Source organism: Dysidea avara, chromosome 2 (assembly GCF_963678975.1).
Source record: "Dysidea avara chromosome 2, odDysAvar1.4, whole genome shotgun sequence".
Lineage (NCBI taxonomy): Eukaryota > Metazoa > Porifera > Demospongiae > Dictyoceratida > Dysideidae > Dysidea > Dysidea avara.
Window position 1 is genome coordinate 27,973,631 of NC_089273.1, and position 121,896 is coordinate 28,095,526.

The window sequence follows — 121,896 nt, forward strand, 5'->3', positions numbered from 1 at the left end:
TTTCTCTAGAGCAAAAGGTTGGGTGGGTCGCAAAGAGCAAGAATTTTAACCGATCGATTTTGACCTAATAAGCGCACAACTTAATAGTTTCTTTTCTGACAAAAGTTGAGGCGTTTGTTATGCTGCGCAGGAACATTAAAAATGGCGACGTTGGCAGGTGCTGGCAGAAAGTTGGAGAGAATCGAAGCGTTCTTCTGTGACATAGAGAAAGAGAAGACTCCGCAAGCAAGTATTGAAATAAAAAAAATGCCAGTGAAGCGGCCGTCTCGACTCGAGGGGTTCTGGACTCAACACTACTCGCACATCACCCGCCTACCTTAACAGCTATAATTCCATATGCATATGTGAAAAGGAATGGTATTATTGCCACTGCTTCTAATGTGAGGAAACAAACAAGCTCTTCTTACTACAACTCGGTGCAGGAAAACAAGGTAGGCATCATTAGCAAATTTCCTGTACATTTCCATCTCCCGAATATGTACTGGAAATGTCACCTGTCCTGTATAGATTTCCTGCACATATCCTGCAACAGGAAATGCCACTTTTTTTTTCCTGTGTAAGTTATCATGGTTACAGAAAACCCTGAAGAATGCAAGCACTTGTACATCTGACCACACGTATTTCTACAGCCTTGTTACAATTTCAACAGAATACATACTGCACATATCTGTGTTGTATATGATTTGCAGGAGCTGATAGTTTTGTTCTGCTTCATTATAATTATTTGAACTATCATCAATCGTCTCCCACTTGCCAAGTATATGCAGTGCACAGGAAGACACATGCAGTATGCAAATCAATGAGTTTTGAATTGAGCCCACTCTTTAAAACTTTTAGAGAGATGGATGAAAAGTAATTTTAGCTATTAGCTATTAACTACAGCCGGATATATTTTTGTTATCAAGTTGTGCATATGTGTTTCAAAATACTGAAATTGAAATACTCTACATCGTGTAATTGTAATAGAGCTTTAATATCAAAGTTTTCTAAACTACTACCTAGAACTTCAGAGACTAAAGGAGAGGTTAGTTGTGACTAGTTGTAAATGATAGTTGACTAGTTGTGCATGGTGTTTGGACTAGGCATAAAAGTCAGGCTAAAACAGCAACAGGAAATAAAAGTGTAAGTCAGAATCACATAATATATGCACTATTAATCTTAATTCTCTTTTACAGTCTACTGCAGTGATTTGACTAAAGGTATACCTATACCTTGAGACAGCCGCTATTTTGACTAAAATTGCCTTATGATCCCACTTGTAGTTGTGGTTTTAATTTTAGTTTCTTTTTTTTACTATTGAAATAAAATCTATAACAACGATATACAGAAACACAGCTTGTACTGTATGTAGCTAACTACAGTGTGGACTATATATTTTTAAGTTTGATCCTTCAAAACGTGATTACAAGCAAACATGCTGATTCAGAAGTACCAATGCATGGATGGAAGATATAAATGTCTACAGTACCAAATCATACACATGATAATATAAATTTTTAAGTTGCAGTGCTTATGAAGACAATGAAGAGCTGAACCTAGATCTGTGCAAAGGAGTGTAATAGCCTTTCCAATTGCTGTACCTGGCAACCCATAACTTGGTAAAGTACTAGCTTGAATTTTGGTCATGCCGCATGTACTCTTAACCTACTGTTATTTTGGTATAATTTGAAGGTGATACGTAGGTTAAACACTAATGATTAGTCAAACTTGGAAATTTGGAAAGGCTATAAGACCCCTTTTCGCAGATCCAGTCACATTATTTTATAATTACATGCTGTGCATGAATGCAGTTGTTTCTGAGATTTGTTCACCAAGGATATGAGCGAGGATCTACATGGCTATACCTGAAAATGGTGAGTAGCTAACTTGTTGTAATGCACTATATACTTGTATGGCCAGATTTTGTGATTTTTTCAGTCTACAAAATTACTTTATCCCAAACTGCACCTTAATCTGACATGTTTATGGCTATCTGTGAACAAATGCAAAACCCATAATTATATACACTATGGTGAAGTGTCTCAGAGTACCAGCAGAATAAGCTCTGTTAAACTGGCAAGTTACTATTGTTGATACAATTGACATTTTTCAAGCTTTAAATACACTAACTTGTCACAACTCTGGCTATTTCACTGGCAAACGGCACTAGTTGAAAGCATGTCCCAGCTAGCCACACAGTCTCCTGTGTGGCTCAATAGCTTCAAAATTAAGCACCACAGACCATCAAAATTTGGTAGAGTTATTAAGCATTTCCAAGAGTAAACAATGAACTATTGAGATTACTCTATAATGTAATCTTCTTTAAACTTCAGAGTTAGATAGGCTTGAAATGAAAGTGCATAAAACTTTGCATGTTGAACTACACCATCACAGGCTATCACAAAAGCTTATTGACATAGATCAAGTTGTACATTTTGGGCTACCCTAAAATAGCCCATTAAGTGTATAATATGGACTTTAACAAACTTTTTTGTGCATCTCGGACCTTTCTCGGTTCAGCATCACCTTAAAGGTATTGTTGCTATGAGCCTAGATACATGCATTTTGTACTAAATCCTACAAACTATGCACCCTAGTACAATTAAGTTGTTAGCAATTTGTAATTGCATGTATAATCACCATACGTACAGTTGTCAAGCAATTCTAGTTGTAATCACCATACGCACACCCAGGCTGTGGGAAAATTGCCCACAGACTGTCAATGCAGACTTGTTGCATTAAATATTTAGCCTATAAATAAAAATAATATATTAATGAATGTAAGACCACGAAAAGTTATTTATATGTTTCTAGTTTCCTTACTGGTCATTTTTTGCTAATTTTAAATCTGTTTGAAAGTTTTATGCCTTGTAAACACTCTTTTCTTATAAAGATGCAATAATATTATTAAGTTTGTTCTCCCTATAATTCCATGTACTACTAGGTAGTAGTAAAAAAAATCCTGGTCACCTGGTCAATTTTGAGGAATTGGTAGGATCAGACACATTCTAATTAACTTTAAATTTGCACAGCTTAAAATTGGCCTATATAGAAGATTTGGCCGTTAAGCCATACAGCAACAGCCACAACATACAGTGAAAAACAAAGTACACAGTGTGTCTAAAAGTATTTCTGGCAGACTTGATGGTAATACTTTATCATTTCACTGCTTAAACTTGTCATGAGATAATAAGCTAAGTATTTAATTTAATCCAAAGATATCATGATCATATTACATAGTACTACAGACTATAGTACAGATATTAATACGATAAAACAAAACGTAGATAAACTTGACAGCACGCACTAGTATGCAATCAACCCATACACAGGAAAGCAGTGACAACAAAATGATGAACTCCAGCCTCCAGGTACAATTCCTAGTAGTAAAGTCCCAATGACATGAGGATGACGATGTACCTGAAGTGGAACCATTCTTTATGACATGTTGTTATCTGTCAGCACAGTTCATCAAGTGTAAACAGTGGAATAGCAATAACTAACAAACTTTCAATATACTCATATCAATTTTCTTTCATTGATATAACACACACATACATAGTAAAACTTTTTCATTGCATAAATGTGACCGGATTTGTGAAAAGGTACCTTTTCCACACATTTGACATACCAGCAAACAAAACGATGTAACACCTGACTCCTTATACTGATTTACTTGCTCTTAGTATCACAATGTAGCCAGATACTGTAGCTACATTCATCGAAACTTTCAAGCAATTATACGCCATGATCAAAAAGTTATGAAGCTTTAAAGTTCAACAAATGGGTCAAATTTTGTGTGTGAAAAGGTACCTTTTTGCAAATCCGGTCACAAATTATGTTTTTTCACTTTGTTCTCATGGTGGAATGTCATGTTTATACCATAGCATTTCATAGCTTAATAGAACAGTTATGTTTCCATGACCTTTCATGTACATGTACTATTATTTTCATAAATTTCACAACATTTTCATTTGAATTTTCATCACTGTGTTATGTGTACACTGTAATGGGCTTTTCATAGTACATGAAACTTGCAAATTTTATGGATTGCAACCTATAAACTATATGCATTATTATCATGGGTATTTCAAGTTTTTAAACATTATGCATATAAAAATAGTGCAGACTTAAGAGAGTCCAGTTTTGATCTCATCCTCCAAATTCATCATGTTTATTAAGTAGGGTGGAGGTTTAGCCATGGCAGTTAAACTGACAACATAGCAATCCTAAGTAGCTGATGGTCTGCCTTTAGTAGTCAGATCTCAATTTTTCTGTTTCATACAGTTTGTGTTGAGCTGATTGAAAGCATAGATGATATACCCTCTATACTGTATATTTGTGTGTAGAACACTACATGAAAGTTATAGTGCTTATTACACAATGTACAGATTATTTAAAATTAATAGATCCAGGAGAAGAGATTAATAAAAATAATTGAGTGGTTTTACTAACTGTGGGTGCTGATGTTTGATTGGGAGAAGTTTGTAGCAAACTATATCCTTTTATTTCAGCAAGATGCCAGGTACATAATTCACAGCAAAAATGCCTCCATTTCCTTTGTAACTGCAAAATTACTATATCTAAAGAAAGGTGCCACTTATTAGGCCAGTTATATACATAAAACTGTTTCAATTGGAAAAGGAGAGGTTGCACCACTTCAGTAATTATGCCTTCATTCTGTAACAACTTTATCCTACATAGTACAGTATGTATGTATCTGTGCAGACCGCAATCTCATAACCACATGCACAAGCTCTATCATTTTGTTTAACATCTGTAGTAATATTTTTGAAGCTTGTGTAAGTGAGTTGTAAAATGATACCGATCAAAAGGCTGAAAGATGCATCACTTACTCCTACAGTATAATACTGTATGTATTGTTCATGTGGCTTTGCAGTTTGCAAATGTAGCTACCTCTATCCGTTGACAATAAGGTATACAGCATTAATAATGAGCAAGCAGGTACAAAACTAAAGATAGCACGCCAAGAGTATAGGGGGTAGTAGTAGTTCAGGTGATAGGGTACACATCTGCCTGGTGATCGAGAGGTCCCAAGTTTGATGACTTACCACAACTGTTAGTACCTTGAGCAAGAAACCTTATCACCATTGCTCCAGCCACCTAGCTGTTAAACCAGGAACATGTTGTATATGTGCAATTCAGGGCTCTAAAACACACACAAATTTAGGCCTTGATCTATATTAATATTTTACTACTTTCCTCTGACAGAGGCAGCATGTATAGTTTCAGGATCTGGTTGGACCACAATCTTTGTCTTTATAATGAAGGTTTTCAAAACATTTTTGCTGTATGGTGTCCTGAATTTAGGCATTAAGGGAGGAATCACTGCATCTCTAGTAGTGTTTCCATTGCAGTTATCACCTTATAACTGTGATCAAACATGTGTCCGTTGGTTACTGCATACATACATGCATTTCTATGTATAACTAAAAGGAACAAAATTGATGTACACGTAGCATAATATTCCCCAGTATAACCATGATTTGGGACAGCTATATCATCACACTTGGTGTGAGATCTTCTCTACATCCATTAAAGGTTTAGTGTTTGAAGTGTTTATTCACTGAACTTACACGCTTTCTTGCAGGTCCCTATAGTGGGATATAAATAATTTCAAAAAATCCTTAGAAGTGTTTTAGTGTAGGTTGAATGAAAAGGAAGTTTTGAATCAGATGGCTAGCTCCTTTACCACATGTCTAGACTAGAGATTGCTAGAGGATTAAGTTTCCACTGGTGTGGGAAAGGGATCTTTCTGCATTCACTTAAGATACTGACTCTCTATACACATGTACGTATGCACACATATAAGCTTTAGGCTCCTTAATATTGCTGTAATACATGATTGTATTGCAATTAGAACATAATTATACCATTAACATAAAATTATTGTGCCAAGGGGGAATATTTCACAGCTTATAATACAGCAAAAATAGGGTTCCAATACTGCATACTTACTGTATGCAAACTCCATCTTTAGTCAGTATTGGAACAACTAATTCAAAAAAATCCCTATAGCGAGACAAAACGGGCCACAAACCTATAAATGATTCTGATGCTATTTTGAATCAGTATTGGGGCCTGTGGTCTGATGTTGTCAGAGCATAGATAAAATTATTAGTTCCAAACTTCCAACACCAAAACTTAGATGGAATAAATACAGGAAGTATTTGCATAAGGTGTAATCAGATTACACTAAGCATATGTGAAATATCAAACCTTCATGACTTATGGCATTTTCAGCCGTTATTGGATAGTTAATTAGCTTCATAATACAAGTTATAAAATGTAAAATTGATATTCCGTTTTAGTAGTGAAATAACACCTGTTGAATGTAGTTTGTACCCACATGCTCTATTGTACCGACCCATGAAGTGGTCACATAATATCTACTCTAAAATACATGCTAAGTTTTTGTTGAACTATTAAACATACTACATCATCCACAAAACCATGTATGTAATTTAAAATTTGGTCACTGGATTTGTGAAAAGGAGTCTTCCACACCCATTCAATCTACACAATTCATAGCATCAGGTGAAGATAGGGTATTGACTTGAAATTTGGTCAGCATATGGTGGGAACCAACACAGTTTAATGAATGGAGAAATTTCTGACTTAAATGTTACTTGAACACTAAGTTATGGTCTAGCAAGTTCATAGAATCAGATGTGTGTGAAAGATCCTTTTTTTTGTAAATCTGGTCAAATTGTCATTTGATAATCAAAACAAATTGTTAATTATGGCACACCACCGATGCTGCCATTAACTAAGTATGTGCACAGTAGTTACAGGCTAGCTAATGACACCACTGTGCAAAACTAGTCTATATATAATTATATCAAGCAATCTGCATGGACCGGGGAACTGCTAAATGAGTATGTCTCTGTTGTTGATCCACCATATATGTACATGGTCTAAAATGTAACAGAGTTCATAGTGATTGCAATTTAAAACCATAATCGAGTCCATCACTGACTCTATATTGCATACTATCTGTTACTCATGATTAGGTTTCACACATGTACATCCTCCACAAAATAGCATACAAATGTAATAGCTATAATGGATCTGCTTAACGTAAGGCACTGTAGCTATCAGCTACATATTTCCCAAACTACATAACTATACATGCAGTGTAGTTACAACAGTCAGTGTGGCAGCTGCTCACAAACTCAATTTTAAGATTTCTGCAACTAATTATATGATTTATGGAGCCATTAAAGCAGCCCATGCCATGGCAAAGTTATATGTGACTGGACCTGCGAAAATAGGACATGTAGGCACATGATTTTTTCAAACTTCCATCGCTTGTACGTAACTCTTTGTACCATTATGCTATGGCAATGTAATTTTCAGCTCGTAGTAAGTATTTAATTGGCTTTATGATATAAATTACAGAATTCAACTATTCTGTTTCAGTACTGAAATATGATCTGTAGAATGACAGGGTGTAGTTTGTGCCCACGTGCTCTGTTTTTCCAGACCCAGTCACATAATATCAATTTTAAATAGCCACATTTACACATTGTCGCAATTACATATGCATAGACAAAACATTATACGCTACTACTCCCCACACCGATTGCTTCAGCACTAGATTGAGATAGTATGTACTAAACTGGCCCTGTAAAAGCTGAATATGAACAAGTATAATATGTCAAATACCAATCCAAGGCTATCGATATTATCACTAAAAATGCTATTGTTGAATGTTGCCAATTTGCTGTGACTAAATGTTTTAACACTATTGAGGATGCTCAACCTGGCATTGTTTGTAATGTTTGTTGTTCTTTAAAGTTGTTCTGAACGAATATTTGTCCCATTACTTGCAGCTAAATGTGATAAAGTTATTCTTGGCTTGAAGGTTAGCACTGATTTCACCCTGCTAGCTATTATATATGCTTATTTTATTCAAATATCTAACCTATTCCAATAATGTTCTTTTTGCTTTATACCCATGCATGTTGTGGCTAGTCAGTCTAGTTGTCAAGCTGTTTATAATTTTACTTGCTTGACATTATACTTCTCCTTGTAATAGCTGTTTGTACAAATGCATTGGCCAAATCAATTATATATAAACATTAATAATTTTAATGTTGATCAATCAATATAATAACACAATCAGTTCGCCATGTGACACAACCGGTTCTCTTGTCAACTTCCGTGTAATGATGGTGGTTGTTTTGGTAAGTTGTGCAGGGTTCCACAGTTCTCCTATATTTTTAAAACAAGACTATTGATATGTATAGCCACAGATTGTGGCTCCCCTGATTGCATGAGGCTTAGAGGACAAACACCTGGGGGTTCCCAACTTTGAAGCCACAGGGGTTTCTAAGGCCATCCTACCAATCCTACTGAAACCCTGCACTATCACACCTCAAGCTAACCTCAAGTTGGAAGCTACTCATAGAATGGGTAATATTGGAGTATAAGTCATGTGGGTACATATCCTCCCCCAATGTAACTATATACACCATTTAAAATAATATTATAATGATTCTGTTATTCTTTTATTTGTACTGCTTTTACACAGGATGTATATACACAAATTTGAATGTAGTCTCCTAAATCTAGGGATGAGCTTTGGGCGGGGACAGATTTTTTTACACCATGTGACTTTGATACATACCTTATCTGTGTGCTATTTCTGGCGCATGCGTTTGTGAGTCATCCTGATTAATGCTCACCTTTCTTTCACCTGCATTGCATTGTGGAACCTATTTACCATATTGCATCCACCTGGTCATCAACTATTAGTTATCAGTAAGTGATATTATTACATACACATGCAATTATCTCCCAAAATTAACCTTGTTTAACTAGTTCCATTTCTATTTGTAGATTGCATTTAATTAACTGTAATTACATGCATATTAACAAGAGTGAACTCTTGCCAGTGGCTATTTACTATAAACTAGCTGAACATTCCCACTAGTTCATGTTGTCCCTCATCTTGTGCAGTTGGCAACATATCATTTCTGCAGTATAGTAATTAAAATGAACAAGTTGTATTTGAACATTATGAAAAACCCAAGCAATAATATTTATTGTTATGTAACAAAGTGTTCTACATCAGTAACACAATGAAATAGGCTATACGTATATTAAATAATAAGTTATCATGGTTACAGAAAACCCTGAAGAATGCAAGCAGTTATTATCATCATAATATCTTTGTGTTCAGGGCCATAAACACGGGGATTCAAGGGGTTTGGGCCAACCACCTCCCTCTGGTTTTGTCAATTTCAAAAGCGTTTGGCAGGAGGGCAGATGAGCACATGCATACTCATTTGCAGAAAATAGAAGGGCTATATAGGGCACTGTAAGTTGTATACCCTTAGTTAGCTTACTGGTGTATAGAGCCAAGCCCTGCCCCTATATGTATTAAAATCTGGGCAGAACTAAAAAGCCGCATAAAAGATCAAGATACTGTATAACAGAACAGTCACATGTATTTGCTATATGCATGGTCTCATGCAGCTTTAAGAGAAAATCTATTAGCTGAGATTGGATCATTACATGTGAGTGAATTTTGGAAAGTCACCATATGGGTGTATATGACACCTAAAATATTTAATGATCAAATCATGAGCTTTATAGTGCTAATCTATTTGTCAATGTTTTAATTAGAAGAAAATTCCTGAAATATTTTTAAAACTGTGTCCTGCTTTTAGTAGCAACCCACTAAACATGAAAATTCTAATTATTTCATGCACACCCATATGGGTAATTTTCCAGTCACAAATGATTATCTGTACACTGCATGTACTTGATTACAGAGTCCACTTACCGATGTATATTGTGTGCAGCTGGCATATATCTACAAAACTTCTTTGTCCCTGATTAGGCCTGTGTAGAATATGCCGGCAGAATAAAAAGCATAATAGGCTGGGGTGCTATGCCAGTATAATGTTAGAATATTAGGTGGATGTTTCAAACTATGGAGCTTAATTCCATGAAACTAGATTGATACTCCTAATAGAGTGGTCAGTGGAAACTGCAAACTACAATAGAGCACTCAAACATGCATTGTACATAGCTCCTATAATCTATACTCTCTAATATAACAGTCACTTTGTAGTGAAATACTCTAATTGAGCATTCGCTGATTGGGAGCATATGCAAGCATAATGGGAACACTGAAGAACATGATAGGTGAAATTGTTGGAAAATTCTTGAAAGCATTTCGGGAAAAATTTTGAGTGGCATATTTGACCCAGGTCTATCCCTGGCCCAAAAAACACTAGTTAACATAAGATTGCGACAACAACTTTGCATATCAGTTCAGCAAATTTAGCCAAAAGTCACAAATGACTTACAATAGAAAATAATTCTTGCACAGTTTAATTATATACCAATGAAGTATGACAAAATATTATACCCTGTAATAGTTTTTTTTATTGAGCAGATGAGTGCTAAGTATACAGCTACATATATATATAATGCTAATAATCGTTGAATGTGCTGATTATTTTAGTACAAACGTGTCTTGACACTCCTTATACGTAAGTATAAATTAAACTTTTATATTAATAATTATTCCTAGTTATAATGCAAATTTTAAGTGGTAACTTTGGAGAGTCAGAGCAACACACACACACACACACACACACACACACACACACACACACACACACACACACACACACACACACACACACACCAAACACACGCTCACACTAGCTCACTGGATACCGGATTTACGAAAGGGGTCTGCCACACACATCCAATTTACAAACTTTGACAACTCATAACTTCAGATTGGAAATGGCTATTGATTTGAAATGTGATCAGTATTGCAAACCAACATAACTTAGTGGATAGAGAAAGTTTCAGATTAATATGCTTCTTGAATAGTGAGCTATGGTCTTCTGAGTTCATAGAATTGGATGTGTGAGGAAGACCCCTTTTTTCAAATCCAGTCACATATATGGGGCTTGTTAGGAGGAATAAAATATTAAGGTGTGTTGTCAGCATTTGGGGGACGCCCGCTGCTGTGATCACCTACTGTCTCAAAGTAGACCAACCTCCCATGAGGAATCCTTGGTATTTTATGAAAATAATTAGACCCTTTTTGTGGTGGATTTGGTGGATTTTGGAAGTGTCTAAGTCACTTAGACCCTTTACATGTTTATCACATGCACCTGCACTGGTAGCGTTGGTAATGCATTACCACCTGAAAATCAATTTTAAACCTGTAACAGTTACAGGTGGAATAATGGCTTGTTTCTACTAACAACCGCTACATTTCTGTTACAAACAGCTGTCAACAGTGTTAAGGTACTACAACTACACAAAGGGTTTAAATAACTTACAATTTCAGACCACAGGGGTCTAAGTAATTTAGTAACCCTCAGGCCCTGTAGTAGCGCCTTCGCTTCGCTTCGCTCAGGTGCCACGACACAGGGCCATCAGGTTACTACATTACTTAGACCCCTGTGGTCTGAAGTCTAACTATTACTTAATCAAGTACCTAATGGACAAGAGGATACCATAATTATACTTCTTTATGGTGATCAGTAATGAAATATTTTGTTACCACATTTTGATGTGATGAGCAGATTACACTGTAACTGTCATGCAATCCTAATCTTTTGCATGTGTAAGCTAGTATCTAGATGATTGTTATAACTTACCTTTAGTAGGTAGATCAAGTCATTAGACTGCATAGTGTATGATATCTGATTGGTAAGTGGTATCGGCTAAAAATCTTAGGTACAGAATTATGGGTTATTTTTTATTAAGACTTTACAGCACAAGTGCTGAAGGACTGTAGGACACCTGGTCCTACAGCCTGTTTAAAGTTGTTATGTTTGAAAAGTTGGAGAAACGAGAAAAATTTGTGACTGGACCTGGCAGCCTCAAACCTGCATGAAGGTGTCATAGCAAGCTACATAATACAATATTCACTACCTTGCACATGGCAGTCATTTCACAATCTGTATGGCACAATTTTGATTTTATCCCAGAACACAAACCGATCAAAGGAATCACGATGAGTGTTACCATGTTAACACAAATATCACCTGCCATAACAGTGGGTGATTTCAGCTGCTCTTATAAGGCAATTGCAAAGGATTTGTGTTGGGCCATATCATAATAATATCATAATATCCCTTTAAAGGGAATTCTTGCTAGCGGTTGCATGTTGGCATAGAAACCAATTGCTTTGTGTATATACTCCCTTCATAGTACTTAGCACTAATGAATCACCAAACAATAGCTTGTGAAATAGTGAATGTGTGTGATTAATTGTCAAAGAACCTTAAAGGAAATTGTAATGTTAATTCCAAACCACATTCAACAAGCCACAGAAGCCATCTTAACCACTTACATCACCAAAGTGGTAAGGTGATACAATTGTGTTTTTACAAGAATAATTGTTGTGGAAAATTTATCTAAACTGGAATTTACTAATTAACAATTGTTTCAACATTTATTCATAGCAACAAATAGTGCTTTCTCACAATAAAGATACTTGTCAATAACAACCTGTTACCTAGCCTCAATAATAAGCTAACTTTATTAGTGAGGTCAAGTATACCTTAGTTTATTGGTTAGAGGATATAATCACTGTATTGAGGCATTCTCTTAAAAACATGGCCGCTATGTGAGGCTACACTGTAACACTTTTTACACACACACACACACGCGCACGCAAGAAAACTCATTAGTTGCAACTTAAAAAAATTAGTATGGCTTCCAGAACAAGTTACAGTCAGTGCTATAGTTGAGTATATACCTCTCTAATAGACACTACTAATACCACACAATTTCTTCAACCTGTAGTACTGAAACACTCTTGATCAGTCAAAAATATAATGGAGTCATACATATTGGGACCAAAATGGTAGTAACTTTTCTGTGATACAAAATGTGGAGAATTTATTTATTTATTTGCTGGTTGTACAACTGTACACAGTATATTGTGTGACTGTCTTGCTATGTACTAATATGAATGTGGTACACTGTTCAGTATGTTAGCTCTATGGGCTTGATTAGTAGCATTCTTAGTATTGGAAATTGTAAGGTTTCCTGTATTATTATGATATTAAAATAATTCATGCAATATGGTATGGCTTCTCACTCAGCTGTTAAAGTTACATACAGTTTATCATATTACCACCAGATGCACACAGTTTTGTCACAAATGAGCCTGTTAAAAGCCATTCAAGTCTGGCTCCACATCATGTATTTATGTACATTTCTACTGGTATGAGGTACGTATCAGTGTCTCCTGCAGCTGGCTGGGAGTCATTGTAAGTGGACACATGCCAAACAGCTGCACTGAAAGCTACTCTTGGTTGGCTTACTTGGATATTGCCAAGCCACCCCAGCCTGTATGCCTTAAAATCTGAAAAGCTGCTTAAAAGATTGATTATACTACTGAGTAAAGATTGATTGTACTACTGATTCATGAAAGTACTCTAATAGATCAATCACTCGTATTTTGCTTAAAGCATGGTCTCAGCTTTAAGATAAGACCATAGGAATTGTATGCCAGCAGAGATAGAATTTTTAGTTTATGAGGTGTTTATTGGCTGTAAACTGCATGTACTTGTTTACTGAGTCCACTTCCACTGACCTACATAGTATATTATGTGCAGTGTACCGTGTATCTACAAAACCTTCTTTGTCCTGAGCCAGGAAATGCTAGCTACCAAAGCTAACATCACAGCAACTTTGCATAACAGTTCATCAAATTTAATTTAGTCAAGTCACATGGATTATGAAGGTGTCATAGTAAGTTATTGTATAGATCTGTGTGGCACAATTTTAATTTTATCCCAGAGCACAATCAGATCAAAGGAACCACAATGAGTGTTACCATGTAAACACAAATATCACCCGCCATAAAAGTGATGATTTCAGCAGCCACTGTAACACAAAGGAGTTATCATAACCCATTATGCTTTAACAGAATTCTAGCGGTTGCTGGCATAGAAACCAACTGCTTTGTATAGTATAGCTACTTAGCACAAATGGATCACCAAACAATAGCTTGTGATATGTGTCAAAGGAAATTGTAGGGTTAATTCCAAACCACATTCAACAAAACCACAGAAGCCATCTTAACCACTTACATCACCAAAGTGGCAAGGTGTACAATTGTGGTTTTACAAGAATAATTGTTGTGGAGAATTTATCTAAACTGGAATTTACCAATTAGATATTGTTTTACTTTGTTCATAGCAACAAAAGTTCCTTTTCACAATAAAGATACTTGTTTCTTAATGGAAATGATCTCCCATATTATACCAAGACTGTTAATGTAAACTACAGATCTGCATTTACAATAATGAAATAATTATTTTGATAAGTTAAGTCCAAGTATTGCTTACCTCAAGTCTATGATGCCATCAAGTATATATGTCTTAGCTTTGTGTGGCGTTTAATAGAGGGTAATCACTATAATGAGGCTAAGAAATTTCTTCTAAGTGATACTACACTCTGTAACACACCACCCTATAATTATCTTTTATAAACATGTACATAATTATATGCTTTTATTCACACCAGACCAATCACACTAAATAGTAAATCAAAACAGGTCATTACTTGGGAAGTAGTCATTAAAAAAATAATAATCTCTCAATTTTATTAGTTATAGTCTTTAGCCACTTAAAAATTAATAACAGTAATGGATGAGTATGGCTTCCATAACATGTTACAAATGATTTGAATAAAGCAAATGGTATACACTACCTAAGCATATACCTCTCTAATAGACACTACAAATACCACACATCTTTAACCTGTATACTGCAGCACTCTTGATCGGTCAAAAATATAATGGAATGATACATCATGGATTATCTCGATAATCTATGCATACATGATGGGACCAAAATGGTAGTAACATTTCTGTGATACAAAATGTGGAGAATTTATTTATTTATATTCTGATCATACAACTGTACACAGTACATTGTGTGACTGTCTTGCTATGTACTAATATGGATGTGGTACACTGTTCAGTATGTTATCTCTATGGGCTTGAATAATGGGATTCTTAGTGTTGGAAATCATAAGGTTTCCTGCATTATTATGATATTAAAATAATCCATGCAATATGGTATGGCTTCTCAATCAGCTGTTAAAGTTACATACAGTTTATCATATTACCACCAAATACACTCAGTTTTGTAACTAACGAGCCTGTTTAAAGTTATACAAGTCCTATTGGCTCAGGTACTGAGTACATCATATCAAAGAGTTCATAATGTTTGTATGGGGGAGAGTGTCTAACTGGAGAATATTCAGCAAACACACTGCTGCAAGTAAAACAACTTAGGCTTCTCTTAGAAGAAAGGCTGGACCTTATCAACGCCAATCAACATTTCTTATAATCAGTAGAATCAGGCTAGAGGTGTACATGTGATCAAAAGTGAACTTGCAGCAGTGTGTTTGTACAGGCCATACCTGTAGTTAGACACTATCTCCCCATACAAATAATATGTGACCGAATTTTGGAAAATCACCCTTATGGGTACATTTGACACATTAAATATTTAGCTCTGAAACACAACATTATAAGTTAAATTCCTACCCAATTAAAGGTAGATCACAGCATAGATACCCTGAATTACAAGAAAATTTCTAGAAATATTTGAAAAGTGCTTTCTGCTAGTAACAGCACCATGCTAGTTTCAAAAATTCTAATTGTTTCAGGTGCGACCATAAGGGTGATTTTCCAAAATTCAGTCACATATTATGAACTCTTGATTATATGTACCGAAATATCTACCGGGAAACTAGTAACATAGCTAAACTCTCTACTGAAAGACTTGAAATATAGCTGAACTCTCTACTGGGTGACTTTTTTATGGTACCGACGTCTCCTGTTTCACTCCTGGCTGGAAGTCACTGGTGAGTAGATACATACCAAACAGCTGTCAGTTCAGGTGACCAGTGAGCTTGTGCTAATCTACATGTAATGAAATACCACTACAACATTTATACTCTCTGCTATACACTTGCATATGAAACCACAAAATAATTGGCCTACAAATCTATGCATGGATAACTTTAAACACTTTTAACAGTATAACAATAAGATAATGTGTAGCAGTAATTTATTGCATTATCAAAAGTTCTGTTCACTGCAATTGTTAAATATGTGACCACTACAGTCATATATATGATAACTAACTTCCTGTTTTAATAGTATGTGCAAGCTGCATGCATGCTGCTGCATGCATGCATGCATCAGTTGCAGTGGATATAAAAATGAACAATTGGTGATTTACTTTCAGGATTCGGCAGAGTGACAGTAGTCTCAGTGGCTGAGTAGCAATGAGTGGAGAAGATATTCCTTATGGTCCTGAGCAAAAGCCATGGAAAGAGACAGTAGCTCAAGTGGCCATGTTTGAAGGCAAACCAGTGGTCAGCCCTCCTTCTAGAGATCCCAAAGAAGTATACAACTACCCTGGCCAAGAGAAGGGAGTTACTCCTAGGAAGTACGAGGTACCTTCTGTTGGACTAAATGCTGACCAAGCTCGACAGGCACAAGATGAAACCTTTGATACAGCTACTGTGCAAACACATAACTTCCTTGGTTACCAGGTATGCTTAAAGAACGACTACAGCACTGTCGCAAAATACCTTCATACCATGCCGAACAACATTGGTGACCCCTTTTACCCTGGAGCCTTTGTCTTAAACACAAAATGGATGGAGCGCAATGTTCTAGACTACTATGCATCATTGTGGAATGCCAAGTGGCCTCATGATCCTAATGATCCTGAAACCTACTGGGGTTATGTAACAACAATGGGCTCAAGTGAATGCAATCTGTATGCCATGTGGAATGCACGTGACTACCTAAAGGGAAAGATGATGATGACAGACACTACAAAGAAAAGCCCCACCGTTACTTATGTTCAAGCAAGAGCACCAGCTGACAACCCTAACATGTTCACACCAATATCTTTCTATTCAGAAGATACTCACTACTCGATTATAAAGGCCATGAGTGTGTTGGAGATCAAAAACTTCTTTGAGGTTGGAAATGAGTTGTATCCTAATGATAACCCATTGAACCCTGGGAAAGAGTGGCCAGTTGAAGTGCCTTCACTCGATGGAGATAGTGGACCAGGATGCATTGACATTGATAAACTCTGCAAGCTTGTTGAATTCTTTGCTTCAAAGGGATATCCTTGTGTGGTTGCTTTCAACTATGGGACTACATTCAAGGGGGCTTACGATGATGTGAAAACAGGAGGTGAAAGGCTAATGAAGATATTTGAAACCTATGGCTTGTTGGAGAGGCAGATTGTTATCAAAGATCCAGACAACCCAGATAAGCCCATAGTAGTCACACGAAAGGGTTACTGGATTCATGTTGATGGAGCTTTAGGTGCATCATATATGCCATTTCTACAAATGGCTTTCAACCTTAAGAAGACAAATATAAAGCCTGCTCCGATATTTGATTTTCGGCTACCATTTGTTTGCTCCATTAACACAAGTGGTCACAAATGGCCTGGTGCCCCTTGGCCTCTTGGAATTTACATGACCAAGACAGGTCTTCAGCTTTTGCCACCCTCAGATCCAGCCTATATCGGTTCTCCTGACACCACATTTGCGGGTTCTCGAAATGGTCTTTCTGCACTGGTCTGGTGGACATACATCAGTGAGCACAACTACGATTCACAAGTGAAGGCGGTCGTTGGGTGTCTAGTGATGGCTGAATATGCTCGTAAGAAGCTAGAAGATCTTCAGAAGACACTCAATGAAGATATATGGCTTTCCTATACTCCACTGACCCTGTCGCTCAGATTCAAGAAGCCCAACGATGAAATTGTTTACAAGTACACACTGGCTGTAGAGGTGTTAAACTACAACGGCAAACCTCGTACTTACATACATGCTTACATAATGCGCCATGTCACAAAAGAGCTCATTGATAATTTGGTTGCAGATCTTCATGCACCAGGTGCTTTTGCTGGGGATAACGAGGCTAAGGCCCAAAGGAGATGGCTTCGTGCACTCAACAAAAGTGCGGCTAATGATGCAACAACAAACTTCCGTGAAGGGCTGATACTTGGGAAAGGTAACAAGGGTGTGGAGAAAGGAACAAAGAAGTTGCTTCATTATCCAGTTGAAGGAAGAGGATTTCTGTAGTATGACAGTTTTCAGACACTTGTAGCTATAGTTTGGACATTTGAATTTTAATAGATTAGTTGTAGTTGAGTTATTAAACTTATGATGCATCAACATATTGTTCTACATCATTGCAGAAAAGAGTTTAAAATTATTGACTTACAGTATGTGTCATCTTCAATCATTCTATAGCACTTGAGATAATGTGTGGTTTATGTTTAAGATAATTCAGTGTTATAGAGAGGGCAGGTGTGAAATTTGTCACAAGTACAGCATGGTACAGTATACAAAAGCAGTATAACAAAGACATTCTCTCATATACAGTCCAGCCTCTAGGGTGTAAAATTACAGTAATTATAAGCATGAAGTTGCGATAACGATGAAGCTGAAAATTAATGTGTGCGCATGAATTATAAGTTTTACCCATTAACTTTTATCAGTATACTGCTACTAAACACAGCTAACTTATATTCCTGACTTAAAGTTAAAACATCATTGTTAAAAAGGCCAAACTCTTTGTCCTATATGTGGCGATATTGCTGGATATGCTAAACTTTATATGGGTAAATATCTTTGCAAATCTATACCAAGCTGTCAGCCAGTTATCAGCAGTATGAGAAAGGTATATTGTCCTTACTGATGATGTGTAGATTGTACAAAGAATACAATAGATTGTGATGTGGTACAGTATCATAAAACCGCCGCTACACAACAATCATCATCATTAACATTTATTTGATATGGTGATTTTAATGGTTTGTAGAAAGTGGTAAATCAAATGCATCACAACATTTTCTAATCAACATACAGAACACATGTCCCACACCTGTTGTACGAGTTTATAGTTGTACACCTGTTGCTAGTTTAGCACAACTGGCAACACTAGAACTGGGACATCACAGAGTGGCACTTAATAAATATTAAGGCTTTACAGCACAAGTGTTGAAGGTCTGTAGGACCAGATACAGCCTATTTAAAGTTGTTATATTAAGTATGTTTGAAAAGCTAAAGAAAGGAGAAAAAATCTATGACTGGACTTGAGTAGCCTTGAACCAATGAATGCTTGAATGCTTACAGGAGTCTGCCAGGTGGTCAGAATGTTTTCTCCTTGTCAATTTCATGTATGGTTCATCCAATAGTGACTATTGCTATATTAATTGTATAACTGTATCACTACCTGTTGGCATAGACCTCAACATGCTTTGGCCGGGGACCCCAGCAAAGTGTACCAATGATGGAGCTGCTCTAACAGCATTATTTCCATTGATAATAATGAATGGTTTGGTCCTGAAAATTAGTACATACCAGCTTTGTTATAAGGTATTGTGGTTTCTAACCATTTGAAACAGGCTACAAAAAGATCACACACACCACTAAAGTGATAATAAAAGTGGTGTGATTATGTTTATGTAAGTATAACCATAGTAAAGGTTGCCATGAGGACTAATGATTCCATTGGTGATGACAAATGAGTAGTTGTGGTAGTAAAACAATAGAACTCTCTAAAGCTATTATTTGTGGTGGTACATGGTGCAGCTTTTACTTTGATGTTTTCACACTGGACAAGTCATGTCCAGTCTAGTATTATGTATACTCTAACAGTGTATCTAGTACCATAGTTGACATACACATACTTAATTTTAGGGTAATAGTAGGAAGAATATATTAAAACAGCTCTAAACCCAAACAGCTCTAAACCCAAACAGCTCTCTGTGTATCTTAAATAAAGCATTTATGTATGCGTTGCCAACTTACTTAATGTGTACCATCCACATGTACACACACACACACACACACACACACACACACACACACACACACACACACACACACACACACACACACACACACACACACACACACACACACACACACACACACACACACACACACACACACACACACACACACACACACACACACACACACACACACACACACACACACACACACACACACTGACACACACACACAAAATGCATCACACACTATGTGGATAATTATAATGTCAGTATTCACAACTTATAATTAACCATTCAGTAATTGCTGTGCTGTTGCCAGGCAAAGACATAAATGAAGCCATGTTATAGCGGATGTGTCATAAGGTGATTTAAGTGGTCACTGGGATAAAAACAAATTACTTTGTGCAAAAAAATAAACATCATGCTATATTCCTACTGGGTAATTATGACCATGCTGTGTAGTCATGGCAGTTTGTGTACACAGCATGTGTGTGATCTATTGATTTCAAAGCACATTTGGTGTTAAGACCAAACCACATTCGAACCACTGCTGGAAAATACTTTGGCAGCATGTTGATTATCGGTGATCCCATTTACCCTGGAGCCTTTGTCTTAAACACAAAATGGATGGACCGCAATGTTCTAGATTTCTGTATAATATATGCATCGTTGTGGATACCAAGTGGCTTCAAGATCCCAATGATCCTGAAACCTACAGTATTGTGTGGGTTACGTAACAAAAATGGACCCAAGTGAATCCAGATGCCCACGACTACCTTGAGACACAGCAAAAATCATGCTCCAATACTGCCTGTACTAACTCTGTCTCAGTTCTAGTCAACAATGAAACTACTAGTACAAAATATTTTCTAGACTGTAATGAAAATGGATCTTGGGACTATGGTTAGTTTTATCTCATATTCACAACTAGAAGTTTCAATAGTAATATAAAGACAGAATAAACACAAGCAGCATTGATACATGATTTTTGCTGTGAGCAAAAGATGATGATCAACACTATGACAAAAAATCCCACCACTATGTATGTTCAAGCCAGCTAATAATCTTAACATGTTCATGTCAATGTCTTTCGGAAGATACTCACTACTCGATTATAAAGGCCATGAGTCTATTGGAGATCAAAACCTTCTATGAGGTTGGTACTGAATGATAACCATTTGAATTCAATGGGATTAGTGTGGTGGCAAGGAATACGGTCAGGGTTAGCCTTGTTTGGCTTATGCCATTAGCTGTCACAACAAGTTATCAAGAGCCTATGAGAAAGCTCTATTGTCCTTATTGATGACATGTAGATTGTACAAAGGAATGAATACAATAGCTTGTGATGTGGTGAAGTATCATAGGTGGTGTCTACACAACAATTATTTCATCAGTTAACATTTATGGATATGGTGGTTTGTATGGTTTGTAGAATATGATTAATCAAAAGGAACCACAACATTCTTTAACATACAACATGCATGTCTTGAACCTACTGTATACATGAGTCTACTTATTGACTGACATTACACAGGGCTGGCCCTGAGGGTAGGCTGCCTAGCACCCAGATGCTGCTAGGGGGCCCAAAGGTATTGTCCCAGTTCTCAAAATGTAAATATACAACTACAGTAGATAGTGCATACTTTTAAGAAGAAATCATAAAATACGAATTGTTGCTCGAGATACATATTACCAATATACATATAGGAATAACTTGATATTCTAGTAATAAGTTATAATGGATTACATTTGGTGGTCACACATGATATTCATTGCATTGCATACTAGGATGCAGCCATACACAGTAGGAATTCATCAAATGTCATTACCTTTCTACCTCTCTTTGTACTACAATGGAAGACTAGGTAACAAATCCCATGACTGTATTGATATTAAAAAGAAATCACATAATGGAGGTCAGGTCCCCAGTGGCGTTGGTTTGCTTTCAGTTTCTTAACTGTGATGATGGATAATTAAGTAGTCACTGTGAACAGATGTAAGTTGAATGCACGCACCAATTTCAGAGGCACACTGAAATAATTTTATTAACTGACTTTAGTAGTAGAGTTTGGCTACTTTCCTTCGAGCCAGGGACATTAAGTTGGGAATGGATTCTATTCATATCTATGATGCTGTAAGTAGTGGCAGCTGGACAGAACAATCACAAGATCAAACATCACCGGATGGGCTACTCCGTGTCACAGTGTCGGCAGGCTGTGGTTTGCTGACAGCTTCGAGACTCTGTAAAGATTGAAGATGAACATAATAATACAATAGCATAATAATATTATTATAAGTTATTTATGATTTTACACAACTACATTTAGCATAGTTACTGTAGCTGGAGGTAGAATACACTGCGGAGACAGTGCTCAGTATGCATATACGTAGCTGGCAGCTAACATTACAAATATAGCTACGTATGCAGCCCATGCTTAGTGTAGGATACCATTGCACAACAAGTATACAAATGTATGCTAGCTCTACATGGGTTAAATGTTAGTTTGTGTGTGAGCATGGAAGGTATGCTTGAATTACAGTAGCACATAGCAAGCAGCATTTTTGCAATTGACAAAGCTATGGTGGTTTTTATATAATCATATCAAATAGGCCAAAAATATATCACATCACTGAAGTGATAATTGTAGAAACAGGTGTTGGGTTGCCATGTGAACTAAACCACTAATTGGTCCATTACATAGTGTGTAGTAGTAGACTCTCTATATGATGTGAAGCTAGTATTTGTAGTGATCCATAACGACAGCCTTACTTTGATGTTTGTGCTTGCTATAACCACTCCAAGCAAACATCCTAGTAACATAGTGTCAAAACTACAGGCACTCATGCAATGCCTACGTATACAACATACGCAGTAGTGGCTTTAGTCTATAACAGGAAAAGTAGGGAGGGAAGGTTCTTTTGAGGTTCTAAAATAGCTCTTGGTGTGGGAGGATTTAACAATCCAAAAGGAGTGACTAACTACAGGTCTACAGCCTATATATTATACAGTCTAGCTAGCTATGATATGTACCTACGTGACAGCAGTAAGTGAAAACCACTCCTCAACATTAATGACTTAAAAAAAAAACCTGCAGTGATTGATGTTGCCAGACAATCACTTTAAGTGAAGCCATAATGTAGTCAATATGCCTCAAGGGGATTCGAGTAGTCTCTGGGATGAAAATAATTTTCTTTCCGTAATAAAAGACTGTATGACTAATTGTAAATGTATAAATTTCGAGATATAAAGCAAAGATCACTTAAGGATACCTGTTATATGAAGCATAGAGCAAACCATCACTGCATGAAGAGGTTTTCACAAACAGCCAAGCAACCGCAAAATCCATGAATTTTATATAACCTCGAAAATTTGTTTGTTAATAGCTCCAACAAGGCTATACAGTGGAACCTGTGTATACCGGTCATGGGGGTAACTGTGAGTTTATTGAAATGGTAACAGATTATTGGTGATTTGTTGGTTTTGTATTGTAACTCAGGACATTCACGTCCCATCCAAAATATTTTCAAGTAATGCCTAAAACACTGAAACTAGAGATTATACCAACATATGGAGAGACCTTCTTTGCAGTACATTTTAGTAGTGTTGTAACTGCTTCATGCTTGTTTATTGGTCATGACAATCAGTTGCCAAATTGTTCAGATGAATTGTGTTGATTATTTCTGTATGTAACGTTAAGCATTCCACTGATCAAAGGTGTAAAGTTTTGCATTTTAGTGGCATAGCATGGATCATTGTATTATCACAGAATTTTAGGACTAGAGATTGTAAACACACACACGCGCACGCACGCACACATGTATACTGTGTGTATCAAAAAAATTTAAATTCACCAGTTATGATTTACCATTCAGTGATCACAGAGCTGTAGTCAGACAAAGACATATGATGAAGCCATATTATAGTCAGTATGTCACAAAGGAGATAAGTGGTCACAGGGATAAAAACAAATTGCTTTATGTAAAAAACAGACATCATGATATACTCCTATTGGGTTATGACACTAACAGATCATGCTGTGTAGTGGTGGTAATTTGTGTACACAGCATGTGCGATCTATATACCTATTGATTTCAAGAACATTTTGGTGTTAAGACCAAACCACATTCAAATCACTGCTGGAAAATACTTTAGCACCATGGTGATTTGTTGGTGATCCCATTTATCCAGTCTTTGTCTTAAACACAAAATGGATGGATCACAATGATATAGATTTCTGTATACTATATACATCATTGTGGATACCAAGTGGCTTCAAGGTCCCAATGATCCTCAAACCTACATTATTGTGTGGGTTACATAACAAAAATGGGCCCGAGTGAATTCAACATGGGTTATGGGATGCCCACGACTACCTTGAGACATAGCAAATCATGTTCCAATACTGTCTATACTAACTCTGTCTTTAGTCAGCAATGAAACTAGCTACTGGTATAACATATGTACTACATAGATTGTAACAAAAAATATAATGGACCTATGGCTTGTTTTTGTCTCATATTCACAACTAGAAGTTACAATACTAATATAAAGACACAATAAATACAAGCAGTATTGGTATATGATTTTTGCTGTGTGTGAAAGGTGATGATAACCAACACTACGAAATTAAAAAAACAAAAAAAAAACACCATTACATATATTCAAGCTACATAGGTGAAAATTTCAGGGTCGGATACAGACTTTTAAAAAGGGGGGTTCCACTTTGGAATTGCAACTTCAGCTGCCCCTCACCATACTCACCATAGATGCCCTCACCAACTACATTTCCTTGTTTATACTGTATACATAACTTGCTACACTACTCCTCAAAAGACTACTGTGACTGCTCTATTAGAGTATCTTGAGTAAGAGAGGCTCTTTCAAAAGGGGGGTTCCATGGAACCCTTTGACCCCCCCTGGATCTGCCCCTGAATTTGGTAAACCCTTTGAATTCAAGAGACTTAGTTTGTGATTACTAAGAACACAGCTAGTCGGTTTGGCCATGCCATTAACTGTCAACAACAAGCCTATGAGAAAGGTCTATTGTCCTTATTGATGACATGTAGATTGTACAAAGGAATGAATACAACAGCTTGCGATGTGGTGAAGTATCTCTACACAACAAATATATCATCTGTAACATTTTTGGATTTGATGGTTAAGATGCATGGCTTGGAGAATATGACCAATCAAAGGCACTGCAACATTCTTTAACATACAACATGCTTGTCTTGCACCTGCTGTATACATGGGTCTACACATTGGCTGACATTACACAGGACCGGCCCTGAGGGTAGGCAGAGTAGACAGCTGCCTAGCACCCCAAAGCTAGGGGGCCCTAAAGGTTATAAAGAAAGGTATTATCCCAGTTCTCAAAATTTAAATATACAACTACAATAGATAGTGCATACTTTTAAGAAGAAATCATAACATATAAATTGTTGCTTGAGATACATATTGCCAATATGCATAATATGAATCAATTCATATTCAAGTAATGAGCAATAAGTTATACTGGAATATATTTGGTTGTTGAATATAATATTCATTGCACTGTGCACTTGAATGCAGCCATACACATTAGGAATTCATCTTAATGTCATTAGCTTACCACCTCTCTTCCCACTACACAATGGGAGGCTAGGTAACAAATCCCATGACTATATCGATTTTTTTAAAATCACATAATGGAGGTCAGGTCCCCAGTGGCGTTGGTTTGCTTTCAGTTTCTTAACTGTGATGATGGATAATTAAGTAGTCACTTTGTATGCATGTAAGTTAAAATCATGCACTAATTTCAGAGGTACACTAATCTTTAGTACTATGCTCTACTTGGGTTAAATGTTTGTGTGTGTGTGTGTGTGTGTGTGTGTGTGTGTGTGTGTGTGTGTGTGTGTGTGTGTGTGTGTGTGTGTGTGTGTGTGTGTGTGTGTGTGTGTGTGTGTGTGTGTGTGTGTGTGTGTGTGTGTGTGTGTGTGTGTGTGTGTGTGTGTGTGTGTGTGTGTGTGTGTGTGTGTGTGTGTGTGTGTGTGTGTGTGTGTGTGTGTGTGTGTGTGTGTGTGCATGGAAGATACACTTGTAAAGCATCAAATAGTACACAGCTGCACTTTTTGTAACTTACAAAGGTATTGTGGTTTGTATACAGAAGAGGCTAAAACAATATCACATTGCTGAAGTGATAACAAAAGTGGTGTGATAATGTTTGTAGAAACAGGTGTAACAACTAAACCACTAACTGGTCCATTACATAGTGTATAGTAGTAAACTCTCTATATGATGTGAAGCTAATATTTGTAGTGATCCATAGTGACAGCATTACTATGATGTTTGTAAGTTATGCCCACCACTCCAAGCAAACATCCTAACATAGTGTCTAAAGGTACTCATGTGTTGCTTGATATATACGTACATATATACAGATAGTGACTTGAGTCTATACCAGGGAAAGTAGGGAGGGAGGGCTCTCTTGAAGTTCTAAAATACCTCCAGATGTGGGAGGATTCAACAATCCAAAACTACAGGTCTACAGCCTATATATTATACAGTCTAGCTAGCTATGATATGTATATGACAGTAGTAAGCGAAAACCACTCCTCAACATTGTTTGACAATGACTTTTGAAACAATTTAAAAAAAAACAACAACAAAAAAACATGCAGTGATTGATGTTGCCAGACAGAGACTTTAAGCGAAGCCATAATGTAGTCAATATGCCTCAAGGGGATTCAAATAGTCTCTGGCATGAAAATAATTTTCTTTCTGTAATAAAATACTGTATTTGATTGTAAACAGTGGCGGATTTAGGGGGGTTTCAAGGTTTCCACGGAAACCCCCTTTGAAATATGATTGCGTAACAATTAAATGTTTTGATTATTGCGGTGTGCGCCTCGATCGAGATACTCTAATAGAGCAGTCACAGTAGCCATTAAAGCAGTGCGTAGCAAGTTATTTAATAGGCTGTGACCCTTTTTTTTTTTGGTCTCACCTTACCAAACCAAACAATGTAGTGCAAACTTTTGCATATCTCATGTCAGTGTATATCTCCACCTTCTTAAACTGGAAACCCCCTTTGTAAATTCCTAGATCCGCCACTGGTAAATGTATAAATTTCAAGGAGATCACTTGATGTCTTCTTAAAAGTATGTACTAACTAGTGTACGTAGATATATATTTATATTTTGAGAACTTAGGTCAACCTTTAGAGCCTTTAAGACCCCCATAGCCTCAGGGTAGTTATGCAACCAATGTAGCAGGTGCTGCAGGACATGCATGTTGTATGCTAAAGAATGTTGTGGTGCCTTTGATTGGTCATATTCTGCAAGCCATACAAACCACCACATCCATAGCTACTGACTATATAATTGTTGTGTAGACAACACCTATGATACTTCACCACATCACAAGCTATTGTATTTATTCCTTTGTACAATCTACATGTCATCAATAAGGACAATAGAGCTTTCTCATAGGCTGTTGATACTGTAGCTTGCTGTTGACAGCTAATAGCATAGCCAAACCAAGACTAACTCTGGCTGTATTCCTGGAATTCAAAGGGTTATCATTCAGTACCAACCTCATAGAAGGTTTTGATCTCCAACACACTCATGGCCTTTATAATCAAGTAGTGAGTATCTTCTGAAAGATATTAGCATGAATATGTTAAGATTGTTAGCTGGCTTGAATATACATAATGGTGGGATTATTTCATAGTGTTGGTTATCATCATCTTTCGTTCACAGCAAAAATCATTTACCAATATTGCTTGTATTTATTCTGTCTTGTATTAGTATTGGAACTTCAATATGAGACAAGAAACAGGCCATAGTGTTGTAACTGCTTCATGCTTGTTTATTGGTCATGACAATCAGTTGCCAAATTGTTCAGATGAATTGTGTTGATTTATTTCTGTATGTAACGTTAAAAATTCCACTGATCAAAGGTATAAAGTTTTGCATTGATCATTGTATTATCGCAGAATTTTAAGACTAGAGATTGTAAACACACACACACGCACGCACGCGCACACACACAGCTATGTGGATAAGAATATAACATCAGTGTATACTGTGTGTATCAAAAATTAAAATTCACTAATTATGATTTATCATTCAGTGACCACAGAGCTGTTGTCACACAAAGACATATGATGAAGCCATATTATAGTCAGTATGTCACTAAGGAGATAAGTGGTCACCAGGATAAAAACAAAATTAATTGCATTATGTAAAAAAAAAATTAACATCATGATATCATCATACTCCTACTGGGTTATGACACTAACAGATCATGCTGTGTAGTCATAGTAATTTGTGTACACAGCATGTGTGTGATCTATATACCTATTGATTTCAAAAGCAAATTTTGATGTTAAGACCAAACCACATTCACACCACTGCTGGAAGATACTTTAGCACCATGGTGATTGTTGGTGATCCCCTTTATCCAGCTTTTGCCTTAAACACAAAATGGATGGACCACAATGTTCTAGATTTCTGTACATGCGTCATTGTGGATATACTAAGTGGCTTCAAGATCCCAAAGATCCCAAAACCTACAGTATTGTGTGGGTTACATAACAAAAGTGGACCTGAGTGAATCCAACATGGGTCATGGAATTCCCACAACTAACTACCTTGAGACACAGCAAAATCAATACTGCCAGTACTAACTCTGTCTTTAGTCAGCAGTGAAACTACTGACTAAAGACAGAGTTAGTTACTGGTATAAAATACGTACTGCATAGACTGCAACAAAAATGGACCTCGGGACCTATGGCTTGTTCTAGTCTCATATTCACAACTAGAAGTTACAATAATAATATAAAGACACAATAAATAGAAGCAGTATTGGTATATGATTTTTACTGTGAGTGAAAGGTGATGATCACCAACACTACGAAAAAAACACACCATTACATATATTCAAGCTACCTTTTATGAATTTGGTAAACCCTTTGAATTCAAGAGACTTATTAGTTTGTGATTACTAAGAACACCGCCAGGGTTAGCCTCGGTTTGAACATGCCAATAACTGTCAACAACAAGCTATCAACAGCCTATGAGAAAGGTCTATTGTCCTTATTGATGACATGTAGATTGTACAAAGGAATGAATACAACAGCTTGCGATGTGGTGAAGTATCTCTACACAACAAATATATCAACTGTAACATTTTTGGATTTGATGGTTAAGATGCATGGCTTGGAGAATATGACCAATCAAAGGCACCGCAACATTCTTTAACATACAACATGCATGTCCTGCACCTACTGTATACATGGGTCTACACATTGGCTGACATTACACAGGACTGGCCCTGAGGGTAGGCAGAGTAGACAGCTGCCTAGCACCCCAAGGCTAGGGGGCCCTAAAGGCTATAAAGAAAGGTATTACCCCAGTGCTCAAAATTTAAACATACAATTACAGTAGATAGTGCATACTTTTAAGAAGAAATCATACAATATAAATTGTTGCTTGAGATACATATTGCCAATATGCATAATATGAATCAATTGATATTCAAGTAATGAGCAATAAGTTATACTGGAATATATTTGGTTGTTGAATATGATATTCATTGCACTGTGCACTTGAATGCAGCCATACACATTAGGAATTCATCTTAATGGCATTAGCTTACCACCTCTCTTCCCACTACACAATGGGAGGCTAGGTAACAAATCCCATGACTGTAATGATTTTTTTAAAGTCACACAATGGAGGCCAGGTCCCCAGTGGCGTTGATTTGCCTTCAGTTTCTTAATTGTGATGACGGATAATTAAGTAGTCACTTTGTATACATGTAAGTTGAATGCATTCACTAATTTCAGAGGCACACTGAAATAATTTTATTAATTGTCTTTACTATGCTCTACATGGGCTAAATGTTAGTTTGTGTGTGTGTGTGTGTGCGTGTGATTGTGTGTGTGTGTGTGTGTGTGTGTGTGTGTGTGTGTGTGTGTGTGTGTGTGTGTGTGTGTGTGTGTGTGTGTGTGTGTGTGTGTGTGTGTGTGTGTGTGTGTGTGTGTGTGTGTGTGTGTGTGTGTGTGTGTGTGTGTGTGTGTGTGTGTGTGTGTGTGTGTGTGTGTGTGTGTGTGTGTGTGTGTGTGTGTGTGTGTGTGTGTGTGTGTGTGTGTGTGTGTGTGTGTGTGTGTGTGTGTGTGTGTGTGTGTGTGTGTGTGTGTGTGTGTGTGTGTGTGTGTGTGTGTGTGTGTGTGTGTGTGTGTGTGCATGGAAGATACACCTGTAAAGCATCAAATAGTACACAGCTGCACTTTTTACAACTTACAAAGGTATTGTGGTTTGCATACAGAAGCAGTGGCGTAGCCAAACCCGGGCAAGCCAGGGCATTGCCCGGGCATCAGACTTCTTTGCCCCACCATCAGCTCCTAGAGTAATTATAAAGGCGTGGGCTGGATAGCTTGAGATTTTGTTAAAGGTTAAAGTTACTTAACTAGTCACTGCACAACTTATACAACACTCACCGTGCCATTTTCGCCGATGGTTTCCTTCTTTTTGGCTAAACAGAGATGGGTTATCCGAGGGATTTTCCCTACGAGTAACTTGATTGTGCACAAATAGAGGAGGCAATAAATAGAAGCAAGATCACGTGATTACAAAAAACTGCGCAGCATTGTGGGAAGGAGTGAAGGAGAAAGAATTAGTTTCACTATAGTGGGCTGGACGGTTTACATTTGGATTAAGTGATCACGGTAGCTATTGGTGTGGTCAAAACTCGGGAGGCAAAGCAGTCTAGAGGTATTTGTGAAATTAGCACCCATCTATCCGTGTGGATACTGCTCAGTTCAAACGGTATGGATTACTTGTTCAGTCAGCGATTCTTTTCTTTTTGTTTCCACTTTTCTAGGCTAACAACTGTAGTGGCAGAGCATAGTCATCACGTGATAGAGCGCCTCGTGCTTTAATTCAAGAATCTTTGTAGTCTGGTATTAAGACACGTGTAGCTAGATGTATGTAATATGTTAGAAGGCCAATAGCTAGCTAGCTAGGCATTCGCTTCTATTAGGTTGATATTAGTCATCTTGCATACAGTAGTGTAGGATGATACATAATGCATTTTTAAAATGTTATATTGATGTCCATATGAAGATGGGCATGTGTACGTGTGTTGCGGCATGGGAAATGGCTTGCCCACCCATTGCCCAGGCATGGCAAAAAGTCTGGCTACGCCACTGTACAGAAGAGGCTAAAACAATATCACACTGCTGAAGTGATAACAAAAGTGGTGTGATAATGTTTGTAGAAACAGGTGTACGTTTCCATAACAACTAAACCACTAACTGGTCCATTACATAGTGTATAGTAGTAAACTCTCTATATGATGTGACACTAATATTTGTAGTGATACATAGTGACAGCATTACTATGATGTTTGTAAATTATGCCCACCACTCCAAGCAAACATCCTAACATAGTGTCTAAAGGTACTCATGTGTTGCTTGATATACACGTACATATATACAGATAGTGACTTGAGTCTATACCAGGGAAAGTAGGGAGGGAGGGCTCTCTTGAGGTTCTGAAAATACCTCCAGATGTGGGAGGATCCACCAATCAAAAGGGGTTTCCACTGTGAGGGCTGGATAACTGCTGTCTAGCTAGCTGATAAGTATGTGATAATAGTAAGCGAAAAACCACTCCTCAACATAGCTTGATAATTTTAAGACTTTAGAAACTGATTTCAAAAAAAATGCTGCCAGACAAAGATCTTAAGTGAAGCCAGAATGTAGTCACTATGCCTCAAGGGGATTCAAGTGGTCTCTGGGATGAAAATAATTTTCTTTCTGTAATAAAAGACTGTATTTGAGGCATTTTGAGCAATTGCAAATGTATTAATTTCAAGGTATAAAGCAAAGATCACTTAAGGATACCTGTTACAAACCATCATTGCATAAAGAGATTTTCACAAACAACCAAGCAACTGCAAAATCCATATATCCATTTAAAATTTGTATGTTAACAGTTTGGCTACACAGTGGAACCTGTGTATACGGACTATACCATCACCTTGGGGCCAGATATTTCTGGCCTTTATTATACAGGTGGCTGTTATAGAGAATAATTTTGCACAGGGCAGTCAGAAACATTTTAATGGCTATGACCATTACAATTAAGAGGCTTGCACCACCATAAATGGCAAGGCGTTATAGATGTTACTGATAGAGATTGACTACTTAACAGTTAAAGGCAAGAAGTGTGATAATCGGTGAGTTTATTGAAATTGTGCCAGATTGTTGGCTGAACAAGCTGATTCGTTGGTTTTGTATTGTGACTGTGGAGTTTCACGTCGCACTCCAAAATATTTTAAATGTATTTTCAAGTAATGCTGCCTTCCTCTGAAACCAGAGATTATATCAACATTATGTAGAGGCCTTCTTTGCAGTACGTTTCAGCAGTATTGTAACTACTTCATGCTTGTCTATTGGTCATGACAATCAGCTGTCAAATTGTTCACAAGTAATGTACTGATTAACTTGAAATTTTGTACGTAATGTTAAAAATTTACAGAGATTCCACCGATCAAAAGTGACAGGTTTTGCATTTTAGTGGCATAGCATGGATTATTGTATAACCACATAATTATAGGACTAGAGCCGGATTGAACGAAATTGAAAGCTATATTGTAAAGTACCACTTGCAATTCCTAGTCATTTCTCTCATTTGTTTGTGCACTGAACCTCGCTTTAAAAATCTCTGAATGCCTATAAAAGCATTAATAGAAGTGCCGAAGGTGCCGTTTGGGTGCTTACAACTTCCTCCTCCTGTAGCAAAAGCCATCATGGGTGAGAAGGAAGTTACTATTTCCTTTGCTGGTGTCAAGATATGCACATGGTATACGAGGCCATTGTAGAGATTTTATAATAATGTAACAACTAAATAATTCTTTTGACTCACTTTTGGTGGTATGATAGTTTTCGTGGTGATTTGGCGGCAACAATACAATTTTTTGTAAACAAAAGATCACACATATACTGTACCAGGAGCCCATAAGTGCCGTAAGGCACAAAGGAGCGTTTGACATCTGCTAAGTCTCTGCACCACTGTTGGTAATATTTTCTGTATTCATAAATTCAACTCAATTCCTTTTAAGGATAGTCATAAATTGTGTTAACATGTTTGCATGGTTTAGTGGGTAACTACAGGGTATTATGTGCTATGCCACAGACTGCCAATGCAATTGGTGGCTTTCTGTAAAAGGAAGCATTCAATGCTATAATTTACTGGTGTAAATTAATGCTAAAAACATGGAATAATACCATAACTAGCAATACCAATTAGTCTACAGTAGCATACAGCAACTTTTCCCCCAAGATTCTTCAAAACTTAATTATCAACAGGGGGCCAGTGCCCCCCGACAGAGGCCAGTTCCCTCAAAAGTGCCTCCTTTAAAATTTCCTAATTTATTTACAGTATGTAGATTGTACTTTATGAGGAGTAAGTTGTGTTCTTTATATTGTAAAAATATGTAGTTAGCAGGTATGGTGGCCTTGAGGATCAGCTGCAGGTGAAGGCTGCATGTTCTTATGATGACCTGGACAACCACTGATGACAAGTGAACATGTAAAACATGATGTATTGGCTGATGGCTTCTAGCCAACTGCTACAAGTACTTTGTATTTTTTTCTATACAAAGGTGTTATTTTGCTTGTAACAATTCTAGCACTAACCAGACACTTAGATATTCTATACTTATGCTTCATCCCAAAAAGCAAGGGTCTTCCAAAATCTAATCATACAGTACTATCGTACTGTATAGCAGGGGCCACAAAGGTGTGGGAGTGGCCCATGGAACAACATCGCCCAAAACCAGTCTTACTTTTCCCTGACGATGATGAAGGTAAAACTAAGCCCAAACAAGCCTTCAGGTTGACCAGAAATACTTTCAAAAAGTTGCTATGAATTATTATTTTTAATTATTAAAACAAATTTTCTACTGACTGACTGACTGATTGAGCAACTGAGTAACTAACTGATTCCTTCAGACAAGCGCAACTCGATAATGGCTAAAGCTACAGGGTTGGATTTTTCACAAGCGCAACTCAATGTCGCTTTGGCCCAAGAGGTGCCTTTTGGCATACCACAGTATGTACAATGCATTCTTCATGGACTTATCAGTGTCCTCCTTTGTGTCCCATTCATCTTTAACTGACAGGAAAAAGTGTCGATATGGCTGTAGCATGTGATGGTTTCCCTTCGCAACGGAAATCATCCGCACTACTCATAGTGGTTACTTTGATTGCAGAGGCACTTTTGAACAGTTTTTGATTTGTAACGGGTTGAACATAGCTGACAACGAAGCATAATGGATACTTCACTTTTCAGATAATTGATAGCTGGGGGGTGTGGCACCATTTTTTTAGATGCTGTAAGCATGGGTTTACCAGTAATAATTATTTTATAAAATAAAATAAGTTAACAAGCAAGTACATAAAAATTTTGGAATTTTCAACTGGAGTAGGGACCATAGCACATCGAAATAAGCTGGAGTAGCACATGATACTAAATCACAGTAAAGCAATAAAAAGTGTTATTTCTCTACTGTCACTGTAATTGATGAAGTAGCCTTACTATTGCAATGAACAATTTTAGCATTTCGGTATTATAATATACAATTTTCAAGTTTACAATCATCCATCATCTATACCACATCGATACATGTATACATACAACATGCACTTATGGAAAATACTTTATATGCATATCCCAATATTATCAATAGCACAATATTATGATTTGTTGCTGATAGTATGAAATTAGGCACAACACAATACAGTCAATATAGTGTTGCTTATAGAGCAGAAGTTGTGTTGGATATGTACTAGTATGTAGTAATGCAATACCTTATACCGGCTAGGTGTATATACATTAGTAGGCCTGAGTCAAAACATGTTCAAAATTTTGTCCAAAAATTATGCTCATCAGTGGTCCTCCTAGATTAGCAACATTCCTTACAATTATCTTTTAATCAGTGAATGCTCTCTTAGAGTATTTCATTACAAAGTGACTGTTCTATTAGAGAGTATCGATCTAAGCAGCTACCATATGGAGGGAAACTGGTGGACGGAAACTTTGGTGGACCGAAATATTGGCGAATAAAACAAAAACATCAAATTGTAGCAAAGCACATGCCATTGTTTTATTAATTACCAATCGTTATACCTGGCATGGTGCCACATTTGGCGTCTAATCGAACGTCTAATATTCAACACCATAATATCATGCAACAATCACAGAAGGTCAGACTATAGTAGATATTCATGGTAGAACTCATGTTGTGTCTGGACTCCGGATACCCCATGTACTAGCTCAATTAGTCCATGGCACTGGTAGATCGATGATTCGGTAGCCCTTGGCTGAGAGTTATTTGAGGGACATTTAATAAGACAATATGGCACCTTATTGTGAATACACAATGGCCCACAAACACCCCCATAGCGTTTAATCAAAATTTCTCAACACTAGTTCATTTTGTGGCTACTATACATCAAAACTTGAAGTGATTGGCCATACACATGGAATTGAGTTGGGCCAGTTTGGCTCAGAGTATGAAACCAAAACCTTGGACTGCTTAATTGCATCAGCAGCAGATACACATACATAAAATTACATATAGTAAGCAAGCCGGGTGTTTTCCACAAGAGTAAAATATTTGGATGCAGAAAATTTCGCTAATTCATGGTCATCGTCTAATTTGCCAAATTTTGCCAGCACCAGAGTTTCCCTTCATATGGTATGTGCACATTTGAGTGCTTTACTGCAGTTCACATTTTCAACTGACTGCTCTATTAGGGAATAACGATAGGAATTAAGCTCTATAGTTTGAAATATCCACCAGCACTACGCTGGTAAGTACTCTATATGGTATTTATGATACTAGCATATTTGACGCAGGCCTACACATTAGCCATGCTGTGGCAGTTTAACATGCTAACAGTATTAATAATACTTAAAGATGCAGCAGAATTGTCTGACTTTATGATTAATGATAGTAAACTAGACTAGTTTATGTACCTATACTTTTGTAGAATGTCTTCTCAAACAATTTCTCTGGCCAACACTGAGATTACACTTTTTCGGGAGTTGCTGCATTCACTTACTGGTCAACACTGCAATCTCTGATTCAGCTCCTAAAACAAACAGGTTTATAGTGTTACAACATACACTTCTATATTGGAATGTACCATACATTCACACAGTAGGGCAAAAATATTATGCACTAGCATGTGACTGTTTCAAGCAGTCACACCTTAACAACATACCATATCACACCAGTCCCTTGACCTTTAACTGTCAGTCACATAATTAGAAAGTAGAGTGGCTAATTAATCGGTTTTTGATTAAATCAAAGCTGATGTTAATCTCCACTGCACTGTGTAGTATGATGTTGGGGAGGCTAGACATAAGTTATTTGGCATTTTAATTAAGATATGTGTTGATGGTTTAGTGGTAACTACAAGCCATGCCCATAATAAACTGTCAGGTTTAGGCCATGCCCAACAGTAAACTGAGGTTTTAGGTTTCTATGTAATACCAGCCACTTGTCTCAACTGTATAGCAGTAGTAAAATGTACTTAAAACCTGTTTACCATGAGTAACTTTTACTTGTGGTATATATCAAACTGGACATTCTAGCCTAGAATGAGCTGTATATCAATGGTTATGTCACTAATATGAGTCATTTAATAATGATGAGGATGAGTGTTAGTGCCATTAGTGTATATCAGATTGGTTATCGGTATTGGCTAATTCTGTTGCTTAATATCGGTTATCGGAATAACCGGCTAATTTGGATATCGGTGTAACACTAATTAACAGTTTCTTTTGTGATCCAGTATGTAATTACTAATTCCAATATACGGTTTAATTGTATTACTTAGAGAAGCAAGTAAACTGTACACCATCTTATTGTCTGTTTGTGGAGAGTTCGATGTCACATGTGTTTATTTAAAATGTCAAGATTGTCATATTAAAAATGCCATCAAGTATGCACAAGTGAACAACTATATGTGACTGAGCCTGCAAAAACAGGGCATGTGGGCACAAACTACACTGTGTCACTCTACAGGTCATATCTCAGTGCTGGAACAGAATATTTGAATTGTGTTACTTGCATCATAAACCCAATTAAATTCTTACCAGCTGCGCAAAATTGCACTGCCATAGCATAATGGTACAAAGTTATGAGTGATGAAAGTTTGAAAAAGTAGGCAAAAATCACGTGCCCACATACCCTATTTTTGCAGGCCCGGTCACATATCTTGGGTACATTTGCCGTTTATGGCAAACATTTAACGTAAATCCCAACTCTGTAGAGAAGTGCAAGTAAAACTTATGGCTGTGAATTGAAAGTATCTGTATTTCAGTGCAGTCATTGTACAAATTGATTTCTTTGCTCTTCCTACTCTCTACTACTAAACTATACTCACCATAATAGGCTGAAACTTTATTGGAGCGAGCCTGACCCCACTCTAGTGAGTCTACGGTATGTACCTCTCGTTCATGGACAATTACAAGGAACACAAATTACTTTAAAATGCTACCATATAAGGATGGTACATACGTTTATAATACAAACAATAACCGGCATGATTTACTAACACTCCATATAAGGCTGGTACATACATATTCCTTATTTTTCATGCACTGACAGTGGACAACACAGATGATAGAGTTGAATTGCTCCTTAAGTATTGCAGAGAACTTTCTACAATGCAAATGGAAAGAGAAACACCAGAAGGAGCAGATTTGAGGAGAGCATGCAAGAAGAAGGGAATGCGTCAACGTGACAGAAAAGACAAATATAAATTCCGGAATTATAGAAGAGCTATGAGACAACACCACGACAGGCACAGGAGAGATCACTTATCTACAAAACTATAAAAACCCAAACAAGCTTTCAGATTGACCCGAAATGCTTTCAACAAATTATCACGGATGTAAAAAAATTATTTAACAGAATTTTCTACTCAGTCCTGATGTGCGTAACTCGATAACGGCTAAGGCTACAGGCTTGATTTTTTCACTGTTCGATGTCGCTTTGACCCTGTAAGTGTCTTTTGTCATACCGCAGTATGTACAATGCATTCTTCATGGACTTACCAGTGTATTCCTTTGTGTCCCATTCATCTTTGCTGACAGCGAAGTGTCAATTTTGGTGGTAGCACGTGATGGTTTCCCTTTATAATGGAAATTGTCCGTATTTACGTATTATAGTAGCTACTTTGATTGCAGAGGTGCTTTTTGAACAGTTTTGATTCGAAATGCTGTATAACAGGTTGAACATAGCTGGCAATGAAGCATAATAGATATATACTTCACTTTTCAGATGATAATTGGTGAGCGGTGTCATTTCTTTCTTTTGATGCAGTATGAGTGGGTTCACCAGTCATAATCATTATATTTTCCAAAAAAAGTTAATAAACAAGTACACAAAAGAATTAGGAAGTTTCAACTAGATTAGGGACCATAACACATCGATAAAAAGTACTAAACAAGCTGGAGTAGTGCATGATATTACATCACAGTAAAATAAATAAGAAGTAATATGAACTACAGGTACAGTATGCAGTTTTTGCTGAGACGGTCACACTATGACATCGATGCATGAGTACCGGCCAAGTAGCCTTGCTAACACAATGCAGAGGTGCAAAACTATTCAGTTAAAAGCACCGTTCTTCAGAATACAGTAACGTGGATTATACCTTGTCAATCACTTGCACTGATTTGCACAGGTGTGATCATGTGATTGTTAGTGGCTAAGGAGTACATGTTTCCTCCGTATTACTTTTTATTCCATTGGGTCAATATGTTAAGGGGAAAAGCAGTCTCACAAAATATCTGTATCACCACACTACATGTCACACCCCTTGGGACAATTAGCAGGTTGGGTAGATTCGGGTACTTTTATCACATTGTACATGGTGTTGCCAATGGATAAGTATAAACAGTGGACCTGGGGACCAGGGATACAAGGACCTGCAGAGATCCTTTTTCATGGAATTTTACATACTTTGCAATGTTTATACATTCTGTGCTTTTACCAGACACTGTGTTTAATTCAATTGGAAATAAAAAGCACCTCTGAAAATTGCCTGCAGTAGCCTACTTGTGCTGCACAAACAGCATGTTAGCCTATTATGTCACCAGTTAATAAAGTTCAGTGCACACGAATTTACCTTCAGTGAAGCGATTACTTCAATGTACACCAGCAGCTCGATAAACAGAGTTTGTGCCAGCATATGGAGGCAACAACCTGTTAGGAACAAGCCCTTGATCAATACTACAATTGCTGAAAGCGTGAAGGAGTGTATACAAGACACTTATAATTTCTTGGCACTGTGCAATTAAGGAACCATCATGATGAAAGGACAGAGAAAGAGTATATGAGACTATAGCCACTGTGAATTGCAAGGGTATCTAGTACAAGGATAGAATGTATAACCCAAAAATTCCACAAAACGTAGGGTCCCCTTGGGTGCGGGTCCTTGGATCCCCGGTCTCCGGCTGGGTCCAGTGTTTATACCTACCCGTCACTGATCACTTAGGTAAGCCTTACAAAGATTTGATAAAGATCGCTTGACGTAGCTCACAATCAGAATCACCTACCCCACCACTTTTATTGCTACTTTTGTACCTCGTTTTGTACGGCCACTTTATTCGCGTTACGTCTACTGTATAAACAGACATGATTGCGTACTTACGTACTTGCTTCGTGTTTCAATTGCCCACTCCAGTTCCAGTCAGGGATTGTCACCAGTAGCTTGCACACGCTGTAGGTCGCGGTCAAAGTTTTGACCGGATTTCAACTTGACCTGTGGCCGCCTATCAGTGCTCGACCTGCAACTTAAACGTCTCGAAGTCCCTGTCTTGCGAGCTGTCTTGAAGTCGTGGCCGCTTCTCCTATGCGCGATTGCGCTTGTAACTTAGTATAGATATAATAATTTCTTGGTGCGTCAGGTGCATGCTACCAGCCTGCACCTAAGATCAAGTTCTAAGAGTCAGCTAAGATCAGGAAGTATTCTTCTCTTCATCTTTTTACTTCTCAACTCGATGTGTTAAGACCCTGGATGCTTGGGGACCAATAGCACGTAGCTATTTGGTATTTAGCCATCTACCTAAGATCGTACTAAGAGTCAGCTAAGACCAGGAAGTAGCTATTCTTCTCTAACTTCATCTTTTTACTTCTCCCCTCTAAATGTTGAGACCCTGGGTGCTTGGGGATCATTTGCACGTAGCTATTTAGTATTTATGTGATTTGTGAAAAGACAGGGTGGCACCAAAAGGCAAACATATGAATCTGTTAACAAACCATCTTTGTAGCAGCATAGATACTACACTGTGTAGTATCCATGGTAGCAGTTCAAGAATAATCATAAGCACACCGCACTTTTGTAACTTTGCACACACCACATGCACCTCATATTTGTGTTGTGCCTATACTCCCCCTGAGGTTTTGCACACTAATGAATAATAATAATAAACAGTGTGATGATAGCTAATAGGAACATTCAGTATTTTGATTCAGAAGGTTCCTATTGATGTTCAAAGTGGCAATTCTGCATCTGTACTGAATGCTGCACATTACCAAGTTTGGATGGACATAAGGTTATGATTAAAAAAGGGAAAAATAATGTATTGCAAACATATGGAAATGCAAATTTAAGGCAACATGGTGCAGCAGTGAAAAGACTGCTGTTGTTAAATAGCATCAAAAGTTGCCAGCCATCTATTAATTTATGATTTAGTATCAGAAAATCAGGAAAATATTAGTGTTGTCATCTGGCAATTTCAGTATTTATATAATATTGCATTTCTAGTACATTTGTATTAGAAATGCAATATTATAAAATATTGAAATTTCCAGATGACAACACCAAAAATTTCTGATGCTAAATCATAAATTAAGAGATGGCTGACAACTTTCGATGCTGTTTAACATCAGCAGTCTTTTCACTGCTGCACCATGTTGCCTTAAATTTGCATTCCCATATCAGTGTTTGCAGTACATCATTTTTCCTTTTTAAATCATAACGTCATAATTTATCCCTTCTTCTATGGAAAAGTTGGTAATGAACAATTCCATCGACACAGGACTGGGCAGAGTTCACTTCTCTGCCCACAGTTGAGCTTTAAGACTTTCTTTTTCTTTTATTTATCTGAAATGCTGTAGCTATTAAAAAAGCAAATTTAAACGAAAACAAATGCTACCAGCATATGATCACACTAAAATTAATGTCTGCTGAAGCTTTGTGACATCTTGTTGGAGATTCTTGCATGTAGTAAGTTGCATACATATATATAATATAATTCTGTAAACTTGAATTTAAATATGTGTAGTTTTGGATTTTGATCTCTTATTCTTGTCTTGACCTACTGTAGAGCGGTTTGTGGCCTTGACTTTTGACTTTGAGCTTGACTGTGGCCACAGATCTAGAGAGCAAGCCTGCAAGAGCATGTGTGACTTGAAATTTTAATTTTAAGACAAGGTCACTCAGTATATCTATACCAGTACAACAAAGAAAGGAAAGAAAAGAAGAACTCACAAAACATGTAGTCTACGATATAGCTAGTGACTTAGTCATTATTAAACTGAGGCATGCTTCAAAGTATGCATGACAGAAACTACAAAAAGTTTACAATAAAATGAACGGGTGTTTAAAAATGATTAAATGGAATGGCTAATAATATAAACCATGTTGGCCTCTTCTCTATGGGTTACTTGTGACAAACCATGCAGGATGTTGGATCATTTCAAGTTGCTTGATTGCATTATATGTGATGGTAAGGATCCCATATGGAGGAGCACTAATTTAGCTCAGTTGTTTATAGGTACACATTCACAAATGTGTCTTAGAAGGTGGTTGATCTCCGATAGGAATTCTCTACTCTCTCATGATCTAGTCTCACCCCCAGTCTGGGGCAAGACTACTCCCGATCTACATGAGATTTACATTGAGACATTTAAGTCATACTTAATTACAGTGGAACCTCAGTTATCTGGACCCTACCTACCTAGATCCTCGGTTAACCGAACTACAGGAATATCTGGCTTAACTGCTCTATTAGAGTAGTGACTGTTCTATTAGGGTGGTTTAATAGCGTTGATAGCTATTTTAAGGTACAGTTTCTGAGATACGTATGGACTTTTTAGACTTATGGGAGCACCCCTGGTTCCAAGAGCTTCAGACAATTGTATGCATTAGCATAACACCCCTACAATGAATGGAGAGAGAATGGGACCTTGTGCATGCAGAAATGAAGGAGAAATAATCACTATATTATTTCAGAGCAATAGGTCTAGAGATATGTGCTGTCAGTGGACACTGAGACAGTTCAACTGTCCACCAACAGCACATATGTCCAGCTGTTTAGGTGACTATGGCAATCAAGTGATGGTTTGGACCATATAAAGCTAGTTGGGTAAAATGACTGCCAGCCACTTAATGAGCAGCACTGTTTCTAATTTCATAACATTTTGCTGAGTGGATGAGTTCCACACGTTAACTTGCAATGCGTAATTATTGTTCTAGTATTGGGCACATAAAACTCTATTCTTTGCAGCGGAAAAACAAACGATGTTCTCATAATAAATGCACTAAAGAGTTATGGAGATCCATCAAAATTATGCGAAAAGATCAAGTCTCTATTAATACCATACAAGTGAATGCAGAATCCTACTGTGACAGTTTTTCTAAACCTAACATCCTCAACAACTGCTACTCTTCAGGTTTTTAAATATGACCACTTCTCATCCTAACATAGACATAGCTACAGTGAGCCATTTCCAGTTATTATTCTAGCGTTTCTCCTTTGGGAAGGAATCAGGAATTTGGGGGTGACGAGATGAACTAGCTATAGCTATAGGTACACTTGTTCTATGTAAATAAATTGAAACAGTTTCCAAATCCACAACAACCATTAGTTTGGCATTTGTTGCACACCATTTGGTTGAGAAATAACTGGTAATCAACAAGGCGAGATCTGAGAAATAGAAAATAACTGAGAAGGCAACTGAGAAACTGTAACTAAGAAATAACTAGAAAACAACTGAGAATTATGATATAATTGATAAATTATCAAGAAAATAAGTGAGAAATGATAATTAAGTAGGAAATATGTAAGAAACTCCTGGAACTAGCCTCCATATGATGCTGCCAAAACTCTGTAGTATCAAATCTCGCAGTAACTTAGAATCAAAGAAATCTGGTAACTAATTCTTCACTCCATAATAATTATTGCTACAATTGTTTGGTGCAGGAGTCTCAGAGAGCAGGATGTACGTTTGGAAAACTATTAGGGTATAGTATCTACTGTCAAAGTCACATGTACACTTAAATATGATTTCTCCCTTCAATGATCCCTTTATTCCAGTTTGAATCAACCTTATTCTGTATATAGTCTGAATGACATTAGCTATGTAGCTATTCATAGTGCTTTAAAAGTAACTCAACGTCCATTATATGGCCTCAAACAGTACAATATTTTGATTTGCTGTATACCATAACTAAACGTAATGGCACCAATGAGTTGAGTTTCACATGATCATTGTGCACAAAATGCATCTTTTGTGGCTTTCTATATGTGAAAGAGGAGTATATTACATGTTCTAGAGTCTTGCAGCAGACAAAATATAGTCACTAAATAATATCAGGGATAATTACTGTCCGTACTGTGTAGTTGCCAGTCATAGAATGTCATACACAATAATCACCTCTTAATTTGATATTAGTCTGGTGGCTCTATTAGAGTATTTTGTGACCAGTTTGTGAAAATCAATAATATTATGGTATGCTGGGTGGACAGGAGTAAGTAGTCACTACTGAAAACTTGTAGTTATATAACTTGTAGTTATTCCCCATGCCATGCCATGGACTGCAAGTTGTAAGATGGTATTGAGTCAGGAAGATTAGAATGTATGGAATATTGATTAAAAACATGGCTTCTACATGTTTGCATAAGCTATGCATGCCAGTTTTGCTGAAAAAAGGTGCTCATTGCTTGCTCTTGGTTCTATGGGTGTGCAGCAATACTACTACTCTCAGGCTATAATGTAGTAGTGTTGCTCCAATGTCCTGTTGCTCCTTGAGCTGAGAGAGTTCACTGACTGGCATGGCGAGGAATACAGAAAATTAATTGTTTGTCATAATCATAGTTTTTCTTATGTGTACTGGAAATGGAAAAAAAATTATCGATCTAGAAAATGAGGCATGGTGGAGCTGTGTAAATGTTTGCTAGTTGGTGGATAGAGTTTTCAGGCTACATTTCATATGTAACTAACATAAGACAGTTTAGTGAATACCTATTAAGTGTAAGAAGTATATATGGAGTTTTGTGAAGGTTAATTTTATACCCACATTCTATATATACGTATAATACATAATTGCGTGTGTTTTTTTTCTGCAAAAGATTCATAATGTTTGTTTTGCAAAACCAAGCTACCAATAAAAAGTTTCTTTGTTGGTTGTAGAGAAATTATCTGTGGATCCACAAGCCTTGATCAAATTTGACATGGGACCCCACCGTTGGTGCCTACATTCATGGGTACTATTGTGAAAGATTGGCTGCCATTTAAGAGGTGTTTGACAAGGTCATTTCTATTGCTGTGAACAAAGGGTGGCACAAGATTGGGTTTCTTTTACCTCCCAAGTTTACGCCTCTATTTACAGAAAAGATTAAGGACTTTTTAGGTAAATAGTTTCACTGTCAGCCATAAGCAGCCAGTCGGCAGTCGGTTCTAAATTTGTATAATACTTTAACACCAATTGCTACTCATTAGGTAGCCATGCCATTTTTTATAAGTATACTGTAACTGTGAAATGGGAAGGTAAGTGAGAAATGGAAGTGTAATCGAGAAAGCAACAATTGTGAAAATTAATATTCAAGGAAATAGTGAGTGAGAAATGAGAGTGGAAATAGCTAAGTGATTGAAAATAACTGAGACAAGCTTTTGGCACAGGCAACCATAGTAAATTTCCTATATTATTATTCATGAGGGAGCCTGTGTAGAATAATTCACACCTGGGCCAGATAGCACAAAGGTTCTGCAGTAGATTAACATTAAATTTATGATTTGTGCTATGTATGTATGTATATGTAGGTTAGGTGGCTATTATAGAACTTATTCCCCAGCACCTTTTGTGTGAGCATAAATTCAATTATAATATGTAGGATCAATGTATTACATCGTGCCCTCCAGACTCCTGGTGATATACATGCATTGTAGCTCAGGCCATGCAATGTGTTCTTGTTGTATTAACACTACTGTAATACAATAAGACAAAGACACTATAAAAATGAATATGATTACATAGCAATTACAAGAGTATATGAATACAATTTACAAAAATTAAGCTACTGTAAATAGCTACATGATAATTGCATGATGAGTTAAGGTATTTGTGCAGCTACATAGTGGCCTCTGTGTGTGCTGGTACAGTGCACTGTAGAGCTACAGATTTATTTTTTATTTATTTATTTTGTTATAAAAAAAAGCTACTGATGTGTATAAACTGACAGTATTTATTGCAAGCAAGTAGAATAAACAGTCAGAATAGATTACTGCATGTAGGCTTGCCCCTAAACTCAAAGATGTGATATATAAATGTATAGTTGTCATGTCTAAAATAGTGGGTGCGATCTGTTTATTGGTGGTAAATTACAAGTCCCTTAATGCCAACCCAGCTGAATCCTAGTTTCTCTACCAATAAGGTACTCCAGACAACTGATAGGTGAACTCCGCATAGCTACCTATAGCCACCATTTTCAAAGGCTAATTTCCTTTTGTGATGTTGGCTCAAGCAGATGTTGGCTCATGCAGATGTTGGCAGCACCATTATTGGCAATAATGACTGAATGACTACTATAGTATATTTACGGTCACCAACGACTCTGTTATTCGTTAATAACTTCTTGAAGCTGATGATAGAATAAGATGCACTTTAATCCCATGCACTAGCTGTCAAGAAGTTTAGCACTTTGAACTCCTGTACCACTGGTGTCAGTAGGGCTTCAACCACAAAATTAAATCTGCCTGCATGGTTGCAGTTCCTTCTATGGCTTCCCGTGCATGTATGGTAGTTATACATTTACTGATAATACTTGTCAGTCTTCAAGTTTCTATAAACCCTATGGAGAAGGTTGTGTTGGTGTTCTAGAAGGCGTTCTACAATTAATGTCATTGCATGTCACCAAGTTCTTTGACAAAGAGTCAGTATTGAAGCTGGCAAAATTGTTGGCTGCGTATAGCTACTAGTACATGAACTCATTATGCAACAGTTAATTAATTTTTATATGGTTCCCTTGAGCTATTGTGTGGCTTCTTAAACGGCTTCCCAAGTTGTGGAACTGTCTTACTGCACCTCGCCGGTGTAGCTAGCTATCATCTGTGAGAATAGTCTCAGTACTTCCCGTTCGCTGCTTGTCCGATCAGTTTCATCTGACTGCAAACACCTTCCGAGGCTGTGCCCTTGTTCTGAGTGTGCCTTGCTAGCCGCTACCTGTCAGTGCTGCGTGGACAACGGCTACTTGATTGGTGAGTTCAGTTAAAAGGTTAAATTAATTTCTTAGCCGCCAGTGAACATAGACCTAAAGGTCGCTCTTCTCTGACCGTAATCCAGGTAGCTAGCTCGGTAACGTAGGGAGGGAGTCTAGGTTAAGGTTGTACTTTTGGGGCTTGACCACCCGGGGTTATTAAATTCTCCAGTCCGATAGTTGTATCCTAGAATCAAGTGTACTTTAATAGCCAGACCCCGTAGTCTGGCGTAGCCATGGTATCAATACTAGCACTTGTGCAGCTGGAATGTAGTTAACAGCGCTAGCTGTAGCTACACAGCCCTTGTGCTTCTATGACTGAATTATTGTTATTAGATTCATGGTTATTATTGTTATTACCAGTTAGGCACTGGAGGGTGTACACAGAAGGCAGAGCCTGTTCGAGGTGTTTACCCATAGCCTAGGAGCCTAAGCGAAAATCTTTGAGCTAAATATCCTGAAGTGAAACGGGACAAATACCTAGAAGTCCCACAAGACCTCACTTATGAATATGATTAAAACTATAACTGTTAGGCCATCATTATTAGCTATATTGCTTGTTTCCCATCACCCATTAGAGCAAAACTTGAACTTATGCGCCGGGGCGGGGTGGGAGATGATTATTCGTATTCACTCGACTCTTGTTAGTATATTTTAGTTTCTGACTGCTCTATTAGAGTAGCTATCTCAATCTTGAAGGCCGCCAGGATCCACGCTGTTGAACAAGAGTGGAGGGACTTCCACCCTTCTGCTATGTGTATGGGCACAGCTAATCAGTGGCTAATGCATTTACCTTAATACTAGTTACTCTGTGCCTCCTTCTAGCATGAAATAGTGCATTCACATGATTTATAATCAAATAATTAAAAGTCGGTGAGTGTACCTAAAATTGATGCGGGTGGTGACGGGAAACAAGGAATTTAATAATGATGGCCTTACCAAGAATGGTAAAGAAGCTACTGTCATTGTGATAATAACACAGGATATATGAGCTCCAATTCGCACAATGTATATGTACTCCTCATAGTTTCATGAGGATTGCCTTTTGGTTGGTGAGGCTTTTAAAGTCTGGTTATTTGCTGCTACTTCGAGGGTTGTAAGTATTATTATGGCAGCTAACACTAGTAACTATCTTGTCATGAATTTGCCATGAACGTATACCTAGCGGTATGAATAAATGTTAGGTAATGTTTCATAGCAGATCTGTTGAAGAAATGGCAATGAAATTGAATTCATTGCCATCATTTGCCTTATGAAGTATAATTATGTTACCCCCATGAATTTGATTTGTTGGACTCCATGAAATTCCCAAGCCATCCCTAAGGTATGCAATCAGACTAGTTTCTGATGATGTAAGTGGCAGAGTACATTCTTCAAGTGCTCCAAGCCTCAATAGGCTCTACACATTGGCATTAATCTGTCAAGGCACAATCACAGAAAAGCGACATAGCTTGCTACACTGCTTTAGCGCTCCAAGGCGTAAAATTACAACAATATTCAACTTGTCTACCCTCAAATATTTTCTAAATGTAACTAGATATATTGTACAAGGGTTATTATACTTTCATATTATGCCATATCATTGTTGTACTACTTATTAATAATAGTGTTTTTAGTTGTCTATGGTGTTGTAACATACTTACAGTGACATATGCTGAAGCCATAAATTGACTTTACAGCATCATAAAACAAAAACTAAATGTAACATAAAAGTCTGTAACCACAAGTCTTAGTCTTCTTTAAGAAAACAATGAAGTCAAATTAAAATTTGTAACAAATAACAGTTTTTCAAAATTCCATGAAAATAGGAAAAAATACAGTGTATAGATATAACTTTGAAATTCCATTAAAAGCAAATTTTCAAAATCAGTCGTCGAGAGCATTCATCAACTACAATTTATTGTTTGGCAAAACTCAAAAGTGTCTATAATAGCTTCAAAATAAGTATGTCAGATTAATGTACATATCATGGCATAATTGCAGTGGTTACCATAGAAACATGTGGACAAACTAGTGAAAATTTGTGGATATAAATTATATGCAAAAAAAAACAGAATGAAGATATTATGATCAAAAATGTGAAACTTTTAGAAGTTACGTAATGTCTTGGTGCACTTTTCTCTACTAGTGTAACAAAAATAATAAGTCAGCATGTTAAACACACAGAGATCTCTATTCGGACTCCATGGATATGGTAGGGACTAATCACAACCTTCAATGAACACGGTGGTTTTTTGCAGAGACAGTCACCAATAATGCCTTTACATCCAGTACCGATTCCGGAATTCCGTAAATTTTGCATAAAATTTTCTCCGTGAATCTGGCACAATCATTTTGCTGCCATACGAGTGATTGATCAAACAATTGGATTGTTACTAGGGTTTCTGGGGGCAAGGAATACGATGGTGCAGTTAGTTTCCTGTGTTTGTGTGGAGTTTTATGCCAATTATAAGATTATTTTGCAATGTAGCCACCACAATGTTATGTTCTTTTTGTAAGAAACGACCCAGCACATGTTAGTTACACCAAGGTGAGCATTTTTGTCCATGTAGTTTTCAACATTACTATGCTAAAAGTCAGCAAATTTGCACCACAAATAGCTCATCTCTTTGATACACCATTTTGGTAGCTGTCAAGGAGCTGTACATTAAGAGACAAAATAATCATATAAGCAGCTATATATCAACAGTACAACTCCTTGCTTTGCATGCACATTGTATTTTGAGTGTAGATGACTGGAACAGGGTGGTTGCACTTCACCATGTTTATGCTGTTTTGCCATCAGCAAGATGCTAAATGCATGCAACTATTTAGTAGCTTTCTATGGAGGTGACTTTTATTCAGAGAGTCTTACAAGTAAGGTGATACTGACAGTCTGTGGTCCATGTATCAAGGTATTTATAACAAAAAAACAGAAGTTCAAAGTGTTATTGCAAAGCTCAGTTATAAGCATTGTTCAATTGTTCCATTTTTGGGACTTTTTTCAATGGAAAGATATGGAGAAAATTTAGCTTATTTTAAAGGACAAAATCACTTATAACTCCACCATCTTATAATGGATTTTTAAAAACTAAGTGTTTATGAGATCCTGCAGGGAGTACTATATACACAAGGTTATGCTAAATAAAAATTATTTCCATTAATTTTAAAATTCTCCCGGAATCACTATGGCATTGAGTCTGAATAGAGATCCCGTTTACCATGCTGGCTAGTTCAACTCTTGTTTCTTTGTTTTTTCAGCAATCTCTATTCCCATATTTTATACTGGTTTGTTTACTTTTATGAATTCATTTTATTTATAGCTAACGAAATTATTGTTGATTACAGTATGCTCTATACATGCACCAGCGTTGAAACCGGGTCACTACTGCTGACCCGGATGACCCACTGACCCGGGCGCGGATTAATTAAAGCCGAGGTGTGCGATAAGAGCTATGCTTCGAGTATAGTCTCGAGCAAGCGAGACTACGTTTTGAGTGTTCGATTCATGTTGACCGAGTCAACGAGTAGTTATGTGATAACTTAGCGGGTAAGTTTGTGATTTAAAATCAGTCAGTGCATGTGTTTTGGTTCTAGGTAGCTACTGTGAATTTACAGACAGCAATTGGGTGTGGCTTTGTGCATACCTAGTATTACAATTTCCCAATATATATATATATTTTATTTCCTGATATATTTAGGTGGGTGTGGCTCACAAAAGTACTTATCCTGCTGCAAGACTGCACTATATACTACTCGTACAATAAGCGATTGGTGGGAGTGGCTCCACGTAGGCTTGTAGACAGCAACAGACACAGTTTCATGCTACAGACTACACTTACTACTATTAAATGGAAGTGGCTGAGCGTATGTTTGTGATGCAATAAGTGGGCGTGGCTGTAGAAAGAGTTACTCGAGCAGCGTTTATAAGTTTACACGTCGTCAAACGAGCAATTTCGTTTCTCATGCAATCCAATCCAGGTCAGACCCGGATAATTTGTAAACCGGGTCGGACCTGGATGACCCGAAGAAAATGTGACCCGGTTGACCCTTCCCGGTTTCAACGTTGCTATACACCATAGTTGGATAGATCAAAGCTGTATAGTAGAAAGTACAGTCCATGCAGGGGCGAATCCAGAACCTGGCAATGGGAGGGGCACAAACAGGCTAAGTTGTAGGTGGTTGGGGAGACTCATATTCTCTTGTTAGTTGCTGCATTTTTGAAGCAGCAAACAATCACCTCTTAGTAGTGTCTCACTGTTGATTTTTGCCATTTTGGCCTTTGCAGATGGTTATGAAGTCTTAAAAGCTGTTAAAAGGCTCTGAATATCTTACACAACAGCAACACGATAATTATCATTAGAAGTGCTTAGTATGCATGAAGGTGCTGGGTGACAATTTTACAGCTAGTTTCAGTGACTGGTATGATTTGGTTTCAAGCGAATTTATAATAAATGCAAGTAAAATGCATGTGAGCATACTATGAGTTTGATAAACTTATCTTGGCCTGACATAAAGTAGCTACTGTATTTTATTCAGAACTCCTCCACAAGTGGGGCCCAAATGCCCCATCCTGGATCCACCATTGCAGTCAATTGCAGGGGAAAAACAAATCCAATTAACATGTTAATAAGAGGTGCAAGTGGTGCAATAATAATCACAGTGCTAAATATGTATATCAAGTCGGTCATCATGTACATACAATAGCTGCTATATATACAGTAAGTAATTAAGTATTCAGCTATCATATCATGCAGAGTTAACAATAACTAGTGTAATGTTTCCCTGCAATTGAGTGTACTTTGTACTGCTATAAGCAGTGTGTTATGGTCACCAATGTGCATTTGTATAATTATGGCTTCTGATACATATGCACACATGTGCAGCTCTAACACCCTTTTCATGTGGTCACTTTAAATTAGGTTGAACCCACTTTCAACCCCATATGATCAGCTTAACCAGATTGTACCTCGAACAACATTTTCACAATCCAGCACATTCAACCTTTTCATAATTATTATGATCACCTTAACTGCTGGGGTCAACCTGGGTTGAACCTCGAAGTCATAACCAAGTTCAACCTACAAAGCAGCACAAAGCAGTACAGTTGAACTTGGTTGAACTGAGGTTATGGCTTCAAAAGTGAATTGCAGTTTTTGGTGATACATAAAAATGGTGAAAAGTGAGTTCAACCCAGGTTGAGTAAAACCACCAGTTTCTGTTCACAAGCAATCATCAGATGATGGTATTCATTGAGTGATAATTTGTCTTCTAAGCACTTTATGTATTCACCAAAAACCACAACTCACTTTTAGAAGTCATAACCCTACAAGCAGTAGGATTGAACTCAGTTTATGGTTTCAAAAGTGAGTTGGGTCTTTATTGAATTCATGAAATGCTTAGAAGGCAATTATCACTCAATGAATACCATCATGTGATGATTGCTTGAGAACAGAAACTGGTGGGTTGAATGTGGTATTCACCCTGGGTTGAACCCACATTTGGGTGCCCATGTGAAAATGGTGTAACTCAAGTATGTGGTAGTAGCAATAACATTGGTATGAACTTAATACACTGTGGTTGCGCATGCAACATAGGCAATGATATAGGGTTTCCAAATGAACACGTTAATGTTAACAGATTGGATAACATATTTACACATAGATAGATACTAAGTCAGAAGATAAATGGCAGAGTGAACTTACAAGAAGCAAATTTGCTTCAAAGAAGATGTTAACATTGCAATATGCATATAAATTATTACATGGTCATGGACATGACAAACCTAGACTTAGTATGAAAGGATATGCAGTTTTTATCCCCAAGAGTGAACATATTTCCTGTAGATCAGTGAAAAAATAATAAGACTAAGAATAGTGTAATATTATTATTAAAAATTAAAACATGGGAATAGAGATAGCTGAAAAAATAAAGAAACAAGAGTCAAACTAGCCAGCATGTTAAACACAGAGATCTCTATTTGGAGTCAATGGATATGGTGGAAACTAAGGAAAAAACAGTAGTTCTCCATGAATAAGGGGCAGATAAGTACTGAGAATGTTTCTGTATAAATGTTTATTTGAGTCCAAATAGAGATCTCTGGGTATTTAACATGCTGGCCAGTGACTTTTGTTCTTTACATTTTCAGCAAACTCTATTCCCATTTTAGATTTTTAAAATTATTTTTTTGTACTATAGCTTGTTTACTTTTATAAATCCATTTATGGAGCTAACAAATAAGGGATGCTTGATATGTCACAGTACTAAACATGTATATCAAGTTAGTCATCATGCCGTTAAGTAGTCAGCTAATATTGTCAGAGTTATCAAACACTAGTCTGATTAATCATGAACCATGGTAGTGTTATGTGATCACAATAAGTCAGGTACACAGCAACATTGTTGCTCTGGTGTGGACTTAATATACTGTGGTTAAATGTATAGGATTTTCAATTGAAATGTTAACATTAATAGATTGGATACTTATTAACACATAATAACATGTTGGTTACCCTTGCAGAGACTTAGTCAGAAGATCATTGGCAAAGTGAACCTACAAGAAGCAGATTTGCTTGCAAGTGTTGCAATATGCATTTAAAAATAGATCATGGGACGTATAGAAGGAAATTAAAGTTATGTAGTTTTTATCTCCAAAATGTACCCAAATTTTTCTCTAGCCCAGTGGAAAAAATAATAATAAGATGATGATGAACAAAATGGTATATTTCAGTTTTTTAAAAAGTATTTTAGTGGGTCCTTTTTAGTTCATATTTTCCAGTTCTTAACTTCTAAGGCTTCATTTGTGGTTCCTATAAGGTGGTGTTTAGGTGTGTGTATTCTATTAGGATTTTGGCAAAAAAAACACAGGCCATCTCTGTTATGAACCACTACTGTGGTTCATGATACTGTGACTGGTTTATTAAAGTTAGTGACTGCTCTATTAGAGTATCTCAATCTGAATGTCTTGTGTCTCTGCAAATCAATGCAAAAATGTTTTTAACTGCTTGAATACACTTGACTGATTTCTGGAAACCTCAGAAACTCCCTGGAGCCACCTCTGATAAAGGATAAAATTTTTGCAAACTATAGTTACTGTAGTTGCCGGTATTAATATTCATTTCTTGGCCTCAACAAATATTAGCTCCTTTAGTCATCAGTTACTTTTAGTTTCATGGACACATCTTTTTTGTACAGCAATCTGTTTTTTGTTTTGCATGGGGACATTGTTGTATCATAAATATAGACGTGTGACACATAATCTATTGGGATGCACTCTAAAACAACAAGATAGCCAAAATTTAGACATTAAAGTTAAATGGTCTTTATAAAGATGAGGCCTTTGTTAGAAAGTGGTCTTTACAAAGAGGTGAATACCAGGTGATTTATCTAAGTATTGTTCTATTATTCATATTTCACAGATACATATGTTCATGGCAAATTCATGATAAGATATAGCATGTAAGTTACTAGTATATGAAATATAAGTGAATATTTTATATCATATTCAACCCCAGATTCCTAGCAGTATAACGTTACTCAAGGAAACCATATAGTCATAAATAGCTGATACACATTATCTATGCTGTAGTGTACACCTTGCCATGTCTTTGAAGACAAAACAGTAAAACATGGTATTGAATATGAGACAAATTTAATGGTTTACGTCACGCATTGATACTATTCAACATCTTCTACAGAGCTTTCCAGTGATAGCTAACCAGGTGCGCATGCAGTCATTTAGTTTGTATTGCTACCGGCTTTAGGTATTTGTAAGAGTCCTCCTGACATCTGTGATAATTATGTTGAAGCTATGTGATTCTAGAGTAGCTCAGTGTGGCAATTACAGATCTTGGCATCATGTTGATGAACGTACAGCTTCTGGAATATATGCCAATGATCATGTTGTCCAAACCTGCATTATTAGTATAGTATAGTATCTATGGTTGTTATGTCTTAAATATTAGTTAATCCTCGCATTGAGTGTAATATGGAAAATGTAGCACAAGAGAGACAAGCACAGTACAAGGCAAAGCCAAGTATTGTACATTGTATTTGACACACCTGAGTGCTATATTTACCATAGTGCACAAGTGTAAACGCTGCTTTAACTGGTTTAATGTATGAATCCAAAGTTGCAAACAAAAAGAAGTTATAACTGTTAATACAGTTTATCACAACCCAGAATGCCATGATGGAAGTTAGAAAACTAGTGCCTATACTTGTGATTAGCAGAAGCTTAATTTGTAGCCATTAATGCTGACCACGATTTGTGATCCACAAGATCCAGAATTCGCTTAGTAGCAGGATAGGAGGATGAGGAGAACAACAGAGGAAGGCTAGCTACGGTGTACGTAAATAATGGACAGTTTGTACAGCTATCCAATCATTGTTCACAAGTGTCGCCATCAATGTGACAAAGTTGAAGGAGTCAATATGAAGAGGCAACTAGTCTAACCAAGAATTACAATAATAGACAGTTTAGTGAACAATTTAAGATTGAATGGTATAATTATTGTAGTGGAATTACAAACATTTGTGTGGGTAGCCATTAATTTGTGGTTAATTGCTATAATGGTAATTTTGTTGGCAGCTTTGTTAATGTGGATGATCGTGGATGTTCCGGTGTTTCCGTGGGTTGTGTATTTGGTTGCGTCACATTCACACAAAGTGTGCTTTATTGACAAAGAGAAAAGCATTTGCCCCTGGGCATAATCAGTAAACACTGCCTGCCCAGTAATAATAATAAATAAATAAATAAATAGAGCAGACTTTGATGGAAAATATGGCACACTTTAACACAGTATGGAATGTACTGTAAGTACACTTCCGCTTTTAACTTAGATGGTATACAATAAACAATGTCAATGTTACAACAACAGTGCGGGAAGCATTTTATAGAACAATTCATTGATATCAAGACACACGATAGCGTGCCGTGCGGCCCAAGAAGCCGGCGAGCCACACCATGAGTATATTGACAGGAAGAAAGTAAACGTAATTTTCACACCTTTGTATCTCGGTTATACCTTATCCGATTAGAGCCAAATTTGCTGCAGAGTTGCCCGCCAGCTAGGGGAGTCCACATTGGTGGGGTCTATTCTACGGAACGGAATCATGAACTACACTATGGAACGGAACGCTTTCTCAAAATGAAGCCTGCGGCTTACCATTGCTGAAACTTCCCTTACAAGTTATCGACAAACCTCCAGCAGGTGATTAAACAAAGCCCCAAGAAAGATAGAAACAATTAAAGGACTGATTGTGGGTTTTAGTCGGTTGTCATTAGTAATGAAGTACTTATTGTGGGATTAGCTGTCTCAGTGATGTTTATCTAAGAGGGCAGTTAATGGATTGCTTATTTTCTCTAAAGCTTACAGTATGTACCCTGTTTACGCTTAGTGTGACTATAGACTACAGTCTAGGGCCAGCATTTCAATCATAAATCAGTACACTACATTAATGTTGTATGCTACAAAGGAAACAAGCAGGAAGGCAATGGTGACAAGAAAGAGCCAGCTGAAGGAACTCAGTCAAAATGTAAGGAATTTTGTGCAGTGTGTGAAGCACAAAATTCTGGCAGGACTGGGCTGTGCCACAAGGAGGCTATATTCTGTGAACATCACTATAAGTGCATGGACCCATTAACTAAACAGGTGGGACCTATGGTACAGAACAGAATGGAATGAAGGACTAAACTATGGAATGGAGTCAGGCCTTAATTCAATTTTTAAGGTGCTGAGGAGAAATGTCCTTACATATTCACAAATGTACAGACATAGAGTCAAATTGTACAGACATGTGCTAGAGGAGCACTTTATATACACTGCTGGAATTGGAACAGGGAGTTTCCATTGAAAGTTTTGAAGTTAAATACAACCACATAGCTGCAACATATCACCAGGCTGTGGTCATTACAGCTGTTGGTGATAGCAGTACGCAAAGGGGAGGTGGCATTGGTAAATCCTTGGGTTGGGAAAATGTAGTATCTCCTAGCAACCAAGTGACAGTTATTGTTAGCACTACAAACAAACATGTACACATCAGCTTTTATGGTATCACTATTGGTTTTGCAAGGGGCAATTGTAAACAGTGGAAATGGAAACCGGAAACGGAAAACAGAAATGGTCAAATCGTCATATAAATGTACCCTACCATTTCATAGTCTGTTCAAAGACCACCTCTCACATTGTAATAATACTGTAGCTAAGATTCCATGCATGTATTCTATATATGACTTTATCAAAACAGCTAGGCTCTTACGGTCCTAGGGTAAAACCTCACTTAGTGTCACTTTTAAATACCACCTCTGTACAAAGACCATTTCTATACAAAGAATATGTTGTAATTAGGTTCTAAAGATATAGGTAAGGCCACTTTGTGGTCACCTTTTATAAAGACCACCTCTTTACATGGGTAATATTTGATAAGCTTCAAACATGTATTTCATGACTCAAAGAAAGAGGTCAATGCCATCTTCCATGTTTTGGTACACGCTTCACTCAGTGGCCTATATTACAACCTACTGTATCAACAAAAAAAGAGGTCTCAAAGAGATAATTACCTTAAGAGTATAGTATTTTTTAGCTGACCTAGCTGTTTTGATAAGATGTTTGGAACGATTATTAAAATGTGGAGAGGTGGTCTTTGTAAAGAGAGTTGTCTTTATAAAGGTGATCATGAAGTGGTCTTATAAGTCATTGAGATCTAATTACAAAGTGCTCTTTGTATGGAGGTGGTCTTTATAAGGAGGTGGTCTTTAAGAGGTGCATGGTGGCCACTATACAAGGGTTTTACTCTAGGGTACATTTATATGACGATTTGACCATTTCCGTTTTCCATTTCCACTTTCCGTTTCCGGTTTCCATTTCCACTGTTTCCAATTGCCCTTTTGCAAGGACATGTGTGTCTGCCCAAAACTAATTATGTACAGACATTGTGCTATTTGCACGGTTCATTTAAGGCCTGGGAGTGCATTCTCAAACTGTGGCAACTCATTGCTGAAACTATCCTCATTACAAGTTATCAGCAGACCTCCAGCGGCAGCGTGTGATCAAACATACCCCTATTAAAGGATTGATTGTTAGTTATCATTAGCACCAAGATTAGCCTTTTCAATGATTGTTTCCCTAGTAGTGCTCTTCACTTCATTTATTACATGATTGTGAGACTGTTACTGGATATAATAATACAGTATAGCTGATTGGATGATGTCATGCAGTTAATTGTTTCTGCTGATATTGATGAGATAGTACAATATTTAGAAGGTTAATCAATTTCATTGGTTTCAGAGCATAATCACAGTAGAATTTCCTGAAATTGTCTTCAGAAACCAGAAAGACACTGGTGTGACCGGAAAAGGCTAGTTGATCATAACTCGATTTTATTTAAACACATAGTACGTGGTATCACTTTCAGAAAGTTTAGACCACCAATGTGAAAGTTGATGAGATGCATGGATTCATCAAATTTTTGGACATTGATAAGAATTTTTCTCTTAGTAAAAGGAAAATTGTACCATGTTTTTAACTGTAAAAATTCTTGCCTTATATACATAAATAATTATGTTCTAATAGTCCATAATTATTGTGTGCTACTTAATAAAGTATATGTACTATTTACAAGTACATGTGAGTTGGATGATACTCTTGTTGGTGTTTCTTACTGATTGAAAATTTCTTTACTATAATCTGTAATCTTTTAGATGGCAGTCAAAGACGGGTGAGCCTAGATTTGTGTTGCAAGACATTAAATATCAAAATTAAAGTAAATTGACTGTCATAATTATTGTCTTCTAAATTTAAAGTTCGTTTAAATTTTCTCAGTCAATAGAATCCTGCCTTACAATTTACATACCTAGCTATTTTGTACTTTACAAATGAAGATATACACATGGCGGCAATTATACAATATGGTGATTATAAAGACATGATGTGAATTAGAGTGGCAAAGTCTTCGGCTAGGTTAGATATATAATTTCACAAAATCATTGATGGAATAAAGGTGGACTGGTATGAGCTGGGTCTTGGATGAAGGTGAAGGTTGGAGATTAAAAGGTGGTAATTTCTTGTCTTGAATATGTTGCTAAGTGGATGTATGCACATCAAATAACTTCACATGTTGGGATAATCTTAACATTTTTTCACCACTATTTTTGAGTGAGGATTCTTAGTCCATGCAGCTGGTCCAGTGGGATCACAGGTTCTTGCTACGAAGCGCGCTCTGCACTAGATCTGCTGTAGTTGATATTTCAAGGTTTACTCCCAGGGAGCCCACACAAGCCACACTGTTGCAGCAAATTACAGTACATGCTAGTTTCATTGTATGGAAAGAAGCATGTGGAATGTTACACTCTAGAAATCCTTAGGATCTTGGTCCAAATCAAGGTCTGGTGGCTATGAGCATGGATGCATGAAAAGTTTAGGAGATCTGGTTGATTTTGTCGGTGGTCTCAAGTATAGAGAGTTCATCTACAAGCAAATCACCCAGTAGAGAGATCAGCTACATTTCAAGTCACCCAGTAGAGAGATCAGCTACATTTCAAGTCACCCAGTAGAGAGATCAGCTGCAAACAAGTTATCCGTAGGGAATAATAAATAATTTATATGTATTATATATAATTTGTACATTTACTGATAAAATCAAAATTAGTTATAATATTTAAAATATTCTTCCTATGGTAAAGAAAAAAGGTTAATAAAACCCCAAAGCCGGCTTTGGGGTATACAAATACAAAACGTGAAATCTAATCCAAAACAGCCAAGCTGTAAAAAAGAGTGCGACCCTCAAAAAGGCTATGGTGAAAAAAGACGTGAAATCCAAGGTAGCGGCCAAAAAATACACTGCTTGAAGGTTCTTAGTTTACTAATTTGTTAAGATGCCTTACTGTAGATGTACTGATAGTAAAGTGTCAGTAGACTTAAGTATATGGAACATAATTATTTTACTAAGTTTTAAACTCTCAGTAAAACATCAGCGAATGCGGGTTTACTGAAAAACTACTAAAATAACAAACAATTAACTGTTCCATGTACTGGGGATATACCACTGTAGTAAACTAAGATACTTCAAGCAGTGATAGCTGTGATGGTAGGTTAATGGTAAAAATTTTAATAATGACAGTTCAGGTGAATTTTGTGGTTGGGATTCCACCACCATAGGGCCGCACTCTTTAGCTGTTTTGGATTAGATTATTATTAATACCAATTTTATCTGAAGAAAGACTACACAAAAGGCTTGCAACCAGTACAGAGTACAGTAGTCCCCCAAAACCAGTGCTAAAAGCAACGCAAAAAAAATTTGCTAACTACAAAGTAAAGATACAAATTAACAAACAAAAAAAAAAACAATGATACAACTGCAACGAGTAAGAAGCAGCAGTTAAACTGTTACACTGTTTACACCATACTCCGGGCACATAGCAATTTTTGCATTTAATTACCGGACTATAATAACAGAGTCATGATCTAAATTAGTAGTTTAACAGTCAAGGGTGTATAATGCAGTGTTTTTCATGAAAATTAATTTTGCTTATTTCTCTAACTAAAATCATCACACTTTCGGCTCAAACATCACTGTAGTAAAATAAATATCCGGCAATGGTAAAAAAAATTACTGTAAGATAAGTTCATTGGGAATTTGGTAGCTTGAAAGTTGAATGTTAGTTCAGTTTCTAGCTATACTGTTAAGTAAATCTAATCCAAAACAGCCAAGCTGTAAAAAAAGAGTGCAGCCCTCAAAAAGGCTATGGTGAAAAAGATGTGAAATCCAAGGTGGTGGCCAAGAAATGGCTGTGATGGTAAGTTAATGGTAAAAATTTTAATAACGACAATTCAGATGAATTTTGTGCCAAGACCAAGCACCACCAAAATTCACCTGAATTGTTGTTATTAAATTTTTTACCATTTACCTATCATCACAGCCATTTCTTGGCCGCCACCTTGGATTTCACATCTTTTTTCACCATGGCCTTTTTGAGGGCAGCACTCTTTTTTTACAGCTTGGCTGTTTTGGATTATATTTCACTTCTTTTTGTATTTGTATATCCCAAAGCCGGCCTATCGCAGGCTAAAAAGTTTGAAAAGTTTAGGGCTTCGCCAATCAGCAGCAATCAACATTCAACCTGACTGCAGTGGAATGCTGCACAGAATTCTTAATGTAGGTGTATATACCAGACCATTTTTCCCGATGCCCACACAAAAGAAAAAATGGTCTGGCTAGGCAAGACTACAGCTTCTCATAGTTTACATGTTTGTGTTTAGACTGTTCGCATATCAAGGTATGGCTGCTGACATAGTACAATGTAGTTAGGCCCAGGCATTGAAAAAAGAGATGTGCTCAAAATGTGCACCTCACCAGAAAGGTACTTCCTTTGCTTATGATAGGGGTCAGTTACTTGAGAAAGTGTCCAGTGTTAATTATTAGTTATTTAGGTACTGCCCAGCTCTGCAAATTACGTTGAATTTTATTAGCACATGATGCTGTGCAAAGAGTGGTAATTTACTATGTAAAGCTTTTGTGTGTATATTTTAGCTTACAAATAATGCACAACCTGTTGTTTTATGATACAGATACACTTCTATTTTTGCACAACAATGGATAAGTCAAAGTATTATGGAGCTGATGTGTTTGAAAAGTACTATCAGGCAATCATATCATCTTTGCCGATGAAAGATGTCACATTTCTGGCAAAGTTACAGGAACACCGTGTGCTATCTGATCACACAAAAACTGTCCTGCAATCATTAAGCGCATCTATAGAAATGGCATCATATTTGGTGGATAATGCCATCAAACCTGAACTGAGTGAGGGTATTACGGACACCTTCGACCAGCTTCTTCGAGTAATGGAAGGAAGTTCTTTTGACAACGTATGCAAATTGGGTACAGTGGTTAATAAAGAGCTAACAGCAAGTAAGAATACTAATCAAGGTATACTACACATAATCATATTAGCATTAAGTGAATTACGATTTAAATAAACTGCATTCCAATTCTCAACTAAACAGATACCAAACCAGAATGTTACCAGATCTGTGAAAAGGGGTCTTATAGCCTTTCCAAATTTACAAGTTTGACAAGACATAACTCATCATGTGTTTAACCCGTTGTCTTAAAATTACATCCAGGAGTAGTGCTAGGTTAGGAGTGTAAAGTGACCAAAACTTCAGGCTGGTACCATACTCACAAGTTTCATCACTGTTTGGGTCTGGCCATATCCTTACACTTCTAAAACATCTAAATGTATAAGTATTATCTCATACTGTAAATTAGCAAAATGCTTCAATTTCCTTACAGCTGACACCGTTCAGATTGTTGCGTTAAATTACCTAAATACCTATCTCCTACAGTATATTATCACATTTTCCTGAGAAAACTAGACATGTAGGCACATACAGTAAAATTGCCTACTATTAAACTTCTATAACTCATCAGGGGTGTATGGGACATTTCAGGTAGTCTCTTTGGATTGTATGTGCTACTTGAAAAATAAATAAATATTGAGACTTTGAGCTTCCACTATGGATGGGATAAAACCTTTAAAAAGGTTTCTCAGCATTTTTCCACCCATAAGCAGCCAAGCTGTGAAGAAATGGTGCACTTTCATAAGCTTGGGTGAAAAAAGTTGTGAAATCAAAGGTGGAGGCTAAGAAATGGCTGCGATTATGTTAACATGAACACATCTTAACAAGAGTTAATAACAGTGAAGCCTCTCCACTATTATTAAATCTTGATTTTAATAGTACATGGAGTTTTTTCATTAACATTATTGCAGCCATTTCTTGGCCTCCACTTTTGATTTCACAACCTTTTCACCCAAGCTTATAAATGCCGAACCATTTTTTCACAGCTTGGTTGTTTTCACTTCTTTTTATACTTATAAGACCCCTAAAACAGCTTATGGCTGACTTTCAGTTTGTATTTCTTCTTATCTATACAGACACAATGATCATTATTGAAGGCAGACTTGTTAATGTATTTTATGGCATGTCTAATTTAAAATAATAGCCTAATAGTCTAGAGCACATTTTTGAGGACTTCTAATAGAGCACACATAGAATGTTCTTGAATTTCCAGTGGTATAATTTATACAGTATGAAATTATAAACATTTACCAAAAATGCTGAAGCATAATTGTATAGGCACTAGAATAAATTAAGTGAGGTAAACAGTGTGGTTAAGGATGTTGATGATAGGTATGGAGGTCCCTGGTTTTAATCCTGGAAAATTTTTCTTAAGCTGCATTCTTTATGCCATAGTGACTACTCTATTACAGTATCTATTAGAGTATCTTGATCCTGAGATTTTATACTTGTTTAGTTTTTTGCTTTATAACTTTGTAGTTGTATATAACTCCATTGTTTTTCAAACCATCAAAAAGCACTGCCACAATGATGAGCCTATATACACACCATTTTCAAGTAATTCCCGTTCTCAGTTTACCCTGTAGCTGTGTCATAAGCTCTATTTTCTTATGTGAGTAAACACTTGTAACTCCGTATATATTTATCAAATTCATAGCAAACTTGGAATGTCAGTTCACCTTCATAAATTATGTGAACAGATTTACAAAAAGGTACGTACCTTTTCCACACATTTTACAAACCAGTAAACAAAATATTGTAGCACTTGACTCCTTATATGTACTGGTTAACACTCTCTTAGTATCAAAATTCAGCCAGATACTGCAGCTATTCTCCTGAAAAATTTCAGGCAGTTATATATTTGCCAGGATCAAAGCATTATGAAGCTTCACAGTGAAAAACGGGTCAAATTTAGGGACCCGCCTATTATGCTGGCATAATAATGAGCATAATAGGTGCCTGAAAGCATTGAGCATAATGCTAGCATAATAAGCAGAACACTTGTGCATTACCATTAATTCTTACTTATCTAAACACATATCACAGAATTAGATCGATATACTCTAATAGAACAGTCAGAGAGTAATCAGACTGCTGACTGTTCTATTAGAATATATATCAATCCTTTCTGTGACATGCACTTTGCATAAGCAAGGATTTAGAGTCTATGGTTCAGCAACTTACTGTTTTTCCAGATTAAAGTGCAAATTTACTAGAAAAACATGGGAACTGAAATATAAATGTGACCGGGCCTGCGACAATAGGGCATGTAGACACATGATTTTTACCTACTTTTCAAACTTTCATCACTCGCACCTTTTTGTACCATAACGCTATGGTAGTGTAATTTTCAGCTCTTAGTAAGCATTTAATTGGCTTTATGATGCAAGTTACAAAATGCATATATCCTGTTCCAGTACTGAGATATGACCTGTAGAGTGACAGGGTGTAGTTTGTGCCCACATGCCCTGTTTTCACAGGCCCAGTCACAAATATCGAGCATAATTTGAGCATAATAGGTAAATATTGAGCACTAATTTATGCATAATAGGCAAATTTTGAGCAGTGCAGTAAAGCATAATAGGTAAAATAATGAGCATAATCGGCAGGCTCTAGTCAAAATTTGTGTGCAATAAAGGTACCTTTTCACAAATCCGGTCACACTTGCTCTTAATTTGTGCTAAAGTTTGCAGCAATCCAGTTACACATGTCCAAAGTGTGCAAATAGAAATCAAATCCCATGTTAGACACCCTATGCCTTAAGAAAAAAGAAAAAAATTGCAAAAGTTGAATAAAAAGATGAAAGAACATTTAAAATTTTATATCTCGCAAATGGCTCCTGTCAACTTTGAAGGACAGCAAAAATGCAATCATGGTATGCTTTGGAGAAGGAGACAAAGAACTATGCATACACGGAAATTCCTCCTGTCAGTATACCAATGTTGTGGCATGCCAGCTTTATTGCCTCCACAACACACTGCTGTGTGTCTTGATCATCATAGTTTATATTATAGTATTCTGAACCAATATAGTCCAGTCATTTTATGAAAAAATGGGTCAACCTTAAACTAATTGAAACACAAATGGGTTTAACAGTAAAATGTGCTCTACAACATATCAAAAGTCCCGGAAATCCCATAAGGGGAAAGTGACCTTTTGTATGATCTTTGTCATTTTTAGCAAAAAATTGGATTTGTGCTTCTATTTCAGCTGTACATTATCCAAACTATTTACATTTGGTATCAAATGATTGCTCTCACTATAAGGAACATGATGATACTTGTTTGGTATCCATAGCTTAATTTGTTCTAAAATTATCATCATTATACTGGACATAACTGACATTTATTCCCGCCCATGCACTTAATTAAATTTTGGTTTAAGCTATTTATTGCTCGTCTAATGATAGTTTTCCCATGGCAAGGGACATTTTTATAACAAAAGGTCATAATGAAGAATAGAAAGTGCATGTGTTACCATGGAAACCAAGAAATAGCGTAGCTTTATATGCAATTCGGTTGTTTTCATTCTCTATTGTCATGAAGATGGATTTAATTCTTTACAATTCCAACCCTGACACCGTACAAATTAAATTAGGTACACACACAATGACATTCATTATAATAAAATTGTACTTTAACCATGGCCATGGTAGTGGAAAATTTATTCTCTTGTATATATATGGTAAGTTTTGCTTTCATTCAGTGTTGGTATCTGTATCGTCTTCTTCATGGACTGAGGTATCTGAGTTGGTGCAGCCTGTTCCCTTGCAGTTGCCACAAACAGAAGAGCATTTCACATTGTATTTCTTGCAAGTGCATCTCATGATGCTGCAGTCAATGTGGCAGTTACATCTAATCATTTTCAACAGCTCATCTGGAGTAGGTGATAAATCAGTTAGCACATGCAGGCATCAGTTTTTCACCATAATTATAGTCATTCCACCCTCATGCAGTTGGCTGCATTTCACTGGCATCACCTTCCATTCTTGCATTTGGACATATACACAGAAACTGTGATATTTAGCAGCAGCTGAAGTAGGTGGCAAAGTTTGTGGAAGAACAGATGTGGTACTTTTAGCTACCTTTTCACGAAAACGCTTGTAGCGTAGATAGTTTAATCCTTCCTTTGGATTCCACTGTATAAATCCACTAGTGCTTGCTCTCCTGCAGCCATGATGTCATTTGGTGTAGATGTTGCTACAATGAACACTTTGGCCTGCATTTGAAACTATTTACTGGACTTGAACTACTTAAGGGAAGTACCTTTCCCAATGTCCAAGTATTCATGCATGCAGGAAGAGAATGTTGTTGCATATTTCAAAGCCAAGTTTCTCTTTGACAGCAGTTATGTTCCACAACCTGGGTTTTATAGTGGCTTTCTTTTGCTCTGGTTCGAAAAATATGTTGTGTGATTCCAAGCAGGCATGATAGTACAATAATACAAGAAGATCGGTGTTGTCACCAACTAGCACAGTGTCTACTTCTCTGGCTAATTCTACTGCTTTTGTAAAATTATCACTATCAGCATCTCCTGAAGCATAGTATACTTTACGATTTCTTTCCAAGAATTGCTGCTTGTTGGTGCTGTTTGATAAAAAGTTTCCTTCTTCACGTTCAGCTTTGTATTTTTGGTGAATGACATGTGAGAAGTCATGCTGCAAGGGATTTTGCTGATATAAACACCCAAAGTCTGAGGGCCATAGGCCCGAGGGCTGCAGCCCTCTGTACCCAAAGCCCGACAGCCGCAGGCCTGAGGGCTGCGAGTGTATATGTCAGCAAAATCCCAAGCAGCCGTGGTATAAGTGATATATATCACTTGGGGCGCACTCACCTAATAGGTGAAAGAACTAACCAGAACTCATCCCGTTTGTTTTATACAGTAGCATCTGAAGATTGATCGTGGTTTAATAGCGTGGGCTAATAGCCATCAAAACATTGTCCATATGTTAAAACGTCATTAATACGTTACTATGCTTCAACACACAATGTTAGAAACCTTGTGATTGTGGGATGGAGTTTATATTTTTACCATTTTTGTACTAAGTTAAGCCAACTACGTAACTTTGCGATTGGGACAGTTGTAAGTTATTATATTAAGTTAGGACTGTAAGTTACTAACCTATTTCAATGTAGTAGTAGCTTTGCTGTCCTGTGGTCTGCTCAAAGGCTGATACACGGTGGGTAGAAATATGCATCCACAATCACCCAAACGATTATTTTATGCCTTCATTAACCTTCCGTAACAACCAACTAGTCTATCTTAGCCTATGTACTAAGCTTAGCAACTACTACAAAAATGAGTCCCACAATACAAAGCTCTATGTTGCTCAATATAATGAGTCAAAGCGCATCGATTCTTTGAACTGGCTGGGTATCAAAGTCATTGCAAACCGCTTTCTCGTGATATTGCCCGGGAAATATCTTGATATTTCCTGGGAAATATGAGAGTTAAACACCGAGTGGCGCCTTTGAACATCCACGCTAAAGTGGTATATATATATATATGCAAGAGAATAAATTTTCCACTACCATGGCCATGGTTAAAGTACAATTTTATTATAATGAATGTCATTGTGTGTGTACATTAACTTAATTTGTACGGTGTCAGGGTTGGAATTGTAAAGAATTAAATCCATCTTCATGACAATAGAGAATGAAAACAACCGAATTGCATATAAAGCTACGCTATTTCTTGGTTTCCATGGTAACACATGCACTTTCTATTCTTCATTATGACCCTTTGTTATAAAAATGTCCCTTGCCATGGGAAAACTATCATTAGACGAGCAATAAATAGCTTAAACCAAAATTAATTAAGTGCGTGCGTGGGTGGGAATAAATGACAGTTTTGTCCAGTAAAATGATGATAACTTTAGAACAAATTAAGCTATGGATACCAAACAAGTATCATCTTGTTCCTTATAGTCAGAGCAATTATTTGACACCAAATGTAAATAGTTTGGATAAGGTACAGCTGAAATAGAAGCGCAAATCCTATTTTGAAACCAGGCGAAGGCCGGCTGTGGGCGCGCGCCTGGTTTACTGAAATTGTTTTCGTAAAAGCAAGAGTTCATAATATCATAGATCCTTTACACCCCCGGGATTGGAATCTTGTTTTTAACACTTCCATCCGCACCTCCATCAACACCTTTCTACAAAGAGATCTATGAATTGATGCATCAGTAACTCGACTTTAACATATTAATTCTCTGTTTAGTGGACAGTGCGGGCAATGAGTTTACTTCAGTTCGATTAACAAAGGAAGGATGAGTACACAAAACAAAATTGAAGGTTAAGAAGACATTGTTTCAGGCGGGTAGAGCTAGCCAAAATTTGTCGCCACCATTCAAACGGAAAGATTTGAACACGGAGATATGGACTAATGACTTCACTGGTTCGATTCCTTATCCCAAGTTATACTTACAGATTGAATTTGACGCTCATAGAGTGAATAATTCCAGAGTTACAGCTAGCCAAAGTTTTAATCGCTTGGGTCTGTCAGCAAGTTTTGTCACTGCTTTTGCGTCCACAATCACCTTTCCGCCTTGTTCGAAGTAAAGAACAAGATTACTGTATCAAACAACACCAAATTTACTACAGAACAATGGATCAGAGTTTTCTCCTTCCAGTCAACACCAATTAATTAACGGTGCGGATAGTCCAACAAGTAAGTACAGCAAGTATGCGGTGATTCCTATACTGGGGTGTAAAGGATCTACGATAATATATATATACTGAGGAGAGTATCCTATTCTCATGTACTCCTGTAGAAGGGCCTATCGTGAAGTTATGACGTAGAACTTCTGAGTTCGCCCGTTTTTCTGTGTATAATTAATGATGTCATTAGTTGAACATGGTGTCGATTGAACGCATGCCTAACAACGTCGCTAGTAACCAAATCATCTTCAGCTTAAAGTGTTTCTAACCGAACTACAATCCTTCCTTCATGGGTTAAGACCGCTTAGTAGGCGTTTCTTGCTAGGCCATTCGCGAATACGGCTATTCTGAGAGGTGCAAGTGTGAAATGATGCTAATGATTCTTGCACTTTTACGGCTGCTCATACGTCAGAAACCACAACACCTTGTCGTTACGTCATAACTTCATGATACGCTCTTCTACAGTGGTATATGAGAGTAGCATACTCTGAGTAGGATATTCTACTATGAGAGTAGGTACTTTGCAGTTTGTTCCCATATGTTCAGTGTTCTCAAGCTCAGTCACACTATAAGGATAATGAAGTGTAGAGACATATCAAAATGTTGATATGTATAAAACATCCATACAGTTATTGTAATTTATTACATTCATTATTGCACAGTTCACCTTACTAGCCCATTGTTTCAGCCATTATTCATCAAGAAAGGAATTTCTTTTCATTTCATGAACTGTTCTGATTAGATCACTGCTCAAATATTTCTCTACTTCTGACTTTTCTACAGCATTTCTCTGTTCAAAATGAGCTAACTTGTTTCATAGTAGCACATATTTTTGTTGGTTATAAATATGCTCAATGCTTTTTACAGTGTTTTGCAATGATTTTTTCAGTGCATGTCTCATCATTATAAGGTATTTAAAATAAAACACAAAATTAATGTTGTTCAGTGTTGCTGAATGCTTAGACATGCAGGTAGAGCATGCTAAGTACAGGAACGAATGATGCAGCAAGCTTCACATAACGTTGGCATACTTTTAGTGATGTACCTACCCATTAATTCAAATACCTGCATGATTTTCAATACATGTGTGAGTCATATTTATTTTAGAAAGGTAATCATAGAGTATGGATGTATAGTTACTAAAAGCATCATTATACAATCTGTAACTATACCTACATACATGCATTTGCACTTGTCCTTGAAGAACTTGCAAAGGAATATGGCTGGAGTATAGATGATAGCAGCACTTTGAGTGAAGACAGCAATGACGATCCTACACCAGAAACACTTAGAGAGTTTGAAAACAAGCTTTTGCAAACATTACCAGTGGATGATGTAGTTTTCCTAGGCATGCTGAGTTTTAGAGAGATCATTACTGATGATGAACTTGATGCTTTACAATCAGATCCAACACCATCAGAACAAGCAACAATATTACACCAATTTCTTGATAAGATGATCAGTTGTGAAAATTTCCATTCACGTTTAAATCGTCTTCTTGAAGTAATGGAAGAGTTTAGTAAGTTTAATAGTGGAGATGATGATGAAATTAAAAAATTGTCCAGTGAAATCAGAATGAAGATGAATATCGGTAATTAAGATGTTGTATGTACGGGAGGAGGGGTGTAAATATACATAGTACTCATTTTGCTGGGTATAACCAAGTAACCTTGGGCCATGATTGGATGTACTGGCCTTGTATTCATTTTACATGTCACTTTGACTAATTTTTGCTGAATTGCTGGGTGTTTGGAGTTGCACTGAAGTTACATACAATCCCCTTACAATATTAATAATATCATTGTGAATTCTTGTCAATATCATATAATACAGTTTTAAACATCCTAGCCTAGTATAATAGCTATATATATATATAATATAGCAAAACAGCAAAGATTTCACTGCCTGCAGATAATCTAAAAACTAACTACTTAAGGCTAAGCTAGAAGCTGGATTATCTTTAAAATTGAATAACTAGATAGCTTACTGGTAAAGCAAAGCCACGTGCTATATTAGCACCAAGGTCAAGATAATAAACACTTTGAATGCCTGTGTTACGAACCATTAAAGTTGAATTTTACTGCAAGTGACCGCCTTATTAGAATAGATGACTGCTCTATTAGAGTATCTCGATCTTACAGGAATTTTAAGGCTAGAAATGAATGGATCTGTTTCACTTATCTTGGCTTTTAAGCATCAAACATCCTTGAAGATGCAAAATCATTGCCAAAAAACCACAATCGATAATTCCATAAATGTAGTATGAGAACTATACTAACTCAATTTGAGGTTCTATGTTATTCTTTTTCCCAGGGTAACCACTTCAAACCAACACTCCTTGCCCCTACCCCTGGCACTGGATGTTAAAGTGTTAACTAACAGAAGGACTGGGAATGATTTATACAATTAATGGGAAGGCACTTGACCTTTGATTTAAGCAAGGTCAAGTACCCTATGGTTAGCTAGGCAGCCACTACATATGTGATTTCTACATCTCCATAAATATTGGAATTATGTAACAAAATAGCTAGTAAGTGGTACTATGGTTGCACTGCATGGCGTACTCTGACATTACCAAGAGACTGAAGAAAGCCACCATACATACGGATATAGGCAATGGTCCAGTGAGAAGTTTGAGAGACAGAGCAGTCCTGTACAGCACATAAGCCACTTCAGAACAAGACATACAATTGCTGAAGGCAAACTTCAGGGGCAGAGAAGGCATTTTCAGTGGTATTTGAATAGGATATTCCTATAATATTATGGCAATGACTGTCATTAAGATACTGTACAATTAGACACACCAGTAAATGAAAGCATTTCAGACAGACTTATGCTTTTGATTACGTATAGATATATGTGTTGATGATGACATTTTGAATTAATTGCATAGCAGGACGAAGTTATACGATTCCGCTGAATGTTCTATTAGAGTAGTTAAGTGTCTGATTTATTAGAGTATATCGATTTTGTGCACTCCCAGCACTTATACATGCAGTATTCCATTCTTGCATAACCTTTAGCACAAATTCCAGTAAATCAAGGTAAAGTACGTTGGCTAATGACTACAATAGATGCTTTACTTTGGCAACTGGACATTGTAAAAAGCCCTCTACTGGTAAAAGTAGAGGGGGCAGTTGCCCCTCCACCCCCTATTTCTCCGCCCCTGCAAACTTTATACAGTTTTCATTTCTCACATATTGGACGTTTTGGCTAAACATGGCTGGGTCTGGGAAAATTTGTTTTATTGCCCATATCAGCTGGTTTGATTTTTCGCCACAAACACAAACTTAAACCACATGAACACATTATCAAATGTGACCAAATGTTACAAAAACTGTTCCAAATCACACATCAGGTAAAATCAAACCTAAATACGGTGCGAGTCATTATAAATGTCCAAAATTAGTGGTTTATGGCCTATGACAGTTTAATGACCATAACTCCACCACTGAAACACTTACAGGTTTCAAATTTGGAAATATGGTAACATAACAGCTACTCTACACACAGCAGGAAGTTGGAACATTTGTGACATCATCAACCACCTCCATGATGTAATAACCATGAATATCTAATAATATGCATATTTCAATTTTTCTCAACAGATGTACTAGATGCCAGCTTAACATTTGAGTGCCACCAAGCTATGGGTAGGAGGAAACTTTCCACTGAAAAATAATATTGATTTTTAATGATGGCATAAAGTTATGCCAGCTTTTTTACATATATAAATTACAATTTATCTGTACTCTACAATAACATAAGGTTACAAAACTTGAATTATAATTAGAACATGATAAATACAAAAATTGCACTGAAAAAAAAAATTTAAAATTAGTTAGTGTAATGAATTTACAAGAAGTTTTAAAAGCTCAATTATCTATTCTCGGACTTTACGGTGTGACTTGTACTGCTTTATAGCAGCTTCCATTTGTGGACCCAAAGTTAACCCTTCTCTATAGGCTGCTAAGTAGTCCCTCATTTTCCTAAAAAATCTCCTTATGGTGTTCAGTGGAATGGTATCTAATGATTCGTCCAGTGTATTTTCTAACCCCTTAAATGAATAATCACAATGAGCTCTGGTAAACTTTTTGCTTTGTCCCCATACTCGTTCTATGGGGTTTAATTCACAGTGGAATTTTGGAATAAAATAACCTTTAAAATTGTTTGAATGCAATAATGTTTCAACCCTGGTTTTCTCGTACTTGAAATCTGGCATTTTTTAAAGTTCATTTCTCATCTGTTCAGCTATCATTTTAGTCACATTAATTCCCCTCTCAATCAAAACTTTCTTCATCCCTTTAGGCGTACCATCAGGGAGTACCATTTTTTGTACCCTACCCCTCCACATAGTATCCCGCATCTTTGGTTGTGCCCCACCAGAACGTACATTCATTCTGTTTACATTTAGGGCATCATCAGCAAAAGCTGTGTGACCAGAACTATGGTCAAAAAGCCAAATCACATCATACAACTCTCTGGGATACTTAACTTTAACAATTTTAATAACATGTTCAACTTGGGAAATAAATTTGTCACTGTTCCAGTAACCTTCACCCTCAGCCCCATACTTCAGTAGCACACGGGCTGTCTGCTTTAAATCAGGATACTCTAATTTGCCTCTTTCGAACTCTTCCATCGTTAACCTCAACAAGCCATTGAATTCATCAACAAAATCGCTTACCATTATCCCTCGACCTTGCCCTTTAGGTCTAATTAACTGGTTTTCCTTCTCAGCCCACATCCAGCCCTGATCCTCGTTTGAATGATATGTGCTCTCGTCATGAAAAAGCAAAACTAAGTGTCTACGTTGGGGCCCGATAAAAGGCTCTGACACTTCATCTGTACATAGAGGTGGGGGTGCATGAGTACTGGACAAAATTTCTAAACGCCTCAAATAAAGGGTTCTGTATTCGACTACATCTTTCCTCTCATGCCCATCAATGTAGACACCCTTTTTGGTGCTGGAGGGCTGAAACCCTAGCTTGTGGAGCCACCTACAAGCTGTACTCAAACTAACATTGGCTGGTATGCTAGGATGGTGCTCCCTTACCAAAGGCAACAGGGTCCCATTTGCCCAATTACAAAAATCACGAGCAGTCATGTTCGGCATACCCTTCACAGATGCATGTCCACGAACCCACTCTAAAGTAAGATCTCGATATTGCTCGTCCATCATCACATGGTACCTATTGTGTCTTCCTCTGGAATCTTCAGTAAATTCTCCACTGTTGCTCAGAAAATCTTTTCTCCACCTTCTTATCGTCTTCTCATTCACTCTAAAAAGTAGCCCAGTTTCCTTTGCAGCTCCTGTCTTGGTTAACCCAAACCTCTGGATGTAGTTGTCATAAACTATCATCGTTACCTTCTGCTTATCTGTGCGCTTCATGTCACTAACCCAGTCCTCAAATATAGCGTGAATTTCGTCTTCAGCCATCGAACCTTCGTAATCTTCATCTTCATTGGCTTCCTCATCACTACTATTTTCTTCTAAAGGTGCCGGCAAATCTTCAAATGGAACGGTGTCGACAGCACTAGTGCCTTCTCTGGTATCTTCACTCATCTCTTCCGACGTTCCAGCTCTGACCTCCTCACGAAAAACCTCACCAGAACTCAAACGCTTCTCAACTTTTAACTTATTCATTTCAGAAGCCCTTTCCCTTAGGGACACCTTGCGCTTTCTTGACATATGCATTTTCCAGCTTGTTGAATTGAGCAAACAACAGACAGGAAGCAACAGAAGGTGCGAAATATTTATTGTTGTGATGCAATGCGCATGGTTGTGCTATGGCAACCGCAAATATCAAAGATGCCGCTTGCTATCTGATTGGCTAAAATAAAACAGGTGATACATTAGCAACCATTCGCTCAATTGACGTCAAAATCGATACGTGACTTCATTACAGTAGTGCCTACGACTCGCGAAAAAGATAGAGTTACCGATTCTTGGTGAGTGCGATTACTGTGCGATAAATATTTGGACATTCTTGATGACTTGCACTATACACCCCCAGTGGATAGCTATCATGCTACTAGTTTTGACTCTCACTACTACAAACTACCTGAGGCTGGTTTTAACAGACATCTTTAGTGGGTGGTGTGGAGAGCTCAAATGGCAGTTTCAGGCCTTTTGAATGATCTGGCTTGGCAAGAATCAGTGATTTACTGGTGGATGGCCTGATAATGTTAGCCAAACAATTGTTTCTGTTGATTTTGTTGCATATCAACCACTAAGAAGCCAGCACAGCCATATAATCTCAGGGGAGGATCGAGGAGCTGGCAAGGGGAGGGGCACAAACAGGCTAAGCTGTAAGAGCAGATTCTCTTCAGTATTAGTTGCTGTATTTTTAAGGAGCAATGGTCACTACTTGGTAGGTTTATTTTTGTCATTATGGCCTTTGCAGATGGTTGTAAAGTCTTGAAAAGTGTTAAAAGGCTATGAAGTCTTAAACACCAGCAACACGATAATTATTATAGAGACACTTAGAAAGTACAAAGGTGCTAAGTGGCAGTTTGACAGCTGTGCTTCAGGTGGGTTTGCAATAAATGGTGGTAATATGCAGTTTTCATGAGTTATGTAAATTGATTTGGTATGACAAGGTGTATAGTAAAGTAGTACACTGTATGGCTCTTCCACAGAGGGTTGGGGGGGAGAGGGGGGGAATTTTCCCCAAATGCCCCATCCTGGATCCACCATTGAATCTCGTATCTTGACTTCGAGTGATTTTCTATCTTATTTGGCGGGAAACTACAAGCAGCGATGAAGTGGTCTGAAAGGTAATCGATTGATGCAAATCTTGTATAAATTTCATACGCGTGCTTACTATTCTTGACAACTTGAATTCTTTAAAACCATTTACCTTGAAACTTCAATTTGGAATGTTTTTCCAAAATTCAGTCACAAGTTTTACTGTCAAAATCACCCAAGTTTGAGTGGTCTACTTTTGCTGGCTGTTTTCCACATTTGCAAGGCATATAAGCAATATGTGAGTGGTCAGGTGCATTGACACAGTTCTGGCCAAGGCCAGACTGTATCAATGCTGTATGTGGGTATATAGCTCTGTGATGTTGAAAGTAGACCTGTGTTGCACATTTTAGCCTGTTTTCAGTCATGAACGGCACCTGTATCATCCCTATGCCATATAAGCTTTTAACTACAGTGATTGAAAACCTCTTGGCCCCCACTACCACCACCCCTATTGAGCTAGGGCTCTTCTGACACAGTCAACCTCAAGTTAAACCTATCTAACATGGAGGGAAATTTAGTTGTTGGCTACTTGTATGGTAAATGATTTTGAACATACTGAATCAGCGCACTAATTATGTGTGAAAATTTGGTACCCGGACTTTCAACCATTGGCAAGCTACAACACTCTATATACTTTAAACAATCATTCTTAATACCTGTAATTAGGCAATAAGACTGATTTTCCCAGAAGTAGTCACAAATATAATGTGCCAAGCAGACAAACATAGGTACACACACACACATACACACACACATACACACACACACACACACACACACACACAGACTATGTACTAAGAATATTTCAGGCAGGAGTATGCCATGCATGTGCCTGGGTAAAACCAAGAAGTTTAGCTAAATTTTGAAGTGATTACTGGGGCACTCTACTCAATTTTAGTATACATTCTGTGCAAGCTATCAATGGTACAGGCCTACCCATTGTAAAAATCATTTATTACTAAGGTACGTATGTTGCACAATGGTAGGCATGTGTGAAAATAGCATATTAATGTTCTTCCTGGTTGTAACACACTGGTGTAACATCCCAGCTTATCAGATCATCCAACACAATACTGCTTATCTTGATACACTAATGTACACCATCTTTATCTCTATTGTAGGTAAAAGAATGTATAGAAGAGTTTGTTACGATGCAGGGAATGACTATGTCGGTGAAGCAGCAAGAAAAGGTGTTCAAAAAGCCATTTGTTGGATCAAAAGACCGTAAGTTCACTGATACTACACAAATTTTGCACTGTCATCATAATTATATGAATGTATTATAGCACAAAGAAGACTTTAGCAACTGGTTTTATTGGATATGTAAAGTTGCATGGGAAGCCTTCATATGTTCTGGTGACCAACTGTCATGCACTTGATAGTGAAGAAGTTGCTGCAGATAGTGTGATTGGATTTGATGGTAGTGATGAGCAATTGAGTATGAAAGAACTTACATGTATGGTGAAAAACTCATTTTCATCTAGTCGCAAAAAAAAGGTATTTAAATGACGTGGGACAGTAGAAAAGGTGCAACACAGAATGGTGGAATATATTACATTTTAAAATATTTATCATATAGTATGGTACAACTTTATAGTTAGGGGTTGAGCTTTCTTCTCCAAAATATCATCCAAAAATATAGTCTCATTTTCTTCATCACAGGTTGGCAGTAGTGGTTAGGCATAGCCAATCCCAAAAAAAAATTTTTTCAGAGTAACCCCAAACCCTTTCAACATGTTTCTATGAAATTAAAAAAGAATTTAACTGAATTTTCTCCAAATGCCTGACTGAGTAATTAACTGATGCCTCCAGTCAAGGCTGAAGCATAACTCGACTCTGGAAAGACTATAATATGGGCTTGATTTCTTCCCTGTTTAACATCCTGAGACATACCTTTTTTTTCCAACCGCAACAGCTACAGTGCATAGATTTGCATTACGTACCTTTATCCTCATTTGTGTTTCATTGCATTTTCCACTATCACATACGAAGGTTTTAATTCGTGGTGATGCGTAGTGGCTTCAGTGCTTTAATTTCCATGAATTTCAGGTGTCACGTTGTTCATCATTTTAATACTGTATAACAAGTAGAACATACAGGGGTATCTGAAACTGAAGCAGAATGGCCACATTGTATTTCTGTAACCAATAATCAGGGTTCACATTTAGTTGTAATTTCTTCGCTGGATTGATTGTATAGAGGCACGTCTTGAACTGTTCCTCATTTTAATGCCGTATAGCATTGCAAGTAAAAGTTATGATGAGTTTAAAATTATTTCTGCAAATTGTTCTATTGTTCCAGAATTATTCCTGTTTCTGTTTAGCATTACGTTTTTTTCTCAAAATTATTCTGATGTTGAGCAATAAAACACTATGCAGTGATCACAATAAAACTGAACTCTCTGTTACAGTCAGCTGGGTATTATTCTCAATGCAATGAACAACCACACAAGGAAACATCAGCTCATTCACCTACTAATGTGTTTAGACATAGTTTCTGTTTACTGCACTAGTTATTGGAGACCACTATAGTCGGTTTGTATTCACCTGAGCCCTTGTTTCTTGTTAATAACTCTTGTCACATGGACTGTCTGCCCAAACATTTAGTAGCACTGTGAAGCCCTTTAAATGTTGGAACTGTTAGTCAAAAACGTGCTTTGATATGGATAAGAACAAGTGAGTTATGAGGTTTTAAAATACATTTAGTATGGACGATTCAGGCAAGCAAACATGTTTACAACATGAAAAAAATCCTTGTTCCAGTACAAAACCATTGGGAGTGAACGCGTGTTTACCTCTTTGATATTACTATATTTGGCGGGGGCTCAGGTGAGTGCATACCGACTATAGAGCAGGTGAAACATACGTACAGTAGCTGAAAACAATGTGGAATGACTACTTTGCATTTCAGTAATAATTATTGATAGTCAAGGCGTGCATTTAGAGTAACTTTTAATTTGTAATGGATCTAGCACCATTCTTCCCTTTGATGCAGTATGTGATGGTTCACCAGCATTACATTATACAAAAAGTAATTTTACATCGTACAGTACAGTGTATACTAACGATACTAATGATCATAAAGATTTGCACTTTCTTACAAAAAAATCCATACCTGATGCGTTGGCTGTATAGTGGTTAGGTATAACCAAGAACAATAGTGCCTTCAATGTGGTCCAAAATGCTGCCAATATGTTGCTACAAAATAATTATGTTTACTTATTTATTGCATACCTGCATGCCCGCCTGCCCATTCTGCCTGCCCATTCTGCCTGCCCACTACTATACTGTTGGATAAAAAAAGACAGCCAAGCTGTGAAAAGTAGTGCAGCCCTTTAAAAAGTCAAGGTGAAAAATTGTGAAATCAAAAGACAAAATGGCTGCAAAACACTAATCATTTTTGCACCCTTTTTCACAGCTTGCTCATTTTGGTAGATAGTACTTGCAAGCCTCAAAGTAAAGCTGCCCCATGGCTGGCTGTTGGGGTATTTACCTGTCTTTCACAGGAATAGCAGGGTGGTGGCAATTGTTGTATTGTCCATATAAAATAATGGATTTGTAATATTATTGTTTATCTTTTGTAAATTTCTTCATGACTGTTCTATTAAGGTGACTACTTTATTAGGAAGTGTTGTTCACAATTTATTATGTTTGTGGTTTTTGCATTAACACTGATTCACCTCAACCACAAAAGGTTTTAGCTGTGATGTGTAGATGATTCACGCAACAAATTTGATAACATTCCTATAAGTAATTTGTCCTGTAAATGTAGCAAGCATTAGATTTTGTTTTGTGATTTTAGGTTGCGTGCTTGTTACCTATGATCGGTTTTCACATTATACTCCATAGCTGTTATACTCCAATTTGTTTCCAACCACAAAACTTTGAGCTATGGTGGTTAACCTATCCACATATACTATTATGAAACAAGACTATTTTGCTGTGGAAATTCCCTCCACCTTCAGTATAGTCTGCACATCAAAGTTGAGCCTAATCTTTCCAGCATTTCCAAAATATGAGTCCTAGTACATAATTTCATCTTCTTTATAATATTATTTTGTTTACAAAAACTGCTACATATAAATTGTAAAGGAACATGCATGCACTGAAATTTTGCACATGTAAGAAGGATTCAAAGATGAATCTCAGTACCAAGTTTGGTTTGAATAAAGAGTCGTGTATCATAATGTAAGAGAAGGACTGATTTGTTGTCATACCTACAGGGCAAATTACATATGTGCTATATAAATGCTGTGGGTTGATAATCAGTACACTGTAGCATGGAGTTATATGTATGCGTCAAAATCATGTTATTGTTCTTCATTTTAAATAATGCATTAATGCAGCACACCAACTTCTTGGGTTGCATGACACACTACCATGAGTCTTAATTATTAAAATTTATTAAATAAATGCACAATAAATGCTTTAAATTTGCTGTGCTTCGTAATGTTACTATGCAGATTCCTGCTTTAGTAAAAAACATCTATTGTAAAATTATTGTATCGTTTTCTATATAAATTAATTTTCTTGTTTATAGCTTGATTTTGCAATGATAGAGATTGACTGGAACAGATTAAAAGGATATGCACAATTCATAGATATGACAAAACCAGTATCAGTTAAGAAAGGGGATTTTATCACAGTCATACAATATGACTCAGAAAAAAGAGAGTTGATATATTCATCCTCAGAGTGTTTCTTGGCTGGTGAGTAATTTATAATTGTTACCTTTACATATTTAGCTAAAGTAAATGAATAATCTACCATGACTCACTCTAGCATGGGTGTATGAAACTGTATGGTTCTGCAGTGTAGAAAATAACGACTGGACACTGGACGATTTCTGGTAAATTACAGCAAGGAATAGTGTCCTTTCAAATTGTAGGAAGGCATGATGGTATTCATGCACTTTTAGTCTGTGGTGACCACAAAGGTACATGTATGCCCAAGATGTACACTGAGATTAACAGTTACTATGTTGTGCAATTAAGTCTACTTGCATCAGTCACCTGTACTGAAGTAGTAAAAATGTATTTATAACCTGATTGTCAGTAGTACTTTATCTTGTGGTATTCATGTTCACTTGTACAACCAGTTTATACATTAAGCTAGAATCAATAAGATAACAGTGCATCTGTTTATGCATCGTATTACTACTATATTTTCTATGTCATGGCAATAAGCAAAGTAAAGCAAGTAGAAGGCCTTGACAGAAGTCCTTTTGACTCATTTCCTACAAAACCCCTTGTAACAGAATCGATTCCATAGAAGCTCTTCTAATTGACTAGTACTTACTCTTGAAAATAGCTACTGCAGTGTTAGTGGTTGAGTAGCGCTCAGCTATGCATTGTATATAATGGTGGCCCCTATGTTTGGCAGAAACAAACACCCAAGTTGGTAAAAACACAGGAAAGGAGAAACAACGAAAGTTAAAATGTCCAGTCAAATTGCTTGAAGTACACTCAACTTTCACAATGTCCTGACAGTATGTCAGGACATGTCTGAAAAGTTATTTTGCACACTGCTCTTTGATATTGGGTAATGGCCTGTACTGTTTCATTTTAGCCAGGCTTGAGCCTTGAATTAGCCATAACTCAGTCCAATTCACTTCTACACATATCTTTTCTATTTTGAAAACAACCCTTTTCCCTTCCCACTGCCACCTTGTCACTACCTCTATTGGAGTTGCCTGATACAGTCACCCCACAGATGCTCTAAGGAATTGTTGTAAAATATGTGAAAATTTGATACGCGTAGCTTCAACCACTGGTGAGCTACAACACTCTGAATTTCTCCAGCATTTCTCAATACTTACAAGGTAAATATTCTCAGAAATAGTTACAAATAGTGAATGCATGAATCAGAAAGTGAATTGCCAATCTGAGCCAGTAAACCTGTTACTATAAATGTACATGAGTAGCCATTGTTAACCATGCACATATGATCATAGCTGCAGCAAAATGGAATTTTACATTTATCACACATTTTACAGTCTTTAAGTTGAATGAATGAAGTAGGGATTAAATTTGTATTAATTTGAATGTAGATGCAGATACACGATATCCTAGTTTCAATGTTGTGAATAATTACAATACATACTGTACGTATTAATATGTCAATGTAGGCTGCAGAAGTAAGAAAGTACTGAAGCAATAATGTTGTGGTGATCTTACTAAATTTAAAACTATAGTACAGTTGTTGTGAAGGAGAGCATTTTTCTTGCTCCAACTTGTATCGGGATTGTGTCAGGACCAATGATTTAAAACAAACATGGCAATAATTGGTAATTGTCATAGGTTCATAAATATAATAAAGAATTATAATTATGAACTCCAGCTTAAACTCCACAACACTCCCAGGAGAATGAAAATATAATCAAACATAATTCCTTGTTTAAACCCTCTTGTGCAGTAGTGTAGATGCTTCATTTAATTCTAACAGGAATAAATAATTAATTGCTGTTGTGACAGTAGGATGTCCAGGCAATTGTATCTCTGCCGCTTTAACCTTTGAATCTTTACTACTAATTATCTTCTATACTTTTCCCAATTTACAACTGCTTCTTGGCAGCTTGTCATCCTTAACGATGACCACATCACCTTCTTTGGGTTCTCACAAATAACATGTCTTTGACTGTTTGTGAACAAGAGGAATCCTTTCTCTCAGACTTAAAAGGTATTCATCCTTCCAAATCCTCCAAAATAAATCCAACTGTTTTCTTCCTCTCGTCTAAGTCTCTATAGTTTTGTTGCTGATTCCTTGTTAATCTGAAAGTCGGGATCATCACAATAATCACTATCCGCTGATGGGCAAAGACCAAGTTTTCGATAACCTGTCAAGAAATGAGATGTAGTCAGAGTGAATCCAGAGCTAATCTCTCCATACACATAGGTCAGTGGTCTAGTATTCAATACTGCTTCAATCTCAGTCAAAAGTGTTCCAAAGAATATTGCTTCCTGCCAATGGCCTTCCTCATTGATCTCTTCACCATGCCTACAAGTCTCTCATAAAGTCCTCCTTGCCAAGGGGCAAGGGCAGTGGTAAAATTCCATTTACTTTCGTGAAGATATATAACTTAGAACATCTTTGTCCTGAAATATCTGTCTTCACTGAATATTCACTGCTGTATTGGTTAGCTTAAATGTGACCCAGTCTGAGAAAACCAGGCTTATCGCCTTTTTAAAAGTATCAAGAAACACTAGTTTTAAATATTTAGTGTGTAGTAGCCCGCCAATGGTTGAAGCTATGTGTACCAAATTTTCACACGTTTTACACCAATTCCTTACCATCCACAGCATCCACTGTGCAAGTAGCCAACAACTAAGTTTCCCACCATTTTAGATAATTTTTGAACCGAGGTTGACTGTATCAGGCGAGCTGCAAAATGGTTGGGAGGCGGGAGCCTGGAAGGCAGGCAAGATGGTGTTCAAAAATTGAAAAGGAAGGTGTAGGGATGAATTAGGCCAAGTTTTGGGCCATTGAGGTCTCAAAATTGGCTATAATGAAAGGAAATTCATAGCAGAAGCACGTATTCAACACCACAGAGCTGTACAGCCACATACAGTCATCTCCAGACTGACCAGAGCTCCATTAAGGCCCCACACCACATGTACGGATCGCCACTGGGTTTGGGAAAAGCAGCCAGCAAAACCAGACCACTCAAGTCTAGCTGATTTTGATTGTGGAATTAGATAGTTTATTCATGTAGCTTTGTGTCCTGGGTGAAAAATCGAATCTGCTGAATGGGTGATAAGACCGGTTTACTCACAAATTGTGGTGCATTGTCAGAAATAAATCAGGTTTCCCACGGCGAGACACAAATCATCTAAGACAACTAAGAAGCTGTGTTGCAGTCAAATCCAATATCCATTCTAAGTGTATTGCTCGTACTGCCAAGCATGTAAATAAACAAACCCAAACCTTTTAAAGCTCTGTTCCAAGCTTAACATGTGTAGCTCCAAGGTAATCCAATCCAATAAACTGAAACAGTTCCGACTGTGACACCCTTTCTTTTGGCCATGGTGGCATATTTGGCAGCTGAAATGATGATCCCTCAAACTTCTAAAATACGTATCACACACTTGATAGTATACTCCTTACTTGTGCTCGGCCTTGGGGAATCCAGTATTCTTCCCTCAACTAAGATAGGGTGTGAGCAACTCCAGTCACTGATGAACCTCTCTGATCAATAACACTGTAAACCATTCATGTCTAGGAACCAACTTGGGATTCTTAGTATCCTCTAATAAAATAAGTATTCATATATCTACCATAGCATCTCAATATTTCTACATCATCTAATTTGAGACCCAATTGTCTCTGTAGACAATTCTTCCTGTGTTTCACAATTGCAACAAACACATCAGGGTATCTTCTGTGTTGAATAACAAAAATCCGCAGCAGAATAGCACTCTTATTTTCCCTAGAATAAATTGAATCAGCAATCATGTTAACAAATTTTTTTCATAATAACTTGTACTTTCTAAAACTCTACACCCTGGTCTCTAAATTACACTTCTGTATTATCTTTATGTAGATAAACTTGAGACAGTACACCATGACGCGCAGAAGCTTTTGATACTAGGCTCTGGCCTATCATGTTCAAAAATTAACATACAGATGTATTATGCTTTTAAGCACTGCTCAAAAATTGAGCCTATTATATTCAAAATTATGGTTTCAAAATCAAGATTATGCTAGAGAACTGACTGTTTTATTAGAGTATATCAGCCTTTTCTGACTGCTGTATTAGAATAAGTGACTGCTGTATTAAAGTATCTCGATCTTATTTCTGCAAAGTGTGAATAACTAACAAAGAAATGGTTTAATAAGTTATATTGCATGTTTTTAAATATGAAATGCACTAATAATACTATTGGCAGTGAATATTTGCTTTCTTTCAGGTGTGCATATTGCGCATTTTAACTAATTTTTCAAATATCGTCCTTATTGTGCTGGCATTATGCTTGATGCTTTTGGTCACCTATTATGCTTTAAATTATGCTGGCATAATCAGCCGATGCCTAAAGAATACCTTAGGTAACTTCACCTCTACACTGTTTTTGTCCTCACAGGTATCTGTAGGGCTTCCAGAAGGCACTGCTAAGGTCACAGGTTGCTGAGTCAAGTTTGCATTAGACCTCTCCACTTTCCTTAACACTCACGCCAAACGGCCTTCAAGACGAGAGGCAATCTCCTTAGAGTCCAGCAAAAGTTCAATTAAGCCTTCGCTTCTGTCTGTTGCCCACAAATATTCTTCTCTTTGGCTGCCTTTCTTCAGAGTCGCTTTCAATTACATTCAGTAGTGTGGTCCACTCCTGGTTACAGCGCTCTAGAAGAGTAATGTTCATCGAGAAATCTATGAATGAGGTCGTCCAGTTCTGTTTTTTCTTTATCCAAGTCACTATTGTCGACTGGACACTCCAGAATCGATTTGCCCATTTTGACATAAGCTTGCAGTTTCACCTTCATAGGTCCAAGCAGCCTTCGAATGGCCTGGTCACAGCACCATAAACTGTCGCAGAGGAGAGCATTTTTTTGCTCCAACTTGTATCGGGATTGTGTCGAGACCAATGATTTAAAACAAACATGGCAATTTATACAATAATTAGTAATTGTCATAGTTTCATAAATACAATAAAGAATTATAAATCTGTTAATTATCAAGTCCAGCTTGAACTCCATGACAACAGTGGTGCACTGTTGATTCATGCTTCAATGATGCAGTTGGTATTGCAGTAATGTAGCCAGGCCTTCAGAGGTGGTAGGGCTCAACTATCCACAAGTTTCACCTCACTAGTACAAAATAAAACTGTTATAAAAGCGCATAAGTGTACTGTATCTAGATAGCTAATCGTGTACTACACTGCTGTTTCTTCAGCTTATTTCACTAGTCTAATGCAATACATGAAGAATATAATAATATAGAAGCTAGAAAAAGGCATTACATGAAAACTGACTTATCTTTATCAGCCATTTTTTTGATCCCTTTATCTGTGTTTGTGCATGTCTTTTTTACTTCAGTCTGATTTATCCGCCAACAAAATACTCCGCACTGTTGCTGACAACTCTTTTCTGTATAACAACAGACTCCAAAACATGCTCCTCTCAAACTGCCTCCATGAATCTAGTCTTAACATGATGTAATGCGTTAAATACTATTTGGATAAGCTGATGCATTTGTTGAACTTCTCTTAATAAACTTTGATCATAGATTATGTTTCTGACAATATAAATTTACCACCAAGTTATGCATTATTCCACCTCTTGTACATTGCAGCATGCCACCACACTGGTGAAAGTTGGGGGACATTTGCCTATCTAGACATGCCCTTGGCTGCACCACTGGTACAGTGAAGCAGTCTTTATGGTTGTCTTTAAGTGCAAATGTGACTTCATTTTGTGAAAACTGTCAGTTAATGTATGGGCAAACTCCAGTAAATGTTTGAGCATTAATTGGATGGCTGTAGGTTCGAAGCTGCTCATGGATTATTATTTTCTCCTTTCTCCACCTTTTCAAACATACTTTATGTATCAACTTTAAACAAGCTGTAGGGCCAGTTACAGACCTTTAGCACTAGACTTAATAAATAACAAATGCATGATGCATGAATAGATTGAGAGATATATGACTTTCAATCTTGTCGAGGCCAGGTTTATTAACTCACTTTAGTGCAGAGAAAGCTTGCAACCCACATAACCAAAACTTTTGAGCAACAGTTTTCACGAGCAATTTATAACTCATGCATGCACATACAGTGACTATGGGTAGTGGTGAGGGTTTTGGGTTGGCGATTGATAATAATATCAACAGAAAATAGCTGACAAGGTCATTATGGATTCTCCAGCCCTGTCAAGACTATTGGAGACACTCAAAGAAAAAGAAATGTATGTAGAAAATATCTGGGCAACTGTCCAAGTCTGTCCATGTCTCTAGCCTTGTGTTCCAGCAGGCCAATGATATTACAAGATTCCAGATAGTTCCCAGTGACTGGCACATGTCTATAGAAATCCACTCAGCCCAAGCAACTCAGTGGCGTGGCTGTGGTGAAATTGGGTAGTGCACCTGTGTAGCTATCCATTCATGGTGGAAAGACAACTTTAATGGCTATGTGAACTGTGAAGATCAGCAATTTTCTAAACATCAATCGCAAAAATTATAATGAATCCTACCAGCTTTCAAAATTGTTAATGCTTGTGCATTTGTATGCTATTTCCACATTAATTACTCATGCTATGTATGCACTTACAACTTCATGCAAAGGAGAATATAATGAAAGATTTATACTTGTATTAAAACCTTGTGTAACAGATACAAAGTTTAGAATAGTTGTTTATGTATGCAGGTTGCCTATTGATTTATGAGTGTGGATCAAGTTGGACAACTTCTGATGGTGTTGTGGTAAAGGCAGTTGATGGTAATTTTGAAGTTGTTGGTCTTCATCGAGGCAAACTTGATGTAATGTTCAACTGTGGAACAATCCTTAAAGATATATTAAAAAGCATTTCTGGAAAAGTTTACAATGCAGGTACACACACAGTACACACTATAATATGTAAGTTATAGTAGTACAATAGTAATTATTTAGAATTACGTATGTGATATGATCTACAAAACCTAACTTAGTTGAACAAGCCTAGTACCAAACACTCATTTTAGTCAGTACAATGCATGTATATATATATGATTTAAATACTTTCAACCAATGAAACATAATAATACCCAACATACTGGTATCATCACAGTATATTTATTTGCATTCCAAAAAAACCATGACATGTAAGCAATCAATTTTAGAGCAAAACTAGAATAGAAATATGAAATAGTGATTCTCTAATAGAGCAGTCACTTACTCTAATAGGTCAGTTAACAGAACAGTTTATTACTTTGTTACATTAGTTAGTAAGCATCATGCTAACTAAATTACTTTCCTGGAAATTTACACAGGTAGATCAAATTCACATTTTACTACTTCAAATCTTGTACATTTTGTTTACAAAAATGTTTAGAAAATATTTGGAATAATAAAAGCTTAAATCATTTCTATTGAAAAAGTAAGAATAGAACAGTCTTGCACTCACCATAGATGACGTTCCATCTGGGGAAGATTTACTGTAGAGCATTACAATGTAACAAATATATCCCACTTCTGTCTGTCAGAACTGAATCCTCTGTTTTTACCCTCCATAATTAAATTATGGAATTTACAACCAAATCAATAGTTGATGTGGATAAATATTATGTACCTATTTTAAGGCAACATTCTATTTCATATATTAAAAATTATAAATTTAAAAATAAAGTAGGAATCCAAGCTATAAAAAGTAGTGAAACAAGAGAAGAATGATGGTAGCTATTACAGCATAGCTCGGTGGGAAATCCCTACTTTGGCATGATATAGCCATTATTTTATGTTCAGTGCCAAAGTAGGAATTTCCCACCGAGTTATGTTGTAATAGCTACCATTGTTCTTCTCTTGTTTCACTACTTTTTATAGCTTGGATTCCTACTTTATTTTTAAATTTATAATTTTCAATATACTAGTTTGTTTAGCTTCTTTTTTTTTTTTGTTAAGGCATACAGCTAGCTATAAACATGTGACTGTTCTATTAGGGTGACTGCTGTGTTAGAGTATCTTGAGGCAGCCTGCAAGATGTGCACTTGCCCAAAAATGGGCGTGGTTTCGATCGATTATAGAGTATGTCGAGTCAGCCTTCCAAATTGAAGGTGTGTGGTCACTGAAATACAGCTAGTGCAAAAGGGGTGTGTCATCGTGGTTTCAATCGATAAATCAATAATACATACAATGAAGAATGGGCGTGATCTTGTGACCTATCATAAAGCTATCTAGCTAGTACCAGTGCCTCCGTACAGTACCCTCTGTCATAGATTATATCAGTATGGAATATAATCTATTCCTCTGTACAGTAGCGTAGTCTAAGCGCCTTAAATAATCTTGTGGCGTCTACTATGCTGCTTAAAGAAAGTGTTGATATGGAAAATTAACGCCTCGATATGGTTTCATTGGATGAAGAAGAAGACAAGGAGCCTGATTGAAGATAAAAGAAAAGACAAGGTGCAGAGGGCATACACTCCTCGGAACCCCAAAAGGCACATCCCACTGGTGAGTTATCTATTGTTGCGTAAAATGGTGGCCATGCACTGCTTCATTTGGCCTCTAGGCTTGCGACTGTGGTTGAGCAGTCAGGCAGTCAGTCTAAAATTCAAAGTTTTGGCGATTTTTAAAATTCTTTATCCGGCCACCTGTAAGCGTTTTGTTGTATTTAATGCTGTTCTATGTATTATATGGACTAGTACTATTCCATAAAGGTGATTTTCGTTTCATAAAATATCTCTAGGATGATTTGTAAAGGTGCGATTTTGGGCGGCGCGCAAAAATTTCACATGGATTCCTACTTAAACAGTACGACCGTACCGTTTGATATCTTTCTCACAGACAGATGAAGACACATGATAGTGTATCATGCAGCCAAGAAAGCCGGTATACTATAACACTGTAAATACCATTTGCATACAAATTTTCGAGGAGCATAATTTTCGTGGATTTCACTGTTGCTTGGCTTTCTGCAAAATTTTCATCCTTGAAGGTTAACAACTATCAGAGTTAGCTCTTCAGTAAAAAATAAGAGATTCGTAAACTGAAACTCATCGATCTGCAAAAATTTCGTACCTGAAAAATTTGTACCTGTAAGGTATCCAAGACACACGGTAGTGTGTCGTGCGGCCCAAGAAGCTGGCGCGCCACTAAGTGAGTATATTAACAGGAAGAAAGAAAACAAAATTGTCACACCTATGTAGCTCTGTGATCCCTAATCTGATTGGAACCAAATTTGCTAGAGAAATGCCGGCCAGTTAGGGAAGTCTACATACCAAATTTGAAGAAAATCGCTACAGCCATTTCCGAGATACGAGCGAACAAAATTTCGTTTTAATTTCTTCATTTTTTTCTTCTACTTCTTCATTTCGCACACTTCGCAAAATCCGCCATAAAACACGAACGCGTGCTCCAATCGGACTGAACTTTGGCACACTTGATGGGGTCATTAAGGCAGATCTCAGTACCAACTTTGGTAGGAATCCGATGAACATTCACTGAGTTATGATCGATTATTCGTGTAAAATAAGGTCGGAGGTCTGTCACGCCCACAGGGTAAACCCCATGAAGGAATTAGTTGAAAATTGCTATGTAGATGGAGTAACCATCGTAAGAGTGCCTTTTTGTGGTTTGAAAAGAATCGAGGTAAAGACCATGGAGATATGGCACAAAACCCAACCTGTGTCATAATTACGCATTCGATTTTTATGAATAAAAAACTATTAGTTTTCACGCCTACCAGGCAAATCGCTTAGAGCAATGAGCTGAAAATCGGTGTGTAGCTGGAATAATCATCATAGAAAGTCCTTGCAGTAGTACCGAAGAATCGGATTACAAACCACTGAGTTATGATTCGAAAGCCAACTACCTGTTGAAAATGCAAGATCGAGACACTCTAATAGAACAGTCACCCTAATAGAGCATTCGGCTACGTTTATAACTTACTCCATTAAAGAATTATATTACATTGCAAGTTATTCTGTAGGAAGTTCAGCTACAAACAGTTAATCTTATTGACAATTCAGCTAGAAACAAGTCACCCTGTAGAGGGATCAAACAGAAGAAGTCACCTGGTAGAGAGTTCAGCTACAAAGAAACCACCATGCAGAAAGTTCAGCTGCATGCCAACAAATAATTCTGTAGAGTGTTCAGCTAAAAACAAATCACCCTGTAGAGAGATCAGCTAGAAACAAGTCACTCTGTAGACAGATCAGCTAGAAGAGGTTACTTTGTAGAGAGTCCAGCTACAAAGAAACCATCATGTAGAGAGTCAACTGCAAACAAATCATCCTGTAGAGAGTTCAGCTACGAACAGATAACCCTGTAGAGAGTTCAGTGAGAACCAAATCAACCTGTACAGAGATCAGCTGGAAGAAGTCACCTTGTAGGAATTCAGCTACAAAATAACCACCATGTACAGCGTTCAGCTGCAAAGAAATCACCTTGTAGAGAGTTCAGCTGCAAGCAAATCACCCTGTAGAAAATTCAGCTAGAAACAAATAACCCATCAGCTAGAAACAAGTCACCCTGTAGAGAGATCAGCAGAAGAAGTTACCTTGTAGAGAGTTCAGCTACAAAGAAACCATCATATAGAGAGTTCAGCTGCAAATAAATCACCCTTTAGAGAGTTCAGCTAGAAACAAGTCATCCTGTATAGAGATCAGCTATAAGGATCACTTTGTAGAGAGTTTAGCTACAAAGAATCACCCTGCAGATAGTTCAGCTACAAACAAGTCATCCTGTAGAGAGATCAGCTAGAAGAAGTTACCTTGTAGAGAATTCAGCTACCAAGAAACCATCATGTAGAGAGTTCAGCTGCAAACAAATCACCTTGTAGAGAGGTCAGCTACCAACAGATCACCCTGTAGAGAGTTCAGATATAAACAATTCACTGTGTAGAGAGATCAGCTAGAAGAAGATACTGTACCTTGTAGAAAGTTCCGCTACAAACAGCTACATGTAGAGAGTTCAGCTGCAAACAAATCACCCTGTAGAGAATTCAGCTACAAACCAATCGCCCTGTAGAGAGACCAGCTAGAAACAAGTCACCCTGTAGACAGATCAGCTAGAAGAAGTTACCTTGTAGAGAGTTCAGCTGTAAACAAATCACCCTGTAGAGAATTCAACTTCAAACAGATAACCCTGCAGAGAGTTCAGCTACGAACAGATCACCCTGTATAGAGTTCAGATACAAACAATTCACCTTGTAGAGAGATCAGCTAGAAGAAGATACTGTACCTTGTAGAAAGTTCAGCTACAAACATCTACATGTAGAGAGTTCAGCTGCAAACAAATCACTCTGTAGAGAGTTCAGCTATGAAAAGATTACCCTGTAGAGAGTTCAGCTAGAAGAAGTCACCTTTTAGAGAGTTCAGCTACAAAGAAACCACCATGTAGAGAGTTCAGCTGCAAACAAATCACCCTGTAGAGAATTCAGCTACAAACAAATCTCCTTGTAGAGAGTCCAGCTAGAAACAAGTCACCCTCTAGACATATCAGCTAGAAGAAGTCACCTTTTAGAGAGTTCAGCTATAAAGGAACCACCATGTAGAGAGTTCAGCTGCAAACAAATCAACCTGTAGAGAATTCAGCTACAAACAAATCTCCTTGTAGAGAGACCAGCTAGAAACAAGTCACCCTCTAGACATATCAGTTAGAAGAAGTCACCTTTTAGAGAGTTCAGCTATAAAGAAACCACCATGTAGAGAGTTCAGCTGCAAACAAATCACCCTATAGAGAGTTCAGCTACAAACCAATCACCCTGTAGAGAGACCAGCTAGAAACAAGTCACCCTGTAGACAGATCAGCTAGAAGAAGTTACCTTGTAGAGAGTTCAGCTGCAACCAAATCACCCTGTAGAGAGTTCAACCTTCAAACAGATAACCCTGCAGAGAGTTCAGCTAGAGTCAAGTCACCCTGCAGAAAGAATCCTGTAAAGAGTTCCTCAACGTACAAGCAAATCACCCTGTAGAGAGTTCAGCTACATTTCAAGTCACACAGTAGAGAGATCAACTGCAATTTATCCTGTAGGGATTAATTGACATGTAATAAATATATTATGCATTATACATATAATTTTGTACATTTACTGATAAAATCAGAATGAGTTAAAGTATTTATAAAATCTGCTTCATCTGTTTCTTTTTCTGTGGTAGAGAAAAAATATAGATTAAAAACCCGAAAGCTGGCCTATTTTAGGATATACAAATGCACAAAGAAGTAAAATCTAATCAAAAACAACCAAGCTGTAAAAAAAGGAGTGCGGTCCTTGAAAAGGCTATGGTGAAAAAGATCTGAAATCCAAGGTGGCGGCCAAGAAATGGCTGTGATGGTAGGCTAATGGTAAAAATTTTAATAACGACAATTCAGGTGAATTTTGTGCGAAGACCGGCCGCACTCCTTTTTTTACAGCTTGGCAGTTTTTGATTAGATCAAGACACACGATAGTGTGTCGTGCGGCCCAAGAAGCCGGCGCGCCACACCCGTGAGTATATTGACAGGAAGAACGAAAACGTCATTTTCACACCTTTGTATCTCGGTGATCACTTATCTGATTGAAACCAAATTTGCTACACAGTTGCCCGCCAGCCAAGGGAGTCTACATTCCAAATTTGAAGGAAATCGCTCAAGCCATTTCCGAGATACGAGCTGCCAAAGTTTTTTTTTTTTTCTTCGTTTTTTTTTTCTTCTTCGTCTTTTCGCACACTTGCAAAAATTGCTATAACAAGCAAACGCGTACTCCGATCGCCTTGAAATTTGGCACACAGAAAGGGAGTCCAACGGCGAATCCTAGCATCAAATTTGGTACAAATCCGATGAATGGTTCAGGAGTTATGACCGATTATTCGCGTAAAACAAGATCGATTTGTTGTCACGCCTACAGGGTAAACCGCTTCATGGAATGAGTTGAAAATTGCTATGTAGATGGAGTAACCATCGTAGGAGTGCCTTTTGGTGGTTTGAAAGGAATCGAGATAAAGACCATGGAGATATGAGACAAAACCCAACCTGTGTCACAATTACGCGATCGATTTTTATGAATAAAAAAGTATTAGTTTTCACGCCTACTAGGCAAACCGCTTAGAGCAATGAGCTGAAAATCGGTGTATAGCTGGAATAATCTTCATAGAAAGTCCTTGCAGTAGTACAGAAGAATCGGATTACAAACCACTGAGTCATGATTCGAAAGCCAACTCCGTGTAGCAAATGCGAGATCGAGATACTCTAATAGAACAGTCACCCTAATAGAGCATTCGGCTAATTTATTTATTCCATTATAGAATTTTATTACATCACAAGTTATTCTGTAGGGAGTTCAGCTGCAAACAGTTAATCTTATAGACAGTTCAGCAAGAAGACAATCACCATGTGGAGAGTTAAGCAAATATATCACTATAGAGATTCACAACATTACAAGTCACACTGAAGAAAGTTCAGCTATAAACAAGTCATGCACTGTGTAGAGAATTCAGCTACAATTAAGTCACTCTCTAGAGAATTCAGTTACACAGAATTCAGCTACACACAAGTCACTGTGGAGAGAGTTCAGCTACAAACAAATTACCCTTTAGAGTGATCAGCTACAAACAAAACACTTCGCAGGGTGTTCAGCTGCAACAAATCAACCTTTAGAGCGATCAGCAATGAACAAATCAACACAAATCTACCTGTAGAGAGATAAGCTAGAAACAAATCACCCTGTAGAGAGATCAGCTACAAACAAATCACCCTGTAGAGAGATCAGCTAGAAACTACACACAATGTAAGGAGTTCAGCTACAAACAAATCACCCTGTAGAAAGTTCAGCTAAAACAAATCAACCTGCAGAGAGATCAGCTACAAACAAATCACCTTATAGACAGTTCAGTTACAAACAAATTACCTTGTAGAGAGATCGGCTACAAACAAATCAACCTGCAGAGAGATCAGCTACACACAATTCAACTTGTAGAGAGATCAGCTACAAACAAATCACCCTGTAGAGAGATCAGCTAGAAACTAGACACAATGTAAGGAGTTCAGCTACAAGCAAATCACCCTGTAGAGAGTTCAGCTACAAACAAACCAACCTGTAGAGCGATCAGCTAGAAACAAATCATCCTGAAGAGAGGTCAGCTACAAAAAATCACCCTGTAGAGATATCAGCTAGAAACAAATCACCCTGAAGAGAGGTCAGCTACAAAAAAATCACCCTGTAGAGAGATCAGCTACAAACAAATTGCCCTGTAGAGAGATCAGCTACAAACAAATCAACCTGCAGAGAGATCAGCTACACACAAATCAACTTGTAGAGAGTTCAGCTACAAACAAATTACCCTGTAGAGAGATCGGCTACAAACAAATCAGCCTGTAGAGAGTTCAGCTAAAACAAATCAACCTGCAGAGAGATCAACTACAAACAAATCACCTTATAGAGAGTTCAGCTACAAACAAATTACCCTATAGAGAGATTGGCTACAAACAAATCAACCTGCAGAGAGATCAGCTACACACAAATCAACTTGTAGAGAGATCAGCTACTAACAAATCACCCTGTAGAGAGATCAGCTAGAAACTACACACAATGTAAGGAGTTCAGCTACAGATAAATCACCCTGTAGAGAGTTCAGCTAAAACAAATCAACTTACAGAGAGATCAGCTACAAACAAATCACCTTTTAGACAGTTCAGCTACAAACAAATTACCTTGTAGAGAGATCAGCTACAAACAAATCAACCTGCAGAGAGATCAGCTACACACAGTTCAACTTGTAGATATATCAGCTACAAACAAATCACCCTGTAGAGAGATCAGCTAGAAACTAGACACAATGTAAGGAGTTCAACTACAAGCAAATCACCGTGTAGAGAGTTCAGCTACAAACAAACCAACCTGTAGAGCGATCAGCTAGAAACAAATCACCCTGAAGAGAGGTCAGCTACAAAAAATCACCCTGTAGAGATATCAGCTAGAAACAAATCACCCTGAAGAGAGGTCAGCTACAAAAAATCACCTTGTAGAGAGATCAACTACAAACAAAACATTTTGCAGAGAGTTCAGCTACAAACAAATCAACCTTTAGAGCGATCAGCAACAAACAAATCAACCTGTAGAGAGATCATCTAGAAACAAATCAACCTGCAGAGTGATCAGCTACAAACAAATCAGCTTGTAGAGAGATCAGTTACACACAAATCAACCTGTACAGAGATAAGCTAAAAACAAATCAGAGTTCAGCTAAAACAAATCAATCTGCAGAGAGATTAGCTACATACAAATCACCTTATAGATAGTTCAGCTACAAACAAATTACCTTGTAGAGAGATCGGCTACAAACAAATCACCCTGCAGAGAGATCAGCTACACACAAATCAACTTGTATAGAGATCAGCTACAAACAAATCACCCTGTAGAGAGTAGGGGCCTAGAGAGATCAGCTAGAAACTACACACAATGTAAGGAGTTCAGCTACAAACAAATCACCCTGTAGAGAGATCAGCTAGAAACTACACACAATGTAAGGAGTTCAGCTACAAACAAATCACCCTGTAGAGAGATCAACTAGAAACTACACACAATGTAAGGAGTTCAGCTACAAACAAATCACCCTGTAGAGAGATCAGCTACAAACTAGACACAAAGTAAGGAGTTCAGCTACAAGCAAGTTACCCTGTAGAGAGTTCATCTACAAGCAAATCAACCTGCAGAGCAATCAGGTAGAAACAAATCACCCTGAAGAGAGGTCAGCTACAAAAAATCACCCTGTAGAGAGATCAGCTAGAAACAAATCACCCTGAAGAGAGGTCAGCTACAAAAAAATCACCCTGTAGAGAGATCAGCTAGGAACAAATTACCCTGAAGAGAGGTCAGCTACAAACAAAACACTTTGCAGAGAATTCAGCTACAAACAAATCAGCTTGTAGAGAGATCAGTTACACACAAATCAACCTGTAGAGAGATAAGCTAGAAACAAATCACCCTGTAGAGAGTTCAGCTACAAGCAAAACACCCTGTAGAGAGTTCAGCAACAAGGAAACCACCATGTAGAGAGTTTAGCTGCAAACAAATCACCTGTAGAGAGTTCAGCTAGAAACAAAATACCCTGTAGAGAGACCAGCTAGAAGAGGTTACCTTGTAGAGAGTTCAGCTACAAAGAAACCGTCCTGTATATAGTTCAGCTACATTTCAAGTCACCCAGTAGAGAGATCAGCTGCAAAAAAATATCCTGTGGGGAATAATGGGCATGTAATAAATATATGTATATAATTTGTATAATTACTAATAAAATCAAAAATAATTGAAGTACTAAAATTCTTCTTTAAGTTCTTTTCTTCTTCCTGTAGTAAAGAAAAAAACACATGGGTTAAAAAAGCCCCAAAGCCAGCCATAGGCCGGCTTTGCAGTATACAAATACAAAAAGAAGTGATATCTAATCAAAAACAGCCAAGCTGTAAAAAAAGGTGCGGCCCCCAAAAAGGCCATGGTGAAAAAAGATGTGAAATCCAAGGTGGCGGCCAAGAAATGGCTGTGATGGTAGGTTAATGGTTACATTTTAATAACGACAATTCAGGTGAATTTTGTGCCCCTTGGTCTTGGCACCAAATTCAACTGAATTGTTGTTATTAAAATGTAACCATTAACCTACCATCACAGGCATTTCTTGGCCGCCACCTTGGATTTCACATCTTTTTTCACCATGGCCTTTTTGGGGGCCGCACCTTTTTTTACAGCTTGGCTGTTTTTGATTAGATAATATTTACAGGTAGAAAGAATATGCGATTTTAATGCGTATGTAGCTTCACGTTTTCCTTTTTCAAACTAAAATCATTTTTGTACTGCAAATTCCCTACACCTTCACCACCCACATACCAAATTTGAGGAAGATTGTATAATGATAATACAAAAATCCCAACATTTGGCTTAATTTCTTGATTTTTCTTTGTTTAGGTGTAGGGTGGGGCTTAGATTATTCTTTTCACAAAATACTCAAATGCATAGCTCAATTTTTTGAACTTTGGTGCATTTTAAGAATTCATAGGGACAAAATCACATAACAAGATTGGTGCAATTCTAATAAAATTAATATTCATAGAGCTACAGATGATTATTTTAAATGCTTATGGGAATAATTTAAAATATTGACATGCCTATACATAGGTTAGCCATTGTAGCTCAAAACTTTTGTGGTTTAAAAGCAATATTATCGAAAGCTCTAGAGTTACAAGCAACCAAACAACTGTAAATCACGATGTCGAGATACCCCAATAGAACAGTCACTGCTGGATAAAAAGGTACATTAAAATGTCAAAAAACTTACCAGCATTCATTCATACCAGGGACCTCCACAGTGAACACCCAAATCATTAACCACTTAGCTGCTGCCTATCATGGTTGTTCACCTCACTTAATTTCTACTGTATAATTGAGATTTCTTGCTGAAACCTAATCAGTAATAATGTTCATAATTTTATAGATCTACAATGGAAAATCTAGATTCTCTAGAACACTCTATGTGTATTCTATTAGAAATCCTCAAAACAATTGTGTACACTCTATTAGTATTACAAATTAACTCTGCAATACAATACTCTAGTATTCCATTGAATCAAAGTCAATAATTATATCTGTACAGAATATGGCTAGCAGAAGACATTTGTTGTAAAGAGGTACTATATAGTTTGAACCAAAGTAATTGCAACTTCGATATGAAGGGGTAAGTGGAAAAGGGATCATGCATCATTTTAGATTTATCATAAATTTTGGTAAACATTGTAATGAGCTGTATTAACCATGTGTCACCAAGTAAACAACATAGTGTAAAAGTTCATGGCAGTCTCAAAACTTTAATGATTTTTAGCAAAAATTGCAATAATTTAATTATGTATGTTCCAAAATGTGTGTAGTACTAGGAGCTCATAAGCACTGCAAGGCGCACCACATGGTCACCTAATTTTTTTTCTAATGCATTTGTCGGCTTTTGCCGCTGACCCCTTCATATGTATACCTTGCATAAAGAAGTTGACAACCAAAGATTAAAGATAGAAGGTGAAGCAAGGCATGGAGAGTAGATGTTCATCAATACTTTCAAAAGGCACACGTCATGTTTTGGTTTGTTATTGTCACATAAAGTAAATATTATACCATATTTACTCATTTTGTTGAATAATACAGCAGTGTGGCACTATTCGAAGGGTTTCATCCTTGGTTTTGAAAATAAATACCACACCCTTGAATAGTACCGCACTACACTTTTGTAAATACTCATTATTAGTGCTCACATACCTACAGTATTCAACTCCATCTCGATTTAAGGAAGGCATTGTTCTGGTTAACTTAAATGGCTGTCACACAGGCTGTCACAGAATCAAAATTCCAGATATTAGTTTGCAAACTGATGTGACATAATTATGCTACCAGGACTTTAGTAAAAGAAAGATCTTCATGCTGTGATTTTTATGTAACTATAACAGACTGAAAATCAATTGTTACAATAATGTATTTTTGTATTTGTGATTCTGTAAGAGTACTAGTTTCTTATTTTAAACACTATATGTTTGATGCTAGTCACATTAAACCTTTTGTAAAAGATCTTAGTACAACCATCAAGAATTTCTGTGATGATTATCAACTTCAGAAACACCATTTTTATTTTGAGGTAATCCCAACTATATACTACTACTATACAATAGTATCCTTCTGTTTGTATTATATATTTGTGATCACGTGCAGATGTAAAATCACATGCAAAAACAAAAGTTGCTGGCATGAAGGACATTAAGTCTATGAAGAAAGGTCAAGGACACATTCCAGTAAATGAATCAGCTAGAAGACAAGTTATAAGAGCTGTTTGCTTGATAAGAGCACAGTAAGTTATATAGTGTGTTCAGTTATTCCTTGCCATTGTTTCCTGATGACAGTGGAAAAGATGGAAAAGAAATGATGGGTACTGGATTTTTTGGCTCCATGCAACTTTCTGACAAGTCTTCAGTTGTCCTTGTGACCAATTATCATGTGATTGGTGATGAAGAGGTTGCTGGAAAAAGCATACTTGAATTTGAAGGTGTCGATGTTCAATTAGAGCTGAAAGAATTGATGGTGGAGACTACTTTTGTATGTAGTGATATGAAAAAGGTAGCTACTTATCCCTTTATCCCTGTGTTTCTGCATATTCCAGTGTTCATGTATGTATGTATGTAGTACGATTTTCTAGTATAAGCATGTAGGTGGAAGTTTAAACTTGCATTCAGTTCAATAGGTACACACATGCACGAAAATCTTACGTATGTGCCGCACCTGTTACAAAACATCTCAATCAAATGTTTTGGTCATCTAGTATGGAGCCGACAAATTAAAGTGCCATCTAGGTGAAAACTTTCTAAAACATTGGTAGTGATGTCAAAATGCTAAATTGTTTTCACTAGTTCCCTAACCACATTGTCCACTCAGTTCTCATATTCGGCAGATTCCACATCATCATCAACTCAAGAGGTGCTTGGTCATACTACATCATGCAATATCTTGTGATCTCAAAGAAAAGTAAATACCCATTCAACCCTGACACCTCTTATTAAGTATTCTGACACATTACAGTTCCCAGAGCCCTTCTTCTTTCAGAGTCATTCAACACCTTGTGTGGCTTAAGAAACAAATGCTAAATGTGACAATTTAAAACATTGTGTTAGTTGTGTAATTATACATCATAGGACTATGATGCATAGCTTGGTGATATTAAATGATAAGGACACAAATGAAGTCTCTAACTTGAGACAATTTTCTTCATTGGCTATAGAAGAGACTGCTTTGCAAGTAACTGCTTTGCACATGTGCTATTACAGCATAGTAAGACTAATCAGTGGCCTGTAATAACAAAATTTAAGTATGTTTTGCTTCATTGTATGTAATTCATACATCTTGTCTAAACTAATACATTGACAATAGAATTGTATCTATGTATGTGCTAGTACAATAGAACCATTTACAAAAATAAGCGTACATAAATGATGATATGTGACCGGATTTGCGAAAAGGTACCTTTTTCACACATAAAATTTGACCCATTTTTTGAACTTTGAAGCTTCATAACTTTTTAATCATAGCATACAATTACTTGAATTTTTCCATGAGTGACTGAGTGTAGCTATGGTATCTGGCTACATTTTGATACCAGGTGCAAGTTAATCAGTGTAAGGAGTCAAATGTTGCATCATTTTGTTTGCTGGTATGTAAAATGTGTGGAAAAGGTACCTTTTTACAAATCCGGTCACATATATTGGAGTAGAGTGAAACATGTCTAAGCTAGTCACCTTCGGGTAAAATTTCTTGGCCGTAATGGGGAAGTGACTGCTTGCATTAATTTTGGGGAGTTTAATATTGGTTTTTGTAGAGTAGTGTCCTTCCATACAAGTGGCTATTCAGACAAGTTCCAATGTGTGCTTTTAATCAATGACAAAATTTAATTATCAGTAGGATTAATTTTCAAAACTAGGTGTCCCCACAGTCGACAAAAATCCAGCTGTGGGCTTGCACCTTGTTTCTAAAATTGGGAATACTGTAAGTCTGTATAATTGCATTCCTCTACCCATGTTAACAAACAAGCTACACAGAATAAACCGTCATTCTATGTAACAAATGATAACTGTTTATGCACTGTATTGAAAGTTATAAGCATTTTCATCATGTTTATAAGAGGTGTGTGGCCCACGAATGAAATCACTTACTGGGGTTTAATAATTATATACATGCAAGCATTTAATGAACAAAAAACAGCACAGCAGGAGTTTAAAAGGGAACCGCCAATTGTGCTATTATGCTATGCTGCACTACTCAATTTATTTCCTAAAATGCTTAAATTAGGAAATAAATTGAGTATTGTACTACTCAATTGAGTATTGCACTACTCAAATTGAGTATTGCACTGCTCAATATTTACCTACATACGTAGTATCCTCAAATTATACTCAATATTTATATCTCAGTTCACATGTTTTTCTAGCAAATTTGCAATTTATGGGAAAACAGTAAGTTGCTAAAGCACAGACTCTAATTCCTTGCTTTGTGTGCCACAGAAAAGATTGATATGCTCAAATAGAACAGTCAGCTGTCTGATTGTTCTCTGACTGTTCTATTAGAGTACATCGATCTCTTTCTGTGATATGTATATTTGATAAGCAAGAATTAATGGTAATGCACAAGTGTGCTATCTATTATGCTAGCATTATGCTCAATGCTTTCAGGCACCTATTATGCTTATTATTATGTCAGCAGAATTGGCGGCTACCTACTTTGTAAGCTAGCAGGAATGTGTATCCTATTTATTTGAATGGGTGAGTGGAGCAGTCAGAGGCATTTGGTGGTGGCTCTAGGAAGGAGGGGGAGGGCATGGGTACTCCCCCTAAAAATACAAACTAGGCCTGAGCCTAATGTGCCCAAAATTTTACCTATTATTCTTTCCAGAATTTCCCTAAAATTTTCTCCTATTATTCTTTTTTTATTCTTGTACCTAGCCTATTATTCCATAATAATGCTCATTTAGTTTCTTTAGCTATAGTCGCTTAGTTCTCAAGATGCTGATATAAGAAGTAGTTTTGTCAGAATTAATTAATAGCTAGCCAAAATTGAAGCATTCCACCTTACACATAATTGTTATAGCCATTACAACAGGCTTAAAATGGCTATCAGGAATAGTTTTTCAGTTATCAGTGTATTAAAGCTATAGCTATAACTAGCTATATGCTAAGTTCAGTAGATAATGATATCAATATGTTTGTAGAAAGACTTAAAGAAATACACTGGTATGAGATGTACAAGTTTCAGAATTGCAGATAATCATGCAGTTAAATCCCTGATGCTGTCTGCAGATTGTTAACATGAAACGATCTGACTGCTCTATTAGAGTATTTGAGCGTTTTATTAGAGTATATCGATCTTTTAGAGGCTCTTCAACCTCTTTCAGCCAGCACTTGTATAATAATGCCAGCTATCGGCTATCATTCGTAGTAGCTTACTTCCTTCTTCTAGCTAGCTAATCAAGAAGAGGCACGCCCCTTAATTCCGATGATTATTCCCGTGGACGTCCGATAATTCTAAAATTATGCCTGTAACCATCCTACTATTCCGGAATTATTCTCATGAAATTGGTGACCTATTATTCTCAAAATTATGCCGGAATGTTAGGCGCAGGCCTAATACAAACACGCCAGATCAAGATACACTACTAGTTTTTTCAACCATGAATGACCCATGAAAATTATGGCAATATTTTTCATGGTATATTCATATGTTGCACCCCATGAAATTTGAAAATTTCATGGGCTATGAAAAACCCATTCATTACACATGAAAAAGGGATGAAATATTATAATGAAATTGTTGTGAAATTTATGTGAAGTCAAAGCCATGAAAAATGCATGAAAATCATGAAAACAGAGTTACTGTATTAAGTTATGAAACACCCATGAAAGTCCATAGCAATGTAAATAGCATGGTATAGACATGAAATTCCACCATGAAAACCACGTGAAAAACCATATTAATGCTATGAAAACAGCAAAGCAATGAAAACAAACTGATGAACTCCATATATGCAGGTACCAGTAATTTAAGAGTATAATACTTATTGTCATTACAATTCTTATTGTAGTAAAGTCTCAAAGATATTGTGGATGACGTACAGTATATCTGAAGTGGAACCATTTTTTTGGCATATTGCAATCCATCATTGCTTTGTCAAGTAGCTAGATCTAGACAAGCTGATTCAGAAGTGGATCGGAATAGTATACGTAACAAGCAGCATACACTCACCGGCTGGGACGTACTGTGCACCTTCGACCCATATTCTTGCATTGGTTTCATAAGCATTTCCTGACACTAGCATACATACGTATTTCGTCTGTGTTTAGCACATGTATTGTAATATGTTTATGGTGGTTGTAAAATCAGACAATTGCAAACGTACATGTGACACCTGCATATTTTGCGCATGTTAATAATGACATAAGACATTCACATGATATGCACTAAAACCTCATCATGATATTTCTGGATTTAAATTTGTTCTTATAATCTCCTTGTAGGTATAAGCAGCCAAATAATGCTGTCAAGTCTGCAGCAAGAAAGTACAGTAATACTGTATGCTGCTGTATGGCTAGAAATTCTTGGAGAAACAAAACTTTCCAGGCTTTTTGTATGATAAAATAACCAAAAATTTGAAGGATTGTCAGGTTCAGTACACAAAGTGGCAGATAGCAACAAGCAGTAGGAATAATAAAAATGTGAATTTGTACTGACTTGATGGCACAACATTAACTGACACTTTGCAAAATCAATGTTGATGAGGCTAGACAATATGCAAGAAAAACCAGAAAACGATAAACACCATTATAGTTTGTACCATCAAAAGAAGCTGGCCCAGGTGACACCCTGCCAGCTTGAATCTTCATGTGAACACTGCATGACTAACTCATGGATAATGGCAATGACTACAAATATTTCTGCAGCTGCAGCATTAATTTGATTGTCCATTTATTCTGCAGGATTTACACCTTCTTCAGGTAAAGCTTCAGGTTGAGCCATATAAGCTGGTCTTTTTTTTGGACACTCTCCTTGTTACGTCTGACACTCTCCCTGTTACGTCTGACACTCTCCCTGTTACAATTGTCCACTGTTGCACTAATTGTACCTGTTTCTCCTTCATTTCACGAGGCCAGGAACACTTACGAGTAGTAAAACGTAGCTGTACCTAATGTATGTTGAACCTAAGCGGCGACATGAATCATATGACTGCGACACGGCTGACGACATTAGCTACCTGAAGAACCAGTCTAGTAGAGTAACAACAGCAAATTAACACTTCAGTATCATTGTATCATCTCGAGAAACACACGGAAATCTGATGCGCTCCACTTCCCCCTGGCTACTACCGTTGTTAAAGAAATCGTTTCTATGGTAATTCTGTTTGATCTAAATAATGCCGTGCAAGTTTAGGAAAGTTTTGTTTAGCTGATAGCCAGTTGTTTTCAGGGTGGAAATCGACGCATAAGTGCTCTGGCAGATATCACTGATGTTTAGTCCCAGGTGCATCACCCGGCAGCCCTAAAGCGGGTGGCAGTTACTTGCTGGTGCATCTCGAGTCAAATCCGGACTCGTAGCTAGCTATACTCCTGCACTCTGCTGGACACGGTAAATCAACTAGTCTCCTGTATGTCCATCTCGTAAATTGCACGTGCAGCGCTCCCATTTTATGCCAAGGGTTTAGTCTTGGTTCACTAAGTCTACGGCCGTACCCGTACGCCGGCTGGCTACTGATCAGCTATCTATTGTTAAGCCTTGGAGTAGAAATCATGGCTTTCAAGGTAAGTGCCGGCCTCCATTAGTTTTCTTCATAGGGAGTATAGTAAAACCTGGGTTTATTGTTTCTTCTAGACTGATCCGATGGTGCCCTCTAGGGGCACTGACTTAATTAAGCTATAATATGAATATAGTAATTAACATTGAGCATTATATCCATGTACGGTGTTCATGTGTGTGTATGGCTCACTATACTATACGTACGTAGCTACATCAAACATATGCATTTTCACTCCTGAACCTTACTTGATCTGTAGTGAAATCAAAACTTCAATGAGAACAAACACGGCATATACAGTGTATAGCAATAATTAAATATAAATTGCTCATTAACAATTATCGTATAGCTATCCCTTTATAGGAATTTCATGGATATCATATTAGTATTGTGGGTAATGCATGGCTGAATCATTGGTAGAGGTTGGTTATGTGTAAAAGTAGCCAGGTGTTTCATAAGAATTTCATTGGTAACACATTTTGTACATTGTAATTTCATAGCCAATTCATTGGCGAGGCTTTGACATGTTTAAGAAATCAAAATTTTCATGAGAATTTCATTGGTACCTATTTAACATGTTATTATATCATAGGTGATTCATGGGTAACAATTTGGCATGCAGAAAGTGCTAAAACGTTCATGAGAATTTCATTGGTATCGTATTATCGCATTGTACAATTTCATAGTGTATTCATTGGTAAAGGTTTTGGCATAGAGAACAGTTACATTAATTTACATGATTTTGATGTAAAATTCATTGCATTTAGACATACCAATGAAAAACCCATAGAGCTTAAATTATAATATTTTCATCGGTTTTCAAGTATTTCATGGATTTATCATTATTGAAAAAGCTAGTAGTGATACTCTAATAAAGCAGTCAGTCAAATACTCTAATAGAGCAATCACTGCATATAACACTATTAAGAATCCTCCACAGTGGCTGAGTATATTATAAAAGTGGTATCTACAGCACCATCCCAGTGGCACAATGCAAAAATTGTGCACTTATTTCATGAAAGCATGAAATTTTCCATATAAGTAGATCATTCTTGTCTTTATCCCTGAGACATTGACTAACTTGTTAAAACATGGTAGCATATCAATTTATTATGTGTCTAGTACCTATGATCTTATATACATAGGTATAACCATGTTTTATTATGCATGTCTATACAGTATGAAATATGTATAATTATGCAGTCAAAAAATTGAAACCCACAATCAGAAAACTATGAAGGTAGCACATTGTATCAATATTTTACACTTACCATATTTTTTAAAGATCACATTTGGAGACTTTGTACAGCCCAAAACCATTGGACTATATACTTAGTCGGGTGTTCTACCAATTCAACACTTTGTCTTTTAGCTATATATATGTACAGATAAAATAATAGAATGCACTTTGTCAGTTATTGCAGATGTGAAATTTAGAAGTACTTTACTGTCATGAGGAAACATGTCCAAATTATAATTATATTCTACTGTGTTGTTTTCAGCTTGACTATGCAATGATAGAGATTGATTGGAGTAAACTAAAGCAAAAACACCCTGTTGCTGAATACATTCATCTTAGTGAACCAGCAGCCATTGATAATCATGATTATATCACAATTATCCAACACCCTGGTGGCGGAGAACTGTCATTCTCATCTTCAACCTGTATTGCATATGGTAGGTATAGTAAGTTGGTTACTTTATTATGCATTAGGAGAAATGCTGCTCTTGTGTAGCTACACATTATTATACCTTAGTGCGTACGTGTTTCATATTAATTATGCCTACTACGTAACTGCAATATGTCTAGTACTGGTATGTAGGTAATATTTCCCTTCCTTGTAAAATGTCTAGTACTTATGCAGTACATGGCGGTTAACTTACTGTATAAAATATTTATGATCTGATTATGTTGATACTGAATACTATTCAAACAAGCACAAGGAAAAATTAAGAATTTTAAGCTTGATTAGGGACCTTAGGAGAAGTACTGAAACAAGGTAGTACATATACCACATTAGACCAGAAAGAATAACACCAGGCTTATTGTTTTTTGTCTGAACGCACACAGCTTTGTTCAGCCCATTGCACAGCATTACAAATGAAGAACACTAGGAGAAGGACCTCTGCAAGCAGTCCAGCTAAATGGAAAACTCAGACGATTCCTGTCTAACGTACATAGGAAAGTCATCAAGTAATGTTACTGCAAATTGACACATTGTGTTGTCAGCAAAGATAAATGGGACACAAAGGAGGACACAGGTAGGTCTGTATGTACTGCTCTATGCCAAAAGGCATCTGTTAGGCTGAAGCAGCATCAAACAGTGAAAAAATCAAGCCTGTATCCATAGCCATTTCGTGTTACGCTTGCATTAAGTTAGGTAGTCATTCAGTCAGTTAGTCAGTCAGGCAGTAGAAAATTCCACTAAACAATTTTTTTAAAAATATTGTAGCACCTTTTTGGAAGTGTTTTACTGGCTGGTTGTACCACTTTTGGGCTTGGTTATGTCTAACCATTACTACCAAGGCATATTGTGAGGCTGGTTTTAGGGTGATATTTCAGCCAGTAAAGCCCAGTTCTTTATGATCCCTTATACACAGTACTACTGTACTGTATCATTAGCACACTTGATTTGTGTGTACTTTAGAATTAATTATGTTTCTTTGTGTTCACAGAATACTTGCTGCTGTATACAAGTGAGACAGCATGTGGGTCATCTGGTGGTCCCATACTGAAGGCTACTAAAGGTGGATTAGAGATTGTTGGTCTTCATCGAGGAGGACATGAGGATCATTACAATTATGGGAGTAAATTCAGTGAAATACTTCTGAGCATTTCTGAGAATAAAAATCATGAAGAAAAAAGTATGTGTGCATTTGTATATTGACTAATGTACAGGTATTAGTTGTTGATGCATTTATGTTTGGAGGCATACACATGGAATTAGGCATGTGTCTATTGTGCCTTAATAGCTTTAGGAATAAAAGACAATAGGAAATATTCAAAAATAATCGAATAACTTCTAGGAAAGATAGTGAATAATTTTATTTTATAGTTTTTCAATAGAAAAATATTTGGACATGCTTTTTTCAGCTGCCAATCTTGCCATGTATGTACTACAACAGAATAAAAGCATCAAATATTAATGCTGTGCAGTTGTCCATATATACATTAGAATGGTTGCTATTGTATACCTGATTGTTTATATTTATAGGTCCAAAAGATCATGCTATTGTAAAATATTACCGACGATTAAGCTCAGAGCAGGGAAAGTAACATACAACCTACAGCATCTAAATTTCAGACTATTTGATTAGTAACAATTTGTATATATTAATTGGCTACTCTAGTTTGTGCATGACTCCTTATAACATCTTTATTAATCTTGATAACATTATTACTAATCATGTCAATATAAGAGTCTCCTACTCAGGAATTTGCATGATATCATTATGAGAGGTTTTTACAGACCTGTAACACTCACTGTTAAGTTTGCAACATACCTAACTGGTATCATACCAAAATGTGTTCACTTTGGTGTGCCCACATGCAAGTTGCATATTGCAGCATTCATGGTTTCTAATGTTATTGTTGGCCATTTTGAATTTTGTTAAGTCAGTAGTCATATGTACAGTGGAACATGGGCTTGAGGCCACCTCTTTAAATTAAACACAAAGTTGTAAATTCCATTATTGAAGCATTCTCTGACAACTGATGAATTTCTCAGTCGTATACATTGCTGACAAGAATTTGTGTTGTGTGTCACCAGACTCTTGTGATCTGGAGAAGACTACATTTCTGCTGTATACTGCTGTAAAAAAATAGGGTAGCAAGTCACACAATAACTTATGCCCATATATTACAACAGTTGGAGTACTCCATCCCAACACAATTTTACAAGGTTCATGTAACTAGGCTTGGGTATGGTCAGTGATGACAATAAACCACATGAATTAAGTCCAAAAATAGCTTTAGGATCAAGACCCATCTCCTACAAAAAAGTCATACCACTGTGAAAAAAGAGGGATATAAGATGGTATTTCCAGTGGCTTATTGAATACAAAAAAGCTTGATATAACCTGTATTATACTAACAATCTCATTCTTTATTATTAATTACTAGGCAGACAGCACAGCTGGTTTGCCTAAGATGTAAAATCGACAATAGTGCAGTGTATGTTACAATCAATAAGTGTACGTATGCTACAATTACTAGTTGTGAACAAGAAGTTACAGTATGTATGTGTTACATAAAAAAAGTTGGCTATAGTGCGTATGTTACAATTACTAATTAAATTATGGTATGTACGTTACAATCACTAATTATAAATAGTAAGTTACAGTACACATATACAGCTACTAATTACAAACAGTAAAGTTATAGTGCGTATGTTACAACTAACAGTAGGTTACAATACATATGTTACAATTACTAATTATTAACAATCAGTAACTTATGTAATTGATTTGTATATAAAACAATTTAGAGCACTAGCTTCTATAGCAGGGATGGGTAGTAAGTTCCAATCACGAAAGGTCTTTAAAAAGTAACTATTATGATAATGATTAGATCTAGCAGTAGGTATGTTAAAGTGAAAAGGATGTTGGAATGTAGTTAAATGGGTGGTGGTGGTGGTTGTGATGTAGGTTGGTATTTCTAATGATATTAAATTATTATGATCATAATGATTAGATCTAGCAGTAGGTATGTTAAAGTGAAAAAGACATTGGAATGTAGTTAAATGGGTGGTGGTGGTGGTTCATGGTTGTGATGTAGGTTGGTATTTCTAATGATATTAAATTATGAAGTCCTTGGTACAGGATTGTGAGCCTTGAAATACGTCTTCTAATGTTTAGTGCTGGTCACTGTGCAATTCTGAGAGCATACTGGTCACACTATTTTCCCAATTATAATTGGATTTCACCCATCTAGCTGCAATTCTCTGCACTCTCTCAATAGCTTGAATGTCTTTAGATAAGTGGGGATCCCAAACTGAAGATGCGTATTCTAGTTTTGGTCGGACTAATCCCAGGTAAGCAGCAGATTTTACTGATTCATCACATTTGTTTAAGTTGCGTCTCACAAAGTTTAGTGACTTTATTGCACTACTTTTAATGTTGTTGATATGTGGAGAGAATGACATTGATGAATGAAATAGGAATCCAAGATACAGATGTTGATTTGTACGAGTGAGTGCTTCATTGTCTATGTAATACTGGAATTCAGGTGGTGAGGTAGATCTAGAGCAGGTAAGTATAACACATTTTTCAATGTTTAGGCTCATTTGTCATTGTTTAGTCCATTCAATAACATAATTTAAGTCTTGTTGTAGATGACAATGATCCTGTTCTGAGTGAATGACATGGTATAGAACACAGTCGTCTGCAAATAATCTGATAGATGAAGTAATATTGGTAGTAATGTCATTGATGTACAATAAAAACATACGTGGGCCTAGAACTATTCCTTGAGGAACACCTGAATCAACATGGACGTAAGTTGAACTGTGACCCTTGGTGACAACCCGTTGTGTTCTCTTTGTAAGCCAGCTGAATATCCAGTTATACACGTTACCTTGAATTCCATAATGATATAGTTTCTTCATTAAGCGTTGGTGTGAAACGGTATCAAATGCTTTATGGAAATCAATAAACATTAAGTCAACTGAAAGATGGTGATCTAGTGCTATTTGGATTTCTTCTACGATATTAAGTAACTGGATCTCACATAGGCATGAGGCTATTATGCTCCAAAAATTGAGCATTATGCTTTTGAGCAGTGCTAAAAAAATCACCTATTATGCTTTTGAGAATTGCCCATTATTCCCAAAATTATGCCACCATAATTGGCTAATAATGCCAGTTCATTGCTGTATCAGGCCATTTTCATTGATGTTTAAGCTTCAAATAGTCTTTAATTCTTTAGCTGGTTGCTGTATTAGAGTATTTCATTTCAATGTGACTGCTTTATTAGAGTAAATAATCTTCAGTGACTGTTCTATTAGAGTTTCTGACTGCTCTATTAGAGTATCTCGATCTTTTTTAACAGAATTGTGCAATCTGCAGAATTTCCTACTGTTAAAGCTTTATAATCACCTCAAAATACTAGCATAATTCCTGATTCTCACACATACCTATTATGCCCGAAATTATGCCGGCATAATCGCCGCATCCCTAATCTCACATGAATGATTGGGCCTAAAACCGTATTGTTTGTCACTAAGTATTTGGTAAGTGGTTAAGTGTTCCATTATACAGTGTTAGAGAATGTCTTCTAACAGTTTGCTACATATGGAAGTAAGCGAAATAGGTCGATAATTACTAGGGTTAGCTCTATCTCCTTTTTTGAATATTGGTGTAACATTGGCTGTATAAGCCAGTCTTCTGGTAAGTTTCCTGAGTTCAAAGATTGAGTAAATATCACTGTTAAAACTGGAGCTATTTCATCACAACAATACTTGAGAATTTGAGCTGGTATGTTATCAGGACCACACGATTTGGATGGGTCCAGAGTAGATAGCAACTTTTAAATCCCATCAACTGAGATTGGAACATTAAGCAATGGTGCTATGGGAAGTCCAGAGCATTCAGGAATATTAGATAGATTTTCTTTGGTAAAAACAGATTGAAATTGTTTGTTAAAGGATCTCAGCTTGGTCTTCAGAATGGTACACAAGTGAATTTTCTACTTTGAGTGGTGCAATTCCATGAGTATCTTTACGAATAGTTTTGACATACCTCCAGAATTTCTTATAGTTCATGCCCCCATTATTGGAGAACATCTTGTTTTGATACTTACTGTGAGATTCACGGATAAGATGTGTAATAGTGTTCTTCATGTTATGGTAGTCATGCCAAGCTTCCTCAGTTTGTAAATGTTGTATAACTTTTTTCGTTGTTTCATTTGTTTCTTGATGTCACATGTTGCTCACGGTAGTTCTTTAGTAGATCTAGACATTGTTTGTGGAACATTTTTGGTTATTGCTTTATTAACTGCTTGCTTGAATTTGCCCCTGTTTTCTTGCACATTATTGGAATATGGGTCTGTGGAAAGAAATTCAGTTTGGAAATCTGACATGTCAGATTTAAGTTGAGTCATGTTACCCCTGTCATAAAGAAATATTGGATGTCTAATATCATTAGATTCAGGTCTGTTGTTTAGTATAAGTTCACAGTACACAGCTTCATGATCTGAGATGCCAGGAATTATTTCTATGTTATTGATTGATTCAGGGTGCGATGAAAATATTAGGTCAAGAATATACTCTCCACGGGTAGGTTCTGTAACTGGTTGATCTAGTCCAAACTCATTTGTGACCTGATCTTGGATAACCTACCTTTTTGGTACATAGGTCAATTTTCTGTTTTATAGCTTAAATGAGATATTGGGTGCTCATCTATCTTGTGTTACAATTTCAGCTTAATATCTGTAAGCATTCCTGAGATATGGCCGATTTTCTGTCCTGTACATTTAAACTAACTTTTATGGTAATGTATTGAGTTCTGTGAGTGATTAAGGGTGACAAATGGTGACAAATCACTTTGTTTACCAATAATTCAATTCTTATAATCTAAATTAAAGTACTTCAAAAGACTTTTCTGATAGTTTAATGAAGTATTCTTGGTACTTTTCTGCAATTAAATCCCATGTAACATTATCTAAGACTAAGTTTTAACCATTCCAGCACCTGAACAAATCACCCAATTTGTAAGTTAATTGTTGTCCCACTCATGTGAAATTACTACATGGTCTGATATAATCATTCGTATCTCCTAGGAAAAAGAAGCTATGGGTGTGAAACTTCACAGCAAGAAGGTTTAATAGTTGCTTCATACAAATGTGTAAAAAAATAATTTTAAAAATATTGTTAAAAATTTTTATTTGAGTTTTCCCAAAAAGTTTGCCTGTGCCCAAAAGGTAGGTTTTCCAAGATCCGGTCACATTTATGGATTCTAACAATGACCGGTTAACATCAGTACCATAAGTTGGGGTAGGATTGATTTGGCCTGTACCATGCATCTATCCAGGAGATACTAGGTAGATTGAAATCTCCTGCTAAGGGTATTTGTGGTATTTGAGATGACTCATTATGGGAGATGTTTGACAGAAAATTATTCAACATATTAATAGGTGTGACATTGTTATTTGGTGGTCTATAAAATGAACACAGACACAATGGTTTATTATTAGGAATCTGTAGTTTGGCCCAGACCATTTCTGCTTCACTGTATGGATTTGATAATTCTGAGGTAATAAGGCTATCTCTAAAACCAATAAATACACCACCACCACCTAGTGAGCGGTCTTTTCTGATAATTTTGTAGGAACTAGGTAAAATTTCCGAAGATAAACATGTTGAGTCAATATGAAATTCATTTCCAAGTACAATGTCATAATGTAAGGTAGTGCAGCTAATTCATTTCTCTTATTCTGGCTTCTAACACTTTGGCAATTAATAATTAGAAATTTAAAAGTATGATAATTTGGATTTCTACTTTGTACTTCTGGGTCTAGTCAATTGTTACTTGTTTGATCAATTTGCTGGTCTTGGGAGGTTTGCAAATGATTCAAGACAAGACTGGAGTTTTTAACTTCACCATGAAGTTTGTTATTTACAAATATTTTATTGCCCCGTATTTTAATTGCTCTACTTTTAGTGTCTTTTGGATCAAAGTCCACCTTTCTTTCAGAAGGATAGATTCAATATGTCATTCTTCAGGAGTCATATCGGGTTTGATCCTGATACCACAGGGAAGGGAACTTGTTTTGCATAACAGTAAAGATACATCAATAGCTCTGTTAAACCTAGTTAGGATGGGTCGAGGACATCTAGGTTTTTCTTGGTATTTTCCAAGTTTATGAAGATCACGAATTGATAAAGGGTTAATGTTCTCATCTACTTTGGTAATGATTTGAGCAGCATTACTGAGGTCAAGGCCTGAGCGTTCATGTCTTGGAGTACCCTTGGGACATTCATCAATACCGTAGAAGACAACATTAAACTGACGGTCCTGTTGGGAGTTGTCTTGAAAAGTTGTTTTCTTTGTACCAGTGATGTCAGCAGTGGCGTTTGATTCCTGGTCAGGGGTAGAGGATTGTTTAGTAACAGAAGACTGTAACAAAGTTATGGTTTCTACCAGTGAAACGATAACAGAGTTGAGATCCTTTATAGTGTTTGCAAGCTTTGATATTTCTCTGTTCTGGCTTACCAACATGCAGTACGAACACACGTATTCTGTATCTGGCTCACCCAATTTGTTGAAGGTGGGACAAGTCACTCCAGCACACTTTCTATGTAACCAACCCTGGCAACTTCCTTCACAAAACACGGCCTCATCACCCACACAGTGTTCGCCAGGTTCTAGAATAGGTACTTCGCAAATTAGACAGTCAACTTCGCTGTTTTTAACACCTTTGGCCTTTCTTTTCTGTGGAGACGTCCCTGGAAGCTTTCTCTTGGCCCTTCGGCTTGTAGTCGTCATAGCACTCTGATAGGTAGAGGATTTTATTAACATCTGAATATAACTTTAAAGATCAAAATCTCGAAGAGGAATTCAAAGCAACCATTCCCACAATCGAAACGGTGGATATTCTCATGTAAGGCTTTAGTTAATGTGTTAAACATACTGAAACCATATACGTGATGGTATAGCGTGGGCATTATATTCGGTATAAGCTATTTCAGGTAATGTGGTAAATAAACTGAAACCATATATGTAATAGTATAGTATGCATTATACTAAAGTACAACATGAGTGTAATACAGGGTTTATATTAAGGCTTATTTGTATTCAATAAGCCACTGGAAATACCATCTTATATCCCACCTTTTTCACAGTGCATCAAGACACGATAGTAAGCCGTGCGGCCCAAGAAGCCGGCGCGCCACAACGTGGGTATATTGACAAGAAGAAAGAAAACGTCATTTTCACACCTTTGTATCTCGGTGATCCCTTCTCCAATTGGAACCAAATTTACTACAGAGTTGCCCACCAGCCAGGGGAGTCTACATTCCAACTTTGAAGGAAATCGCTCCAGCCATTTCCGAGATACGAGCTGCCAAAGTTTCGATTTTTTCCGTTTTTTTTCTTTATGTTTTTGCACACCTGCAAAAATTGCTATAAAACGCAAACGCGTACTTGTAATTTCGCACACAGAAAGGGAGTCCAAAAGCGAATCCTAGCATCAAATTTGGTGAAAAGCCATTGAATGGTTCAGCAGTTATGACCGATTATCCGCGTAAAACAAGATTGATTTGTTTGTCACGCCTACAGGGTAAACCGCTTCATGGAATGAGTTGAAAATAGCTACATAGATGGAGTAACCATATGCATCGTAGGAGTGCCTTTTGGTGGTTTGAAAGGAATCGAGATAAAGACCATGGAGATAGGACACAAAACCCAACCCGTGTGACAATTATGCGATCGATTTTTACGAATAAAAAAGTATAAGGTTTTACGCCTACTAGGCAAACCGCTTAGAGCAATCAGCTGAAAATCGGTGTATAGCTGGAATAATCTTCATAGAAATTAAAGTCCGTGCAGTAGTACAGAAGAATCGGAGTACAAACCACTGAGTTATCATTCGAAAGCCAACTCCGTGTAGCAAATGCGACATCGAGATACTCTAATAGAACAGTCACCCCAATAGAGCATTCAGTTAATTTATTTACTCCATTATAGAAATTTATTACATTGCAAGTTATTCTGTAGGGAGTTTAGCTGCAAACAGTTAATCTTATAGACCGTTCAGCAAGAAGCAAGTCACCCTATAGTGAGTTCAGCTATAAATATATTGCTGTAGTGATTAAGAACATTATATATTAGGTCACGCTGAAGAGAGTTCAGGTATAAACAAGTCATGCACCCTGTAGAGAGTTCGGCTACACTCTCTAGAGAATTCAGTTACAAAGAAACTACCCTGTAGAGAGTTCATCTATACAAACAAATTACCCTATAGAGATCAGCTGCAAACAAGTAACCCTGTGGAGAGTTCAGCTACAGACAAGTCACTTTATAGTTTATACAATGTTCAGCTACAAGTAAGTCACTCTGAAGAGAATTCAGCTACAAACAAGTCACTCTGTAGAGATGTTGCTACAAACAAGTCACCATGTAGAGAGTTCAGCAACCAAAACATCAACCTGTAAAGAGTTCAGCTATACAAACAAGTCACTCTGTAGAGAGATTAGCTAGAAACAAGAGAGGGCTCAGTTAGAAGAAGTCACCCTGTAGAGATCTCAGCTGCAAAGAAACCCTGTAGAGAGATCAGCTACAAACAAATCACCCTGTAGAAAGTTCAGGTACAAACAAATCACCCTATAATAGAGTTCAGCTACAAAAAAATTCACTCTGTAGAGAGTTCAGCTACAATGAAACCATCCTGTAGAGAGTTCAGCTACAAACAAGTTACCTTACAGTGAGATCAGTTTAAAACAAGAGATTTCAGCTACAAACAAATCACCCTGTAGCTAGAGAGTTCAGCTATGAACAGATCACTCTTAGAGAGTTTAGCTATACTTAAGTCACCCTGTAGTAGAAGTCACCTTGTAGAGAGATAAGCTAGAAACAAGTCACCTTGTAGGGACCAGCTACAAAGAAACCAACCTGTAGAGAGTTCAGCTACAAACACATCACCCTGTAGAGAATTCAGCTACAAGCAAATCACCCTGTAGAGAGTTCAACTACAAACAAATCACACTATATAGAGATCAGCAGATACAAATCACCCTGTAGAGATCAGCAGAAACAAATCACCCTGTAGAGAGTCTAGCTACAAACAAATCACCTTGTAAAGAGATCAGCTAGAAACAATTCACCCTCTAGAGAGAATCCTGTGTAGAGTTCAGCTACAAGGAAATCACCCTGTTGAGAGTTCAGCTACATTTCAAGTCCCTTAGTAGAGAGATCAGCTGCGAACAAGTTATCCAGTAGGGAATAATAGACAACTAATAAATATCTAATCCAAAACAGCCAAGCTGTAAAAAAAGAGTGCAGCCCTCAGAAAGGCTATGGTGAAAAAAGATGTGAAATCCAAGGTGGCAGCCAAGAAATGGCTGTGATGGTAGGTTAATGGTAAAAATTTTAATAACGACAATTCAAGTAAATTTTGTGCCAAGATCAAGCGGCACCAAATTCACCTGAATTGTTGTTATTAAAATTTTTACCATTAACCTACCATCACAGCCATTTCTTGGCCGCCACCTTGGATTTCACATCTTTTTTCACTATAGCCTTTCTGAGGGCTGCACTCTTTTTTTACAGCTTGGCTGTTTTGGATTAGATTTCACTTCTTTTTGTATTTGTATACCCCAAAGCCGGCCTATGGCCAGCTTTAGGGCTTTTTAACCCATCATTTTTTTTACCACAGGAAGAAGAAAAGATGAAGCAGGGTGATTTCTTTGTAGCTGAACTGTCTACAAGGTGATCCTTCTAGCTGATCTCTCTACCGGATGACTTTTTGTAGCTGAACTCTCTACAAGGTAAATTCGTCTAGCTGATCTTTCTACGGGGTGATTTGTTGTAGCTGAATTCTCTACAGGGAGATTTGTTGGCAGCTGAACTCTCTACAAAGTAGTTTCTTTGTAGCTGAACTCTCTATAATGTAACTTCTTCTAGCTGAACTCTCTACAGGGTGACTTGTTTCTAGTTGATCTCTCTACAGGGTGACTTGTTTCTAGCTGAACTCTCTACAGGTGATTTGTTTGCAGCTGAACTCTCCTACATGGTGGTTTCTTTGTAGCTGAACTCTCTACAAGGTGATTTCTTCTAGCTGATCTCTCTACAGGATGACTTGTTTCTAACTGAACTCTCTACAGGGTGATCTGTTCATAGCAGAACTTTCTACTGGGTGAATTGTTTGTAGCTGAACTCTCTACACGATGGTTTCTTTGTAACTGAACTCTCTACAAGGTAACTTCTTCTAGCTGATCTCTCTACAGGGCAATTTGTTTGTAGCTGAATTCTCTACAGGGTGATTTGTTTGCAGCTGAACTCTCTACATGATGGTTTCTTTGTAGCTGAACTCTCTATTAGGTACCTTCTTCTAGCTGATCTGACTACAGGGTGACTTGTTTGTAGCTGAATTCTCTACAGAATAACTTGCAATGTAATATAATTGAGTAAATTATAAACGCAGCTGAATTATTAGGGTGAATGTTCTATTAGAGTATCTCGATCTCGCATTTGCTACACGTAGTTGCCTTTCGAATCATAACTCAGTGGTTTGTAATCCGATTCTTCTGTACTACTGCAAGGACTTTCTATGATGATTATTTCAGCTACATTCTGATTTTCAGCTCGTTGCTCTAAGCGGTGTGCCTGGTAGACACGAAAACTAATAGTTTTTTTATTCATAAAAATCGATCGCGTAATTTTGACACATGTTGGGTTTTGTGTCATTGTATTTGTATTTTAAGGATAAAGGCTTATGCCTGTACATCCATAAACAAAATTAATAATTATTATGTACTTAGCTATTCTAATTACTATACAAAATCAAATAAGCAATTACTGTAGTGTCTGTCCAGCAGTGTTTTAAAATCATTGACAGAGGGAGAATCAACAATAGATTGGGGTAATGAATTCCAGTCATTGATTACTCTGTTACTATAAAAATTAGATCTTCATGGTCTTTATCCCGATTCTTTTCAAACCACAAAAAGGCACTCCTTCGATGGTTGCTCCATCAACTTATTCCTCCAAGGGGTTTACCCTGTAGGCGTGACAGACCTTCGACCTTATTTTACGCAAATAATCGGTCATAACTGACTCCGTGAAAGTTCATCGGATTCCTACCAAAGTTGGTACGGAGATCCGCCTTAATGAGCCCTTTAAAAGTGTTGAGTCATAAAGTTTTCGAATAAAAATAAATAAACTATTAACTGTCAATTGTAGCTACACATCGGCTTAACTACGAGTAGCTAGCTATTATTTTAGCTACACCGTATTAAATTTTGTAACTGATTGACTGGAAATATAAGATCATGCAATTTGTCTTTAGCTCTGGCCAGGCAAAGTAGCTAGATTCCTTGTTTCTCATCAGCCTCCAGCTTCTACCAAAACACTGCCTCCTCAACTTTCATTATTATCGCGGATTGCACATCCGTGGTCACCAAAGTCTATATATAGTGTCACGTGAAAATGGGCCAATGAGAACGAGATTTGAATGGAATTGCTCACTTTTGATTGGCTATTTTGTCGAATCCAAAAAAATTATGACTACGGATGTGCAAACCGCGATACAATATAGTATGACAAGCCCCCTATTTCGCACGTGATCTTAACACACGTGATGCACCTTGTGGCTTGTGTTAACAATGGCGTGTGCTTGTCTCATCGCTAATGTATATAGATGGGCAGCTGTGTAAAATGTTATGGTTTGTATATCATTTGTAGGGTCCGCAACGCGAAAGATCGATACCCTCCAATCAACTACCTAACTATTAGGCTAAGTGTAACTTGCGGAATAACACCAGCATGGCAACCAAGTTTGTCACTTTCTTCTGGTAGAAAACGATACAAATGTCTTAAAATCACGTGATTTTTCGTTGCAGCAGTTCGTAGGGTTCTTCGTATGCCACGATATTCACTCTCAACATTGTTCAAGTAGTCTATCATCAACTCAAAGTATTGGTGGTTTGATTTTATTGGTCAGTTTCTGGTGGCAGCACGATCTGTGCAGCTTTTTGGCGACAGACAAAATGTTTCTTACTCTGGAGCACAGGACAAGCAGAGCAACAACTGCGCCGTGGGTCAGCAATGACCAGTACTAGGTAAAGTACCTGCATGCGGAGTATGGTTATAATTGAAGATTGTTAGCCATCTGGCTGAGCCATCTATATGCTGAAATTCGGCCAAAATGGTGAAAATTAAAAAAAATATATATTATAAGCAAATTTATGTGTGTGTCACAGTGCCACATACCCTCTTTTCGCAGGCCCAGTACATAACAGCAAAACAACAAAGCCATAAGAAGGGAGTTATAACAGTTTTATGCCTATGTTTCTCTGTGTTACAATGCTTACTAATACATCACTTCATAGTACACATGTACACTTTGTGGTGTGCAGGTGGCTTCACAAGCCTATATTCATTGTCATGGTAATTCAAACCACTAAGGGTGGGTATGTGTTAATCTTGTCTATGTAAACATGAAGTGTAGATGGGGAGTTAATATTATCTTTATAAAATTGTGTAAGCTATTGGATATATATTTTCACCTAAAGCATATGCACAAATAACATTTAGTTAACTAGTTACTGCAGTTAGCTAAATATTTTATAATAATGTTATACATGTGAATGTGTAGCTGTTAGCTGTAAAACTTTAGGTGAAACTATATATTCAATTGCTTACACAATTTTATAAAGAAAATACCAACTCCCAAGCTACTTATAGGTGAAATTTAGTTTTGCCTAGGGCAGTAAGGTCTGCCCTGCATTGATGGCATGTATGAATGAAGCCTATCTGCTACTCCTCATAGCCACAAACATTCCTTTCCTTTTATCCTTTTCCAAGCAACTTTCCAGTATTACTGATCTAAGGTATCATATTACTGTTTATTGTTGTGAATAGCTATATGAAAAGGTATTCAATCCACATGTGACAAATTCCACCATCATCTGTATGCAGGGCAGACCTTAAGGCCCTAGACAAAACTAACTTATGATGAATTGGTGGAAAGATAATCTTTATAATTGTTGGGAAGTACTAACATAGAACAAAGAAATTTACATGTAAGAATCAATTGGCAGTTCAATGATTCTAAGTAATTTCATGCTGAAATCTAAAACTTTTTTCATTGTGATAATCATTATTATAATTATACATTTATTAATTATTGCTCTGTTTTGAATTTATGCTTGTGCTTAAATATGTAAACTAAAATGGGTCTGCAAGGCAAAGATAAGGTACATGATAAAGTTTCTTGACTAGTTAGTTAAAGCAAAAGGGTAGGAAACTTTGTTAGTAACTATTAGCCAAAAAACACTTTGGCAAATCTCTGTTATGCCACATATCACTTTGCATTAATGACTGCCATAAACATACTTTGACAACAAAACTTTAATGAAATAAGGGAAAATTTGCCACCTTCACCAATGATTTATGTTGCTGAAATTTTTACTATATAATACATAATACCATACCTGTTTTACTGCCCATACAAAAGTCTCAATAGTAGCAGTGAAATTTATCCCGTATTTCACTGGTAGCAGTGAAAAAGTTGTAATTGCAATTTCATTGGCTAGAATTTATGTTAACAATGTAGCGCCAATTAGTGTTGACACGTGTTTAGTACATAGTGACAAATTGCGTACATGGCAACGCTAATGCACAGCATGCGTATATGCAGTGAGTATACTATTACTAGTACTAACCAAGGGGGTTTAAAGAATTCAAATCATGTTGCTAGATATAATCTCCATGATTGACTGTGAATATAAAATAGTGTACTAATGGACCCCCTCTGAAAATAGTGCTTGCACCACAAAAATATTTATGATTCAGGTGTAATAGTTATACTTAATGGACTTTCCACTGGCCAAAACTTCATACATTTTCTTTGAAATCACTGAAAATGCCATTACGAAGTTTAATCGTGTTAATTGCCTCTGAAAATAATTAGCATTTTAAGTGCTGTTTTTGAAGCTGTTTTGCTTCAAATCATTCTATGAAGGCCTGGAATGGTAAGATTCAACTGTGAAACAATTGTTGTGTAGTGGTTTTTACTGATTCATTAGCTATTAGGCCACTGAGTTATCAAGACTGAGTTAACATTCAGCCTAGCAGCCCCAGCTGTACTATATACACTTCTCAGTCTGGGATCACAGTTATTGAACCTGAAACCTCCTCTTATAATTTCTAATTCCATCACTGAGAAACCTTAGCAATTTAAGGAATTAAGATTCAGACACTTTGTAACTAAGATACAGTAGCTAATGATATCTCCATCACCGATTATGGTAGCCAACACATGTACAATTCACAGCAATGCTTTACACCTACCAATGATTACATTACATAGATTAAATTAAATGTCCAGCTTTCAAAATGTAATGCAAATAGTAGAAGAAAGCGAGTAATCAGCTGCAGCAGCCCAAAGATTATAAGGTGAGCCAACAAAATTCAGTAGTAGCTACAAAAATGTATAATACAGACATTGGATTATCATGATTCTGTTTGCAAAATCAACTGTAATATAACTTAGCTACTTAGATTATAGGTCCACCGCTTTTAATAAAATGTAGCTACCATGGAAATTGTAGTTTTCTTGTGGTTGATTGCATTTCAACCACCATGAGAGTTCCAGTGAAACATGCTATGGTTACTCAGTCATCTGAGTAGGTTTGAGTTTCAAGAAACCATAATATGTTTTGTACACACATTCATCAGCACTGAATGTCAGGTGGTGTAGAAGCCACATAGACATACAAAAACAACTTTTTGTTTTCAGTGGTAACTATGTTATTGCAAAACCTGTATAGCTACTTATAGTGCCAGTGTGTTCAGCACTTCACAGCACTGCAGATGTTATTAGTGATCCTACACTATCATTAAGAAAATTTTTAGCTCCTGCAGACAGAATCTTACCTCTTGCTCTGTGGTAGCTACAAAAGTTGATGCTTCCAATGCACACGTATAGTCTGTGCATCAAAATGATTATTGCATTGGGAATTGGTTTCAAGGCTCGTGCAAATGAATCCAGTAAATAAACACAATATGATAATACATGCAATAATATACATCCATATAAATATGCATTAGTTATAAATCCCAGTAAGTAGGCCAAAGTGTCGTGTTGGATGATAATCATATACCATATCATATAGACAGAAGAGCAGCTCTGCATGCAATAAGTTAATATCACCTAACTTATCACTCTGTCACACAGAAGTCACTCAGACTAATTCGCAACATCTGTAACAACCGCAAATTATTAATACAATTTTTTTGTGATGCAAAACTGAGTATGAGCTTCTATAAGACACAAAATTACAAGTAAAATGGTAACTAAATACAAAATTAACTCTATACTACTACAATTACAGTACCACTACAACTACTACTACTAGCAACTACTAAGGGTAAGGGATTGTCATCATCAGACCCCTGTGGAGCCTTCTTGCATTGTACGTCTATAGGGCAAAAGATAGTTGTTGGAGGAGATTCTTTCTTGCCAACTTGGGAGAAACACCACTACAGGGGGTGGTTCGGTTTGCAAAGCAAATGGGATCCAGACTCCAAAAGTTTCCACTACTAAGGGAATAAAATCAGCTCCCACCTTCATTACAGCTGCCAGATTT

The 121,896-nt window shown here is 37.0% G+C and overlaps 2 protein-coding genes and 2 long non-coding RNA genes across 8 annotated transcripts; 3 read left to right on the top strand and 1 right to left on the bottom strand.

The window, feature by feature from the left end:
* Positions 1-135: 135 nt before the first annotated feature.
* On the top strand, positions 136-3,758 carry LOC136244120 (uncharacterized). 2 transcript variants are annotated; one of them, XR_010695054.1, is made up of 5 exons: positions 136-1,024; positions 1,083-1,122; positions 1,176-1,199; positions 1,791-1,853; positions 3,312-3,758. It is a non-coding gene; the product is annotated as an uncharacterized lncRNA (long non-coding RNA). The 2 variants fall into 2 exon arrangements; XR_010695053.1 differs by having other exon boundaries at positions 136-1,122; positions 1,176-1,853.
* Positions 3,759-16,275: 12,517 nt separating this feature from the next.
* LOC136244123 (histidine decarboxylase-like) lies at positions 16,276-18,284 on the top strand. The gene has a single exon (XM_066035642.1). It carries the CDS (start codon positions 16,300-16,302, stop codon positions 18,127-18,129), a length of 1,830 nt encoding a protein of 609 aa, XP_065891714.1. The 5' UTR covers positions 16,276-16,299; the 3' UTR covers positions 18,130-18,284.
* A 3,218-nt stretch (positions 18,285-21,502) lies between these two features.
* Positions 21,503-39,781, bottom strand: LOC136244130 (uncharacterized). Of its 3 annotated transcripts, none has more exons than XR_010695057.1 (3): positions 39,576-39,781; positions 35,883-35,998; positions 21,503-22,091 (listed from the first exon to the last, which is right to left on the bottom strand). It is a non-coding gene; the product is annotated as an uncharacterized lncRNA (long non-coding RNA). The 3 variants fall into 3 exon arrangements; XR_010695056.1 differs by having other exon boundaries at positions 39,572-39,781; XR_010695058.1 differs by having other exon boundaries at positions 39,568-39,781.
* A 6,428-nt stretch (positions 39,782-46,209) lies between these two features.
* LOC136244144 (uncharacterized) lies at positions 46,210-106,976 on the top strand. Of its 2 annotated transcripts, XM_066035663.1 has the most exons (12): positions 46,210-46,401; positions 60,947-61,289; positions 69,104-69,490; positions 75,772-75,874; positions 75,937-76,147; positions 79,190-79,358; positions 85,998-86,180; positions 97,978-98,113; positions 98,166-98,379; positions 105,094-105,268; positions 106,268-106,456; positions 106,807-106,976. In XM_066035663.1, exons 2-12 carry the CDS (start codon positions 60,971-60,973, stop codon positions 106,866-106,868), a joined length of 2,148 nt encoding a protein of 715 aa, XP_065891735.1. In that variant the 5' UTR covers positions 46,210-46,401; positions 60,947-60,970; the 3' UTR covers positions 106,869-106,976. The 2 variants fall into 2 exon arrangements, with proteins under 2 accessions (XP_065891735.1, XP_065891738.1); XM_066035666.1 differs by lacking the exon at positions 69,104-69,490 and having other exon boundaries at positions 85,998-86,207.
* Positions 106,977-121,896: the final 14,920 nt, after the last annotated feature.

Excerpts from the sequence above, each read along its gene's own strand:
- LOC136244123 (XM_066035642.1), top strand. The coding sequence starts at position 16,300 with ATGAGTGGAGAAGATATTCCTTATGGTCCTGAGCAAAAGCCATGGAAA.
- LOC136244144 (XM_066035663.1), top strand. The coding sequence starts at position 60,971 with ATGGATAAGTCAAAGTATTATGGAGCTGATGTGTTTGAAAAGTACTAT. Across the intron at positions 61,290-69,103 it reads TAATAAAGAGCTAACAGCAA|AACTTGCAAAGGAATATGGC; the intron begins GTAAGAATACTA and ends TTGTCCTTGAAG. Across the intron at positions 106,457-106,806 it reads TAAAAATCATGAAGAAAAAA|GTCCAAAAGATCATGCTATT; the intron begins GTATGTGTGCAT and ends TTATATTTATAG.